Source organism: Balaenoptera acutorostrata, chromosome 2 (assembly GCF_949987535.1).
Source record: "Balaenoptera acutorostrata chromosome 2, mBalAcu1.1, whole genome shotgun sequence".
NCBI classification, from domain to species: Eukaryota; Metazoa; Chordata; class Mammalia; order Artiodactyla; family Balaenopteridae; genus Balaenoptera; species Balaenoptera acutorostrata.
Genome location: NC_080065.1, coordinates 3,691,189 through 3,828,206, shown reverse-complemented (window position 1 = coordinate 3,828,206; position 137,018 = coordinate 3,691,189). Strand labels below are relative to the sequence as shown.

The window sequence follows — 137,018 nt, the reverse complement described above, 5'->3', positions numbered from 1 at the left end:
GAGGCCCCATCTCCAAATACGGCCACACTGGAGGTCAGCCCCCAGTATGCGAACTTAGGGAGGGACACAATTCAGTCCACGGCAAGGAGAGTGTCTGGAGGCGTTCTCCGAGGTGCCTCCTTGCTTCCCTGGGGAAGGTAGGGGAAAGTTTCAGCACCCGTGCAGGCGGGACCCCAAAGGGCTGAGCTGCTCAGGAATGAGAGACCTCACCGTCTGGGTCAGGACGGCACAGCTGAGCTGGGGTAGGCAGGGGTGGAAGGACCGGCGTGGAGGCAGGACGGAGCAAACCCCCACGGGCAGGCGGAGATCAGCTCCTCCGGCTCTGGCTCTCTTATTGTCCTGACCGCAGGGCTGTTTCTAATCCTTAAGCCAAGGCGGGTGCTGAGGCCGGGGGTGGGGGGGGGGGGAGGGGGGCACGCGGAGGCGGGACTTTGGACATCCTCTCGGGAGGGGAGGGCGCCCCGTGTGCACGGTGGGGGGAGGCGGGGAATGGTGGTGGTGAAAGCATCAGCTTGGGGGGCTAAATTTGGGGAAAGAGAGTTTACAGAGGCCCAAGCGATGAGGAGGCAGGGTGGTCTGGCGGGGGGTGTCTGAGCGTTTCCCTCTTCTGAGCACTTTCCTGGGGGCTGGGGGCCTCGCTCCTAGAGAACTGCCACCAGGGCTGGGCCGCATCCACAGTGAGAGGCGGTCACTGAGCCTGGGGACAGAGTGGGGCGGCTGCCTCCTCCCTGGCGGGGCCAAGTGCAGTGGGGTCCCTGGGGGACAGGGCGGAGGGACACAGCAGAGCAGACCCTGCCCGTGGGGGGCTCCCCCAGTGCAGCCAGCTGTACCCAGAGGGAGGACCTGTGGCCCATGTGAGCAGGCCCGAGAATGGCAGGTCATCTGCCACATGGAAGCCCCCCGCCCTCCCCCGCCGCAAGGGATGGGGCGGGCTGGCTTCCGCTCCCCTCAGGGTCACCAGTGCCCTCCTCGGTCAGCCGCCCTGGCTGGGGGCTCCTTTGGATCTGTGGCTGGAGGGGAAGAGGGTCCTCCGAAAGAGGGGGCAGTTCTCAGAGGAAGGGAGACGGTCCCAGGCCACCTGCGCTGGACCGCGAGCTCCCTCCATCGGGTGCTAAGGCAGATGGTCCCCAGTTCCTTTCGGAGTGACATTCCCACAGTTCACTGTCAGCATGAACGTCGATGAAGCAGACAAAACTATACTTCTCTGCGCAGCCTGTCGGGCGCCAAGACCCCCTGCCCTTTAACAGCCCAGGAAGCACCAGGGTTTCGATTAATTCCAAGCAACACCCCTGATGAATACAGCCTATTCAGGCTGCCCTGTGTCTTCACTGTGATGACCTTCCCCACCCAGGAGGGACCCAGCGATCGCCTTCCAAATCTGGATGCGGTGCTGGGATGAGGTGGGCAGCCGGGGGCAGGGGTGGGCAGAGCATGGGCGAGAGCCCAGCCTCCCTCAGTCCCAGTCGCCTCTCTCAGGTACATGGGAGGCTAGCTTAAGGCCCTGGGTGGGGGACAGGGCAGGGGGTGGGTGAGGGTCACTCCCAGACAAGTCCGTCCTGGCTGGACCAGGTCACACACTCAGGACGCGCCGCTGACAGTAATGTCTGGATCGGCCAGCAGGGGGCACAAACACTCAGAGAAACGGAGAGACACACACTGCATGCGCATGCAGAGGGACACAGGCACACACGTGCACACACACGCACACTAGCAGGGCCCCCGAGACTCCCCTGAGATTAAGGTTTGCAAATCAGCTGCTGAAAGCCCTACAGATGGGAGGTCAAGGCATAATCCACGTGACCGTCCATCCCTAGCCCCCTGCTTCGTGGGACCCGTGGGAGTGAAGCGGTCTGGAAACGGGCACTTACCAGGCTCCGTCTGCCCCGAGCTCACAGCCCCGAGAACAGCCGCGTGGAGGCTGAGACAGTGGGCAGGAGGACCAGCCCCTCGAGGGTCACTTTGCTGCATGTTCCTTGGCCACCCTGGGGATTTCACACAACTTCTCAGTGCCGCTCCTCTGGGGAAAGAGAAAAGGCTTAGGCAGAAGTTCCAAAGTCTCATTCAAGTTGAAAACATGTTCATTCTTCAGCAAGTAGCACTGGAGATCATCCTGAAATGACATCCAGCTTCTGTCTGTCTGTCTGCCTGTCTCTCAGACCCACTGCCGGGAAGGAACTGGGGGCGCTCCAGGGGCGGGGCAGTTGCCCAGCAGAGGGAAGGGTCGGAGCAGAGGGCCCTGGGAGGCGGGAGGAGGAAGGACACCCCCGAGGGCCTGAGTCAGGAGGCGGTGGGCTCTGCAGCTGCGGGGCGGGAATGGCCAGAAGAGCGGTATATGGCGCCCGGCCTGGCCCAACCTCTCAGGCGGGATGGCTCAGACCCACGCGGGGTCGGCATGTGCCAGCCTGGGGGCAGTGGGCCGAGGCCCCTCCCAGGCAGGCTGAGCCCCTGACAGGTCCGCGCGCGCCCCGCACGGGCAGACCCTGTGTCCCCGGGCCTGGAAGCAACGGCCTGACTTCGGGTTTTAACCGTTGAGCTGAGTCGGCATTTGTGGCCGTCCCCTCCCGCAGGGCCTTGAGGCCGGTTGAGACCTGCTCCTGTCCTGGCTGCCCCTGAGGCCGGGGCGCGCTGTGCCGGGCATCGGGGCCCACGGTCACACTGGGTCCTCCAGGCAGCCGTTCGGGCCGGTCCTCGGTCTGTGGCCCGTGGCCTCCCGCACGTGCCTGCAGCCTCCTTCCCACGCTGCACACTCCCTGCCCTCAGGGGCGGGACGTAGGGGCCTCTGCCACGCAGGCCCTGCGGGCCGTTTCTGCTCTGGGCTCCCTCTGCCTGGAATTGGCCTGAGATCAGCACCAGCGCCCACGCGGGCCCGTGAGGACCCCGGGGGCCGCCTCAGTCAGTGGCTAGGGAGGCCCTGCTGCCCCCGCCCTCATTCTGAGAGGCCCCAGCTCCTGGGTGGGGCTCCAGGGCAGATCCGCCAGTGCCCCCCTCTCCGTGCCCCCCACCCGCCCCAAGGCAAAGGCCCTCCTGCTCTGTGTCTGGGCAGGGCCCAGGCTGGGGGGCAGTTGGAAGGGGCCGGTGGGCCCTGCAGTAGCACTCAGGACCAGGAGGCGGCGGGGGGGGGGGGGGGTGGTGAGCAGGAGGGGCCCTGGCCCCGTGGCGGGGGGCGGGGGGAATGGGGAAGCTGGGCAGGGGCTCTGGGCACAGGCGGGGGCGGGCCTGACAGTGGCAGGACACTCCCTTCACTCTGAGAAACTTGGGGTGCATGTAGCCATCTACTTTAATTCATATGTGAGACACTGAAGATGCAGACAGCGGCCAGACCAGCCGTGAAAGCAGAGCTCGGCCCCGCGGCCTGCGGCGGCCACCCTGGAAGCCACCCACCACCTACGACGAGCCCAGCGTCCCTGATTCTACTGTCTCCAGCTCAGGACCAACCACAGGGGCCAGGCGCTCCCCTCACCAACCTCGTGGGACGCCCCCTTCCAGCCCCACCCCCTGACCTACCTGGGGCGGCAGCCCCCGTCAGGGCACCTGCGCCCCTCTCTGCTGGGATGCTCTCCCCCACCGCCCGCCTGGGAGTGACGTAGCAGGGCCAACCCCCTGCCCCGCAAGCTCAGAGGGCAAGCCACCCACTGTCTGCTGGGTGGGCTTCACTTGAGTCCACGGTCGGCCTCGTGCCACTTTGGAAGGTGACCCTGCTGACGGGGGCTCTGGGCTCACACAGGTTTTCTCGTCCCTGGGGAGGTCTGTTCCCTCCACACAGAGGCATGGTCTCCAGGGAAAGGCCGGTGGAAGCTGAGCCGCGGAGAGGGGCTTCCAGGGCCCCCCGTCCTCTGCAGACGCGGTCCTGCCAGGGGTCCAGCTGGGTGGACCTCAAGGAGCGGGCCTCCTCCCAGCCCCGCAGGAGCCCCCTCACTCGGCTGGCTCTGCAGCCCTGGAGCTGGGTGAGGGTTACCTGGCACCAAAGCACTCCTCGCCTCGTGCCTTCAATGCCTTCTTCTCGAAGTCTCTGCCCACCCCGGCTGCTTCGAGGGCCGCGGGTGGGGCTCGGAGTCATGGTCGCCGGCTGGGTGCACCTCCATCACGCACTTTTGCCACCCGGGTGACACCCTTGGCATCTGGCCTCAGCCTTCCGAGTTTGCACCTCTGCTCCTGTGCCCGTGGGCTGGCCTCCAGGTCCGTGACGGCCGCCAAGCTCACCAAGAGTCCCTCGGGGGTGGGGGACACAAGTGGCCGCCCTGGCCTCCCAGACCCTCAGGCAGGGCCGTTTGGGGGACCACAGCCTCTCACCCACACGCGCGTGGGCTTCTGGTCGGTGCTGGCCTCCTCGCCCCCCCTCCTGCAACCCCAGTGCTCACGGGCCCCTCGGCGTGACAGTCACAGTGCAGAGCATCCCCCCCGCCCCGAAGAAGCTGAGCCCGTCTCCCGAGAGCGTCCGAAGCGTCTGCGAAGTCTGCGGCCCGCCTGACATTGGACGGCAGGCGTCAGCTCCTGAGGGACAGACAGAGCGTGGCCGCTGACAAGCTGGGGGGCGCGGGGAGCCAGGTGGACAGCCGCAGCATGCAGTGGACCGTGGGTGCATCGGCAACAAGCGTGGGTGACGGTGAGGCCAGGGGACCCCACCAGCGCTGGGCATGCAGGGAGCAGGGGAGGTGGCCTCAGTGGGTGATGGGCTGGGGCCAGACGCCAGCAGGGATATGGGGACAGGAGTGCCGGGGCCCTGGCCATGGTGATGAGACGGCCGCCCATGCTGCAGGGACCCCCATGGAGCCCCCGGGGGACAGGACATGCTGGTGCCCGCTCAGCCCCGCCTACCTCCCTATCAGCCTTGAGAACACAGGGCACGGGGGGCCCTGCCTCCCTTGAGTCTCTCCCAGTCAGCAAGCCCTTCCAAGCCCTCTGGCCCGGCCTCCTGAGCATGCCCCCCGCCCCGGCACTGCCCAGGCCAGCACCCCAGTGAGCTCCAGGGCTGAGTTCTCGCCCGGGGGCCGGCAGGCATCTCGCACCCAGCAGCTCAGCCCTGCACCTCCCCCGGCTTTCGAAGGCCCTGGCCTCCTCGGAGGCTTTCCAGAACAAAGCAGGAGCCAGCCCAGGCCACGCGCGAAGACGGCGCTCCTGCCTGCGGGGGCCTCGCCCGTCACACAGCCGTGAGGACCTCCGTCCTCCAGCCCTGGCGTTGGGCGGGGATGCCTGGCCGCCTGTCGGAGAGTGAGTCCTCCTGAGAACCAGGAACCACCGTCCAGCAAACCTGCGGCCCCATCTCGCGACGGTGACCCCTGCCCCACGAGACCAAGGGAACCACACCAGCCGCCTGGTCTGTGCCGGGTCGGCTGGCCAGGGCCCCGGCCAGGCCGCAGGGTGGGGCGCCTGGGCTCCGCCGGCTGGTGAAGCCACGTGGAGACTGGGGGTTACTTGCAGGCACCTCCTCTGCCCACACAGGCTCTGCTCTCCCGCTGACGCCCGCCGTTCTGTCCCCAAGGCTGTGACTTTCCCTTAAAGCTCCGTGCAGCTGACTCTGTCTTGGGCGTCTCCCCTCTCCGGAACCTTCCGGAGGGTCAGCTGGCTCTTCTCAAAGGCCCTTTAAAATTGAAACACATTCTACCTTCAACCATTTAGTCTCTGCTTTTGTCAACATTCCACACGGCTCAGAAAAGATTTCAAAGAAGAAAGAAGATTTCAAAGAACACTTCTTCTCAGGTGGCTTCCAAAGAGTTACCCACCAGGGCCCCCGAGTTCATAGAAACGTCCCAGGGGACCAGCGGAGGTCTACATCCACGGCCAAGTGGGAGCGTCTACAGCTGCCATGCCACGTCCACAGGGATGGCCTGGGACACTTGAAATGGCCGGTGGCTTTTATAGCCCTCTCTGTTCCCAGATGGATTCGAGGTGACAAACAGATACACACCAGATACAATTTAAAGATTGGGGCAGAACATGACAGAAGGCCAACTATTTTGAACACAGTATGATTTTGGTTCTTATTTCTGTTTCAAATGTGACCTAGTTCCCTTAAGTTTAAAAAATCAGCGAACGTAAAGCCACATTCACAAAAGTGTCATTTATCTACCAATGATGTCACCAGAAAATGCACCCACGGTGAGTTAATGAGCAGCAGGCCTCCAAGAGGCTCCGAAGTGGCCCGTCCCCCGTAGGGTGGTCTTTCAGCCGCGCCGCCTGGCCCCCTCCTGCCCGGCTGCGCCCCGCGGTTGCGGGCTCCGGCTGACCTCAGTGGTCACGGTGCCACAACCCTTGATGGGATGACAGGCGTGGCTCTGTAACCTCACGGCTCTCTAGAATTTGGAGGAAGCTGGGCACCCGCTGCCTCTGGCCGGTGCGGATTTAGACGCAGGAGGCCTGGCTCTGGAGCGCCTGCCGCAGGCGCTGCGTGCTGGAATGGCTGCTTGATGAGTGGACGGAGGGATGGGTGGGAGAAGCAGGCTGAGTGCACCGGCTGTGTTCTGTCTCAGACCTTCTCCGGGAGCAGGCTGGCCGCGGCGTGGGGACACTCTGAGGCTCAGACCGTCCATCTGCGGGCAGCGCCCAGGCCACCCAGCGTGGGAGGTGGAGCCACGGCGTCTGAAGTCCCTTGAGGCTTGAGGATCACAGACTCCAAAGCACCACGTGACCCCCAAGCTATGGGAGGCGCCCCGGGGAGGCTCAGGGCCAGGGTCACCCCGGGTCCCCCTCGCTCCAGCGGGCTGAGACGCCCAGCCCAGGAAACCTGACCTCCCAAGGGACCGAGGGGCTGGAGGAGCCCAAGGGATCCAGTCACCATGCTGGGCCAGGCGGTGGGTCAGGTGGCCCAAGTTTCCGTGTCTGCACATCCAAAGTGGGGCAGGTCTTGTTGCAGGGAGGGGCCCACAGCCGAGGGCTGACCCGGAGACCTTGGAGCAACGTGGCCGCGGTGGACTGGGGTTTCCGGAGGGTGAGGCCAAACAGGCCCACCAGGGGGGTTCTGAGCACCCTGACCCTGGGGTCCCCCGTGACCGATCCTAGAGCCAGGACAGGCCCAGTTGAGGCTGACCGGACCCTGCGGCTGAATGAACCCAGGTAGGGATCAGGGCCATCTCCCATTGTACTGGTCGCAGAGTAGCAAGCAGACGGACCCCACACCCAGGCACGGGGTCCCCCATACCCCTACCCCACAGCTCACTGGCCAGACCCTCATCACCTAAACCAGCAAAAGCAAGGGGGTGGGGCTATAGAGATGGGCTCAGAGCCCCGGCACCTGCTGGAGTCCTTCCAGAGAGGCGGGTACCTGGGCAAACCTGGGCTTCCCCAGCAGGGCAGAGTGACGGGAGGGGACGGCCGTGGAGACGGAGGGCAAGGAGGCCGCCCCCACTGCCACAACCTGCCCCTCCTGTGTGGTCTCCCCACCCCTGGATTTGGCTCCCATCAAGTCCCGCTCAGTGACAACGCCCGCAGCCTCAGGGCCAGCCCAGCATCCCTTGGACCAGTCCTGGCATCTCCCCCAACACACCTGGGCCACGGTCCTCCTCTTGTGCGCCCGGCTCCTTACCTTTCTCTCCCTCCCTGTTCTCATCTAAACTCCTTGAGGGCGGTCACACTACCCTCCCTCAGCACACAATTCAAGGCAGAGATGTGGAACTTAAGCCAAACAGCCATGAGGGTCCAGGGCAAACAACAGCCATTTTGACACTTTCCAGAAGAAAAGAAGAATGAAAATTAACATTTACTGAGTGCCAATTGCACTATAAGGGGGAGTTCCAGGCATTTATTCTTGCATCCATCATCCCTCCACCCACCATCCATCTACCATCTATCCCTCCATCCATCCACCATCCATCATCCATCACCCATCATCCACCCATCCACCGTCCATCATCCATCCATCCACCCATCCACCGTCCATCATCCGTCCTTCCATCCTTCATCCCTCGCTCCATCCATCCATCCACCATCCATCCACCCCTTCACCCCACCACCCATCATCCCTGCATCCGCTCATCCCTCCATTCATCCACTATCCATCCACTCATCATTCCACATTCATTTCTGAATGTCAGAGGCACTGCACACCATCCTGGGTGCTGGAGCAAAGCAGGAAATAATACAGAAGTGTCTACGGGGAGAACCAAGGGCCATAGGCAGCTGCGTCGTCCGAGAGGGGTGTGGTGGGCTGGTGGGTACCATCCAGTGGGCACTGGGATGGTGCAGAGCCTAAGGAGGACATTCTAAAAGTCGGGAGGGTGAAACCGAAAGAAAATCAACTCCCCCGTGGGTTGTCATACGGACCCTGGGGGGCACCTGCTGTGGCCCTGCATGTACGGGGTCCACCTCTGCTTACCCAGAAAGGCTGGGGCACCCCAGCCAGGAATCATCTTTCAGAGACGGGGGGGGCAGCTTTCCTGACCCCTCCTGAGGCCCCCATCAACCCCTCAGTCTTTAGCATGAATCACTTCCAGTTGGTGTCAGAGCCCAGCACCCTCCATCACACCCACACCCCAGCCTCACCCCTAACCCCCTCACTGCATCCCTCCCTTGGGCTCCTGATGGCCAGCCATAGAGGGCTGGGCTGGGCAGCTGGGACAGAAAGCGGCCCCTGTGCTCCAGGGCCCCGGGGAGCGTCCCAAACTCCAGGGCTGGGATGGGGTGGCCGCTGTGGGTCTCTGCACTCCCTGCTGAGGGGAAGGGAGTGCTGAGGCTGGATGGGCTGCTCAGCAGATGCCCCTGCCCGAGGCTGGGGACACCAAGCCCCCCAAGTAGGGGCTTTGTGTCCTGCAGCCGGCAGGGCCCCCATTTCCCGAGGGCAGTGTCGTCCCCATAACACACCCAACCCTGAACCCGTCCCCCTCCAGGAAATGTCTCAGAGCTGCTAACGGGGGCCAAGCCTTCCACCGAATCACAGGCAGCAGTGGGCCCAATGGGTGCTTCATCTTCTGCAGACAAGGTGGGCGTGGCCCTCGCAGCCTGGAGCCCTAAAGGAAGCCTGTCTCCATCTGAAACCAAAACCGGGAGGCGTGAGGGAGTGACCGTGACGCATCCACCTCGGGGGAGCGGGTCTTCCTCACAACAGCACACTCGACAGCTTGGGACACGCAAACCCCGGCTCTGAGCCCAGAGCGTCACACGACACTCTACAGAGCTAGGACACACCAGGCGGCCTGACATCTCACCTGGTCCTGGCGGCCTGTATGGTGACCCCGTTCACTGGAAGCTCGCTGCGCGTGCAGTTAATTCCCAGGACCTGAGTCACCTCACCCTCGAGCCAGCCCTGAGGGGGAGGCCTCACTGTTATCCCCCCTCGTGAGCCGGGAAGCCAAGGCTTTGAGAGCAAACGCACTCCTTAGCTGCCACCCAAAACTACGACTGTCACCTTCCCCCACGCGTCGCCGTCTGCTGGCTCATCTGGCCGTGGTGCCAAGCTGCAGGTGCGTCCAGAACTGCTCCCGGCTCTCCTCCAGGGCCAGCGGGCCGGCCAGGCACGTTCCCGTCATGGTGACACCGGGAAACAAGCCAGCCTGGCCAACACAGCACCACTGGGGCTGGAAGCCCCCCACCGTGAGGGGCCGTCATCCAAAAACTCCCAGGGAGCCCGTGACAGAGCGGGATGGAAATCAGCCACTCCGGCCACAGAGCGGGCAGGACAGTGGGGGGACCCAGCCCAGACTGGCCGCCTGGCTCTGCCTGGAGCACCAGGGCGCCTCGGCCCGCAGTTCCAGGCGGCCCTGAAGGAGCCCCTCCTGGCGTCCTGTCCAGAGCAAACGGGAGCGTCCCCTTGCGGCCTGAGGAGGGAGGCGGGTGCCCCTGCGGGAGCTGCACTGCGCGGTCCCTTACCAGTGTCGGGCTGGGCCCCCTGCCAGGCCCAGGAAGGCCACGCTCCCTCAGGCCCTCGCAGGGCTGCAGAACGAGAGCCTCAGGCTGGAGCAGGGCCCAGCGCGCGCCTTCCTTCCCGCTCACATGGGGGCTGCGCGTGACCCGCCTGGCAGGGGCCTCGGTCCTGGATGGGGAGACCCTGCCTTGGGCCGGTGGGGGGCCTGGCACGTGAGGCCTGGACGTCACGCCTGTGCCCCCAGCCGCTCCTGGCGGTCGCTGCCTGCCCCACTCACTTGACTTTTTTAACTTGCAGACTTTATTTTTTAGAGCAGTTTTAGGGTTACAGACAAATTTGTTGGAAAGGACAGAGGCTGCAGCTCCCCACCGGGATTTCGGAGCGTCGTCCGTTAGTTCATTACACTTGACAGCCGACCTTGACTCGTTATTGGCGCGGCTGTCATAATGCAATCTTCACTCCTTTGTGAACTTGCCTGAGCGTTCAGGAGAGCAGGAGAGGCTCCCAGATCTGGGCTCAGAAGGCACGACGGAGGGGCCGCTGTGTGGACGGGGGCGGTGGGAGGACCCGCAGCCTCGCTGCCCGCCCCCAGGGCCTGGGCCCCAGCATGCGGGGCGCGCAATAGAAAGACGGCCGAGGAGCGGAGAGAACGCCCACTTCAGGGGACCCAGCAGCAGAGCAGGAGGACCGGGTGCCCCGTCCTCTCCCCGCCCTCACGGGCGGACCGCGTGCCCCACAGAGGTAGGTTGGTCCGGTCTGAGCCCCGGGAAGCTCTGCCTTCAGCGGGTGTGAGAGAGCATCAGGCTTGTGTCCACAGAGGGAGGGGCTTGGGCCTGTTAAATGAAAGAGTCACTCGCAGGTGAGACCCTCTGACGACTGGGTTTTGTTCCCGACGACACAGGTGGGCTGGACCGCGTGGCGCTCGGGGCCGAGCCAGGGCGGGGCGGGTGTCGGGTCAAGCCGCCTGCCTCCGCAGGATCAGACCCCCACAGTAAAGAGCTGCAGGGAGCTGCCAGCGACGGCCCAGCTCCCGCGGGGGCGCCGGGTCCACGCACAGAGCCCCGGCCGCGAGGCCTCCTCGCCGCCGCCACGGGGGGACCGGCCCGGGGCTTGCGACCGCAGGGCTCAGACCCTGGACGCGGGGCCTTGGCCCCAGCAGCCTCCGCGGCCCCGTCTGACCTCACGGCTGCCTGTGGGGTCAGGTGCAGGTCCACGCTGAAGGCTTCCTGCACCCCAGGCTCGCGCTGCCTGGGGGGCTCGGGGCTGCTCCTGGGCCCGGGCGGCAGGTCTGCTGTCAGCCTCCAGACAGCTGGGCCCCAGCAGGCACCAGCTCACAGGGCCTTCCCCCTCGTGTTTAACAGGCACTGTCACAGGTGAAACAAAATCGAAAGCTGGGGTCGCTGGTGAGATGACCAGAGACACGTGGACGGAGGTCGTCTGAGCCCCAGACCTCAGAAGCCGCCACCCCCCCCCCGCCCGCCCTCCAAGCGGCGTCTCCTGGGGAGGCTCAGCCCGAGCTCCAGCCGGCCCCTGCCATGCCCACGGGCTGCGCGGGGGCTAAGGGGGCTGGCCTCACACACCGAGGGGCGATCCCCCCCGACGGCGCTGTACACCCCTCGCCTCCTCTCTCCCCGTCCCCGTCCTCTCTTCACCTCCGAAGGAAAGTCAGCCCCACGAGGGCCCAGAGGGGTCCCAAGGCCCAAGCACGCCTGTGCTGTACAGGCTAGGAGGGCATGGGTCACGCAGGGCCCGCCCGGCTCAGGGGACAGCGGGAGGGCCAGCAGGCCCCGCCCCTCCCCATCTGTCTCTCTCTGGCTCTGTCTCTCCATCTGTTTCCCTCCTCGGTGTCTGTGTCTGTCTCTTCCTCCTCTGCCCCGCCCCTGGGGTCCAACCTCTGCTCACTCCCCCACTCTCTGCCCGGGGGGCCTGCTCCTGGGGTGGGGGGGGATGTTACCTGGGGACACTCACCTTCCTGAGGTCCTCACAGGACCTGCTGACGGCGGGGGTCGGGGTGCGGTGCAGCCTCCAGGTTTGTGACGAGCCCCGCAGGGTCTCCCAGCAGACGGCCTGCTGAGTGAGGTAGCGGAGCCCAGACCCCTGGAGTAGCTGCTCAGGCCTCTCACCGTGGGCCTCCCTAAGCTGCCTGGAGGAGCTCCCTGGACACGGAATGAAGCCCCGAGGCGCCCCGTGTGTGTGCGTGTGCGTGTGTGCGTGTGCACGCACACGCGTGTAGTGGGGTAGTCCTCCCTGGGAGGCTGACAGAGGGCCCTGGGCTGTCCGCACCCGCTAGAGACAGTCCTGCCGTCACCCGAGCTGTCGGCTCCTCTGCTCTGGTCACAGCGGTCCAGGACAGCCCAGGACAGCCACTGCCATCAGAGGGGTCTGTGCGGTCCGAGCCCCTGGAGTGACCTCCAGGTGGTCAGGCCAGCAGCAGGGGCAGAGGGGGCTCCTGTTTGGACGACTGACGGCACACTGACCCTCACGGACGCCCAGAGCCCCTCCACACACATGCACGCAGTCCCACGCAGGCATGCCTGCTGCTCTCCATCTTCTGTGCGCAAACGACTCTGAAGCTGTGTGTTTTGGGTCCCCCTGAAGAGCCCGTGCTTTGCCATGACTGCAGCCTGGAGGCCTGGCTTCTGGAAGTTAGACTGTGTGCGTACAAGTGCTTCCCTAAGATGCTTATACGGCCAGGATGGGCACTTCTAATGTCTGCTTTGCAATTTTCCATTTCCATTTTCCTGCTGGTCCCATTCCTCAGAACCTGGGGAACTCCGCCGGGAAATGGTGAATCGTACTGCCTATACGTTAGACCTCAGTTAGTAAATCAATGAATACACACAGACATAAAAAACAAATTTTTAAAATTAGAGGCTATAAACTTGTTAGCTGATGAGATTAAAATTATAATTATAGTTTACGTATAAAACAGTGACATTGAGAGGATGTCTAGAAAAGATAAACCTCAGCAATGAGGCCAAAGCTATTTTCAGAGGAAAATTCTAGTCTTCAGTGTTCTCTTTATTTGCCAAGACACAATGCAGATCAGGTTTCTTAAACTGAGTATTCGGACCAAGACGGTAGAAGGAAAGTGTGCAAAGTAAGAGGTGATGAGAACGGCAGCAGGATGTCGTGCACTGGAGGAGGGGCAGGCAGGGTGATGGCCAGTTGGTCCCATCTGTACATGCTCCATCCCCGGTCACTCCGCCCTCCAGCCTTCACCTCTCCACTCACCACGCACAAGAGAACTTCCGTGGACCAGGCTGCATTTCTCTGTTTTGAACATTTTAAAGAAGAAACAGATATTTTCCATCTCCCCTCTCTCGCTGCTGTGGAGCCGGGATCTGGAGCCACGTGGGCTTCCACGGGTCAGGTCCCAGCCACGCCACAGGACAGGCAGGACCCGCCCACATGGTGCCGAGGACCTGGGGGATGCAGTGAGCCCGTTCGCCTGAGGTCCGCTAGCCGAGGTCGGCGTGGCCTGAGTCTTCCGGATTTCCAGTCACGCACTGAGGGACTGGGTGGGCAGAGAGGGAGCCTGGCTGGACCAAGCAACTTTGGGCGTCGTGGACGGAAGTCTGGGGACGCAGGCTGTCCTCGGGCCGAGGCCGGGAGGGCCCCTCACCTGATGTGCCCAGGACAGAGGGAAGAGAAGGCAGCTTCGTTCCAGGCCTCCACATTCCAGCCCGTCCAGGACGCCTCCGGTCTTAGGGGTGGTGTCCCGGGGCTGAGCGGAGCTCAGTGGTCCTTGCCCAGATCGGGGGGCTTCTGATGACTGGTGATGACCACCAGTGCTCTTCCCATTTCAGTTCTGACCAGACAAGGAGCTCTAGCGAGCATGTTATTTATTTCCCTGGAATTTCTAGAAAATTCCAAAACAAGGACAAAAGGGGGGAAGAAAACAGAAGAGGTAAAAGCAATGAAGAAAGACAAAGCTATCATTCTTTACAGGTAAAAAGATTCCCAGCAAAACCACAGAGGAAACTAGAAAAACAAGTGAATAATAGAATTTAGAGCTCTGGGAGATAGCAGGCTACAAAATAAATACACAACGGCCAATAATGTTTGTCTTGTTTCTGTTTTTATTAATAGATTTCAGCATAGTTGCAAGATCCATTACAGTAGCAACAAAAAATGTGAATACATATGACTTAAATTTATGAGAAAGATGTGTAGAACCTGGGTAGAAAGGTTAGACACCATGAAGACAGTTCTCAGCAAATTTATTTTTAGACTGAATGCCTTTTCAACCAAAACATGAAGGTACTTGGGGGAAAACTTTCCACAATGATTCAAACATTCATGTTGGGGGAAAAAGAAAAAACCAATGGGCAAAAATGGCCTAGAAAATATTGATGAATGGGGTGGGGGAGGGGCAGGACCGCCATCCCCGTGAATCACGGAAAACCTGGGATCTGTGGAGGCCCCCCTCCTGCCAGGAGGGCTCCAGAGCACCCAGAAGAGCCCAAGAAGGTTGTGCAGGAATGAGATGGGGATGGCCAGGTGTGCCTGCCGTTGGGAGAGCTTGGGGCCTGGTCATCCCCTCTGCTGCCATGTGAATGGGTACAAGAAAGGAGGCGTCACCGTCCACTGCCCTCGGTCTCTCCTCCTGTGCTCCAGGTGCCTCTAACCCTAACCTCTCATCCTTCCTTGTTAGCAGAGCCCCAAACATTGGCAGATACATGTCCCAGTCTTCCTAATGGGCAGCTGTGGCCACATGACTACGTTCCGGATAACGGGTTAAGCAAAGGTGCTGTGTGCGACTTCTGGGTCATGCTCTTGGGAAGGGTGCTAGTTGCCCTTCCACTGTTTCCTCCCCCCACTGCTGGAATACAAATGTGATGGCTGGACCAGGAGCAGCCATCATGGATCATGAGGTGAGTGAGTAGAAGCCATACACAGCTGACCACCGACCTCCTTCAAGTCATTGCTTGAATGTCACCTCCTCCTGGTGCCACCCCAGACACCCCATTTAAAATTTCATCCCCCAGACCCCTTCTTTGTTTGCCTCTTAATCAGAGCTCTTATCACTGCCTCTCCTCTAGAATGCAGGCTTCAAAGAAGCAGGGATTTCTGCCTCCTTATGGCACTGCTAGGCACCAATACACATTCGCTGAATGAATGAATGAATGAATTGCTACCAGGTAAGTGTGAGGTGGTGGTAGACTAACCTGAGACGTGGAGGGAAAGCAAACTGGAGCACCCCTGGGGCCTCCTGCAGGCGTCCGCGAGCAGAGGGGCTGGTTCCCGCCCGGGGCCTTCCTGGCTCCCCAGCCCCACCTCCGCCCTCCCGGGGGCTTCTACCAGGTAGAATTCTGAGGGAGGCCATCGGCCTGACGTCCTGGGACTGAATGGCTGGACCCTGGTGGCCAAGAGGCCAGAGGTCGGGGGTGGAAATGCCCACCAAATGTCCAGGGCTCCCTCCCTCGGGACCCTCCCCGTGGGAGGCCTCCACCCTCACTCACCCCTGGAATCTTTGGTCCTGGCCTTCAGTGGGCATCCTCAGTGCTCCCCAGGCCACTGCCTGGTGCTGGGGTGGTCAACCTTCCCAGACCAAAGCTAGATCTCCTATATCCCTGGCCTGTCCCTCCCCAGACCAGGCCCTGGTGCGCTGAGCCCTGGCGCCTGGGGTGGGGTCTCCAAGGTCTTGTAAGGAGACCCCGAGGCTGCGCTCTTCTGAAGGGACCATTGTGGCTCCCGGATCAAGGTTTCCGTGTCTCACGGCGGGCAGGGGACCTCGGCGAAGGTGGGCACCGCCTCCACCCGCTGCCCGACGGCTTTCCCTGGTGCCCTCGCCCCCGCCGCGCTCCCTGCTGCCCCGCCCGGCCCCCGGCGCCCCCAAGGCCCACACCGCCCCCGCCCACTCCCGGGTCCCTGACGGCTCAGGGTCCATCCGGCCTCCTCCCGCGGCGCCCGCCCAGCCCCGCCCCGCCCGGCCCCGCCCCCCACCCGGGGCCCCGCCCGCGTCCCCGCCGGCGTCCCCGCAGGCTTCGCCGCGCCCGGAGCCGGAGGCTGCGGCTGGCGCTGGGGCCACCATGTCCCAGCGCTTCGTGGTGACCCCTGCGGCGGGCGGGGCGGGGGACGCGGGTCCCAGACCCGGGGGCGGCGGCAGCCGGAGCTCCAGCTCCTGCCGGGGGCCTGACTCGCACCCCGCAGCCTCCCCGGAGCCGCCGGGGATGGACTCGCTGCCCATCCTGCGCTACAGCCGCGAGCCGAGCCGCTACGGTAGGTGCGGGCGGTCCCCTCGGGGCGCGGCGTCCTCCGCGTCGGGGCGCGGAGCCGGGTCGGGCGTCGGGTGGGTCTCAGGCGGTGGCCGGTGGTCGGGCGGGAGGGCTGCCCAGGCGCTGGCCTTGGGGTCGCCGCGGGTCGCTGCGTGGTGTCGAGCTGGGGTCCACCTGGTGTTGATCTGTACCGCACGTCCTCCGCCCTCTCCCCGGGGACCTTGGCGTTAACGCTCCCCATCAGCGGTCTCCCTGTCGTGGGGCTTGGACAGGAATTTGAGTCCTGGGCCGTTGTCTGCGGGGACTGGCTGGTGACAGCCCCTGGCGCCCTCTGACCTCATTGCTCCTGGAGCTCAGGGCCCAGGTCAAGTCACATTCCCGTGTGTGTGGGGAGGGGGCTTGGAGACCACCGAGGAAATGGCCGGTTCCTCCTGTGTGGTCGATGTGCCTGTGTGACTGCACAGCCCTGCCGTCAGCCCCTCGCTGTGTCCTTCCCCGGTGCCCCCACCCCTGCCTTTAATCACTGAACTTCTACCTGCGACTCACCTTCGCTCCCAGAACCCTGAGGAGGGTGATGGGCCTGGGGCACATGCCTCCATCTGATCTGCTCTGAGCTCTAGGTCAGGGCGGACTGGACACTTGTCACCGCCGCTGGTTCTCAGGTCACCCTCTTGGCCCCAGGAGCCATTTCTTGGGCTCCAGGAGGGGTGCGTGTGGCACCTGATGAGTGAGCTGTGGTCTCAACCCCAGAACCGGAGGGGACCCTCCCCACGGCCCCCCTCAAACAGCCGCCACGGAGGGCACGCCCCAGACGGGCTGGGCTGTCCAGCTCCGGCGGACCCAGGCGCCCTGTGAGCGGGGCAGCGTGAGTCAGAGCCGTGCGTTACTTCTGGGGTGCGGTGCGGCATGCGGTCTGTGCTGAGGGAAGTAAGTGCCTCGACAAAGGGAGCGCGAGTCCCGGCGAGAGTGGCCGGCAGCCGTGAGAGGCGCCAGGTCTCCTGGACCCTGAGGGGGCCGCTCCAGGCTCCCCCAGGACCCCAGCCTGGGCTTACTGGCCCCCCACCCTCCTCCCCACAGGAGCCAGGGCCTCCGCGGGCCGCAGCCTTGCCTCTTGGCTGGACTCCTGGCGGGCACCGCCCTGCTTGGGGCTGCTCTCCCCTTCAGCAGGGCCTGGGTCAGGCCGACCCTCCAGGCCCTCCTCGCACCTCATTGCCCTTTCTGGCCCCGCTGATTTGCCCGCCCTCGGTGCCCAGTGCCCTGGCCTGAGCCCCCGGGGACGCCCTCCGCCGGGCTCTTGCTGTCTTCATCCTCACGCTGACGTGTAAGGAGGGCATCACACCGAGTCCTTGACGTTGCAGGTGGGAGAAAGGGGAGCCCCCCACCCTAGGACTCCCCCAACCCCCACACACCTCTTCTCCTGGGGTGGCTGTCGGAGCTCAGGCTTCCCTCCCCCCTGCCCCTCCCTCCCCTGCTCACGCTCAGGGCTGGGGGACCCAGGCAGGGTCTGGGCCACCCCACCCGCTCCCCGGTCCGGCCCTCGGGTGTGGAAACTGTGCTGAGCCCGCGGCCACTGCCCGGCTGCCCGGCCAAGGACAGCTGGCCTCCAGCGCTGCAGGAGTTACAGGGCACAGTGCCAGCCGAGGGCCAATCAAGTGATTTTCTGTCCTTCCCACTATGTGAGAACAAAGGACCTATTATTTGGCGCTGCTATTAAGACAACGTGGGCTAAGTTTAAAAAAGCGAATGCGGGTTGTTGGCACACCTTGGGCCAGAGCCCGGAAGTGGAGTGGAGGCACCTGTCCTGAACTGCCCTTCACCTGCAGGTGTGTGATGGGTGACGGGGCGGGGGGTTTCTCACCCTCGGGAGACACCCAGCCCCTCGGCGCGCAGGCTGAGGCTGTGTCAGTAGCCCTCCCCGGCCTCTTGGCCGCTCACGACCCGGAGGGGGCCTCCAGCGGGTCTGGTCACCGACTCGGCCGAGCGCGCAGGGCTGGAGGGGGGTGGGCAGGTGAGGTGACCGCACAGCCTCACCCCAGGAGCGGCCCAGCCTCGGGGGGTGAGCAGTGTCACGAATGGTCTGGGAGGACCTGGGAGCAAGTGTGGGGAGCCCGTCCGCCCCCTTCCCGGGGAAGGGGTGCTGGGCAGAGACGCCAGTGCAGTTCCTTCGGTGGGATCGACAGGGGTTCCAGATCCCCCTCCCTTCTCCCACATGCCCCCACCCGGAGGGCCACACCTCCCAGAGGTCAGCTTGGCTCCCCAGGAGCCAGACTCCCCTCGGCCACCTCCAGGTCTGTGTGGCCTGGGGCAGGCCGCACCTGAAACAGACTCTGAGTGGAAGGCTCTGGAAGCGAGGGCCGAGGCCCCGCGCTGTGGCTCAGAGCCAGTGGACAGCAGCCCGTCTCTTCCTGGGGGCCGTCTGGGCGGGGGTCTCCGCCTGGGCTGAGCGGGCCTGCGGGGGGCTGTCTGCGCCGCACTGGCCAAGGGGACACGAGGACCAGCAAGCCTGTCCCTCTGGGCGGCAGGCGCTGAGGCACCCGGTCTGGTCAGGCGCCGCCCTTGCCCATCAGCCCACAGCTGCCCAGGGAGGAGGGGGGTGTGGACGCAGCAGGCCCTCCGCCAGGGCTCCCAGCAGCGTCCGCGGCATGGGCACGGGCCTTAGGAGCCTCTGTCCTGCCTGGTCCGGGCCCCACGTCCCAGTTCCGATGTTAGCGGGGCAGGTCTGCAGGCCTGGGGTGGGGGGTGGACCGGGGCCTGAGGCTGAGGGGCTCCAGGGAGCTCAGCCGCCGCCTCCTCACCCTCTGTGGGCCTGCCCTGCATCTGGGCTCTTGGAGAGGTGGGGTGGGGGGTTGCTGGCCAGGGGCCCTCCCCCCCCCCACCCGGCGTCTCCCACCCCCATCCTGCCCTGGTACAGGCCGGTTTCCACCGGATCGGATTTGGGTTGGCCCCTCTGGTCCTTCTGAAGCCGGGGCTGTTATGCTGGTGGGGCCGGAGTCCTGCAGACCCGCAGGGTTATGCCTGGAGGACTGGAGTGCAGGCCTCTCGCTCTGAACTGGAGGGAGTGTGCTTCGTGGTGTCTTTGTGTGTCTGTGTGTGCGTACTGTCTGTGTGTCTGTGTGTGTGTGTATGTTTGGCTGTTCGTTGATCAGGGGGTGAAGAGTTGACCCCTGAGCCTTGGGAACTGCTCCGGCTGGAGAACAACTGAGGACCTGACGCTTCCAGCGCAGGGCCCAAACTTGGAGGGTAAAGCTCCTTCATGAGTTGGGACCCAGGGGACCCGGTGACATGAAGGGGACGAGGCCCAGAGCCGACCTCAGGCTCCACCCGCTGTCCCCCCTCTGCCAGGCGCCAGAAGGGAGGCCCTGGCCCCGACGCTTCTGTCCGTGGGGAGCTGCTGCCCTGTCACCCTCTGTGACGGGCCCTGTGCCGGGCGTGGACCCGGGGAGAGCCCACCTCCCGCCCTGACGGCTGCACGTGTGGGCCACGCCTTCATCCAGGGCGTCGGCCGTAGTCTCTGCTCGAGGTGCGTTTCAGGGACCCGTCCTGTTTCTCTGGCTGCATCGGAGCTTCCCTTCGGGAGCGAGGCTTGTGAGCTGCCGTCTGGGCGGTGGCGGCCCAGCCCTGCCAGGCACGCTCCATCCCCTGTGGCTTCAGTGTTTCCGGGAGCGTGGCCGCGTTAATGTGTAAGTGCCGACGCCCAGGGGCAGCGCTGCCTGGAGCAGAAGCAGGGCTCGCGGGCTTGTGGCTCAGCGGCTGAAGGGCTCCTGCCCAGGGATCCGTACCGTGGCTTAAACCACCCCAAGGCGCGCCCCTCGCTTCTCTTCTTGGCTACCCAACGTTCAGCTCAGGTCTCTTCCGGGGAGGAGGGGGTGAGGCGTCATGGGTTTTGAGGCACCAGCTCCCTTTACGCATCAAACTTTTCTTTAAATAGAAGCTTTAATACCCAAATGAGAGAGTCAGGGCCCAGTGTCACAGGCAGCGGGGCAGGGCCTCGGCCCCTGACGCCTGGGTGAGCCTGGCTCCCAGCATCCACACTGCCTGTCCTGCACGTGGCCAGTGCACACCGGAAACAAACACGAGGGTGTCGTGTTCGGGTGGCTACCGCAACGTCCTTCACCCACCGGAGGCTGCGAGGACAGGCCAGCTCCACAGCGGGGGGCCCCTGCAGCTGCCCCGCTGCCAGGACTGCCTTCCTGCTACCCTGCTGCCCTGTGCTACCCGCCTGGCCCCAGCTGCCCTGCCCTTGCCTCCTCCCACCCGGCCTCTGTCCCCATGAGCAGGGCTGTGCCTGCAAACATGGGCTCAGGCTGGCGTTCTGGATGTGTGTCCACAGTGCTGGCTACCAGACCAATATGTTGGGGGTGGAGGGTGGACGGTAAAAAGGTAACTACAAACACAGGGTTGAAAAATGCAACTGTCAAAAGACAGCCCACACTTGGGAGGAAACATTTGTAACTCACGTGTCTGATAAGGGATTAGTATCCAGAATATATAAAGAGCTCCCACAACTCAACAACAACAAATCCAACTGGTTAGAAAATGGGCAAAGGTCTCGAATAGACGTTTCTCCACAGAAGATATACGAATGGCCAGTAAGCATGTGGAGAGATGCTCAACATCACTGGTCACCAGGGAAACACAAATGAAAACCACAACCAGATACCACTTTTTACCCATTTGAATGGCTGTTATAAAAAAATAGAAAATAGCAAGCATTGCCCAGGATGTGGAGAAATAGCAACGCTTGTGCGCTGCAGATGGGAATAGAAGTTGCTGCAGCCCCTGTGGAGAACAATTTGGCGATTCCTCCAAAAATTAAACATAGGATTACCACCTGACTTAGAGGCTCCACTCCTGGGGATGCACCCAAAGGAACTGAAAGCGGGGGCTTGGACAGACACCTGTACACCGTGTTCACAGCAGCCCTGTGGAAACAGCCCAGGTGTCTGTCGATGGATGCGTGCGTGCGTCCACAGAATGCGGTCTCTACGTGCGGTGGGATGTGGTTCAGCCTTAAACAGGAGGGACATTCTGACGCCTGCTACAACATGGGTGAACCTTGAGGACATTATGCTCAGTGAAATAAGCCAGACTCAAAAGGACAAATCTTATAGGCTTTTGCATAGGTGAGGTCCCCCGAGCAGCCAAATCCGTAGAGACAGAGAGTAGGATGGTGGGGGCCGGGGGCTGGGGCAGAGGGAGCGGGCGTCAGTGTTTAATGAGGACAGAGGGTCTGTTTGGGAAGATGAGAAAGTTCTAGAGATGATGGTGGTGATGGTTGCACGACCACGTGAATGTACTTACTGCCGCTGAGCTGTGTGCTTTTAAATGGCTGAAAATGTTGTTTTATGCCATATATATTTTACCACAATACCAAAAAATACCCAAAAAATGCAAACAGGAGAGAAGGGCTGGGCTGAGAGGACAACTAAATTCTCCCCCAGGCCCTGTTCCTCCCACAGAACCTTGGTCTCTTGTCTTCCGGGAGAGGCCAGATTGATTAAATCAATTCACACCATGCAGGCTCTCCCAGGAGTGGTCCTTTTTAATCTAAGTAACTCTCTGCAGGGTGCAAGTTCAGGCCTCTTACCAGCGTGTGTTTGTCCAGGGACCTTCCTGTTTCAAGTGACCTCCTGTGTGGCCCTTCCTGGTCCTGGCAGGGGAGGGGGGCGGCAGGTCAGGACGACCCGGGCCACACTGCCACCCCTGACCGGCTCCCCGTGGGCCTCGGTCACCCAGCGGGAACGGGAGGGCGTCCCGTCAGGCGCCTCCCCCCACCCACCCCGGATGCCCGGGGGTCTCTGCAGACTGGACCCCGTTAGCTCCAGGGCCGCCCTCAGCAGGCGGCACAGACTGGAGTCCCTCCTCCCTCTCCCGCTGGCTGCTCCCAACCACAGACAGGGCCGGCGGCCAGATCTCCGGTTGAGGGAAGGGCGGGTGCTGGGTGCTGGGTGCTCTGGGGCTCTCGGCCTCTGGGTCCTTTCTCGCGGCCTCAGCTGTTGTGGGTCCTCTGCTCAGCGACGGGGAGGTGCTGCTGCCTGCTCGGGGTGCAGGGAACCTCCCCGCTCAGAGTCGGCCTGGGGGGCTCTGGTCCCAGCTTCGTGCCCTGGAAGGGCCTGTGCGCCACACGCGAGGTGAGACCCAGCAGGCGGGCGGTGCCCTGGGTTGACTTGTGTGCTGTCTTGACCACGGGCAGGGAGCGTGCGTGTGTGCATGCGTGCCTGCGTGTGCACGTGTGTCTGTGTGCTCCTGTGTCTCTGTGTGCACGAGTGTCCATGTGTGCACGTGTGTGTGGCGGCGAGGCCCCTGCGAGGGGCTCAGAGCCCATTGGTCCAGGCAGCCTTCCCCTCCCGCCATCCAGCCGCCCTCCGACCTCTGTGGGGCTGGCCGGTCCTTTCGGGCGGCCTCTGAGGGAGGTAGGTGTGTGGCGCTGGCCTCCCTGCCTCCCTGCCTGCAGCTCAGGGAGCCGGCGGGGCCCTCAGGTGGGAGAGTGGGGCGGGACCCCAGAAGAGGCGGGGGGTTTCACACTCCACACGGCTCAGAGCACCTCCAGCTTTTTTGGGGAGGGATGCCTGGGGCGTCCCGGAGCTCTGTGGGCGGGCTCCCCTCCGGGGCTGTGGGGACGGCCGCCTTCCAGGGGGGCTGCGGGGGTGCTGGAGGCTCCTGGGGCAGGCGGGTCACACGCCAGGCCTCCCTCGGGGGAACTGGCGTCTCCTGATGCACAGGACCGCACCCTCCTCGGCCCCTGCTGGCCTCCCCCTGCGCTCAGGACCCGGCACCCACGCTGCAGTGGGGACAGGTGGGTAAAGTCCGTTTTCTTCTCTGGTTGTCGAGCTGCGTTTGTCTGCCCTGAGCTCCACACACGCTGCCCAGAGAGCGGGGGCCCCCAGGAGAGCGGGGTGGGTGGAGGGTGGGCCCCGTGGGGTGGCATCACATGGCCAGTGGTCCGGGGCGGGTCAGCGGGCAGCTCACTGCCAGGTTTTCTGGGCAGTAAGTTCAGCCTGGGGGAGGGGGGCAGAGAGAGAGACAGAGACAGAGAGATGCAGACGGAGAAGGCGGGGGCTGGGGAGAAGGGGGGAGAGCACTCCTTCCTCCTCCGTTAGGAGGGTCACCGGGGTTTGCAGCCCTGGGCCGCTCCGGCCCGTGGAGCGTGTAGGGACCGGTCAGTCCAGGTCTGTGTGGGGTGGCCCCGTCCACCGGGAGGGTGGCCGGCCCCGCAGGGCCCGGAGGCTGAGCAGCGTGACTGTGGCTGAGTGTGGCTGGGGTGAGGCTCAGCCCCGAGGCCCCGGGACCACGACAGAGGCCGTGCCCAGCTCCCGGGTCTGCAGGGCGTGGCCGTCGCTCCAGGCAGTGACCACAGCCCTTGACCCCCGAGAGCTTCCGACTCACCTCACGGGATGGGACTTGGGTCTCCGAGTTACAGTGACTTCGACACAGTGAACGTTCGTTTTTCTCTCACCGTGTGGCGCGGGAGGCCATGGTGACATGCATTCGTTCGTTCATTCCTGTGAGCCCTGTACCCTGGGCGGAGGTGTCCTACAGAACGTCTGTGCTGTCCCTATGGCGGCCGTTGGCCACAGGTGCCCCTTGACCGCTTGAAACGCGGCCAGTGCAACCCAGGAGCTGGATTTAACTTTTTAAATGTTTAATTAATTTAAATTTAAGCTTAACTGACCACGTGTGCTTAGCGGCTGCTGAGTCGGACAGCCCAGGAGCTGGGCACACAGCAAAGGAGAAAACAGAAGCCCGGGGCCTCGGGGCTTCCGTCCAGGAGATGACAGGTGGTGGACCGGGGCAGCTGTGACACCGTGACATCGTGACACTGTGATGCTGTGACACCGTGACGACCGTGCTGCGGACTGGCTTGCGTCCCCAACGTTCTTCTATCGGAGCCCTGACCCCCAGGACCTCAGAATGTGACTGTCTTTGGAGACGGGCCTTTAAACAGGCAATTAAGGTAGATGAGGTCACTAGAGTGGCCCTCGTCGCACCTGTCCCTACAAGAAGAGGAGCTCAGGACACAGACACACACAGACGGACGACCACGTGAGGACACAGGTGCTTGTTGCAGCCTCCGTCCCCGTCAGGCGGGTCCCTCTCGGCTCAGCCTCCTCGCCGACCCTGCTCTGTGCCCCCGGCTCTGCTCTGCCCTGAGCCCCCAGCCGGCCCCCGCCCCCCACCGGCCACCTGAGCCCTCCCCCGGGCCGGGCTCCTGTTCTCGTTGCCTGGTAACCCGAGCGCTCCTTCCCCCTGGATTAGACTGAGCAGAGCAGGCGGTAGCGCGCTCACGAGCAAAGGCCGTGCCGGGCACACTGGGCAGCCGCTGAGCCCTCGTCCCCTGTTACCAGAGGCCACCTCCCTGGGGGGGGCGGGAGGGGCCGTGAAGCCGGCAGGTGAGGCCAGCGGCCCACCCCCATCCCGCCCACCTGTGTCCGCTGGCCGGGGGTGTTGGTGCGCCGAGGGGACCAGACACAGATGTGCCCGTGTTCAGAGAGCGGTCAGCGTTTGCCCCCGGGACCTCAGGTCCCTGTGGTGGCCTGCAGGGCGCGGGCACCTGCTGCACTGCACGCCCTCCGCGGGGTCCCGACCTTCACACCTGCCGGCTCCTCGCCGCCCTGCAGGGTTTCGCCGTCCGACGCGCGTAGTGCCTGCAGGCCCTCACGGCTGCCCCTGGTGAGAGCAGTGTTGCCACGGGCCTGCTGAGGGGGGCTGCCTCGGGACGCCGACCGCTGCAGGGAAGCCCCGATCACCTCGGGCTGAAACGCTGGGCGGGAGGGGTCTGTGCCCGTCGCCTACGATGAATTGAGACAAGGGTGCGCCGGGGGCCAGGGCGTGTCTGTGGCCAGAGGTCTTAGCTGCGCACTTCCTGGGCCTGGTGGCCGGAGGCGTGGGCATTCAGGGGGTCCTGGAAACGCGCTTTAGGGGCAGATTGTGAGGGCCTCAGAACGTGGGGGGCTGGGACGACGGGGAGGGGCGCTCATGGATGCACGTAAGACAAGCAGACCCGCGGTGGGGGACTCAGGTCGCAGATGCGGAGTCTGGCTGCCCAGGGGTCCAGCGAGGCCTCTCCGCCCGTCTGGGACCACGTGTCAGAGCAGCCTTGTCTGCTGGGCGGGCCAGGCCTCACTGTCCCAAGTCTCTGCCGGGCTGTGCCCCCCACGGGGGCAGCCGGGGGCTAAGGGTGCTGCCTTCTGCATTGCCCACCCTGCGTGCACAGCCCTCGGCTCCTGCTCTGGGCGTGTGTTTGGGGCCCGGTTCTGAGGCTATTAGTGGGCCGAATGGTGGTCCCAAAAGATGTGTCTTTGCCCTGACCCCTGGTACCTGTGATGGGACCTTACTGGGAAAAGGGTCTTTGCAGGTGTGATTAAGGGTCTGGAGATGAGGTCATCCTGGGTTACCCGAGGGCCCTGAATCCAAGACACGTGTCCTTAAGAGACACAGAGGGGAAGAGACAGGCCCCCAGAAGAGAGGCCACGTGAAGACGGGGGCAGAGGCTGGAGGGACGCAGCCACGAGCCCAGGACTGCCTGGAGCCTCAGAAGCTGGGCGAGGCCGGAAGGACCCTCCCCCAGAGCCTCCGGAGGGTGCGGCCGGCGACACCTCGCCATCACACTTCCAGCCCCAGAGCCGGGAGCGTACGTTTCTGAGTTAAGCCACCGGCTCTTGGTTCTGGGTCACAGCAGCTGCAGGACCCTCACACGGGCTCTTAGTGGTGCCAACGGGGGCCAGGTGGGTTTGCCTGAAGGTGTCTCGAGCTCCCTGGGCCCTGGGGAGGGGGTGGGTGCAGAGGAGACGAGGCACAACGCCTGCTCCTGCCTCGCCAGACTTGCGAGGGCGTCCCCATCGTGTGGCATCGTCGTGGCCACCGTCCAGGGGTCTTGCGTGTGCTGCTGCTCTGGGCACCTGGTTTGGCCTGGGGGCAGCACCACCGTCTGCATCTGCAGAGCTGGAGGGGGAGCGGGGGGCAGCAGGGCCCAGCCTGGACCCGCAGCCCGTCCTGGAGCGCCCACCCTGCAGCCCAGGAGCCCTGCACGTCCTCCCCGAGAACCACGGACCCGCCTTCCCTAGGGCTCACAGGGCTTCCTGAGGCGGCCCCAGTGTTACCCCAAAACTGGGTCCGCCTCTTGGTGGGTGTTGAGCCAAAAGGCACAACCGAGCCAGAGAGCGGGAGAGGAAGGATGTGTTACTACTTGCAGCAAGTAAGGAGAACGCCCGGGATCTTCCCCAAAGCAGCGTCTCCCCGAAAAGCAAGATTGGGGAAGGTTTAAGTGAACGGTACACGCATATCCAGGAAGGGGCTTGAGCAGAGGAGAGATCAGCACAGAATTGGGGCAGGTGGACGGAGTCCGAGCTTTAGGTGACTGCAGTCGGGAGGGTCAGCGTCATGACTGTGTCCTCCCCCTGGGCGGGGGCCTTAGTTCCTGCAGGGCCACTCAGAGACCGGAGCAGATTGTGGCGTACGTCCCTCGAGGAGCAACTAGGGATGAACTGAACTGTCGTTTCCTGAACTCTTGTTCTTGACTGCTTTTCCTTTGTTCCTATGTTCCCTCACTTGCCTAAAGATCACTGATTACCGAGACCTGCCCAAGGGCAGGCACTGTGGCCAGGCTTCAGTGACGAAGTGGCTTAGGCCAAAAAACGGCTTCTCTGATGTCAAGGAAGCCGTGCCTGGTTCTCTGTCTTCAGGGACCCCCACACTGTCTGCTTACACCAGGAGGAGGGGGCTGGACCCTGCTCCCAAGCGGCCCTGGAACCAGTGGGAGGGGATCGTTGTGTCCTGGAGCCGGTGGGCTGGACGGTGAGAGAGCGAGACTGAGGGGTGACCTGAGGAGCTCACAGAGGCTGCGACCTGGCGAGTGGCGGAGCGCCACCCCCGAACCGGTGCCCTTCAGCCTCGCCACCCCCAGTGCCACTCGGTGATCGACAGCCTTCAAAGCAGCCCTGCAGGAGGGACCCCCACCAACTCCCCATGACCAAAGCCCCCTCCCACACAGACCCTTGTTCAGACCCAGGGCTCCATCCCCAGCACCTCGGCTGAGCGCCCCTCACGGTGTCCACGGGGACACGGCACCGAGCACAGGCCGTGACCGTTCTCGCATCAGCTGCTGCGTTTGCAGGGACAAAGTTGTCCCCTTGAATTCAGCGGGGCCATGTCCATCCCTGGGCCGCCTGTGTCCTGTCACCGCGGGCCCTCCTGTCACCGCGGTGACCGCGGGCTGCATGAAGTTGGCTCACATTTGGCAACAGACTCGCTTTGCCCGGAAGCTGGTCATGACCCAGAACCTGTGGGGCGAGTGTCTAACCCGCCCGCTGCTGGGGCAGCACGGGGGCGGCTCCAGGGTTGCCAGTGATGATGTCAGGAGCAGACGGGACGCGGTCCTGGGGATGCGGGCGGCGCCTGCCCCAGGCTGAGGCCACTGCAGCGGCCTCGGGCGCGGAGCGCATGCGTGTGAGGAGCTGGGGAAGGACCCGCGGGGGCCATCTGCCCAAGCAGGGAGGTGGTGCATGGGTGGCCGTGGGTGCCTCGTTCTCACTCACTTTCATTTGAAGGCAAAGGGTGCTCGCGGGGCTTGCTGATGGCAGTTCCACCACGTGCGGTGGTGCCGACTGGCGCCTCTCGTGGGTGACGGGCTGCTTGTGGGCGAGCCCTCCCCACCGGAAGGCCCTCGAATCGGTGCAACCCCCCAGAGGGAGCGGCCCCGCCGCCAGCAGCTTCCAGTCCTCGGAGGGGCCCTGCGTTGCCCAGGTAAAGCCTGGTTGACCCCGGGGGGCACCTTCACTGGCTTCAGAGGCCGGGAGGGTGTGGGGCCCGGCAGAGGCCACTGAAGGCCTGAGGGGGCCGGGCAGGACTGGGTGACCCGAGCACAGGGGCTGAGGGTGGCAGGAGGACCTCGGGCTGGCTGAGGCCCCAGAGCCGCCCAGCACCGTGGGGTTGCCCCGTGGAGAACAGAGCTGTGGCTTCTCCCCAGAGCGGCGTCTGCCCGGCTTCGTAAGCTTCAACCTGGTGATTATCCCCAACCTGAAGGCAGGTCGCGAAGTGGGGGTGGGAAACGTCCCTGGTCTCGGAAACGGGGCCGGGGGGATGGATTGCCTACCGTGTGCGGGGCGCTGATCTGGCTGCCGGGGGCACGGCTCAGATGTCGGTGCCCGGCCCTCTCCCCGCTCCGTCCTGACTGTGGGTCCCAATGGTGCTCTGGAGTGAGAAGGGGGCCTCGGCTGCAAGGGCCACCTCCAGGAAGATGTGTCCTCGGCTGCCGAGTGCAAAGGCCCTGGGGCAGTGCCGGCTCCAGGACGCGGCTGCGGGTCTGAGGGAAGACCTCCTGCTGAGCTTGCGGGGTGAGGGGGTCGGCCCCGCCAATCACTTGTTTGGCAGAAAATCCCAGGCGGGCGAGGGGGGAGAGCGTCCCAGCCGAGAGCGGGACCGGTGCCCTGACAGGGGCCGTGGCCCAGGGAGGCCGAGGGGGGCTAGAAGGGGGCGTCCCACGAGGTTGGTGAGGGGAGCGCTGACCCTCTGTGGTTGGTCCTGAGCTGGCAGGAGACGCCGCTGACTGGTCCTGACCATCGGGGCCCATCGCTGCTGAGGCTGCGGTTTGGCTTCTGGGCTGGCGGCTGCAGAGGTCGTGGGCCGAGGAACCGTGGTCACCTGTGGTCTGGCTGCTGTGCACTCGGTGTCTCCGGGGCAGGTGACGGGGCTGCGTGCGGAGCGGGACTCGAATGTTTCGGTTGTTGGCACGTTTGTAGGTTTCCGGAGGGGAACACGTGGCCCCGCCTGTGTGGGGTGGACAGCCCTGCAGTAGAGGTAGAGTGAGCTCAAGGGGGGACCCAGGGGAGATGGAACCTCGTGATGACCAGGGGAGAGTTGCCAGCCGGCCGGTGGGGCTCACCGAGAGGCACTTAGTCCAGAGCAAAGTCCCTGCAGCTGCAGGCACCCGGGCGTGACTTGAAGGGTGAGGCCTGGGCCTGGGGACGCGGGTATCAGCCTCCGCGGCAGACCCGCCAAACAGCAACGGGAGAGAGCCAGGCTGGCCGCCAGCTTGGAGAATTTGCACCCCCGACCCGTGAGCTGGCCAGGAGGCCCATGTCGACCGCTTTCTCTTTCACTCTCTGGGCCTTGATCGCCTCTCTCCCAGGTCCCTGGCCTCCTTGCGACTGGAGGGTGCGATTCTGTTCCGAGGAAAAGTCCCCACGGATGCTGAGTCATGAGTCACCCGTGGCGTAAGTGGCAGAGCAGCTCAGTCCCCAGACAGGCCCCTGGGAGGGTGTGAGGAGCTGCTTTCACCCGGCCGGACGCGGTCACAGCCCCGGCCACAGCTGCGGTCACGGCCGCGGTCACAGCCATACAGCCAGGCCCTCGGCGTCTCGGGGAGGCCTGCGGGTCTGGAGAGGGATTCTTCCTTTTCCCCTGCGGGTTCGTCGAGGTGGTGGAAACACACCCCAGACACAGGTGCCCTTTGCCCTCGTCCTCCCTCCAGCCCTGGGGCCGGGCAGGGCGGGCACTGGAGGCCGTCCAGCTCTGCCGGTGCCCATTCTGTTGTCCAGACCCCGCTGTTCCTCTCTCCAGGCCCCCCTCCCGGCCGCCCCCGGCTCACCGCTGCCCCAGGGGTCCCACACCTGCCCCAGGGGCACAGCCCCACACCCTGATGTCCAGCTGTGACGCTTCGCCTGCCTTCCCCACCCCCTCAGGGACCCACTCATCTCCTGGCCCTGGGCAGCAGTGCGCGTCTAGCCGGGCCAGGAGGGACGCCTGCGGTGAGCGGGAGACCAGGCCAGTGCTGGCACTCCTGTTGAGCACATTCACATTGTTGTGCAGCCATCACCACCATCCTCTCCAGAACTTTCTCTTCTTCCTAAACCAATACTGTGCACCCGTTAAACACTAACTCCCCCTCCCCCTCCCCCGGCCCCTGGCCCCTGGCCCCACCATCCTTCTGTCTCCAGGAATCTGACTCCTCTGGGTCCCTTACGTGAGTGGAATCCTACAGGATTTGTCCTTTTGTGACTGGTGTATCTCACTGAGCATAATGTCCTCAGGGTCCATCCATGTTGGAAACTGTGTCGGAATTTCCTTCCTTTTTAAGGCTGAATAATGTTCCATTGTATGAATGGACCACCTTGTGTTTATCCTTCATCTGCTGATGGACACTTGGGCTACTTCCCCCTCTTGGCTATTGTGAATATGCTGCTGTGAACATGCGTGGACATACATCTCCTCGAGACCCTGCTTTCAGTTCTTTGGGATCGGTACCCAGGAGTGGAATTGCTGGGCCACACGGTAGCTCTCTGTTTAATTTTTGGAGGAACCTCCATTCTGTTTTCCACGGCGGCTGCACCACTTCACGTTCCCTCCAAGAGTGTGCAAAGGCTCCCATTTCTCAACATCCTCTCCTGTTAGTCTGTTTGCTTGATAATAGCCACCCTAATGGGTGTTGAGGTTTTCTAACACGCTGGGAACGTGTGCTGCCCCAGATCAGGGAGCTGGGGCTGCCTGGGGACCAGCGCTGTGGTTGGCTCAGAGCAGCGGCACCTGCACGTTCGGCTGGCTCTGGCGGGCTGTCCCGAGAACAGCCGCGGTGCCCGGCCGAGCCGCTCTCCCTGCTGCGCACGCGCACCTGAAGTGGGGGTGGGGGGGCGACTGCCTCCGCCTGCCTGTCACGTGGTCGCTGCCTCGCGGTCTGGACGTAGCTCGGCTCACCGGGGGTACCCGGGGAGGTGACTAGGGTGGCAGCCGAGCCCCCAGTCTCTGACTTCTTTGAGGCTCCACCAAAGAGGAAGCCTGACAGCCCAATCGGAAGCAGGAGCCTCTCCAGGAGGCCCTTCTAGCCTCCTGCCCGCCCCCGCTCTCTGGGGGATGCCACTGTGTAGACACTGGTCAGCGATGACCCCCGGCGCAGCTGGGACTTCCTGCCTGTGCTCTGCTCCCAGGGGGCACTTTCTAGTCCGCCCCCGACCCCGCCCTCACCCCCGACCCCCACCCACGGCCCACGGCCCCGCCCCCCTCCCGACCTCAACCCCCGACCCCCAACCCCGTCTGCAAGGTCCCGTCCCCTACGAAAGAGATGAAAATACGCCCCTAACTGCTGGACTCCTCTGGCCTAATCGTCCCCCCAGGGGGCCTGCGGGCCAAGTTCCCCGGGCTACTGGAGAATCTTCCACTCAGGTCTGAAGAGCTGGAGGCCGAGGCCGCCACACCTCAGGGGCAGGGCCAGCTTTGTCCATCTGCACCTCCACCCTCACCCGGGCAGGGCGGGCAGGCCGGGCAGGCCCAGCCCGTGGCACGGGCACCATTACGTTCAAGCTCCAGATACGCACAAATAATTCTTAGGGCGAGCAGCGTGTGGGACACACGTACCAAAGAACCAGTATTGACTGGAAAACTGAATTTGACCGAGCGCTGTGTGTTTACCGGCAACCCCCATCGGTGCCCTGTGACCGTGGACGTCGTCCTAGAGCGATTCAGAGAGGGCTGCAGCCACCCCTGACCCCGCCTCCCCAGGAGACCCTCCGAGACCCGCAGGTTGGTCAGGCCCGGTGCGCACGAGGCCCGGGTGCGCCCTGCGCGAGCGGACTTTCTGTTTCTCCCAGTTCCGTGCAGCTCCTGTGCTCAAGCCCTGCCGGCGTCACAGCCAAATGCTCGGGGGCTCCTCCTCCCGATACCAGACCCCGGGCCGGGGAGCCTGACGTGGGGCTGGGAGCTCTCACTCCTGTGGGAGCACCTCTGCGGCGTAATTATTCTCCAGTTTGCAGGTCCCCCTGCCCTGGGGTATGGGATCTGGTCATATCGCTAGTGCACCCTTCCCGCCGTCTCACTGGGTTTCTTCCTTACGTCCTTGGATGTGGAGTATCGTTTTGGGTAGACCCAGTCTTCTTTACTGACGTTGTTCAGCGGTCAGTTGTGATTTTGGTGTGCTCGTAGCTCGGGTCCTTCCGCTGCACCGTCTTGTCTCTGACCCTAGAGTGATTTTAGGACATGTGGTGCCCCCAGGCCCTGGCGGGAAGGAGGCTGGGACCTCGCGGGAGGGGCCTGAACGGGCGGAGGAGCCGGGCAGGGGAGGGGGCGTCGGGGCAACCTCAGGGAGCGGGGAGATGCCCGAGGGGTAGTCCGGAGAGTGGACCGCGTCTCCGGGAAGAGAAGGGAAAGAGGAGGAATCAGGTCGGTGCAGCAGGCTGAGTGGACGGTACCGGCACACCGTTCGTCCCTAAATCTCCACCGTCGCGCTTGGGAAGCTGCGCCCAGGTGCCCGCCCGTGTGCCCAGGAGGCCTGGCTGCGGCTCGGGGCTGGAGTCCGGCCAGGGCTCGGCTCGGCTGCCATCCGCCCAGAGTGGACGTGGCGCTGAGGGTGGCGGCCCCAGGCGGCACCTGGTTATGGACGAGGATGGCGAAGTGAGAGAGGGCAGGGACTGTCCCCAACCCGGAGCAAGAGTGGAGACCCTGGGCTGGCCGCCTCTGCTGTCCTCAGGGCCCAGGGTGACCACCGACGAGCGGGTTGGCCATCTGGGGCTGTGTGTGTCCCGAGGCTGGCGAGAGGGGTCATGAGTTTCCAGAACCTTCCACGTGTGGAGCCGACACTGGCCTCCTCCTCAGCCCTGCAGCAGGGCTCCAGCACTGAGGGCGGCGTCCAGGCCCCGGGCCTGCAGGTGACCGTCGGGCGGGTAACGGGACAGCCGGTAAGGGTCAGGGAGGACCGCGTGGACAGGGGCTCCGAGTCACACCTCGTCCTGCTGCCCCAGCCTGTTTCCATGGGAGCTGCCTTGTCCTTGGGTCTCCCTGGGCCGCTGTCCTCCATGCCAGGCCCTGCTGGTCACCCCTGGCTCCTCTCAGATCCTGCCAGGAGGCCGGGGGTCTGGGGAGGAGTTCCAGAAGGCCTCAGTCCCACCTCCCATCCTTACTTACTCCTGGGCCCTCCCCTTCCTGCCGACCCCCCAGCTCGTCTCAGGGTGTCTCCCCCCGCCACCCCGGCCCCCAGACCACCCTCCCTGGACAGATGCCTGCCAGGCCCCTGGCCCCCGCCATCTGGCTCCCTGGCCTGCACCCCTCAGACTGGCCTGGGGGTTCCCCTTGGTGAGAGGAAGCAGCGACCAGGGCCCTTCTGAGCTCCGCCTCCCCCATGCCAGGCTGGGCCGTGTCCCCTCCCGGCCCCCTCCCCTGTCGCCCCTGGTGGCCCTCGTCCTCTGCCTCCCCCCCTCCCCAGGCGGCCTGGAAGCCCAGGGTTCTCTACTGGTGCCCGTCCAGGTGTGTCCGAGGCTGCAGGTCCAGGGATGGGCGGAAGCCTCTCCCCTTCTTCCTGCTGTCGACGCGAGGGCACCGGGCAGAAGTCTGGGCAGGTTTGGGGGGGTGGGAGCCCTGAGCCGAGCCCCTCCCTCCCTCACTTCCCGCCAACCTCCGCTATCCTGCCCCTTGAAGTTTCCCCTGACGCCACAGAGGTCCCTCGGACCGGCGCTCACTGAGGAGGGGGCACCTCCTCGCGGCCAGCCTCCCCCGGGGGCCCCGCGGGTCTCCTGGCGGGAGCAAGTGCCGTGGCCTCTGGAGGGTTCTGGAGCTGCCAAAGCTGGCCACCTTGATGGGGCAGCAGAAGGTCACCAGACTAGACGTGTGTAGACCAAACAGGTGCAATTTTCGGTGATTTTCACTCTATTTTCTGAACCACATCGAGAAATAAAGTCATGGAGGTAACATCAAAGGCTTCCTGGGCTTTTTAACTTTCCTTTTCAGGGGAAAATAGCATCGGGTGCCCTGGACTGCCCTGGCGTGGACGTCCCTCCCACGTGGGCTGACCCGCCTGCAGGCTCGCGGCCCAGGAGTCGGGTGACAGGGAGCAGCACAGATTCCCAGCCTCTGACGACAGCCAGACGTCTTTTCCTTCTGAATCACCTGGTTTCGGGGCAGAGGAATAATGCAGCGCCGTGGAAGCGGGGCTGTCTGGCATTTGTGAATGTAATCCCAGCCAGGATCTTTTATTTCCTTCCAATTTAATCATGTCACTTACACCCCACCAGAGTCAGGCTGTAACTTTCCCCCAAGACAATGACTCCTGGGTGCTCTCATGTTTATTCCGTGGCAGTTTTGGAGGCCCTGGCCCGGCCCTGGATCGAGGCCAGTGGCATTTGGGGTGGAGGCGGCCAATGCCGGCGGGCACCTGGAGGCCACCCCCTCCCCACCGCTGGGGACCCTGGAGGTGAATCCATAATGTCTTCTTACCATCCGTATCAAATTCTTAAAACTACTGCAACAAATGATACAAACTGGTAGCTTAAAAAATACAAATGTGCCCTCGCGCAGTCTGGAAGCTGCGAGTCCTAAATCAAGGTGTGCGCTCCCTCCAGAGGCTCCGGGAGGACCTTTCCCGCCTGGTCCAGCTCCCAGGGCTCCAGGCGTCTCTGGCTTGCGGCTGCATCTCTCTGCCCTCTGCCTCTGTTGACGCTTGACCTCCTGCCCTGTATCTCTCCTCTGGTGTCTTCACATCTCTCTTACAGCCACCAATTGTGCTGGATTAGGGCCACCCTAACCCCTACCACCTAACCTAAACTCACTTGCCTCTTCAATGACCCTATTCCCAATACGGCCAAGTTCACAGCTGTTGGGCATTAGGGCATCAGCGCATCTTTGGGGGACCCAGTTGGACCCACCACACTGCCTTTGTCATTTTCGCAGGCTCTGCCGTGCTGACCACCTTTTCTCACACGTTTGCTAGGCTGTATTTTCATTATCATTTAATTCAAAATATTATCTGCTTCAACTGTGGCTTCTTCTCCAGCACATGGGTTTCTTGGAATGAGTTGCTGAGCTGCAGGCACCTGGGGGTCCCCATTACTTCTCAGGCTGATTTTCTGCATGTGCCTCTGGGGTCCAAGATGCGGCTCTGTTATTTCACTCTTTGAAATCAGTTGAGATTTGCTCTATGGTGCAGACCATGATCCGTTTTGCTTACTGTTTTAGTGAATTTGGGGAGAATGGGGGTCTGCGGTTGGTGGGTGCGTGTTCTGGAATCTGTCAGTTAGGTCAGTCTTGTTACCTGCGTGGTTCAAATCTTTATCTCTACAGCTTTGGGAGTTTTTTTGGTCCACTTGTCCCATCGTTAGGGAGGCATCTCAGGCTCTCTGTCGGAGTGAAGTGTCTCCTCGTTTCCTCTGTCACCCTGCCGTGTGGGGCTCTGTCACGAGTGCAGGGGTCGGGGGCTCCCCTCCCAGTGGGTCTCCCTCCACCGCCTTCTTTGGTGTCAAGTATGTAGTTTTTACTCCTGTGCTGTCTCCCGTTAGCTGGTCAGTCACACGTCCTCCTGTTCTCGGTGGTGTTGCTTGTTCGGGGAAATTAGCACTTTCCACACAGCCCAGGAACCCAGGACTCCCCCCACCTCTTGGGCGCCATTGCTTGTGTTTAACCCACCGATGTATTTAAGGTTTTGCGCGTTTAAACACTGACCCCATGGCCGTTGCTGGCTTCTGCGGTCCACGTTCTGACCCATTTCCCTATGTCCTTATGCTTCGGTTATTCTGTGTTTTCTGTGCTTCTGTTGAGAACCTTATTCTAGCTGCCTTCAGCTTGGGAAGAACTTTCTGAGGTTTTGCTTGTCTGGAGATGTCTTTATTTCGCCTTCCTTTTTTCAAATTGAAATATAGTTGATTTACAATGTTGTGTTAGTTTCAGGTGTACAGCTCACCCACATGTGAACACACACACACACACACATATATATTTTCTTTTTCAGATTCTTTTCCCTTGTGGGTTATTACAAAATACTGAGTATAGTTCTCTGTGCTATACAGTAGGTCTTTGTCGTTTATCTATTTGATACATAGTAGTGAGTACATGTTAAATCCCAAACTCCTAATTTATCCCTCTCCCCGCTTCCCCTTTGGTAACCATAAGTTTGTTTTCTATGTTTGGGGGTCTGTTTCTGCTTTGTAAATAAGTTCATTTGTATCTTTTTTTTTAGATTCCACATATAAGCAATATCATATGATATTTTTCTTTCTCTGACTTACTTCAGTTAGTATGACAATCTCTAGGTCTATCCATGTTGCTACAAATGGCATTATTTCACTCTTTTTTATGGCTGAGTAATATTCCATTGTATATATGTGCCACATCTCCTTTATCCACTCCTCTGTCGATGGACACTTAGGCTGCTTCCATGTCCTGGCCATTGTAATTAGTGGTGCAATGAACATTGGGGTGCAGGCATCTTTCCTTCTCAACTACCGCATTTGCTGGCATGGGCACCTGGCGGGCAGCCGCCTTCCCTGGGCACCTTAAACACTCTTCCTGTCCTCTCTGGCCTCGTCCCTCCTCTGACTGCCTCCCAAGCTGAAGTTGCACGTCTTTTCTGGTTCTGCTTTTTTGACGTGCATCCCCTTTCCCCTCGGGAGCCAAGTGTAGCTGTCAGACGGTCTCATCCCTGATGTTATTTTTCCTCTGTGCTCAGCACTCCTTTGTATCACACAGTTTGGCCCCTGGACTTTGGGAGAATTGTGCTCTTGCATTGGGCACAGGTTGACTTGGCGGATTCTGAGTGACCTTGGCCTTCAGTGGCAATCAGAGCTTATTTTTAAAACGTATTTTTAACTCATTGCCCTGAGAAAATAGAAATTAGTGGCTTGCAGCATTTACACACAAAAAGCTGTTCTCTGTAAATGCAGGATGTAAGTTATTCTTACTAGTGCAGCCCTCTCTGCTCTCACAGATTCAAGCCAAATATTTAAGGTTTAAATGAGGTAAACTGAGAGATAGTTATCTAACTCAGAAACTGTTAATCAAACATACTTGCCTTCTCCATGTCCTGGCTGCTGTAAATAGTGCTGCAATGAACATTGTGGTACATGTCTCTTTTTGAATTATGGTTTTCTCAGGGTATAGGCCCAGTAGTAGGATTGTTGGGTCATATGGTAATCCTATTTTTAGTTTTTTGAGGAACCTCCATAGTGGCTGTATCAATTTACATTCCCACCGACAGTGCAAGAGGGTTCCCTTTTCTCCACACCCTCTCCAGTATTTGTTTGTAGATTTTTTGATGATGGCCATTCTGACCAGCGTGAAGTGATCCCTCATTGTAGTTTTGATTTGCATTTCTCTAGTAATTAGTGATGTTGAGCATCTTTTCATGTGCCTCTTGACCTTCTGTATGTCTTCCTTGGTGAAATGTCTATTTAGGTCTTCCGCCCATTTTTTAACTGGATTGTTTGTTTTTTTGGTATTGAGCTCCATGAGCTGTTTGTATATTTTGGAGATTAATCCTATGTCTGTTGTTTCATTTGCAAATATTTTCTCCCATTCTGAGGGTTGTCTTTTTGTCTTATTTATGGTTTCCTTTGCTGTCCATCGACAGATGAACGGATAAAGAAGATGTGGCACATATATACAATGGAATATGACTCAGCCATAAAAAGAAACTAAATTGAGTTATTTGTAGTGAGGTGGATGGACCTAGAGACTGTCAATACAGAGTGAAGTAAGTCAGAAAGAGAAAAACAAATACTGTATGCTAATGCATATATATGGAATCTAAAAAAAAAAAAAAATGGACTGATGAACCTAGTTGCAGGGCAGGAATAAACAGGTAGACATAGACAATGGACTTGAAGACAGGGGGTGGGAGGGGAAGCAGGGGCGAAGTGAGAGTAGCATTGACATATGTACACTACCGCATGTAAAATGGATAGCTGGCGGGAAGCAGCCGCATAGCACAGGGAGATCAGCTCAGGGTTTTGTGACCACCTAGAGGGGTGGGATAGGGAGGGTGGGAAGGAGACGCAAGAGGGAGGGGATATGGGGGCATGTGTATGCATATGGCCGATTTGCTTTGTTGTGCAACAGAAACTAACACAGTATTGTGAAGCAATTATACTCCAGCAAAGATCTATTTAAAAAAAAAAAAAGACACACTTCCCTTCTCTCTCTCTCTTCATGGAGCAGAAGAAAGCCAAGAAAAGGAGGTGGGTTTGGTTCAGTTTGCCAAGCGGATTTGAAGTTTAAAGCCTGGGGTGGCGGCTCAGCCTGCTTGGGAAACGGTTGGCAGAATCGGCTGCAGCCAGGTCTGTGTGTCCGCGGCCCCCAGACACGCACACGTGCGTCCCTCAGAGGCTCCTGTGCGGAGGTCTCAGCCCAGAGCCATGCGGGGCCCCAGCCTGTGGGCGGCAGGTCCTCTCCCTGGGCCTCAGGACCGTTGGTGTGACCTTGGGACAGGTCCCGGTCACTTTATCTGTGCTGTGGGTAATAATAGGATAGAAATCACTGCCCTGGGCGCTGGAGGGTGACCTGCTTATCTCTGGGCTTCAGCAGCTGTTTAATTTAAAAGATTGTAAAGTATTTTTGTCTCAGTGAGTCTGGCGCATGCCACCAAATGTGGCAGGTCCAGGGAAGCACCCAGCAGAGGGTCAGCCCTTCCCCTCCAGCCATGGAGGTGCCGCCTGTCCCCTCCCAGGGCCGGGGTGGCGGGGGCGGTGTGCATGTGTGTGCACCTCTGTGTGATTCCTTACACAAAAGGGAACATAGTTCAGATGCTCGTGTTTCTTACTTAGATACATACCCCGGACAGTGTTCCCCACCACTCTATGCAGGGGAAAGCATGCACTAAAGCAGATAGTCAAGAGGTGGAAGCAACCCAGGTGTCCATCGATGGATGATGGACAAACACAATGTGGTCCATTCAGACCATGGACTACACTTCCGCCTTCAGAGGAAGGACATTCGGACGCAAGCTCCAATGGGAAGAACCGTGAGGGCTCTGCTGAGCTGGCCGGGAAGGGACGGGCACCGCGCCTGTCCCCTGTATAAGGACCAGGGGGAATCAGGTCCAGAGAGACGGAGACCAGGGTGGCGGGTCCCTGGGGCCGGGGAGGGGGCGGGGAGCTAGGGTTTAATGAGTTTCGGTTTTGCAAGATGATGAAGAAGTCCCAGAGATGGAGGCGGTGATGGCCGCACACCCACGTGGTGGAAGGTGGAACCGAGGCACAGAGCTTATGTGAGTGAGCACGGATCTGAATCTGGCAGAGTGTTTGTGCGGGCCCCGCCCGCTAGGAATGGGGGGCTTTTGTGGAGACAACGGGGCGACTTGATGGGCCTCAGCCTGGGTGGGGCTCCTTGGGGAGCCCCCTCTCCGGGACGGTGGCTCTGTGTGACGGGGGCTCTCGCGCTTGCTGCTCTGACTCTGGCTGGGCTTCTGTTTGACGTTTAGGCCACCAGGGCACCAGAGTGACCCCACGTAGTGGCCTCCGGGATTAATTATGGTTGCCAGTGTGAGTGTTCCTGATGCCACTGGGCTGTCACTCAATTACAGTTAAAATGGTTAACTTTATGTTATGGGTATTTTACCACAATTAAACAAAATTCATTTTTTTAAAAAGGGAAAGAAAAACTGAAAGGAGTAGACGGTTTGATGCGTTTCTGGGCCTGCTGTTAAAGGCAGGCCTGGCAGCAGCCGTGGCCTGGGCCACAGCCCGAGGTCCCCGCTGACCTAGGGTGACGCTTGGCGGGTTCGAGGCTGCGCCCCAAAACCTCAGCTGGTCCTTACCAGGCCTGCGAGGGGGTCGGAGGTGGGCGCTGTGTCTGCCCGGTGACGGACTCCAGGCTGACCCAGTGGCCCAGTGGCCCAGTGGCCCTCCCCCGTGGGGGCTCGGGGCTCGGGGAGCCGCGTGGCTGCCGTTCCTGAGAGACAGAGTAGGGATGCTGGGACCAGGGGAGCCAGGACGGCGCAGCCCCACCCCGGCCACAGGGCTGTGGTGCCCGACGCTCAGCCTTCCTGAGACCCCTCAGGAGCTTGTAGGAGTGGGGCGCGAGGCGGGGGCCCCGCCCAGGACTGCCGCGGGGACCCAGAGGGTGTCCCCTGCTGAGCACGGTGAGCCCAGAAAGGGTGGGAAATAACGGAGGCTGCGGCTGGGCTGGGGTGGCAGGGGTCTCACCTCTGAGACAGCACCAGGCAGGGCAGTCCCCTGAGGAGGCTTAGAGGCCCTACTCAGCTGCCCCAGGGTTGGGAGTCTGGGGCACAGACCCCCCAGGTGACCAGCGACATGCCTCGGGCAGACGCTGGCCAGAGGAAGGCAGACGTCCTCCCAGCCCGCGTCTTCCGTTTTCCCCGTCCACACAGCGCTCAGCGCAGCCGGCGGCCCCCTGTGCAGCCCCCATGCCACAGCCCGTCTGGGAGATGCCTGCAGTCTGCTCCCCTCAGGCCTGGGCCCCAAGCTGGCACGACAGGGCCTCCCCACGCCACTGCCCCCTCCATCCGCCTGCTGCCCGGGGCCTCCTTCCCCCAGGGCCCACTCCTCGTGCCCTGTGCCTGGTCCACCTCCGTCCTCCAGCCTGGGGACTCGCCTCCCAGACCAGATGGACCTGCTGGTTCGCGCTGTGTGTCCAGCCTCGGCTGCAGTGCTGGGGGATGGAGCGTTGAGCTGATGAGGGAACTGGTCAGTGAAGGAGCCCACGCTTCCCCCAGAGCCTTGTGACCCCCACCCTCTCACGGCCCCCACCGGGGACACCGCTGCCCCGGCCCCTCCCAGGCTGCGTGTGCACGTAGCTGTCCTTCCCTAGGAGAGCTTCCACTGGCTCCCGAGGACACCCGTGGGTGTGCGGCAGGGTTCACCCCTCGGGGCCAGGCGAGGTCCCGACGACAGCGGGCTCACGTCCAGGAAAGGCACAGCCCCGTCCCAGCCCCCATAGGCTGTGTGACATCTAGCAAGTCACACAGCCTCTCTGGGCCCCACAGAACGGGTGTCTTTATTGTGCCCGCGGTTGGTTGTCTTTTTTCTTTCTCCGTGATTAGTTGAGGTCACCCGCACGAAGACTCAGAGCAGCCCCTGACTCAATGAGTATCAGGGACAAGCCCTGCTGGGGGCTTGTGGGCCCTTGGGGCCTGGACGCCGGCCTCCACCCTCCCCAGGAGGCTGTGAGCTACTTGAGGGGAACAGGCGCCGTGCTCTGACTGGGTGGGGAACTCGGCGCCCGCCCCCATCAGGGCCTCCTGCCGGCTGGGCTAAGCAGACCGTTGTCTGGGGACCGAGGCACCGCTGATGGGCGTGCGCCAGCCAGACGGGGCTCCGATGCCCGGCAGACGGCTTTGTGATCTAACAGGTGTTTGCCGGCTGCTCTTTCCTTGTTGACAGAAGGTCGGGACAGAAGCTGCCAGGAAGATGAGGGATGCGGACCTGCCGTGATTCAGGGGTGCGGTGACAGCACTCCAGGGGGGTGGCAGCCGCGTTCTTCCCTGCGAGTTGCAGACGGGGCTGGATGCCACGGGTCGGTTTGAGCCTGATTCTGACTCAGAACACCCCTCGGAGCCCTTCTGTCTTTCTCCTGTGAGGGATGCACCCACCATGCCACGCCCTGAGCGTTCTGTGCCCAGGGATGCCCGCGCAGCCCCATCCAGGTCAGAGCGGGGCCCGGTCTGCACTCCAGACGCCCCTGCCTGCCTGGGAGCTGCCATTCTGGCACCTGGCCATGCGCTGGTCTTCCTGCCCTGGAGCGCCTGGTGGGCAGGACGGTGCGGCCTCCTCTCGTCCCAAGGCCGCGCGCATCCCACCCGATGCACGCGCCCTCCCGTTTGCCCGTCGCTGTTGATGGGCATGTGCGTTGTTCACAGCCGGGCCGACCCGATGGTGCTGCTGGGACCGTCCTGGGGTGTCTCTGGTGCACACACGTTGCTGGGTGGTGACGGAGCCGGTTTTACATGCCCGGCGTGTCAGGAAGTCCCCACGTCCCGCCCTGGCCTGCACCGGGCCTTCCTGCGGTGGTGGGTGGACCCCGTCCCTGGAGGGGCTGCCTCACCTCCACTGTGGAGTACACGCCCCCCCTTCTTTTCTCAGTGGTCCTTATACAGTCCAGACAGGCCTGGGTCGGTAACACGGCTGGCAGCTGCCTTGGGCTCTGGGGCCCACTTTCCTGCCCTTGATGGCGTCCCTGAGGAGCAGTGGCTGACGCTGCTGAAGACCACGTCGCTTCCTTTCATGGAGCGTTCCAGGCCACGAAGGAGTCCCCAGCCATCACCTTTGTGTACTTCTGTGTTCACGAAGGAGTCCCCAGCCATCACCTTTGTGTACTTCTGTGTTCACGAAGGAGTCCCCAGCCATCACCTTTGTGTACTTCTGTGTTCACGAAGGAGTCCCCAGCCATCACCTTTGTGTACTTCTGTGTTCACGAAGGAGTCCCCAGCCATCACCTTTGTGTACTTCTGTGTTCACGAAGGAGTCCCCAGCCATCACCTTTGTGTACTTCTGTGTTCATGAAGGAGTCCCCTGCCATCACCTTTGTGTACTTCTGTGTTCACGAAGGAGTCCTCAGCCATCACCTTTGTGTACTTCTGTGTTCACGAAGGAGTCCCCAGCCATCACCTTTGTGTACTTCTGTGTTCACGAAGGAGTCCCCTGCCATCACCTTTGTGTACTTCTGTGTTCACGAAGGAGTCCCCAGCCATCACCTTTGTGTACTTCTGTGTTCACGAAGGAGTCCCCAGCCATCACCTTTGTGTACTTCTGTGTTCACGAAGGAGTCCCCTGCCATCACTTCTGTGTACTTCTGTGTTCACGAAGGAGTCCCCAGCCATCACCTTTGTGTACTTCTGTGTTCACGAAGGAGTCCCCTGCCATCACTTCTGTGTACTTCTGTGTTCACGAAGGAGTCCCCAGCCATCACCTTTGTGTACTTCTGTGTTCACAAAGGAGTCCCCTGCCATCACTTCTGTGTACTTCTGTGTTCACGAAGGAGTCCCCAGCCATCACCTTTGTGTACTTCTGTGTTTCGCAGCCCTGACTTCAAGCTGTGCTCCTGCAGGCCTCGGGCCGCCCCGATGGCCTCACGGGATGGCCAGCCCTGGGGCCGCCCCACAGGGAGCCCTGAGAGCCAGCCAGGTGGCCAGGCTCCCTGCAGCCCCAGAGAGACACACGGCACTCAGGGGTGAAAGGGGAGCCTGGCCACCACATCAGCAGAAAGGGCCCACGTCAACCCCAGTGCCACGTGGAACCTGACAGCTTTCAGTGGGACCGCAAGGCTGGGAACCACCTGCACGTGTGCCAGGCTGGGGTGGACAGGATTTTGGAGGGAAGACGGAGCAGCAAAGGGGAGCCATTGGGCCTGAAGGGAGGCCAGAAGCATTAGAGCTTGAAGCTGGGTGCTCCCGTCCCCGCAGCCCCTGCCCCATCCTGGCACAGGAAGCCGGGCCCGGCCCATCCTGCCCATCCTGGAAGTCCCTGGGGAAGTCCAGAGGGGGTGGCTGTGTCCCTTCCCTGCACCCTGAGATGTGGCCTCCTGGGGAAGGGTGGGAGGACCCCTGCCGGCGCCCTGAGCCATCTCGGGCCTGGGGGTGTGTGGCAGGGGAGCCCAGGGGACTGGGGGCTGGCGCGGAGATGGCAGGGTGGGTGAGATACACGGCCTGGACCCCTGATGCCCTGAGAGTCCCCGCTTGTTCCTGAGGCTGGGACTGGCTGCCGGGGTCCTGGCGCACTTGACCATGGGTGAGACGGGCAGCGTGGTAGCTGTACGTGGACAGGAGTGGACGGGAGACAGTTTCACACGCACGCATTGCCAAGCAGAGGCGTGCGCTGCTCCCAGCGTTTCCGTGGAGCTGACGGCCCTCGGGGGTTCTGGGGAGCACCGTGGGTGCTGGCGAGGGCCTTGGGCGTCTGGGCTCTGGCTGTGGCCCCCAGGACAGGGTTGGGGAAGGCGGCGGCGGTGACCGTGAGTCTGGCCTTTGCATCCCCGGATCCCAGTTGCTTGAAAAACGCTGTGCTGTCAGTGGTGGTTCCTTCAGCCTCCCTGGTGAGACTTAAAATGTCCTGCGAATCAGAGAACGAATTCTTGAAGCTCGCCTAGAAGGCCTTCGCCTCCAGCACGTATGGTCTCAGGTGAGGAGGAGCATTTGTACTTTCCCAGGTTGAATTTTCACATGCCAGACTTTGGTTGCACAAAAACGGGTCAGGGCCCTCCTTGCCGGACCAGGTATAAAATGCGGCTGCACCCTCTTCCGGACCGCCCAGCAGGCGGGAAGGTCCGCCGCGCTCTTCTCTGACAACCGGGAGCCACCACTTCCTTTCTTCGAGAATTAAAACAATAGGGGCTCTGATCACCGAGGCTGCGGGGTTCCCGGGAGCTGGGCCTGCCTCTCTCCCTGCCCCGCCCGCGACGGATCGGACCCCGACTCTCTTCCCTGTAAACCAGGCCGAGGCTCGCCAGCTGCCCAGCCGCACCGGGAAGAACCCCCAGAAATGGTCGGCGTCTTCGGGGTTTCAGCTCAGTGCATTCTGAGTGCCGTTGTCTGCGGTCAACCTGTAGCCGACGACTCACCCAAGTCCTCTCTGGCCTGTCCTGGGCCGTGTCCCACCTCCTCCCAGACCCGCTCTCTCTTTCCTGGTGGGAAGACCCCAGTCTCCGGCAGGAGACTCCCCGAGACCAGTCATGCCCAGAGCGGCCTTCTTTGGCCCTGGCTGGTGATCGAGTTTGTCTGGTTGTCTGCACATTCCATGGGGTGACTGCCGAGAGTCCTGCTGGGTCTGGCCGGGTCGGCTCGCTGTTTCGCTTAGCTGGCCTGCTCTCCTTCCCTGCGGTTTTTGGAAAGCTCTTTGCAAAATCCTCAGGTTACAGGGAAAGGTTTCTCAGCGTGGGGGCTTCTCTCTTTTGTCAAGGGGCTCTGGGTCCTCCTGGTGGAACTCGGACAGGAACCGGCTTCCCAGAGCTGTCCCCCCCAACCCCTACCCCCCCACCCCACCCATCCCCCACTCCATCCCCCATCCCCTACCCCACCCCCATCCCCCATCCCCCTACCCCCCATCCCCCACCCATCCCCTACCCCCATCCCCCACTCCATCCCCCATCCCCCTACCTCACCCCTATGAGGTGCCCCAGACGGCCCGGTGGGGTCTCCCAGAGTGTGGACCTTACAACTGGATCCCTGCCCTCTAGTGCTCAGGCCCTGTGCTTTCTGAACTGTGTATTCTTTTAACGTCACTTCCTTTCCTCCGCCCAGCAAGGTCTCTGGGGGGGAGGGGGGTTTGCTGGTGGGGGGTCCCACCTGCACGTCTTCAGATGCCACCAGACAGGGACTTTTCGGGGAGGTGCTGCCCGCTCCTGTGTGTGCACCCCGATCCCGGAGGTGGAGGGGCAGGGTGGGCGAGCCTGGGGCATCCTGGCACCAAGAGTGGGCCACCCAGCCACCAGGCACATGACGTCCTGAGCTGGGGACAGGCAGAGCGGGGCCAGCTGGTGGCAGGAGGACATGGAGGGTGTGGAGACCGAGTTTCAAGATACGGCTGCGTGTCACTTAGAAACAAGGAACTTCTGTTTGTTTGTTTTGTTGTTTTAATTGAAGTCTAGTTGATTTACAAACTTGTGTGAACTTCAGGCGTACAGCAAAGTGATTCAGTTACACATATCTATATTCTTTTTCAGACTCTTTTCCATTAAAGTTTATTACAAGATAGTGAGTATACTTCCTTGTACTATACAGGAGGTCCTTGTCATGTATGTATTTTACGTGTAGTGAAACAAGGAACTTTATTTACCTAGAATTATAAAATTATTTTATTTTGAAAAATTCCAAACTTACAGAAAAGCACAAGAATAGTGCGAGAACCCACACTCGCTCCAGTGATGTCCTTGACATCTGCCCTTGCCGTCCCATCCACCCCTTCAGCCCTTTCACCTGCTGAGGGCTGGGTTTCCTTTGCTTCTCAGGTGACAATGACGTGATTCAGGAGCCAGGCCATTGTTATGCAGAACCCAGAGCCAGTTAGGTCCTGGGTAGGTGGCCTCGCCGCAGGGCTGCAGGGCTTCTGCGTGGGTGGGCCTTGGGTAAGCACAGCCAGAGCCTGGGGTGGGGGGGCCTGGACTTGGGGCCACAGAGGGTGTCACAGTGGGGAGCTGGATGCAGGGTCACCTACAAAGGCTTCTGCAAGCTCAGCACTGACTGCCACCGCAAGTTACTGCCACCTGTGGGGGGCAGTGGGGGTTGAGGTTTCATCGGCAGAGCCCCGAGGGCAGGGGGGCTGCCAGGCTCCTCACAGACCGGGGGTCTCAGCTCTGTCCAGCTGTGTTGGTGACCACGGGAGCGCATCAGCAAGTCCAGCCCCTTCGTTTTGCAGATGAGGAGACCGAGGCCAGAGGCCAAGGGTCGTAGGCAGGGGCTGGCAGGGCATCTCCTTTCCTGTTCAGAGCCTGTGTTTGGTCCTCAGACTTCGCCGCCCAAGGTTCAGCTGCAGCCTTATCTTTCCGGGCTGGGCCTTGCTGTCCGGGAGGGTGTGCGGGGCCGGGTCGCGTGCGCAGAGGGCCCCACATTCAGGGAAGAGGCCACAGCCCCGCTCTGAGCCACCGCATGGGGGGCAGACACGGGGTCCTTGTGGGTGACATCAGGGAGAGGGTCTGTGCTCCGCCACCCCCTTCAGCGCCACATCCATCGGGTTGCCGGGCGACACTCCCATCTTCCCCAGGGAGCTGGTCCCTCCCCGGAACCCGCTCCAGTGCCTGGACATCTGGAAACGCTCCTGTCCTTTGTGGGCGGCCCTTTCCCCACCTTCCACGCTGCTGACCTGGAGAGCCGCTGACGCCACCCAGCACCATCGCAGCCCTGATCTCTGCCGTCTGACACTGCTGCCCCTTCCACGGGCCTGCAGATCTCCCCTCGGCCCAGGGTGGTCTGTGACCATGGCCCAGGCCAAGGGCACCCCCGCCTCAGGAGGCTGGTGCTGCTGCTGCTGGGTGGGGCTGTTGACAGGGGAGCATTCCCGGGGGTCCCAGGCCCTCCTTCTGCCAGGACCCCGGGACAGAGGTGGGAGCCTGGGCCACCCTGCCTGCTTCTCTTGTCTTCTCTTGGAAGTGGCTTTTCGGATTTTGGTTTTCTGTGCGTTGGTTGTTGACGAGAACACAGTGCAGGGGAATGCGGATCCCTTCGATCCCTGCCCAGAGATATGCGCGGCCTCCCCTGCCTTCAGGCCCATAGAAACTCACATGCACTTTCAAACAGGATCAGAGTGTCTGATTATTCTGCTGCAGTATGTCGTGACCATTTTTGCCCACACCACCTATATTTATGCCTTATTTTTGTAAAACTGTTTTGGGGTGATTCATTGCACCTAAATGCTACAACTTTTCGGGCTAATTTCTCTTTGATGGACGTTTGGACACAGATTTCCTGTGTCTTTAAGAAACTACCAGGTGATGGCAGGTTACAAGGCAGGTGGCATCCTGGTGAGTGCCTGGCTCGGGCCTGGAGTCCCACCTTGTGCCTTCCCTGATCTGGCCTGCAAGCTTCCCTTCCCCGGGGGCCTCCCCAGACAGAACCTAGTGGGGTGGGGGCAGGGGAGGTCTGCCCCGAGCCGGCAGGGATGGGCCTGGGGTCCCCGGTGGGCGGGGTCCTGTCGCAGAGCCCTGGTGACTTGTGGCTACACGGTTGTGTCCGTTGTGGACCGGGCGCCCTGCTAACCGTGGCTCCCTTCAGCTGGAAGCGCTTCCCTAAACGAAGCGCTCGGTGAGCCTCAGTCAGGCAAGGGGGAGGGGAGGGGAGACCAGACCTCGGGCGGGGTGGACAGTCCCACTCTCGGGGTGAGGGGGACAGTGAGGGCGGAGCGGGGTACAGTTGCGGGCAGGGGGATGGCCGTAAGGGCGGGAGCAAGGGGGCCAGACCGGCCAGAGGCCTGCTTGGGGCAGTGGGGGAGCGGGCCGTGCAGGGACCGAAAGTCAGCCGCTGTGGGCGGGGCGGCACTGGGGGTCTGGGGGCGCGGGCAGCGCCCGGGCGCAGGCTGGGGGACCGTCCTCAGCGGAAGCAGCCCCGCCCCGGCCCATGGAGCGCAAACTTTTCCAGGGCTCGCGGGGAAAGCCAGGTGCGGTCACGTGGGGCGGGGCGGGGCGGGGGCGGACCGCGCTGACCCCGCCCCTGCGCCCTAGTCCGGCCTCGTCGGCGGGAGCGGGCGGAGCTGCGCCGGGGCGTTCGGAGTGGCCGGGGCGCGCGGAGTGGCCGGAGCGCCAGGCGAGCCATGCCCACCAACTTCACCGTGGTGCCTGTGGAGGCGCGGGCGGACGGCGGCCAGGATGAGGGTCCTGAACAGACCGAGGCGCCGGGCCCCCCCGAGGGCGGTGAGCCCAACTGCCCGAGCCCGGGTGAGGGCGGCCGCACCTGCCCGCGGGACAAAGGCGGAGGCCGGGCTGCGCGGGGCTGGCGGCCGGGGGGAAGGAGAGTGGAGGGGAGGGGAGGGAGGATCGGGAGGAGGGGGCGGCCCTGGAGGGAGGGGGTGGGAGGCCGCGGCGGAGGGGGTGGCACGGGTGGCAGGGAGGGGAGGGCGACCCGGGCCGGGACGTCGCCCGAGGAAGGGGTGTGGGGCTGCTCTCCGCTCCTCCTCCCCCTGATTCCCGGCCGGCGCCTTCCGCTCACTCCGCACTAGTTTCCACCGCTTTGCCTGCTTCTGTGGTTCCCGTCTCACCGCCCCCCACTCCTGCCTGACGAGCCCCCTCTCCAAGCTTAGTGGTGGAGGCACTGGGCGAGGGTTTCAGGGGCGGTGGGCCCTCCTCTGCTGCGCCCCCATGGTCCCCCCCCCGGGGCCTAGGAAGCACCTTTCTCCCACTTGGGGTGGGCCCCTGGGGAGGTGTGAGACGCCCTGGGTAGCTATGGAGACCGAGGAGGGGCTCTTCCTCCGAGAGTTCCCAGGCCCCCCAGGCCCGGTGACCCGGTGGGGTCCCCACCCGTGGTAAGGCTCCTGGGGCAGGAGCGCCTGGCTCTTTCCTTCCCAGCCACCTCTGCTTTGCTCGTCTCCGCTCTTGCGCGGTGGGGTAAAGGGCCGCCGGTCACATAAGCCCGGCTGACCCGGGTCAGGCCCACGCTCTGTGGGGTCTTGAGCAGGAAGGAGTGCAGGTCCCTGCCGGGGCGGAGGAGGGGAGCTGTACTCAGGCTGAGGGTCCTCCTTGCCCACTTCGCTTCTGGAATCAGGTCTCTGGCACTTTCACTTTCTCTTGGTGCGGGGGCATCCCCAGGCCTGTTCCTCCATTATCTGGGCTCTAGGCCCGGGCTTCTCTGCAGCTGATAGGTTGATCACCCTGAGTCCGCTGCTTCATCTGGGGCTCAGCGCCCCTCTAGAAATGGAGGGTCACTCTGCAGCGTTGGGGAAGAGGTGTCCTGCTCCAGGCAGGAAAGAGGGCGAGGTCAGTGGAGGCCACAGGTCTTGGCGCCTGGAGGCCGGGCACCCCTTGGAGGCAGCACGCTGTCCTAGTGGGCAGGGGCGGGTCGGCAGGGTCCCGCCCCGTCCCTCGGGTGCCCGCCAGCTTTCCTCTGCACGTGGGTGTGGGTGTGGGACTGGGCACGGCTGCCGACGACTTGGAGGCTGAAACCAGGCCGGACTTGAAGGCAGAGTCCGTAAGCCCAGCCTTTCTCTCACTGCGGCTCTGACTAGCACATCCCGGTGTGGCCTTTCTGGGTGAGCGGCGTTTCACCGGCCACCAGGAGCCATCGTGTCCTCGGGGACCCTCAGCCTTTCCGGGTGTGCGGGCCCCTGCCTGCTGGCTCCTTCTCGGACGGGCCTCGGTGGCTCTCTGTAAGCTAGGTGCCCCTGGGCCTGCGCTCAGGGCTGCCAGGAGGGCCGTGGTGTCGCCTGCCCGGCTGACCTCGAGCCCCCAGCCCGCCCTCAGTCCAAGGCTCTTGCTTTCTCAGCCGTAATCCCACTTCATTCTCTCTCCCGGCTCGTCTAGAACCCCCTTTGCCTGTGTGCTCTCAGAGGCAGGAGCACAGGCAAATGCTAAGTGTGGGCGTCCTGCATGCTTTTCAACAAACCCTCTAGGGTCTGAGCTGCACCTGTGACGCTTAGATGAGTTGGCACAGAACTTCACCCTGGGAACCCCGTGTTCTTCACTCGTCCTCATGTTCCCTTAGAGGGACAGCCGCAGAAGACCTTGGGGAGCTGGGCGGAGCCCCCTATGGGGTCACAGGCAGGCGTGCTGTTGCCTTTCGGGGTCTGCTCGGCTAGGTTCTGAGTTTTAACGCAAGCCGTCAGACCAGTCGGTGCCCAGAGAGGCCCTGTGATGGGCACCGCGTCGCCAGCGTGACGGGGGAGGCTGGGAAGCAGCCTCACGCGCTGCTCAGTGGTGGGACAGTCCTGCGGGAGCCGGAACCGCTGGCTGGAGCCCCTTTGAAGACCCGCGTGCGGGGCCCTTGCCCTGTGGTCCAGCTTGTGGCCACACCTGCTTGTCGCAGAGTCACTGAAGTTCCTTCCTGACTCTGTGGCTGGCCTTTGAACCTCCAGGGGGGCACCTGGCTTTCTGGGTGGGCCTCCCGGTGGTGCTGGTGAAGCAGGTTTGGGGATACCCTCCCGAGGTGTACCCGGGGCTGTCGTGGAAATAGGGAGCGTGGGACGCCAGGGCGAGGGTGGGAGGGAGGTGAGGAGGGGCCAGCGCTCACGTCTGCAGGCCCACCTGGCTGACCCAGAGCTTGGTGGGGCCAGCCTTGGTTGTGCCCGGCCTGAGGCTGAGGGCCTAGTCGGTGAGCCTGTGACACGGGGCGGCCGCCTGGGCTGCCGCTGGTCCCTGCGTCCAGGCTGGGCCTGCCGGGGAGCCCTGTTGTCAGCCTGTGAAGCCGGGGCCCGTTTCCTGGCTGTCGGAGGCTCTGGGCCTTCATCAGGGTGCAGTGGCCGATACCAAGTGTTGACCTTGAACTGCCCCTGCTGTTTTGACCTTGGCTGTGTCCGGTCGGCAGGCCCACAGTTGGTGCTTTAGAGCCGGGACGGTGGCCTGCGGGCGGTGAGGTGGGGGTGTCCACGTGCACCCCCAGAGGGGTGGCCCCGACCCCACTGCCCCCCACCGCAGGGCCCGTGGGCTGGGCCCTGGAGGTCCACTGTCCCTGCCGGTCTCCTGCCCGTTCCTCCCCGGGAGCTGCCCTCAGCTCCGCTGGGGCTTCCTCTTCCTTTCTTGTTCCTCTTTTTGGATTCCTTTCCCGTGATTTCATGCTCTGCCGCTCAGGTCCTGTGGGTCACGCGGGGGTCTGCTCTTGCCCCCTGTGAAGGGGACCCGCGCCCCCAGCCACTGACCCAGGCAGCTCTGGGAGCGTCACCTTTGTCCTGCGGGGCTCGGGGTCACAGGGAGCAGGCTGTGTGCCGATGCGTGTGCCCGCTGCCCTCGAGGGGCTGCTGCCGCTGGGATGGCCAGAGCACAAGGCCGGGGCCCTGGGCGTTGGGACGTGAGCGCGGCCGGAGAGTGGGCCCAAGACAAAGCCTTGAGGTTGTGTCCTGCTGGGCCGAGGCCGCGGAGCATTGCTCCGTCACTGGGTCCAGGAAGGAAGGGATGCGTCATGCTGGCGCGGGGGACGCCTGAGCAGGAAGGGCAGGCGGTGCAGGCTGTCCGAAGGGCTGACCCCTGAAAATCGGTTGAACCTCATCCACCGAGGGAAGAGTGGCCGGTGCTGTGTGTCTCCCGGTCCCCCGGGGCGCCAGGGGGAGAAGGGGTCCTCCGTTCTCCAGCAGCGCACAGGGCATCACCAACCAGCGGGCCCCGCCAAGTGCTGGGGCAGCAGGGAATTCCACTGCCCCCCAGCCCCCAAGAGGCGCCGGGCAGAGAGGCAGTTAACACGCCCCAGGACGCGCGGCGTGGTGGCGCCTCCACACGCAAGCCCTGCTGGCCTCGGGGGCCCCCTGCTGGCCTCGGGGGCCCCCTGCTGGCCTCGGGGGCCTCTGCTGGCCTCGGGGGTCCCCTGCTGGCCTCGGGGGCCTCTGCTGGCCTCGGGGGCCCCCTGCTGGCCTCGGGGGCCTCTGCTGGCCTCGGGGGCCCTCTGCTGGCCTCGGGGGCCTCTGCTGGCCTCGGGGGTCCCCTGCTGGCCTCGGGGGCCTCTGCTGGCCTCGGGGGCCCCCTGCTGGCCTCGGGGGCCTCTGCTGGCCTCGGGGGTCCCCTGCTGGCCTCGGGGGCCTCTGCTGGCCTCGGGGGCCCTCTGCTTGCCTAGCAGAGAGCCCAGCCAAGGCCACGGCTCCCCTCTGCCAGGGGCCGCCCGGGACACGCACGCCGGGCAGTCCTCCCGCCGCCCCCAGACACACGCGCACGCACACACACACACAACAGGACAGCCCCACCCCGGCCGGCTCCGTGCCGCCCTTCTGTGGAATCCCCCTGGGCCAGCTCAGCACCCCATGGCGTCAGACCCTGACTCATTGCCCCGAGGCGCCTGTCTCAGGCCGGGCTCACCCCGTCCCATCCCGGGGGCTGCATTTGAGGGAGCTGAATTTCTGGGGACAGGCTGCTGCTGGTCCTTGTTACCATCGGACAGCCTGCATCCCGCCGGTCCCCTCGTGCGGCCAGGCCCAACACAACCCAGGGACAGCCTCGGGCCCGAGTGCCCACGTCACTGGAGGTGGCGACACAAGCAGAGGATCTGTCTGCAGGGCCTGCCACTCTGCGCTTGAGGCCACAGCCACCTTATGAACGGAGGCAGGTGGGTTCACCTGGGCAGAGCAGCTCCCCGTGACGGGGCACCCACCGCACAGAGAGCGTGCAGCTCAGAGGCCCCCCGGGCTGGGCGGTCACACGGCCAGGGCATCAGAACCAGACGGCCCCGCAGCCCATGGTCTCCGCGTGGACCCCGTTATTTTCAAATAATTGATCCCACATGTCCCCTGCTTGGAGGTGGGCAGCGGGCTTACTCTCCGCTTGGTGGCGGGGGGGGGAATTCTCGCGGGGTCGTTGGAGGGGGGGTGTGCCTAGAGAGGGTGAGGGGCCTTGTGTGGGCCTAGAGCCAGTCAGGGCCAAGGTCACCCAGGGTCTTGATTTCCTGCAGCTCAGGGCATCACGGACCGAGCAGGGGGCAGCCGGGATGGCCAGAGGCGTCTGCCAGGTCGGAGCCAGTAGGCGAGGGGGCTGCCCTCGCTTGCCTGCCCCCGGGGAACCGGGCCGTGGAGGGAGGCTCTGCCCAGCAGGCCTGCGGCCACGGCCCTGAGCAGACCTGAGCAGGTCCTGGCACCTGACCAGGTGGCTGCGGGGTTGGCCCGGGCTCCTGCCCTGGGCGATGGGTGGCCTTGGGCCGGGGGTGCCTTCCCAGGGCCAGTGTCCTCGGGGCACAGCAGCGGGACTGTGGTTGGGCTCGGCGCGGAAATTGGAGGCACAGGCGGGTGGGAGGACGGTGCCGCTGGCTGGTCTCTGGGGGTCTCCCGTTCCCCCCGGAAGGGCCACACGTCGCTGGGCACGTGAGGCTGGAGGGCGGAGGCTGCCGTTTGGCCTAAGTGTTAACTGCCGTGCGTGCAGCCAGGTGCTTTTGGGGGCGCCCCTCTCGTAGTCACTTTGCAGCAGTGCTGCTTGCGGGGAGCAGGCGTGTGCAAGCCGCTCTGGGAGCGTGAGGCCGGCCAGCGTGGCGGTCTGGGGCCGTCCGGGGTCCCTTCTGGGGGACCCTGGGGCAGTGCCGCCCGGCACAGAGAGCAGAGCACAAAGGGTTACACCTTTCCTTTATGAGAAAGAGGGAACTCCCTCTTCAGAGCAGAGGTCTGGTCTGTGCAGATAAGCCTGCAGCTTCAGCAGGGCCAGCCGAAGAATGAGGCGCCCTGGCCCCCGGATCCATGGCCGCTCCTCCATCTGTGGCCCCTGGCGCCGTGTCGGCCCTGGAGCCCCGTGCCGGGAGCGCTGGTGAGGGGCCCCGTCCCGGTGCCCCTGTGGCTGGGGGTGGGGGTTTGCGGGGCCGTGCTCCTGGCCGGGAAGGGGGTGAACTGTCGGTGCCAGGTCTTGCCTGGGGCCTTGTGCGTCTGCGTGGCCTCGCTGCCCGCGCCTCTGGCAAGGCCCTGGGGCCCTGGCCTGGGTTTGTTTCCTCTTTCTTTCCTCGGGCGGTTTCTCCTTGAGAACACGATCGGGGAGGAGGTGGACATTCTGTTTCTGAGCTTCGCGAGGCTTGGGTGGGCCCTGAGACCAGCTGCGAGTTTCCCGGGCTCAGGGTTGCTCTCGGGCAGAATCCCTGGCTCCGTGTGCCCGTGGCGCTGGGGTCTCTGCTGGGTGTTGGGCTCCTGGGCCTGCGTTTACTGCTCGCAGCGAGAGCTGCTTCCCGTCTGCCCAGCCTGCAGCCGAGCCTGTCTGGGCGTCCGCGTGGTCAGCATGTGCCTGTGGCCTGGCGCCGTCTGCGAGGCGGGGGCACCCCACGAGTCCACGTGAGCGGGGCGTCCCCCCAGGGAGATGGGGAGGCCTCGTGCGGGCCCCGCGCCGTCCTGGGGGTTCTCCTTGTGCCCGTCTCCCTCTCCTGGAGCCGGCCTGTCCCGGAGGCGGCCGTGTCCTGGGCCCCGTCTGGTCACAGCCCATGGGTCAGGCCTGGGTTCTCAGGGAGGCTCTCGGGACGGTCACTGGGGAGGGATCGTGTGGAGCCGAAATCAGAGTAGAGAAGCGCCAGATGGTTCTTGGGTTTCCTCTTCCCTCGGATGGAGGGTCTTGACCACAGCCAGACAGGAGCCTGCGTCGGTAACGGGAGCCGCCCCGGGAGGCTGGTGGGGCTCCCGGCGCCCACCTCCCGCCTTTGCCCCCGGCTGGGCCGGCCCTGCCGTCCTGAGCCCCTCCCCCCACCCCCAGGCTGGGGTCACGACCGCCAGTCCCCGGGGAGGGAGAGGTCGCATCAGCGGCAGACACCGGGGGGTGGCGCGGAGCCGGGTCCCCGAGCCCACCAGAGGCCCGCGCTGCCCAGGAGGGAGCACGTCCAGCCGGGGAGGGCAGGTCCTTTGGACGGACGGGAAGTCCCTGAAACACTCACTTTTCTGGAGAAGCAGCTCGCAGAGCCGTGCCCCGTGTGCCTATGTGTGCCTGCACACGTGTGTTAACGTGTGTGTCTGGCTGGTTCCTCTGTGTTCGTGCCTCTTAGTAGCCGAGAATCCCGGTACTTTCCTTGTTGTCTCGACCGTGCGAGCGTCAGGTTTAAGGAGAAGGAGCCAGAGGTGGTGTCTTTGGCCCGACCGCTGGGCCGAGGCCCTTGGTTGGAGCAGTGAACGCCGGGGCGGTGGCCGTGGCCTTGGTCCGGGCTGAAGGGCGGCTGTGTCCCTCCAGTGCCCCGAGCCTTCCTGAGTCCTTGTCTGTGAGCGCCCCGGTCCTCGGTGTCGCCCGGGAGAACCCTCACCTCGGGCTGCGGGGTGGTGGGGGCAGGGGGCACACCTGGGCCAGGGAGGCTCTTTCCCCTCGGCTGCACTGCCCGCTGCTGGTTTCGGCTTGGACCTGGTGTCACGGGGGGCGCCGGGGGCAGGGTGCTCCCAGAAGTGAGGGCTGTGTCGTTTCAGGAAGGCCTCGCAGAGGTGCTGTGACCCGGCCCTGCCCACCTCTCCAAGCGGACACCCGCCCCGCCCCGCCAGGTGCTGGGTTCCAGGTGCCAGGCGCACGTGCACAGCGGGTAGGGTAGGAGCCGGCCTGCCGCCGCCCGCGTGCCCGTGGTCCGTGGGCCTGGACGGTGCTGCTTCTGGCCCCAGGCAGCGGGGTTTGTGCTTGGTGGGGGCAGCTGGGGGCCGGGCGCACAGGGTCACCTGGCGAGGCCCTTGGGAAGTAGCATCTCTGGGCGTCTGGGCCTCCAGCCGGCAAGGTGCCCCCGCAGGCCACGCGTGAGGGTCGGGCAAGGGCCCCTGGAGGCCCGAGGGGCAGGGACGCATCCACCTCCTGCCCTCTCGGCTCTCGCCTGTGGGCAGGCGCTTCTCGCTCCAGAGGCCTGGGTGGGGGCCAGGCAGCCCTCCGGGAGAGGACGCTGGGAGGTGCCCCGGCAAGGGGCCGCGTCCAGCTGGCCGGGCCGTGGGTGGGTCCTGTCCTGTCAGTGTTTCCTCTGTCTTCGCCAGAGAACGGGTTTCTGTTTTAGCCAGAAACTTGCCGTGAAAGCACGGGAGTTCTCGGCCTCAAGCATTTCCTTTTTTTCTGGCTTGAACGCAGAACAGTTTCTTCTCAGGCTGTGCCCCTCGGGGAGTCCGCTGGCCCAGGTGGCCAGGCCACTGGATTTCAGATCCAGCATTGATCCTGGCTGCAAAGCACGGAGGGCAGGGGGCAAGGGCCAGAGGGCATTAGTTAACCCTGAGGGTCGTGGAACCTAAAAACTCCGTTCCAGCGCTGAACCCCTTGGAAGAGGATCCAGCCTCGGGGGCCGGCCAGTCGGACGCGCTGTTAGGTTGGCAGGTGGGACTGTCCTGCTGGAGGTGGCCCCGCGGCCCCAGGGGAGGACTGCGGGCCGCCCACTGCCCGTGCCTCGGTGCCGGCCCGGCCCAGCGGACCCTCGGGAACGCCCCTGGCTCTGAGCCTCAGAGGTCACTCTCCGCTCCTCCCCTGGGAGCTCTTCCGGAAGAGAAAGAGATGGTGGTAGAAATCCCAAACACCGGCCAGGGGAGGGAGGGTGGGGGGGAGGAGGGTGCCGGCGCACTGGGAGGGGGAGGGCTTGTGCGCAGAGGCTGCAGCGGGGCTGGCGGAGGCTGTGACCGCAGACGGAGGACGCTGCACTCGGGACCCTCAGCGGGGATGGGGCTCTGACCCGGTATCCACAGCAGACCACTGGGTCCGGGCCTGCCGGGCTCCGCTTTGCCCCTGAGCTGGCGCCCCCGTCCCGCCCGCCTCTCTGGCCTGGGCCGTCCCCTCCCGCCCCGAAGGCCCTGCTGCCCTGCTGCGTGCGCTCCTCTCCTGGTGGCTTCCTGTTCCCGCCCCCTCGTCCAGAGCACCGGCTCCCACGCTGTCCCTGGTGACCACCATGTTTACTCAGGTCCGGGTTAAGTTTGCATGTCGTGGAGCCGGAAACCGGGCATCAAAACGGCTGTGGGAGAAGCAGGTCGAGGACGGGTGGGAAGAGCAGAGGCCGCCTCGGCGGGGGCCGTGTGTCTCCGAGGGCCGGGCGCGCGGGCTGGTAGAGGCTGCTGTGCTCTGAGCCGCGTCAGGCCTGCACCGGACGGGGAGGGTCCGCATGGGTGTGTGGCCGGCGCTTGCGGGCGCGGGGGCTTCTCAGGACGCCCGTGATGACACAAGTCACAGGGCCTCATGCGAAGCTCGCTGCTGCCTCCCCTCACGGGGAGGAGGAGGGATGCCGTGCCCGCTTCGCCCCTTCCTGGCCGCGGTTGCTCCCCGGGCCTTGGGCTCTCACTGCCAGGCACCCGCTGTCCCGCCCGTTTCTGGGAGGGCTCCTCGGTGGTCTTGGGCCGAGGCTGGTCTGCAGCTCTGGGTCCTGGGCCTGGTCCGGTCCGGCCTTGCTGGCCAGTCATCCTGGGAGCCCCGGCCAGGATGCCGCCCCGGCCTCTGGGGGCGGTGGGCTTGGTGTGCCGTGTTCAGAAGGTGCTGCAGGTTCCTGGAACTTTCTTTAGAAGCTGGAGGGAGACCAGCAGGTGGGTGGACACTAAGGCCTGGCTGGGCCGCACTGGGAGTCACCCCTGAAGCGCTGGCTTCCTCGGGCTCCTCGGGCCTGGCGGGCGCGGGGGGCGCCAGGAGCACGGGAGGGGCTTTAAACAGGCCACTCCTAGGCTGTGATGGTGCCTCAGAGCGTCCTAGTTTTTGTGACCTGGACAGTTCTGAGGGGTGCTGGCCAGGTGTGTTGCAGGTGTTCCCGACTGGCATCCGTCTGATGGTTTTCTCGCGGCTCGGCGAGGTGTGGGTTTAACGGGAGGCCCCGGAGGGAGCGTGAATTCTCACCGGCACGCAAGGTGCCACCGTCACCGGGGCTCAGCACTGGGGTATCCGTCAGGTTCTGCCGTGAAGCCCCTCTTTTCCGCTTTCCGTACTTCGTCTGTGGGAAACGAGTCATCAGGTGCCGCAACCCTTCCCCAGCCTTTGGAACGAGTGGATCCTGGCTTTGTGGGCGCCTCCTTTTCAGCCAGCGCCCAGGTACCGCTCTGTCCTCCTACTCAGCCTGCCCCGACTTGGGGGGTGGGGGGACTTGGGGGGCAGGGGGACGGAGGGGTTGCCCGCGCTGCAGGGGGGGCCAGTAGATATACGTTTTAAAGGCTTAAAAAGGTTAGTTATAGCACATGGCTGCTGTGTCCTAGAAAAGCAAAACTCGGGTGTGAGTGGACGTCGGCAGTCCAGAGCTGGTGGTGCAGCCAGAGGCCAAGGGGCCGGCACTCGGGCCATGTGATGCCTGCCCGCGGCTCCCGGGGTGTTTGAACTCACCAGCTGTGAGCTGGGTGGGGGGGTCACCTGTCCCAGGCTGCAGACTCTCTGACGGGCAGCTCTGCGCGCATACAGGCGCCCGCCCTCCCGATGCCGGTGTGTGGGGCGGTGCTGTGGGCGTGTCCTGCGTGTTCGTCAGCTGTTTCTGTGCGGCCCCCCCAGTTCCCTCCTGTCCCCTCGGGTCCCGGGCACCTTCGGCCCTTCTTGTGCTGCGTCCACAGCGTGGCCGTTCTCGGGCGTCCCCAGCACGCGGGTACTCCCGCCGGTTGGACGTGTCCCGGCCACGGTGTCCCATGGGGAGGAGTGTGATGAGATTCTGAGCTTTGTTGGTTCCACGTGGGTTTACTGGCCGAAGGATCCTTGTTTTAAAACTGAATCAGCCCCCTTCCTCGGTGACGAGAGGGGTGAGTTGCGTGCGAGGTGGCTGGGCTCTGAGGGACCTCCCGGCCTGGCAGGGCCTCCCCGCCCACTGCGCCCGCCCGACTGGACGCTAGGGGTCCAGGGGTCCCGGGCTTGCGGGGGCTGTGACCTTGGACCACGTCAGGCTGTGATCTCTGCGCGGTGAGCCCACCGGCGGCCCCTGCCGCGTGAAACGAGCAGGCCGAAAGCCCCGTCTGTGCGCGAGGCGGGGAGCCAGCTCTGGTGGGGGGTGGGGTGGTGTTAATCGCGTGGCCTCCAGGCCGTTTCTGTGACTACACATCTGACGGCCCAGACCGGCCCGTCCGTTAGAGCAGGTGAACGAGGCCCCGAGCGCTCCTGCCCGGAGACAGCAGGTGTGGATCCTGCCCTCCCGGCCGGCGTGGCCCAGGACACCTGACCGTCGGTGGGACCCCTCCCACACGGCCTGGCAGCCACCGCTGCGCAGCGAGGGCGCCCGGTGACCTCGGGGGACCCGCCCCAGGAGGACGGAGGCGGCGGGGCCGGTGAGGCGGGCCCTGCGCCCCGGGATCCCCTCTGCTCGGGCTTGTCCTGGGTCCTCATCGTCGTGAACAAGGAGAGTCCGCAGCGGGCGCAAGCCCAGGTGAGGGGCTTCGTCCCCGAAACATGGGGGGAGGGTCTCAGCCAGAGGAGGACCCCTGCCCTCCAGAGCCGCGACCGGGCCTGGCAGGGTCGTGCCGAGTGCCATCAGAGTCCCGGCGGAGGCGGGAGGGGTGTCCACCCAGAGCCTGAGGCCTTCAGAGCCCCCAGCGTGTACCAAGGGCTCAGGCCCCGGGGGGGGTGTGTACCAGATTCCTTTGTGAAGACTTGAGTTGTAACCTGCTCCGCCCTTGAAAAATAAAAACTGAGATTTGAGTGTTCTCCAGAGCTGAAGGCAATTATGGGGATTTTAGGGCTCACCCGGGTAGCTTGTGATGGTTTTGCATCTTGTGGGATGGGATCGCAGGTGTGTCCCTCAGGTAGAAGCGTTTGATTTTTAACCAAGAGTCTCGGCTCCAGCAGGTCGAGGAAGAGATGGCTGCCCGAGGCTCCTACGTGAGCCTCTTCTTTCCGCTGGGTCCCCCAGCGCTTTGGAAAGCTCGCTCGAGGGCTGCCTTCTCAGAAACGAAGGGAAACGTGTTCTCGTTAAAGGATTAGCGATTAAGACGCTGGTTTACGACGGATAAGGAGACTCACTGTTGGCCGTAACCTCTGGTGTGGGCGGTGCAGCCCCCAAACCAGGGGGGTCGGGGGGTGGGGGGGGACTTACGGAGATGCTGGGGCGTGTGCTGTTCCTCCTGTGCGTTTTGTGTGCGTTCCCCCGTTCTCTGTGCTCGCTCTGTGTGCTAATTCTCGTTATAAGCAGCGAGATGCAAGACCAGAGCCTCACAGCCTGACAGCCCAGTCCTGGCCGTCCCCGGGCTCCTGTGCACACGTGCCCAGCACACGTGTCCCCACGGGGCGGGCCATCCTGGCCTTTGTGGGGCGTTCACGGCACCGTTTCCCACTCCCCGGTCTCCGCGGTCGTCCTGTGTGTAAATAAGCCGCTAACGTCCACCTGCCTCGAATCAGTTGATCCTGGTGGTCTCCCCGGGCCCCCTCGCCCAGGCACTTCTCGCCCACTCTGCTCCTTTCCAATCCTCGGTTCCGGGCCGCCCCCAGCGCCCGTCACGGCGGATGGGCCCGCTGCCTCAGCTCCTGTTTGAGGTCGTGGTCTCACTTTCCCAGCCACCAGGAACATCAGACGCTCCAAGAAAGATGTCGTCTCTGTGTATGGAACGCGGTTGCAGGTGCCCATCCGCCCCGTGCCCGGTGGGCATTCAGACAGACCCTCCAGAGCCCCCTGGACCAGGCTGTGCTTCCCGGGCGGGGGCGGCAGGGGCACCTGGGCAGCTGGGCCTGAGCTGAGTGGAGGCTCTGTCCATGGTGGCCGCCTCTCCCTGGACGAGAAACACGAGACCCGGGAGCCACGAATTTGTCCAAGGTTGGGGCAGAGGGAGAACCCAACACCCCTCCCGGGGTGGCCGGCACCCTGGCCTGCGTGGCTGAAGCCTGTTGACCGGGACAGGGCCGGCCTGCGTGTCCTCCAGAGTCTGGTCTGCAGAGAGCTCTTCACAGCTTCCGTTTACGCCAGAAACCCAGTCGGAAACGCTTGTGTCTCGTTACCAGAAGCAGGATTGTCACCACCAGAAAAATGCAGTCATTATTCCCAGGAAGAGGATGCTGAGCAGGAGCCCGCCTGAGGCCGGAAGTGGGGAGAGAGGCCGGCGCTCTCCTGAGGCCGGAAGGAGGGAGAGAGGCCGGCGCTCTCCTGAGGCCGGAAGGAGGGAGAGAGGCCGGCGCTCTCCTGGAGACACCTGCGGAGCTGGGGGAGGGCGCTCAGGAGTGATTCCTCGTCTAATTGGATGTGGTGGTATTTTTTAAGCTTTGTTTTGACCCAGCTTCAGAACTCTGACTTCAGAAAACTTTCAAGGGCACAGGATCACGCGTCATCTGCCTGAGCATTGGTCCCACCTGCCTTATGCCTCTCCCCACCCTGCTCCCCCTTTTCACACGTTCCTTCCTGATTTGCTGAGAACAGGCAGCGGGTGTGATGCCCTTTGTGTGTTTCCTAAAACAAGCACATTTTCTCTCATGATCCATGTAGTACGGTCACCAAAATCAGGACGTTTTCATTGACTGAAGTCTTATTCAGATTTCACCGTCAGCCCAATAACGTCCTTTATGGAAAGAATCGGGCTGCTTCCATCTTCTTCCTCTTTCCAGAATGTTCCGGAGCTGGCCCGTGTCCTCCGAGGCCTCTGAAGAGGGCCGGTCCCTCCTTTGGTTTGCTTCAAGCTCCTCGTGCTGGAATCCGGGGACCCAAGCAGTCATGTTCTCTCCTGGGTGTTGGTCAGCCTGTGACCCTCGTGTTCACCTTGACCCTTGGTTCAGTGGGTGGTCGGCTCTTCCTGGCACTGCCCCTGCCCCATGGTGCTGAGCAGGTGGCTCGTGGGGCCGTGGTGGGGGGGGGGTCCTTGCCCCGTCCCCTCCAGGTGTCGCCCCTGGTCCCGGCATCTGCTGGTGGTTCCTGCACCAAGCAGTTCCCCGGCCACTGGCTTCCTCGGGCCTTCTGCTGCCCCCGAGCTGGTCACTGGGGCTCGGCAGTGAGGGACACAGGGTCCGTCCAGCAGGAGGGCAGGGCTCTGCCTGCCATGCGGCTTCCGCGGGCCAGACCCTGGGAACCTTCCGGGGAGGGGTCTGGGAGGCCTTGGTGGATGGGCGTGGAGCTGAGTGGGGTCTGTGGATTTCGGGGGACTGGACAGCTGAGTGGGGGGTGAGGGGCGATGCCTGGACCCCGGCGGCTCCCGAATTTGTGTCCGTTGTGAGGGGCAGGCGCGTAAGTTCACGGGGGATGGACTGTGGGCCCCCTTCCCTGTGCGTCTGGGCTTTGGTTTCCTTCTGGGGATTTGGGGGATTCCATCAGGAAGTCGGGCGTCACCCCTGACGGGACCTGGTGAGCAGGTGATTCCCCGCTAAGGTCATGCTCAGGGTTGGCCCAGGGCCCCTGGGGGCCTGAGAAAAGCCAGTTTGGAGCGCCTTTTCCTGGTGTCCTCACTCAGTCCTTCTGATACAGGGTCACATCACCTGTGGAAGGCCTGTGGGTGGGGCTGACGTGCAGGTGGGCCCAGGTAGGGGTGCCGGTGTCTCCGAGCTCATCCCATGTCCCTGCTGGTGGCTTCTGGGATGGCATTGCTCCTGATCCGGTGGGATGGGGCAGGGCTGGGAATCAGAGCGATGCCATCAGGGTTTTTCTCTCTGCTTTGAATTGGGAGCACTTGGTAAGGCTCACGTTTCAGGATCTGGGAGGAGCTCCCAGGGTGAGTCGGGGCTGACCCTTCGCTCCTTTGCGGCCTGGCCACGCCCAGGACCTTGATATACTCTAGCTGGGGACGGCAGGTCAGGGCTTCCTGACAGAAACAGCCGTGGAGACAGCAGGGCCGCGATGGGCCACCTGCCGGCCGTGCGCCTACGTGTGGGCTCCGTGACACTCCCCGTGGGGACTGTTCTCTGAGCTAATGGGGTCACCGGTGAGGCCGCCGTAATCCACCGGGATTGGGGGAATTGGAAACCTGAAGCTGCTGTCGGAACAAGGCAGCGAACCTCAGCGCCACCTGGTACAAGTGCCGGTCCCCACCCCATCCCAGCCGTGGATGGTCACAGGCCAGCCTGTCTGGAGCTGCTGGTCTTGAGCTGTTTGTCCTGCGGGACCCAAAAGGGCCGGGGTGGGACTTGAGGTTCCTGGACCCAGCGCCACCTTTGGCGTTCTCTCCACCTGGTCCCTCGCCCCCCGACAGATAACTTAGAAAAGTCCGAGGCACGCAGAGAAGCGCCTGGGGGGCCCTCCTCCTCCAGCTCCCTCGTGGCCGCCTTTAATCCCTTCCCCATCTGACCGAGCCCTGCCCCACAGGAGATGGAAGCCCCGGGGAGAGCAGCCCGTTCATCGGCAGCGTGGAGGTGGGCGGAGAGGCAGCCTTCGAAAGGAAGAGCATGGCGCTCTTCGAGGCAGGTGACCCCCACCCACTCCCCCCTTCAGAGCGGAGGCGGCGGCGCCCGCGGGAGCAGACCCCAGCCTCCCGGTGCCCTGGGGTCCGGGCAGAGGCCTCGGGGAGCCCCGCGGAGGGGCTGGGGCTGGGCCGTCCGGGGAGCCCCGGGGCCCTGAGCCCTGACCGTTGGCCCGCTGGGCACGTGGAGCGGGAGCCCTGCTGGGAGGTCGGGCTGGTCGGTCTGGGGCGTCTCGGGGTCGGGGGGGTCACTGACTCCACCTCTCGGCCCCAAACAGGAGGAGATGGACAGTAATCCCATGGTGTCCTCGCTGCTCAACAAGCTGGCCAACTACACCAACCTGAGCCAGGGCGCGGCGGAGCACGAGGAGGCCGAGGACAGCCGGCGGCGCCAGGCCAAGGTGCCCCGCGCCAGGGCCTCCCCTCCCCCCCAGATCCCCCGGACCCTCCCCCACCAGGATCCTCCGGACCCTCCCCCCCCGGATCCCCCAGACCCTCCTCCCCGCCCCCCGCTTCGTTTCTCAGTCACGGGACTTGTCCCGCTGCCACCTTCCTGGGAGCCTTGTTTCTGAGGGTTTGTCTCTGGGGGCCTCTCCTAAGATGAGCCCAGCCCTCTGAGGATTCTGTGCAGAGACCTCGGGGAGGGTCTGTAAGCCCAGCCTGTGGAGCTGCGCGCAGCGCCTAGGACAGATCGCAACCCGGGCAGGCAGCTCCTGGCCTCTGTCCCCAGGGGACCCGGGAGCCCGTGCCAGAGGCTGACGCAGGCCACCCGTGACCCTCAGCACAACCGTTGTGCGGCCAGGTGGGCGGGTTTGGCGGGATGACCCGGCCGCCCCACCCCTGAGCATGGCTCCCCGGGGGACGGTGGCAGCGGCCCTTGTTGTCCCTCTGATCAAGGGGCACAGAGATGGGGGGGTCGGTCCCCCAAAAGTGCCTTCTCCAGGGTCTGGACGCCTCTAGTATCTTGGGCCTCGTAACCGGTCAGGTTGACCCTTCGAAGCTGCCTTTTATGGGAGTGCTGGGGGCCCCCTCACGGCCTTTCAGGACGACTCAGGGTCATCTCGCCGCTGCACAGGGACAGGGGCCGGGCCTGAGGCTGGGCCAGGCGGCTGGGGGCCCCGTGCCCGTGAGACTGGAGGGTTTGCTTCTGGTGTTTCACGGTCCGTGAGGCCAAAGGCAGGGGCCGGAGCTGCTCTCAGCTTGTGTTGACCTCCTCATCCTTCTCCACCGTCCTGCGTCTGGGGTCAGGAACCCTCACGCTTTCATCATCCACAAACAGGACACGGGTCCACGGGGGGTGGGCTGCCCCGGACGCTGGCACTCAGGGCCCAGGCGTGACAAGCCAGCCGCCCGGTGCTGTTCAGGCCTCAGGCCGAGTCTGCCCGAGGCTTCCGACCCACCTCCACGCTCCCCGGGCGCCCCCTTGGGTTACTTCCCCGAGTCTCTGCTCTGTGCCAGCCCCATGCCAGCTCTCTCGGTGCGGGCGTTCCTGTGTGTCGACCTTCCATTCTCACGCTGAGAAGCCCCCGGCTTCCTTTGAGGGGGTCCGTCCTTCAGCCCAGCGAGCGGACTGGGCCACGTCTCCCCAGCCTCCACGGGACGCCTCGTTTCAGGCAACCTGGCCCCTTTCACAGGAAATGTTTTCAAAGCAGATCTTTCCAGCTTTTCTTCCTTTTATTCACCTAAGTTTAAGCAGCTTCCCCCATTAAACGTCCTCTTGTCTTTTTAGCCAGGTGTCCCCAAATCCCGACTGTGTCGCCTGACGCTGCTGTCACGCTGGCCGGCGGGCAGGGCGGGCTGGCCCCCGGCCTTGTCCCCGAGCTTTCCTCCGGGCAGGTTTGCTCGGCTGTAGTCTGTCTGGGGTTACGGAAGGCGTTTCTGTCAGGCACCCTCCTGCAGTTACCCCACGGAGGGGCGACCCTCTCCCGGGCCGCCTCTGGTCGGCCGTGCTGCGGGGCCTTCCGGAAGGGGGTGACTCACAGGTGGCATGTCCTCTCTGAACTCTCGCTGGGTCCCCTCCCCTCGCTGGCCACTTCCTCCAGGTGGGTCAAGACACGGCAGATTTCTGTCTGGACTTGGTGCTTCTGCGCCCTTTGTAGCTTAGGGAATGGTGGCCGGTCCCTAACCCTTCCTTCCGGCCTCTCATTTCCCCTCACTTCGTGGTCTCCTGAGGACTTGGACTGCAGTCGCTTCGGACAGAGCCCAGATCAGCTTGCTCCCGTCTTTTCTCTAACTTCCCCCCCTTCCCGCTGTGCCCCTGATGGAGGAGGGGGCCGAGCCCTTCTCTCCCCTCTCTGCCCCGGGGCAGTGACGTGGTTTTGCCCCCACCCACTTACTCCTGGGCAGTGAGGGTGTTGCCAAAATCTTAGCCTCTGTACACCAGTGCTGAATAGAAATACGGAGGCAGAGTTTTGGAGGAAAGAGAAAGAGTCGCTTTATTTCTTTGCCAGGCAAAGAGGGAACACAGTGGGCTAGTGCCTCAGAAACTGTGCCCACCCTGCAGGGGTAGTGAGGAGTCTTATAGCGGTCAAGGAGCAGGGCGTGGCCAGCTCGTGGACAGTTCTCGGATTGGTTGGCATCAAGGTGAAGTTTCAAGCATCATCAGCCTTCTGGTTTCAGCCGGTCTGGGGTCCGTGTGCTTGTGGTCAGCAGGTTCCGTCTGGTGGGTGTCTGCTTCCTGCAGAAACAACTTAGGAAGGTGTGTCAGGCCTTTATCTGTATGTTTCAGGGAACTGGGAGTTCGTGATTTTGCGACGCGGCAGAATTATAGTCTGAATTACTACCAGTTCCCCAGGCCAACAGCTATTCTCTGTTTCTATTGATACATCCTCACGTTTCCCAATCGTTCACTCTTGAGTCAGCATGTTACTTCCAAAGACAAGGACGCAGGGGCTTGCACAGTTTCAGGGGGTCCTGCTCTGGGTTCTGTCCAAGCCCTGGCCCCTCTTCAGCTGTTTTCCGCGTAACTGAAGCTGTGGCCTCTGCTGGGCTTGCTTTGTCTTCCTGCCCCCAGACCTCTTCACAGCGTCTGGGACCCGCGGTGTGGACTCAGCTCCCGGCGGGGGCGGGGGGCCCTGGGGGGGGGCGCTGCCGGCCCTGGAACCTGCTCCGCTCTCTTCCAGAGCCCCCGCATGGGCACCTTCATCGGCGTCTACCTGCCCTGCCTGCAGAACATCCTGGGCGTCATCCTCTTCCTGCGCCTGACGTGGATCGTGGGGGCGGCCGGCGTCCTGGAGTCCTTCCTCATCGTGTCCGTGTGCTGCACCTGCGTGAGTGGGGCGGGGGCGGCTGGACGTCAGGGCTTTCCGGGGTCCCCGGCCCCAAGGGCACCCCTCACCTGCGCTGGTGTGAGCGCAGGTCAGCACCCAGCTGCTGACGGGCCGGGGGGAGTCTCGTGGGCCCACCTCCGCAGAAGCCAGGGGTCAGCGTCCCCTGGCGGCCACCACTCACGGCCATCCCGTCCTGCATTTAGACCAGGTCCCCTGCCCACTGGTGACACGTTCAGCCCTGCATCCGGCTCACCATGCCCTCCTCCACATGGCCTCCGCACCCACATCCCCGTCTGCCTTAGCGGCCCAGGAGCCTTTTCTTGCGACAGCTTGTCGTGCCTGGTTCAGCCCCTCAGTGGCCCTCAGCACCTGCCCCCCTGCCTCCCTCCTCACCTTTCTCCACTGCTGTTACGAGGAGGGTGATTCAGCTGCTCTCACCCCCCCCCCGAGTGCCACCTGCCTGAAAGAATCAAACGATGCAGATGAGCCAGAGTCCCCTCGACCCCAGTCCGCCACCCTGCCTGTCCCTCAGCCGCGTCCCCCGGCCGCCCCGGGCCTCCCCTGTGTCCTCGGCCTTCCCGGTCCTGTGGTGTCGTGCTTAAAGGTCGTGCTTGAAGGTTCTTGCTGTTCTGCATGTGCTGCTTTCACTTAATGAGCCTGGAAATATCTTTGGAGTAATCACCCCGCCCGCCCCCCCCCCCCCACAATAAAAACCGATGAAAAGCAGGATACAGAGCAGGGCCTTCGTTAAGCTAGAAATGTCCCTGGCAGGAAGCAGTCAGGTGGTCACCGAGGCTGCACGCTTGCCGGGGGCTGTTTCTTCCCGTCCTCGGGTTGTGAAGTCCTTGGTTGCTCCCCAACCCACAGGTGTGGCCGCTTTCCTGAGCAGCGGGTGAGGAGGCCCGCCCTGGACAGGCTCTGGCAGTCCTCCAGCCCCGTGGGGTGTGTGGCCCGGGGAGCACCTAGGTGGGGGCCTACAGGGGGTCCCCCTGCATCCCATCAGGAAGTGGGCGCCCACTGGAAGCAGGAGGCGGTCCTGAGTCGGGTGTTTCCTGGGGGGCTCACAGGAGCTCAGCTTTGGGGGTTAAGTGGGAGAGAGCAGGGCTGTGGTCCTGAGCGTTCTGGCGCCCGGTTACTCAGCAGCCCTCTGAGGTCAGGAGCTGGGAGTCGGCAGGCGGGCGCTGCCCCAGGCCTGGTGCTGACCGCCTCCCGGGGTGGCTCTTGCAAATGCTCTTTCTTCTAAAAGGCCCCCGTCTTTCTGCAGACGATGCTGACCGCAATCTCCATGAGTGCGATCGCGACCAATGGCGTGGTCCCAGGTAAGGGTGCCGCGGGGAGCTGGGAATGGCGGGGAGTGACCAGCGGGCTCTGCTGTGGACGGTGGTGCACGTGCCACTTCGTGTGACGTTCACCCTTCACCCCGGGCGGCCTCAGGGGCGGCAGAAGGCGGGTCCAGTGCGGACACGCCCTCACCTGCCTGCAGGATGGATCCCCACACCTGGAGGGGCGGACATCCCCGTGGCGTGGCCAGGCCCTTCCCTTCCAGAGGCCCCGTCGGCAGTGACCCTGCCACTGGGCAGCGGAACTCGTGCGGCTCCCGGCCCCCACCTGCACGTGACCCTTCCCCCGGCGCGCCCCCCCCCACCGAGGGCACAGTGGGGCTTTTCTAAGGCCAGGGTGGGGTGCCCCCCTGCGGCTCGTCCCCCAGAACCTGCCCGTGCACTTGGGATCCCTGAGAAATTGGGGTTCTTCTCGGGGAATCTATGTAAATGCCTCCAGGGATTTTCTTGTCACATCTACGCTGTCCACTGCTTGCTCTTCAGGAGGGGGCTGCACCCTGAGATGTCCTCCAGGTGCCCAGTGTCACGCATGGTCCCTGGTCAGTGTCCCAGTGGGGTCTCAGTCGACCGACAGGACAACCAGGGACGGGCTGGCGAGGCTGTGGGTGTCACTGTATCTGTAGGTGTGACACACGAAGGATGACTAAAGAGCCCTTGGTTTTTTAAACCTTCTTGGACGAAAGTTGAGTCGAGGTTTCGGGTGTGATGTCAGCCGCAGACTTTCTACGGGCACGGCCGTCGGGGTCCAGGCCCCTGACTGTGGCTCGACCTCGACCTCATTTAGTCACGGCTTCCAAAGACAGCCGCCAGCGGGGGGAGGGTGCCTGCGGACGCAGGCGCGTGTCTCACCCTTGCGGCCAGGCTCCCCGTTGCGTGGATGAGCCCGTCTGCCCCGGAAGGTCTGTGTTCACGGCCAGCGGCAGGTCCGTAACCCGCTGCCTCCCATCTGGCGTATTTGCAGCGGGCGGTTCCTACTACATGATATCGCGGTCTCTGGGGCCGGAGTTCGGGGGGGCCGTGGGCCTCTGCTTCTACCTGGGCACCACGTTCGCGGGGGCCATGTACATTTTGGGGACCATTGAGATTTTTTTGGTAAGTGCTGTCTCGGGCGGGTTCCCTTGTCCAGGCCGCAGACGTGCGGCCTGAGGGTCTGTCCCAGGGGCGTCTGCTGGTGTGGAGGCTCACGGGGGAAGGGGGGCCCAGCGCCGAGCCCCCCAGAGAGGGCCCTTTGGGAGGCGCAGAGGCGCGCCTGGCCCCGCGCTCTCATGTGGTCGTCTTGGGGAGGGGCAGGTGGCCCTTCTTGACCTCGCCTTGCCCTGCAGACCTACATCTCCCCCAGCGCGGCCATCGTGCAGGCTGCGGGGGCGGGCGGCGAGGCCACGGCCCTGCTGCACAACATGCGCATATACGGGACCTGCACGCTGGCCCTCATGGTCATGGTGGTCTTCGTGGGCGTCAAGTACGTCAACAAGCTGGCCCTGGTGTTCCTGGCCTGCGTTGTGCTGTCCATCCTTGCCATCTACGCCGGCGTCATCAAGACCGCCTTCGACCCACCTGACATCCCGTGAGTCCTCCACCAGCCTCCGGGCCGGCTTCCTGGCCCAGTCTGCGGCTCGGGCCTTAACCACTGACCACGTTGGCCGGGCTGGGGATGGCGCGCTGTGTCCGCAGACGTCCCCACTCTGGCCGGGTCGAGGGTGAGCGGGTCGCGGTGCTCTCGTGGCCGTGCTGCCTGCAAGGACAGGACGGGCCTGGTGACATCCAGCAGCGCCGAGCTCCTCCCGGCTGTGGCCCTGTCCTCACGGAAGCCCCTGAGCAGGGTCTTCTCTTGTCCCCTTTCGGGTGAGGGTCGCGGAAAGGGGTAGCCCCAGGTCACAGAGCGAGCGCGCGAGCCCCCGTGCGGCCCCACCGGGCTGGGCCAGGAGGAGCCGGGGGGGCGGCCGCTATGCACACGTGGACACGCCACGCGGGCCACTCACTGCGCGTCCGATGCCCCAGAGCGGAGGGCGGCAGGACAGACCGGGGCCCGGTGCTGCCGGAACCCTGCTGCGGGCGGTCCCTCAAGCGAATGCTCTTGTCACCCTGAGTGGAGGGGGTCCGAAGTCCCACACGAGGGACCGGCGAACTCCACTTGGTTACGGAGAAGAGCAGTGGGTGAGGCGTCTCACCACCTGCTCCCGCCCAGGATCTGTCTGCTGGGGAACCGCACGCTGTCCCGACGCAGCTTCGACGTCTGTGCCAAAGTCCACGCTGCCGACAACGGCTCAGCGGCCACCGCGCTCTGGGGCCTCTTCTGCAACGGCTCCACGGCCAGCACCTCCTGCGACCCGTACTTTGCCCAGAACAACGTCACGGAGATCCAGGGCATCCCCGGTGTGGTTAGCGGCGCCCTCCTGGGTGAGCGTCCGGCAGGTCTGCCGGGCCCGGGCCTTCCGAGCTTAGTCCCTTGGGTCCTGTCCTTCTGCCCAGCCTGTGGCCACCTCACCCCATCCCCAGCTGCTGGCCCACTGGGGTCCCTCTGGGCTGATTCTCCCCAGAGCCGTAGACGCCAGGTGAATTGTGCAGGCAGCAGGTCAGGGCTTCAAAGTTGGTCCTTTACCTTTAGAATTGCAAAGCGGCAGGCACGGGGGTTAGGATGTTGGTAAGGGAAGTGATTAATGGGTGGGGGTCCCTCAGGCAGCTCGTCAGGGGTAGATTGTTGTACAAGGTAAGTTTTTTCATCAAACTTGACTTAAGGACCAAAACCTTTCAGTCAGAGATTAGGAGAGAATAGTTTTCTTAGAGGTCAACTTCTCCTAGTCAGTCGTCCGTCCTTGTCCTGGTGTGAAGTTGGAGTCTGGGGTGGGGATGGTCACCCGATGGCGGAGCCCTGATGGCAGGTGTGGAGTCTCATGGCCCGCCTGTTCCCCCCACAGATAACCTGTGGAATGCGTACGCAGACAAGGGGGTGTTTGTGGAGAAGAAGGGCGTGCCCTCGGTGCCCGTGCCCGAGGAGAGCAGAGCCGGCGGGCTGCCCTACGTGCTCACTGACATCATGACCTACTTCACCATGCTGGTCGGCATCTACTTCCCCTCCGTGACCGGTGAGGCCTCGGCGCTCCCCGCGGGTCCGGGCCCCCTCAGCTCTAACACGCCCACCCCCGCCCCCTCTTTCTTCTCATTTTGGCTCAGAGATGAGCTTAAGGGTCTCCATTCCCCGTATGTCTGAGCGGGGAGCTCAGGAGCTTTTGGCGTCAAGGAGCTTGTCCGTGTTCTTGTGAGAGGCCCAGGTTATTCGGAGTGGCCCTGCGACCTTGGCCCTTAGCAGTGGACCCGAGGGCCGTCAGAGGCCGGGAACTGCAGCGTCCGTGTCCTTACGAGAGAGTCTGCTGACCTCCCGCAGGGCCCTGGTGCACAGTCCCCCACAGGTGCACACGCACACGCTGGTCCGCACGCTCACACACGCACCCGTGGGCGCACACCTGCTCCTGGGTGCCCCTCAGCCTGGCCCAGCACAGTGGAGCCCCGGCCCCCCCGGCTGGCGCTGGCCGACCGAGGGGCCCAGGGCCATCCTCGCGCCTGTCCTTCCTGCTCCTGGCCCCCACTCAGGCCTGTCCACACGCTCCGGGAGACTGGCCTCCCAGGGGCTGCTCGTCCCGCTCCGAATTTCACCTCCGCCTTCCCCGAGGCCCGGAGCTGGGGGAGGTAGCCTCCCCGCGAAGGTGGGGTCACGGTGCCACTTGGACGGGCGTGGGGGGGTGTGGATCCGGCCCCTGGGAGTTCTTTCTCCTGTACTCCTGTCCCCCCGCTGTCAGTGATCAGGGCGGGGAGACCTCCTCTGTGGACGTGGGTCTTTCCACGCCCCGTGGCATGCCCATGGGCTCTGCTGGCGTGTCAGGCCACGCCTGAGGTAGGGTCACAGGTGTCGAACGAACCTGCCACCACCTGGATTTTCTTTGATCCCAGTAGGAATCACTTACACTTTATGTGGCAAATGGAGTGACCGGTGCGGGGTGGGGGGCGGCGGCGGAGGCGGTGGCCAGTCACCGCGTGGGAAGGAGGAGGGCTCAGGCCAGCGGGGTGTCTGCTGAGGCTGAGCTACGCTCTGACCCAGGCCTGGCCCCGGAAGTGAGTCAGCATTTGACTTCACTCTCCAGGGAGTTTCTCACTCCCGGCCACGGGGATCAACCAAGATCACAGTGGGGATGAGGTCGGAGCGGATGCACACGGAGGCCAGGTCTGGTTTTGACGTCCGTGGCGGGTGTCTGGGATGAGCCGTGCCCTCGTCTCCACCGTGACTTCGTTCACAGCTGGGCTGGCTGTCCCCATGGAGAGCGTGGGGGACATTTGGGCACCTGCCCACGTGTCCTGCAACAGCCTACCCAAGATGTGACGAGAGGTCCAGCCTGGCTCTGTGAGGCCCGACGTGCAGGCTGGGGGTCTCTCCTTTGCGTCGTGAGGAAGTCCCAGGCCCGTTCTGACTCTGCCCCAGATGGGCCAGGGTGGGCGGGCAGGTGGGCAGGTGGGTGGCATCTCCTAGGTGCCATCAGTCCCTGTGACCCGTCAGTTCTCCCTCCATCTCCGTAGGCATCATGGCGGGCTCTAACCGGTCCGGGGACCTCAAGGACGCCCAGAAGTCCATCCCCACTGGAACCATTCTGGCCATCGTGACCACGTCTTTCATTTGTATCCTTGGGGGGGTCGAACGTGGGGGCCAGGTGCTGAGGGCGGGGCGGCTCTGTGCCCTTCTGCACTCACTGCCGGGCCCTCTGTGCCTCCGGGCGGGCCTCCCTGCCTTGGGCAGTTCTGGCCACACATCCGTTCTCAGAGGGGGCTGGGCTGGCGTTGACCTGACTTAGGAAAATAAACACAGACTCCTGGACGCCAGCCTAGGTTGGTGGTAGAACGTGGCTTTGTCCGAGAACAACCGCGTGTAGTAAGCGCACTGTGATGTGTGACGTGTGACGTGTTACTAACGTGTAGCCACGTGTGTGATCATGTCACGGTCTTGTCAGGTGGGCTCACTGGCTTTGCGGTGCCAGTGGAGCCTTTCTCACTGAGCTCATCCCTTTCCAGCCGGCGAGGTCTCCAGCCCGGTACCTGCGGTGGTCACCCTGCAGGCCAGGCCCATCGTGACTGACCTGAGGTCCGCATAGCAAGGAAACGGCACGGGGCCCAGGGCGGGGTGGGCAGGGTGTGGGGTCGGTCCAGGGCTGGCTTCAGCTACTGCATCATGCCCACCGTGTCCTTGACCCAAGCCGCAGACCTTTCCTGCATTGTGCTTTTTGGGGCTTGCATCGAAGGCGTGATCTTACGAGATAAGTACGTTTCATTTATGGCTTCTGGGAACTTCTGGGGCCAGGGCTGGTTTTCTCGAAGGTGATTTTAGCTTTGAGATTGAGAATCCCAGGATTTCTAGCTTTGTGTGTAGCAGGTGGCCCTGTGGCCCGCGTGTTGGAGTCTGACCTGTGCATCTGTCTCCTACTCAAGCCTGGAGCTGGGGTCCCGCACAGTGACCTCAGACCCTGGTAGAGCTGGGCTGCAGGGGCTCCCGGGAGAGGCCGTTCCCCCTCAGCAGGTGGGAGAAGCTTTCTGTCCTTCCGCCCGTGTCTGAAAGCTCGCCGCCCCTCCAGGTTCGGGGAGGCCCTGCAGGGGAATCTCGTCATTGGCATGCTGGCCTGGCCGTCCCCCTGGGTCATCGTCATTGGCTCCTTCTTCTCCACCTGTGGGGCTGGCCTGCAGAGCCTGACGGGGGCCCCACGCCTGCTGCAGGCCATCGCCCGGGACGGCATCGTCCCTTTCCTTCAGGTGAGCCCGCTCCTGCGAGCAGGGAATCCCCCGGAAGGAGCGCGGCAGGAGGGGCCAGAGATCCTGCCCCGGAGCGTGGCCTTTACGGTTGAAGACGGTGGGACCCACCTCAGTCCCCGCCTCCAGACTGGCAGCCCACCCCGAGGCCTGCATTTCTTGTCCTGCCCTGTGTCTGCCACGTGTCCCGAATTTCCCTTCTCAGGACTAGCGCGCGGGAGGAAGGCTGGTGGGAAAGCCTCCTCCCGAGCCCTGCCCTCCCGCAGGGCTGTGCTCGAGGACCCAGGGCCTGCAGCAGGGCCCTCACAGAACTCTCCCAGCGGGCGTGTGCCGTGGGGAGAGCCCCGTCCAGTGCTCGAGGGTCTCGCCCCCTGGCCTGCGCTCGATGAGGGCGTCTGGGGTCTGACGGTACCTGGGCCGCCGTCTGCCCTCTGGGTGTCGGGTTTGCTTCCTGGACGTGGCTGGGTGAGGTCCAGGCCACGCCGTGAAAAGTCCATTTCTGCTTCTGCCGCAACTCTGAGACCTCTTTTGGGTTGGACCCGACTAGCTCGGCTTCTCGCCCGAACATGAGCTTTTTTTCCTGCGTCCTCCCCCCCGCCGCGGCCACCCCCCCGCAGCCCCCAGCCCACCTGCCTTTCTCCTGGCAGGTGTTTGGCCACGGGAAGGCCAACGGGGAGCCCACATGGGCCCTGCTGCTCACGGCCGTCATCTGCGAGACTGGCATCCTCATCGCCTCTCTGGACGGTGTGGCCCCCATCCTCTCCATGTGAGTGCCGCTGGCCCCCTTGGCAGTCACCCTGGGGATGTGAGGCCCCTGCTCAGGGGACGGCAGACGGGAGGGCGTAGGGCAGAGCAGGGGACCAGGCGGTGGATGACGGGGCAGGCGGACCCCACAGGAGGGGACCGCGATGTGGGCAAGGGGGCTCCCGGGGGAGGTGGCGGCAGCTCAGGCAGCTCTGCGGGACCTGGCCCGCCCCTCACGCCGCTGTTCGTGTCCCCAGGTTTTTCCTCATGTGCTACATGTTCGTGAACCTGGCCTGCGCCCTGCAGACCCTGTTGCGCACGCCCAACTGGCGCCCGCGCTTCAAGTATTACCACTGGTGAGCGGCCATGGGGAGCCCGGTCCCCTCCCTTCTCTGGGGCACGCGGTGCGTCTTGGGGGCCAGCTGCCACCTGGGTCCCTGGCTGTCCTTCGTGGGGCCAGCCCGGTCTCCGAGCCGGGTCTCTTGTGGGCGCCTCGGGGCCGTTTCAGCCCTTGGGATGGTCCGGGTGCAGGAGCCGGCCACGGCATCCTTGCTGTGCTCCGGATGAAACCAAAGCAAGGGTTTCTGCTGGGCTCCAAGGCAGCTGCTCAGGTGCCGGTCTGGGGGTCCGGGCGGTGAGGTGTGGGCCCCCTCTGAGCTGCCTGTCCCCCAGGACCCTCTCCTTCCTGGGCATGAGCCTGTGCTTCGCCCTGATGTTCATCTGCTCCTGGTACTACGCCCTTTGCGCCATGCTCATTGCCGGCTGCATCTACAAGTACATCGAGTACCGTGGGTGAGCTGCCGCTGGCCCCTCTCCCGGGCTGGGTGCTCAGGGACCTCTAGCAGCCGAGGGGTCAAAGCCCATCCTTCCTGCTGGGGGCTGCATGGGTTTCTGCCTGTGAGCTCCTAACAGGTGGATAACCACGTTTGCTCTTTCTAATTGATTGCACGTTTGTTACGATGTTTCATTAGGTTTATCTATGTGTATCTATGTGTAAGTATACTGTACTTTTTTAGCAGTGCTGTTTGTAAACTTTGAAATATATTTAACGATAGCACTGATGTGCAGTGGATTTTCAGAAATAGACATTTCTGAAAGGTACACTGTAAAAAACCGAAACGGTGGGCAGGTTAAGTGCATCTCAGAGCCCCTGGTCCATCACTGGGGCATTTCCCCTGGACGCCCTGGCCCCCTCCAGGGGGTGAGGCCCTGGGGAGGTGGGACCTAGGGGGGCTTCTCAGGGCACGGGGGGTGGGAGGGCCTCCAGGGACACTGCCTGAAGTCCTCTCCCAGCTCTTCCAGGGTGGCTTGGAAGGAGGGTCTGGGGGCCGTGACCGCTCCTGCTGGGGAGCCGGGCCACGGCCTGAGTCAGAGATCCCTCCCCGCGCCCTCTCCTTCCTCTGCCCCATCGATGGCCCCGACTCTGAGATCCTACGTGGGTGCCAGTGCCGCCTCCACCCTCCCCGTCCCACCAGGTGCCCCTCGCCATGTCCTGCTGCTTCCTACTCCCGCCCGTTCTCGGAAGCCCCCTTCTCTGTCACAGAAGCGCTGAGAGGCCCTGAGTGGCCACCTGGGTGCGCTGTGGGCGGGGCCTCACCACTGCCCCCCTGCCCCGCAGGGCCGAGAAGGAGTGGGGCGACGGCATCCGGGGGCTGTCGCTGAACGCCGCCCGCTACGCCCTGCTGCACGTGGAACATGGCCCCCTCCACACCAAGAACTGGAGGTGAGTGTTCTCATGCCCTCTGACCCCACGGATGCCCGTTCCTAAAAGCAGGCTGCAGAGAGAAGACGGTACCCACCCACCCCCGTCAGGAGACGGTTGTCAAGGAAGCTTTTAGCACCTTTGTCCCTGTACGTCAGCCTGGGCTGGTCAGCTCGGGTCCGATCGCCCGGTGGAGATGCATCGGGGGTGGAGGGGGAGGAGGGAGGCGAGCTGACCCATTCGGGGGGCCTGCCGTGGCTGGAGGGCGTTTGACAGTCTTCCCGCCTCTGGGAGGAGGGTGGGGAGGCTGGCCCTGCAGAACCCGGGTTTTGTCTGTGCCGAGAGCCCGCTGCCCAGCGGGGAGCCTGGGGTGCGTGGCCCGGGAGGGGTCTCACCCAGCTCGCCTGCGGGGAGGGTGGTGGCGAGTCGCCATGGTAACAGCTCCCGGCCCCCGCGCCCCCGGCAGGCCGCAGGTGCTGGTGATGCTGAACCTGGACGCGGAACAGCACGTGAAGCACCCCCGCCTGCTGTCCTTCACCTCGCAGCTCAAGGCCGGCAAGGGCCTGACCATCGTGGGCTCCGTGCTAGAGGGGACCTTCCTGGACAAGCACATGGAGGCCCGGCGGGCCGAGGAGGTGGGCCAGGTGCCAGGGAGGGGGTGAAGGGGCCGCGCCGGGTTCGAGCCGTTGGGTTTCCACCTGTGCGCCCGACCGCCGTCCTGTGTGTCGTGCTGCGTCCTGTCTCCAACTGGACGGCAGGTTTTGAGTTTGAAACGAGCAGGAGGGAGACCCGCAGAGGAGAGTCTGGCGTGCGCGGCCCCAAGACCACAGACGGCGGTGGTGCTCGGGGCCGTCGAGAGCAGCCTCGGGGCAGGCCTCCCGACGGGCGGGCCCGGCGCCCGTGGCGTCTCGTCGGCTCCCACGACGGGGCCTGTGCTGCCGGGTCTGCCCGTCCAGAGGCTCCACGGGCCAGGGGGGGGACGGCGGGTCCAGGGCACCCAGGCCAGGCCTCCGTCATCGTGACTCGGACGCTCAGCTGGTGCTACCGCGACCTCTGACCTCGGTCCGGGGCAGCCCCGATGCCTGAGCTTCAGACCCCGTCTCACGGGCAGTTTCCAGCATACGTAGAAACGATAGATGGTACCACGTGGCCGTCCCAGCGTGGCCCACGTCCTGTCGCCTTGCTTGCCCGCCCCACCCCGGGAGTGTCGACACCGATCCACCACTCACTGTCTTTTCACCCCAGACCCCGCGCGTCTGTCTCTGAAACAGGAGGCGATTCTCACAGCAGCCCCACCACGCCCGTCCACAGGCCGCGTCCAGCCTGCCTGCTCTCCACCCCGGCTGTTGGGCTCGGGCGGCTTCCCGTCTGGCGGGGGCATCTGCGTCTTACTCTCGGGTGGGTCCTTCGTCAGCCGTCCCCACGTCTGGGTTGGCGGCTGTGCCCGGGCGTCCGGGTCAGCCCTGCTGTCCAGGTGTCTGTAAACCGGGCTGCGCCCAGAGTTCTCCGGAGCACGCGGGGGAGGCACGGCCGCTTGGAGGGGGTCGTGGCCTGTGTAGCCCGAGGCATCGACACCCGCTTCCTTGGTTGGCTGGACAGCCGGCCCCCGGGGACCCGCCCTGGCAGCCAGCGGCTCTGGTGCAGCTTGTTCAGGGGACTTGCTGTGTCCTCTTCCTCATCTCTCCAGAGGCACCGGCCGTTTTCTCAGCATCGTCGTGACCCAGGGGTTTCACGGGGTAGTTGTTGGTGTTGGCTGTGGGTGTAGACGCCGAGGTTGTGGCTGCGATCCCAGGTGTAGATGCCGGGGTTGTGGCCGTGATCCTGGCTGTAGATGCTGGGGTCATGGCTGTGACCCTGGGTGTAGATGCCAGGGTTTTGGTTGTGAGCCATGGGTGTAGATGCCAGGGTTGTCTGAGAATTGTATCCTCCCTGTCTGGTATTCCAGTTTCATTCATTCTTGGACTCCTTTTCCCCTGCCCAACCGTTAGGGGGTAGAGTTCCCTGGGTGATCTCACACATCTTCCTTGGTGACCTCGGCCATCTGTGAGCCATGGGTGTAGACACCAGGGTCGTGGCCGTGATCCTGTGTTTAGACACTGGGGTTACGTCTGTGACCCTGGGTGTAGACGCTGGGGTCGTGGCCGTGATGTCGGTGTAGACACCAGGGCCATGGCTGTGACCCCAGGTGTAGACCCTGGGGTTGTGGCTGTGACCCCGGGTGTAGACCCTGGGGTTGTGGCTGTGACCCCGGGTATAGATGCTGGGGTCGTGGCCGTGATCCTGGGTGTAGACCCTGGGGTTGTGGCTGTGACCCCAGGTGTAGACCCTGGGGTTGTGGCTGTGACCCCGGGTATAGATGCTGGGGTCGTGGCCGTGATCCTGGGTGTAGACCCTGGGGTTGTGGCTGTGACCCCGGGTGTAGACCCTGGGGTTGTGGCTGTGACCCTGGCTGTAGACCCTGGGGTTGTGGCTGTGACCCCGGGTATAGACGCCGGGGTCGTGGCCGTGATCCTGGGTGCAGACGTGGTGTGTCCTCCTCGCTGGTGGGGCAGCCTCCTTGTGCTGGTGCCTCGGCCTTCTCGACAGCTCCCTGCGTCGGCGTGAAGAAACTCCAGACCCGTGTCCGAGGGTGGGAAGGTCCCAGCTCTCGTGTGCGACGTTGCGCAGGCGCTGACGGAGCGTCTTCCCTCTCTTACGCTCGCAGGTCCTTCTGTCCTGCCAGCGTCTCTGGGGACGGGCAGGGGGCAGAGCGCGGCTGGGGAGGTGGGCTCCAGCACGGAGCAGGGGTCTAAGGCTCCAGGTCCCTGCCCGAGATAGCACCGACTCGGCGGGATTCACAGCCCTCCTTCCAGACACTAACATCATAACCTGCTACGTGTCCTTTTGGACTTTCTCCTGTTGGTTTTTTTTAAACAGACGATCCTGCAGAAATACCACTTAACACACCTATTTTGCTTTGAACTGTTGCTTTTCCAATCGGCCGGGCGCTTGTTTTGTTTCGGACAGCTGCACAGTGTTTGTTTCGTGGAGGTGCTCTGAGTTTTATTCCGTGCAGTTGCTGTCCTGGGGGTGGAGGTGGCTCCCAGCGCTTTGGTGCCGGGAAGCGTGGTGCAAGCAGCACTTACATGTGTCGCCATCCACGGGGGATTGCTCCTAGGATGGATTCTTGGAGTTAGAGCCTCTCTCCCTGGTGCCCCTGAGGCTCCGAGCCAAGTTCCAGTTCCGGTCTGCCTGGTAGTTTACGTAAAGGCCGGTCCGCGTGGCCGGGGGGGGAGCAGGGCGACCTCAGGCCCCTCTCTGCCGTCTCTTACTGGGAGGGCTGTGTCCCGTTGCTGCCTTGGGAAAAGGAAGGCACAGCTGGGTTTCGCCCCAGATGTCCGGCACGGATGGCGCTCAGAGCCCAGTGTGTTCCCGAGGGGAGGGGCTGGGTGGAGGCGCTCACGGGGTCTCAGAGGGTGCGGACCCCAGGGAGGCTGCGGTCGGGTGCAGCCAGTTTTGCTGTGCAGCCCACAGCATCTCACCCGCTGGAGGGGCGCTGGGCACCCACCCGGCTTTGTAGGTCGAAGACTGGGCAGTGCACTTGGGCCTGCCTCGATTTTTTCAGCGTGTGTCCCGCCCGCGGAAGCAGAGGCCTCGTGAGGGAAGGGCCCTGTTGGTTCCTGCTGGGTTAGGGGGATTGAGCAGCTCACGTCCGACGGTTCAGCAGCTGCGACGTGCTGGCCGGGACGTGGGAAAGGCTGTGCTCCCCTTCCCGGGAGCGTGAACGAGGCTGGTCTTCTGCGGGGCAGGGAAGGGCTCACACGTTGACTTTGGGTCCCACGGGGCGTGGTCCTCAGGGCCCCAGGAGCTGGGTGTGGAGGTTGTGCCCGAGGCCCCGGCGGTACCGCTGGGCTGTCCCTTGAAGTTCCCGCGAGGCCAGGGTAGTGGGGGCCCCGAAACCTCACAAGGCAGCGAAGTGGGCTTCCCGGCAGCGGGACAGAAGAACCACAAAACCCCCTGTGTCTCCTTGAAGCCGTAGCATCAGGTCAGCATTTCCACCAGTGACCTGAGAAGCTGTTGGTCTCAGAGCTGGAATGTGTGGCCCTTAAGCCCCTTGAGTGACTGTCCTGATGGGGCCGAGCCCCTGGCCTCTGGCCTCCAGGAAGCGTGCGTCCAGGGAGCCCTGAACTGCACTACAGCTGCACCAAGGCGGCCCTGGGTCACGTCCAAGCACCTGTTCGGACTCTTCCCTCTGGAGCCAGCAGCCCTTCGACGTGGTGGCTCGAGTCCGGGTGGTCGAGGGGGGACGTGGCCCCAACCCTTCACATGAGGTCCTGGGGCGTCCGCCACAAGCACCGGCAACGGGCTTAGAGCAACCAAGATTCACCCTGTCTCAGCTCTGAGACCAAAAGTCACACGTCGAGGTGCCCCAGGGCCAAGCTCCCTCCTGAGCTCCAGGCGAGGGTCCTTCCTGCCTCGTCCAGCTCCCGGGGCTCCAGGTGTCCCTGGGCTCCTGGCCACATCCCTTCAGTCTCCATCTCTGTCTTTACATGGCTTCTCTGTGTCTGTCTTCTCTCCTGTCCCTGACATTGGATTTGGGGCCACCTGGATAATCCAGGGTGGTTTCACGTCAAGACCCTTAACTTAATTACATCAGCAAAGACTTTTTTCCAATAAGGCCACATTCACAGGTTTTCAGGATTAGGAAGTGGGTGTATCTTTTGGGGGCCACCGTCAGTTAACCCACTGTGGTCTGTCCTCTGGCCCCCAAAATGCACACCTGCCTCATGTGCAAAGTACGTTTATCTCATCACTGCATCCTTCCAAGTCTCAACCCCTTACAATGTCAACTAAGTGCAGAATCTCGTGTGAGTGCCAGCAGCTCAAGGTCCCAAATCTCGTCTTCTAAATCACCTGACTCAGGTGGGGGTGAGATTCTGAGTGGAGGCCACCCCGGGGCAGAATCCCTCCGCCCACAGCCTGCGCGACTCGGAGACAAACAGTCCGCGTTCCAAAGTGCGCTGCGGGACCTGCACGGGGGACGCGTCCCAGCCGGGGAGACACAGATTGGAGGAGCCGGGGGGTTTGGACTCGAGCGGGGCAGTTCCATGTGGTGTCGGGCCGGCAGTGCTTCCCTGTGGCTTGAGGCCCCACCCCCAAGCCAGGCCACCGAGGGCCAGTCGGCATGGCCGGCAGAGGACCCGCTGCACGGGGAGCGCCACCTCAACAGAAGGCCTGCCGTGGTCACGGTGTGCCGGGCTGCGCTGTGACGTGGAGCTGCCCCGGTCGGGTGCCTGGCACGTGGCCGCGGGAGCAGCCCTGCACCCGCCGGGCGTTTCACTCCCGCACCACCGCCTTCTGGGAAAAGCTGTTCGGTTTGACGCGTCCTGACCAAGGTTCCCACAAGCCAGGAGTGAGGGCCAGGGTGTCCCTGTGCAGTAGGGGGTGGTCTGTGACCCCGCAGGTCCCAGCGTGCCCGCAGCGGTGCCCTTCACCCCCACTGTCCTGTGGGCACGCACACGCGCGTGTACTCGTGCTCGTGTGCACACGCAGGCAGTGCCCGAGGGCACCGGGCCCGGCCTCGACTCCAGGAACCAAGGGGCGCCCCCTGAGCCTCTGGCCTCCGGGCGAGAGGCTGTGAGTCCGCGTGGGGCCCGCCCGGCCCCTTGTGGTAGGTGGGTGCTGGCGCCTGCTGCCCCCGCCCGCCCCTCACCCCAAACCCGACCCACCTGTGTCTGCAGAACATCCGGGCCCTGATGGGCACCGAGAAGGCCAAGGGCTTCTGCCAGCTGGTGGTGTCGTCCAGCCTTCGGGACGGCATGTCCCACCTGATCCAGTCGGCCGGCCTGGGGGGCATGAAGCACAACACCGTGCTCATGGCCTGGCCCGAGGCCTGGAAGCGGGAGGACAGTCCCTTCTCCTGGAAGAACTTTGTTGGTGGGTCGGGCCGTTTGGAAGCCTTGCGACGGGAGCCCCTTCCCCTGGTCTTGCCCCCATTTGGCGGTTCCCGTGGGCGCCCCGGCTGGGCCGCAGAGTGATGGGGGGCAAGGGCCGTGCCCCGCAAGGGGCTTCGTGGGGACCCCGGGCTCCCCTGCCCCCATCCCGCTGGTGAGTCCAGGCTGCTTGGTTCTGCTGAGTGGGCCTGTGACCCCGTGACCTCTCCACAGACACCGTCCGTGACACCACGGCGGCGCAGCAGGCCCTGCTGGTGGCCAAGAACGTGGATCTGTTTCCGCAAAACCAGGAGCGCTTCAGCGACGGGTACATCGACGTGTGGTGGATCGTGCATGACGGGGGTCTGCTTATGCTGCTGCCCTTCCTGCTGCGGCAGCACAAGGTGGGGGCGGGGTCACGTGGGGGCGGGGCCATGGGGGTCACGGGGGAGGGGGTGGACAGCGGGCAGGAATGACCGCCCCCCCGCCCCCCGCCCCGCAGGTGTGGAGGAGGTGCCAGATGCGCATCTTCACGGTGGCCCAGGTGCACGACAACAGCATCCAGATGAAGAAGGACTTGCAGACGTTCCTGTACCACCTCCGGATCAGCGCCGAGGTGGAGGTGGTGGAGATGGTGAGCGAGCGCGGGCACCGGGCGGACACAGCTCTGATCTGCAGGGTCCCCACGGCCCTTACAGCCCAGGGCCGGCCTGCTTGGCCTGTCCGCGACATCCTTCTCTGTCCTCTGGCTGTGACGGCGTCTCGGGTTCCTTCCTTTCTTTTCCGTGACCTCGACAGCTTCGAGGAGGGTCAGGCGACTTGTCGTGAGTCCCTCAGTTTAGGTTTGCCTGATGCTTTTCTCGTGACTGGGCTGGGTCGCGGGCTCATGGGAGGGGGACCCGGCTGGACCGAGCCTGATCACGGGACTGGCCGCCTCCCGGGGGATCTGAGCTCCAGGGCCAGCGGGAGGGTCACGGTCGGTCCTGTGGGGCGCGTGTGGGCCGGCCTGTGTCCGGAGCCCACGGTTGTGGTGCCTCCTCCTCGTGGGTGTCTCGTGTGTCAGTGAACGTGGGTCCCGGGGCGGGTGGAGGGCGTTCAGTCGTGACCTGCACGCTCACACGTAGGGGTGGGGACGCCGGGGCCGGGGCTGTGAGCCCCAGAGGGCGGCCCGGGGGCCCCCAGGCGCCCAGCACGCTCACTGGGGGACGGGGGGGCGAGTGGTGATCAGTGTGTGCTCGCATCTGCTTCCGTGCTTCGGGACCTGTAGGTCGAGAACGACATCTCGGCCTTCACCTACGAGCGGACGCTGGTGATGGAGCAGAGATCCCAGATGCTGAAGCAGATGCAGCTGTCCAAGACAGAGCAGGAGCGGGAGGTGTGTGGGGCCACACGGGGGTCCTGCTGCTGGGCCCCTGCACAGAGTGGGGTGTGTCCACCTGCGCCGCACTGGCCTGTCCTTTCCTGGGCCCCGCCTGACTGTCAGGACAGGGTCCTTGAGGCCTCCTCGAGCTTTTGTCCCCACACCTGGTTTTGTGAACAGCCGACGGCGTGGCTTCTGCCCCCACCCCCCCTCGCCACGTGGCTCGAGGTCATGCCCTCACAGGCCTCCGGGGTCAGGGCCCGTGTCTGCCCGGCCGTCCTGCTGGTGCACGGCCCCGCCTCTCTTACGTCATATCCTGACCGGCCACCTCCTCCTGTCCCTCCATCCTCAAACCAGCAGCCGCCAACTCGTTAACACCCCTCCCAGCCTTGTCCCAGCTCACGTGTCCCCACGGCCCTGCACGGCCTGACCCTGTCCCTGCCTGAGTGACCTTCGCTCTCGCCACACAGGCCGCTGCGGTTTCCTGGGGGCCCCGACCCCTCACCCCCACAGGCCTCCTCCAGCTCCTTCTGGCTGTCGTCAGTGCCTTCTTTGCACACAGCTCCCCAGGCACCTTGTGTGACATGGGAGCTCCTTCCCCCTGCACCTGCCCTTCCCCAGACTCCATGGCACTGACAGCCCCACCCCAAGGACATGGGCTCCCTGACAGCCCCTCTGCTGTTGATGAGTGAGAGGGTGGATGGATGGGTGAGGGGAAGGATGGATGGATGGAAGGATGGAAGGAAGGATGGACAGATGGAAGGATGCGTGGATGGATGGATGGATGGATGGACAGATGGAAGGAAGGATGCATGGATGGATGGATGGATGGGTGGGTGGATGGATGGATGGATCGATGGAAGGATGGATGGATGGATGGATGGAAGGAAGGATGGACGGATGGAAGGAAGGATGAACAGATGGAAGGAAGGATGCATGGATGGTTGGAAGGATGGATAGACGGAAGGATGAATGGATGGATGGATGGGGTGGGTGAGGGAAAGGATGGATGGACGGACGGATGAATGGACAGATGGATCGATGGAAGGATGAGCAAGTGAACGGGCGGATGGGCAGGTCAAGGCAGAGCCTGTGTGTGCGGCGCTGTGTCCAGTGCAGAGACGTGCACGTCAACATCTCCTGTCAACAAGTCTGGAAAGGTCCTTTCTCAGGGGCTTTCAGAGCTGGGACAGGAGGAGACAGAAATGTAGCGATGGGTTTGGTCTGGAGCCCAGGAGGAGGGGCCTGGCCAGGTGGGGCTGGGAGGGCCAGCCCAGACGTCCCCAGGCCCCGTGGGTTGTGCTCTGTCTCGGGGCCGGGGCCGGCCGACTTCTCTCCCTGTGCACGCCCCCTCCCCCGGGGGTGGGTTCCTGCCGTCACGGTGCGGCTGCTGACTGTCCTGCTGTCCCACCAGGCGCAGCTAATCCACGACAGGAACACCATCTCCCACTCGGCCATGGCCGCCAGGACCCAGGCCCCGTCCACGCTGGACAAGGTGCAGATGACCTGGACGAAGGAGAAGCTGGTCGCCGAGAAGCACCGGAATAAGGACGCCAGCGTGTCCGGGTTCAGGGATCTCTTCAGCCTGAAGCCGTGAGTGTCCACCTGCGCCAGCCCGCAGCCACGAGGGGCCCCTTTGCCGCCGTGCGGAGCGGCAGGCACACCCAGCCTCTGAGAGGGCGGAGCCGGCCCAGGGCCGCAGTCTCCTTCCAGGGCCAGTTAGCGGGGACGCGGGTGGTGAGTTGGCGATGCCACCGTCAGTGTTCCTGGTGGGTGTCCCAGCACCTAGAGGTCAGGCCTGAACCCCCGCGGTGACCTCCAGGCTGCCCGTCAGGCCAGGGCCCATCCCCCTCCTTGGCTCTTGGCTGTGGTGTTGAGCTGAGGGCCCCCAGGGCTGGCACAGGTGCCAGCTGGTGGCGTGGCTGGACCTGGGGAGGGGTCCCGAGTGGGGGACTAGGACAGTATCTCCCGGGTCTTCGGTGGCGGAGCAGAGCTCTGGATCCCTGAGTCGTCGGCAGGGCCTGGGTGGCCGGGGGGGCCCGAGGGGTCAGTCTGCTTGAGGAGGACCACAGTCAGCTGAGAAAGGGCAGCCTGGGGTGAGCCCAGTAGTTGTGCAAAGCGTGTGTCGTGTTTCCTCTTAAAGTAACGTGCTCTCTGTTTTCTCTTCCATGTAGAGAATGGGGAAACCTGTAAGTCACTCCCTTTACGCGGGACCTCGTAGACGTGGTTGCCTGGCATGCGCTGCACGCACAGCCCCCGTGAACCGCGTGTGCATGTCCGAGTGTGTGCACAGCCCTGTGTGTGTGCAGGACCCCGTGTGTGAGTGTGCCCGTGAGTACATGTGTGTGCACAGACCTGTGTGTGTGTGCACGTCCCAGTGTGCGTGCATGGCCTTGTGTGTGCATGTGTCCGTGCATACGTGCTCAGCCCTGTGTGCAGGTGTGCCCGTGTACGTGTGTGTGCCGAGTTCTGTGTGTGCATGCACGTCCCAGTGTGTGTGCTCAGCCAGGTGTGTATGCGTGTCCGTGTATGTGTGCCTCGGCCGTGTGCGCATGTCTGTGAGTGTGTGTGTGTCCATGTATATGTGCCTGGGCCGTGTGTACGTGCCAGGTGTGTGTGCATGTCCTTGTATATGTGTCTGGCCCGTGTGTGCGTGTCCGTGTATATGTGCCTGGGCCACGTGCGCGTGTCCGTGTGCAGGTGGCGCTCGCCCACTGTGGCTTTCAGTAATTTCCTGTTTAGTTTGCTCACTCCGTTCGGAGCGGCTCAGGGCACATACCCGAAATCCCTTCTCTGGGTAGCGCGTGAGGACTGAGGTTGGAGGGCGGTTGGTCCCGAGCGGCTCTACAGCGGAGCAGAGCGTGTGCTGTGCCCGTAGCTGGTAGCGATCGTTCACCCACATCCCTTGGGGCTGCGGTTCGGCCCTCATCTCAGCTCGCCCAGGACGGCGTTTCCTCCCGTCTGCCCGGCACCGGGTGCCTTTTTGCCCCATAGGAAGCTGCCACCTTTAGTCTCGTGAGAAGGGATGTGGATGAACCTCTGCGTGGCCGGCCCCTGAAGGCTTAGGGCCAGGGCTCCAGGGCCCGCCTGGGGTTGCTGTCTCTCTGTGCATCTGTCCACCCCTGGTTCCCCCATGATTTTCGGGCTGTTTTCCCTCCCATGGGAGCCCGGCCAGCGTGCTTCATGGAGCCTCAGGACTTGGGGTTCACTTCCTGTTCCAGCCCCTAAACCCGAGTGCATCATCACACACTGAGGGAGCAAAACGTGCAGATGAGTCGGGAAACGCTGGGCCGAGTACTGCACCTCCTGCCGTGTTTTCACGACCTTGAAGTGCCCTACGAGTAAAGCCTCCTAATTAAAAAGACAAAAACAAGCCCGTGGACACAGGAGTGCGTGTCCCCCCACAAAAGGCGCAGTGAGCCGTGGGCCCGTGCCCCGCCTGCACCTGGCAGGGGTCAGCAGGATGCGAGCGGGGGACGGGACCTCACTCCCGTCTGGCTTCTCCTCGGGGTGGGCTGGAGGGGCTCCCGGAAGGTTGGAGGTCGGCCCACAGGTGGCACGTGCCCAACTAAAGGTCGCCACGGTGGGTGCCCTGCGGGGGGTTCGCTGGCCCCCAGGCGTGTGGGCGTCTCTGTTTCGCCGGCCTCCTCCGTGTCTCCGTCAGGAGCCAAGGGCCTGGGTTTCCAGTTTTGCCCCCACGGAGACTTCCTCCGCCCCGGGCGGCCCCCGCCCCACATGCAGTTCCCAGCCTCAGAGGACCCCGTGTGGGAAGCCCTTCTCAGGCTCAGCACATGGCCACGTGTTTCCATTTGGTGGCCTCGTGGCCGGTTGTGGAGGCAGTGCAGGTTTCCGTTAACTTCCTGGACACACGGGCTGCCCAGCCCCACGTCCGCGCCTCTCTCGCCTCCACGGGGCCTGTCATCTTGGAGCTGCGGGTCTGTGCAGACCCAAACTCCTGATTTTAAGATTATATGTGTTTTCAGAGTGTTAACCCTGAGAGGCCCTTCAGTGTCCCACACGCATTCCTGGGATCGCCTTGTCCCCAAACGCACTGGTAATTGTGGTCCATCCTGGCAACTGATTCACGGTTCTTGTAACGAAAGACCCCCGACTGCTGTGGACAGAGACCCGACCTGTAATTTTACCAGATAAAATTGGAGAGAGGAAAGCAAGGGCTCCGTCCCCCCGTTTCCCCCCTGGTAATTGGAGGCTGTGATTGGATTTATTTGGCTTAAGGGCTGTGTTGATCAAAGGTTGTGGCCTGGAATGCATCCTGGGGGCCTTTCCCTGACCCCTTGTGTGGCGGCCTCTGTGTGTATGTCTGCCCGTCTGCCCGTCCCTCTCATGTCTGAGGCACGGGTGACCTTTGAGCTACGTATCCTGTGTGCGGCCCCAGAGTTGGCGGTGGTGCTGGAGCACCCAGCGCAGAGGGGTTGCTGGTGCAGTGAGGCGGGTCTTCCCAGCCGGGGGGTCTGCCACCTGCTTCTTGGAACCCAGCTCACTGGGGAGGGACCTGGGGAGGGGGGAGGGCAAGCACGCAGGCGCCTGAACGCCTGGTGTCCCCAGTCTTGCTTCCCCGGGGATCCTCCCTTGGGGGCCGCTGCCAGGCCTGGTTGCCCGGGACCCTTCGGGAACCACGGGTGCACAGTGGATGGTCCGCCCGCTTCGAGGAGTGTGGGGACCAGGCAGGCAGTGAGCGTACGGGCACGGGGTCCGGGTCACCAAGGGCGGGGCTCTCGTCCTTCAGCCGTCGGCCGGGTGGACGAAGAGCCGGGGGTGGGCCTCATGGCGGCTGCACTCCCGGCCAGAATCTCCGGCTCTGTTCCAGGACCTCGGGCCTCCGGAGCGGGTGGAGGGCTGGGCCCTTCCTCGCTCAGCCTCTCTGCAGCGCCCTGGACCCCAGCCTGCGTTGGAAGGAGCGAGGGGCAGCGTTTAGGGCAGGCTCAGCTGCAGGGCAGGGTCTCCGCGGGAGACGCTCCGTGACCTAGAGGTGCACGCTGTACCGTCGAAGGGGCTGCTCCCGCCCGAGGGGCAGTGCTTGGGAGCAGAAGCTGATTCGCCCGGCTGTCATCTTGGCCTCCGCGTGGAATCGCCATGCCGGGGGTTCTCCGGGTGGCGGGTCTGATCTGTTTTCACCCGCCCTTTCGGACGGAAGTGGAGCGGGCCGGGTGGGGCCTGAGCCCGGCACCCAGGACCTCGGCTGGAGTTGCCGAGTGACCGTCTTCTTCCCACAGGGACCAGTCCAACGTCCGGAGGATGCACACGGCCGTGAAGCTCAATGGCGTTGTCCTTGACAAGTCCCAGGATGCCCAGCTGGTCCTGCTGAACATGCCGGGCCCCCCCAGAAACCGGCAGGGGGACGAGAACTGTATCCTTTCCCGGACGCTGTCCCCATGTCGGGGCGCCGCTGCCGCGGCAGGATAACACCTCTTTCCTCTCCTGCTCAGTGGGGACGCCCGGGGCAGGGATCGGGAGCCGCGGGGCCCTCGACGTCAGGGGCGGGGGGGGGCGGCCAGCCCGGGTGGCGCGGAGCAGAGCCGCTTCGCCATGGGCCGCCCGCGGGGCCGTGGGCAGGCGGATGCAGAGGCTGTGAGCGGGCGGCTCCTGCCAGCTGCCTGGTCCCCACGTGGCCGGCAGGGGGCCGGGAGCCAGCGGGCGAGTGTGCGTCTCCCCACGTTTGAGCTGCTGGGGCCCCAGGGCAGCCAGGCAGGGAAGCCCCAGGAGTCGCCCCTGCTTGACTCGGGCGTGAGCACCGGGGCCGAGGGGGCAGTGTGGCCACGTGACTGAGGAGGTGGCCTTCCCGGGGCCCCCGTGGGGATCACAGTGGCCCCCTGGGTCAGGGTGGCGAGTGAGGAGCACGTGGGCTCAGAGACCGAACACCCGGCGGGGGGTCGCCGCATCAGCGGCCCCAAGCCCGCCTGCTGCAGCTCCGGCTCTGGGTCCTCGCCGGCGCTGGGCTCTGAGCTCCCGCCCGTCTGGGCCCCTTCCCGCCCGCCTCTAGGACGTGGCAGAGCCATGGCTCCACCCCCACGCCCTTCCCGGCACCAGGTGCCCTGAAGCCCCCGCCCCGGGTGGAGCCCTCGTGGGCCAGCCGCGGGGCGCGAGGCTGTCGTCCTCGCCTCGGGGTCACAGGTCGGCCCCCCGGGGGCGGGAGGAGGTGGGAGGAGGTAAGCAGCCTTGTTCCCGGGTTTTAAGCCTCAGGCTGAGCACACGCTTCAGGAGTCTGTGCCTTGTGCTGACCGGGACTCCCCGGCCTATCCAGGCTCTTGGCGAGTGGACAGGTCCCTCCTTGGCAGGGTCAGTGCCGCTCTTCCCCTCACACTGGTCTCTCCTCCCCTACCCCCCACCCCGAGTCTCCTCCCCCGAAGGCCCCGGATCCTGGCCTTCCCTGTCTCGTCCTCGCCTCTTTCTCCAGCCGAGCCCTAAGCGGACGTGGGCTCTTGGGTGGTAAAGGCGCTCCGTTCACCCTTGCGGCCACGCACCTGGAGGGGTTGGCTTTGTCCTTGACTCGGTGCCCCCAGACATGGAGTTCCTCGAGGTCCTGACCGAGGGGCTGAACAGGGCCCTCCTGGTTAGGGGCAGCGGCCGGGAGGTGGTCACCATCTACTCCTAACGTCCGGCCGCTCGGGGCTGTGCCCGGCGGGTGTGCGGATGGCGCCGCGACGCCTGCCGACCAGCACCTGCATGCCTCCAGGGGCTCTCCTTCCGGGCCAAGAGCCGGCACCTGACTCAAGATTTCCTCGCGGCCGAGGGAGGCGCGAAGCCCTCGTGCCCCCCTTCCCCCCACCCGCCCCGGCGAGGCTGGCCGTGACCTGCGACATGGCCGGCCGTCTCGTGATGACAGAGGAGGTGGGAAGCCCCTTGGATTCTAGAATCGATTTCCCTGGGTTGGATCTTTGGGCTGTCGTGCAGTTACGGTCACTCAGATCCCGCCCACCCCAGGGTGCCTGCGAGAAGCCCACAGACAGGTTGATCCTCGGCAGCTGAGAACTCCGTGCAGGCCCTTCAGGCGGCCCGGGCTCAGGCACCGGGTCTTCCCAGCTGGGCGTCCGCCTGCGTTTATGCTCCGGGAACCTGCAGGCAGCAGCGGGGGAGCCTTCGGGGCTGCGAGCGCCACACACTTGAGCGTCTGACGTGCGCCCGCCCCTGTGATCTCAGTTTCCACACTTCACGCTGGAGAAAGGGGACGAGGCTGCAGCCGCCGGAGGGCCTGTGGCGTCAGCAGTCACGGCACCCGGCTGTCAGCTGAGCCTGTGTGTCCCTCCCACCGGCACCGACGGTCCCAGCTGTGTTTAGGGCGCTGACAGGTGGTCCCAGCCACATGGAGGGCACTGACGGGTGGTCCCAGCGACATCGAGGGCGCTGACACGATACCTTCCAATGATCCTGGACTGTTTGCACTTTACACGCGTGATCACGTCCACTGTATGTTGTCGCAGGAATTTGTGCCTCACTTTCCCGATGGCTTATTTATTTATTTAAAAACCTGGGGGAGTTTGAGTGATAAAAGTTGACCATAAGGAGATAGCTTCTGTGAAAGGGGCTCCAAACAGACCAGCCGTTGGCTTTCTCTGGCTTCCGTGGGCTCCCAAGGGAATCGGCCTGGTGCATGGATTTCAGGTCAGGCAGGGGCTAAGCGTGTGCTTCCAGACGCTTCTGAGGGGTGGCCGGGCAGCATTCGGCGGCCACAACATGTGCCAAATGCCACAGCTGGGCTGGGGAGTGGGGGGTCTTGGTTCAGTGCTGAGTTAGGCAGTGAAACCCACCTCGGTGGCTTCCAGACCCCTCGCGCATCTGGGGAGGGGCCGCCAGTCCCTGTTCTAAGTCACATGACCCCAGCTCACGTGGAACGGAGGTGCCTGGGCCTTCCACCTGCCTCCTGCTGTGTCTGTCTACACTGGGCATCCTTCCCGTACTGTCAACTGTGTAACCGTAACTGCAGCCATTTTAAAGTTGACTTCATGTTCTCCTTTTTTAGGCTCTTTGTATGATTTTGTTAGTAGAAGAATAAAATTGTATAAAATCTGAGTATGTTGAAGAATCTCCTGTGACTCGTTCAGCATAGAAATTAAACATTTGGGGATGCTCCCCTCCCTCTCTTTTCTTGGAGGAGTTTATTTCAGGTCTGATCAGCGAAAGCACACTCAGATGGCGAAAGAATCATCATGTGAATTGGCTGAAAGAAGTAAAAACCAAACGAGAACGAAAGCTGCTGTCAACAGGGAGCTGTCCCATGTCCCCCCATGGTGGGTGTGCAGCACAGCAGTGAAATCCTGCTGTCGGCTGAGATAACCACCTGTCATCTCTATCAGGGTGGAATCGGCAGAGAATCTGTCACGAGGGGCCCTGTGTCCTGACACGGGCTCGTGGCGAGACAGCCCTTCCTGCCTGCGAGGATGTAGGCGTGACCACAGAAAGGAGACTGACGAGTGTTGCCTGGACGTAGAGAAACTGTGGGGACAGAGTTGGCAGCTCCTAAATGTGTTAAACCAGGAGACCCAGCAGCTCCACTCCTGGACGTAAAAGCCAGGAGAAACGGATGCCCGAGCAGCCGTGAAAGCGCCTGTTCCAGCACTCACGGCTGCCCCGCTGCGGAACAGCCCACGTGTCAGCTGATGCACGTGGGCGAGCACAGCGTGTGCACGTTTGATGGTGTGTGACTCAGTCCTGAGACGGACGAAGTGCTGATGCTGCCACACAGGTGAGCCCCGAGAGCATTCTGCTGTGAGAGAGATGCCGGGCACGACCGTCAGGTTCCCGTTACATGTCCAGAGTGGGCAGAGCCACAGATGGACCGGCTGACGGTACACACGGGGGCCGGGGTGGAGAGTGGGAGCCCCTGGCGGGCACGGGGTCTCTGTTTAGGGCGAAGAGAAGTGTTCTAAGGAGGTGGTGAATCCTCAGCCTCCCCGGCCGCTGCCCCCGTTGGCTGCCTCCCCGGTTTCCCTGGCAACGTCTGACCCCTGCTCCCTCCCAGCGCCCCCCTTGTGCTGCCCCCTCGCCGTGGACGCCAGCAGCGGCTCTAACCCTGGCCGCCCAACTGTGTCTCCGACCTGCTGTTTGCAGAGTCTGGGGAGGCACGGAGCGGTCAAGGCCCTCCCTGCAGTGTGCGTGGACCCTCAACCTGGAGCCGCCTGGGGTCGCCTTGGGGATGCAGCCCCGCCGGACTCAGCGCCAGGCGCTTTGGAGGGCGAAGAGGCAGCTGGGGCCGCGGGCTTGTCCATGGTTGGCTCCCCCCTGGGGCAGCGACCCCCCAGCCACCCCCAGCCCTGACGGAGGCGCCGTGGGTGTGTGTACGGTGGGAGCATGTCGCTCGCGAAGCCCGTGGGAGGCCCCGGGTCCCACTTCTCGGACAATGGCCATTGGCGGGCACTGCCCTCCTGGTCCTTCCAGGCTCAGACTGGGCGGCGGCCGTCCTGTGTCTGGTGGTGGCGGGCGGCGTCCACTCCCTCCCTCCCTCCCTCACTCCCCCTCCGTGCTCGCTGGGCTCCCGTGAAGAGCCTGGGCCCAGGACGAGCTGTGGGTGCCCCAGGAGCAGACGGGAACAGGCCCCGCGGGCAGCAGGCACAGGCGAGGCTGGCCCGGCCCGCGGGGTTGGGGCACGGGGCTCATCGCAGGCGCAGAGACGCATGAGGGCTGCAGGCAGAAGTGAGGGAATGAGGTGGAGAGTGGCCTTGGGAGCAGGAGTGGGGTCCAGGGTGGGGCCCCTGGCAGGCTGTCTCCTCCCACGTCCCACACCAGGTGCCACGAGTGCAGAGACATAAGTGACCACGTCGTGTCTGTGCTCAGAGGGACACGGAGGAGAGAGACGCCCGGGCTCGGGGGCAGGCAGGGGCCAGGGGCCCGCGTGGTGTGGCACCGGGAAGCCGGGCTGCTCGCTCTCTGGATTCGCCTTCGGGCCGAGCAGACAGCGACCGCACGCACGAGCGGAGCGGCCGAGAGCACGGGCCCGGGAAGGGGGCGAGAGGGAGGCCGGTGTGTGGACGGGGGACCAGGAGGTGGGGTGGCCAAGCTGACAGCCCTGCGATCAGCCGAGGACCAGAGGCCATGCCCCCAAGTATCGCAAAGACCTTCGCTCACTCATACCAGGTTTATCGGGCAACACGCTCTCCGGGAGGGCCTTCTTAGGAAGGAAGACACAGGTTGGGCCAGTTTCGGGATCGTCCAGTAGCCAAATCTACACTTAACAACAAATAAGTAACGAGGCGCTTTGCTTCTGTTACAGAAGGCATCTCTCTGCACTTGACCAGTCACCACACAGCTTTCCTGGTGGACTCGGCACTGGGGCCTCTGGCTCCTCCCTGCCCCACCCCCCCGCCCAGGCCCAGCGGGCAGGAGCTGCCCCCAAAGCAGGCTGGACACAGATCCGCTGACCCCGCCCACCTCTGTCTCACAGCCTTTCTTCCAGGAGGGCATCTGCTTCCCCTGGCCCATGTGGTCCCGGGGCCCCGCCCCAGGTCAAGCTGCTGCGTCCACGGGAGACAAGCTGTGCTCCACGTGTGGACGTTTAGTTAACGTGTCCGCGGCCGCCCGGGGCCCTTTGTGTGCTCGTAAGTCATCTTCCTCGTCGCTGCTCTCAAGCGGCTCTCTGTCCCCTTTCAGCCGTCCTGGACCCACAGTGGCGGCAGGGAGGGTGGGCCTCTCTCCTCCCCGGATCCACAGGCAGCAGACACACACACTCAGCTTCTGGTCCGTTTGATGGCATTTCACTTACATTTTGTCTTTAAAACCGGCATCCGGACTCGGGCTGACGTTGAGGCCTCAGCACACTCCCGGTCGGCCAGCGAGCTCTGCCTGAGGGCGGTGTGGGCGGTGGCAGGGCTGGACGGGTCTGCTGGGACTGAAAGTCCCCTCATGGGGGACCGGGTGCAGGAGCTCTGCACACTGAGGAAGGGACCGGGGTCGGGGCCAACATTTGGTGCCGAGGGGCAGGTGACATGGAGCTGGGTTCATGACAACAGAATGGAACGTGGACTCGTCCACGCGGGGCCACACCCGGCCGCTGGCCTCTGGGCCACCCGGGCCCGGCCTGCGTCTGCTCCTGAGATCCCCGGAGCCCTGAGATGTGGGACACCTGCTCCTCCCTGAGCACGCAGGGTGCAGCTCACAGAGACGCCAGCCACTCGGAAGCCCAGAGGGGTTTTTAAAGCAGCCACGAGCACGGCGTCTAGAAGCGGGCAGGAGGAGATGGAGGCGAGGTGCATCCACAAAGAGCCAGCGTCTCCACATAAGCCTCGGCCCACGCAGCCCCAGACAGAGGTGTGAAGTGTGCCCATAGCATGAACCCAATTTTAGGCTTAGGGTTTTTTTTATTTTGCTTTTTTAGAGCAGTAAAGTGGGAGAAGAGTTATGCATAAATGCGGAGCTCTGTGTGCCTGCACGTGCGTTAATTTTACTTCTACAAACGTACAAACAGCGACGGACATGCTCTCTCCGAGCACCGTGGGCCCATCCCAGCTGAGCGGCCAGCTGTCTGCACCCGTGGCCACACACTGGTGCAGCGGGACAGACCGATTCGACTGAAAACTCACTTTAGAACAAGGTGTGACATGTTACAAAATGCACGTATTTTTATTATGACTGGGGAAGAACTCAATCACAGGTCAACCACCAATTTGCTTTATCCTTAAAAACAGTGCCAAGGAGGCAAATACAAAACCAGCTGCACAAATTCACAAGTTGCTCATCTCAGACGGAGCCGCGGCATGTCCTGCCTCTGGGGGATCCGCGGGCCGAGGTTCCAGGACACCCAGACTTCCTGCTCGCCTGCAGCCCTCTTCCCAGCCTCCCAAAGGGAATCGCGCATTTCCAAAGCTGAAACTGTGTCCGGCACTCGACGGTTTACGCCCGCCTCCTGTCCAGCTGCCCGTGTGTCTCGGGGGCGCCCACACTGCCCTGGCCCCGCTGGCCACCTGTGTCCTCTGAGGGTGCTGGGGGCACCGCCTGTGGCCCTGCCTGGCCGCCCCTCCTCTTGGCTTTCACCTCCGCCTCTCTGTACTCCGGCCGCTCCCCTGGCCCCCCGCGTGGCCCCCCTTCTCCCCCGTGATCCGTGCCGGCCTCGCATGCTGGAACTCGCCACCGCACACGTGGCCCCGAGCAGCGACTGCCCCGAGCCGCCCCTCCCGGGCTCAGCATGGACGAGCCACAGGAGCCACAAAGCCCCCGGCCACCCGGGGCCGGTGACCAGCCTCGCGCCCCCTGCCACACAGGAGACGCACCCAGCGGGGCTCCGAGAGGAGAGCACGCCGAGGCCGTCCGAGCAGAGTCCCTTCGAGCCCGCGGGCCTCGCCGTGGCGTCGTGACAGAAGCAGGTGCAGGCGGCTAAGCGTACGGCTGTGTTCAGGATGACGCGGGAGCTTCGGGGTGGGGGTGCCGCGGCGTGAGAGGCCCCTCCGCGTGGGTCCCCGGCGCGTCGGGCCGCTAGGCCGGGTGGTGGTGGTGGTGGTGGTGGTGGTGGTGCTCGTGGTGGTGGTGGTGCTCGTGGCGCTGGACCGTCGGCACCGCGTAGGCCTCGCCCGGCAGCGCGGGGGGCAGCTCCCGCACCGCCTCGTGCTCCAGCGCCGCGGGCTGGCCCGGCGCGGCCTTGAGCGGCGAGTGGCCCTCCCGGCCCCTCTGCCGGCACCGCCTGTGGCCGTAGGGTGGGGGCAGGGACTGCGGGACATGGTGACCGTCCTGGGGCGGGGCCTGGGCTTGGGGGGCCGGCGGGTGGAAGCTGAAGGCTCTCCCGGGCCTGCCCCCGCCGGGGGCCCCAGGCGGCCGCCCCGAGCCCTGGGGGGACCTCAAGAACGGCCTCTCCGGCCCCTTCGGCCGGGGCGGCAGGTCCAGGGCCCGGGGCACGGGCTCAGCGGCCAGCAGGGCGGGCTCAGCCAGCCCCAGGCAGCGGCGATGGTGCGCGGCGTGCGCGTCCGACTCCTGGGAGCGGGACCGGCCCTGCGGGTGCGCGGCCCTGGCCGGGGGCTCCTGCCTGGCCTGCGCCGGGGGGGACCCTGCAGACACGGCACCCGTGAGACCCTTGGCGGGGCCTGGGACATCCCACCCGGACCCGGTCCTGCCCGCACACCTGAATGGCCCACTCTGGGACTCGGGGCCCCAGCTGGGTCGCCGCAGGGACCCGGCGCCCTCAGGCCTGGCACCAGGGGCCCGGTCTCCAGGACCCACCTGGTCCGAACTTAGACGCGTAGTTCTCAATTCCTGCCAAGTCCAGGTAGTGGTTTCTCCGCTCCGTGTTCTCGTCCACGCAGTACGGCCCCCGCTCAGAGCAGGGGTGGGGGTCGGCGGTGGGCCTCCTGGTGCAGCACGGGGGGCAGGGTTTGCTCTGAACAGCACGCCCGCCCAGAAAGGGCGGGTGCTAGGACAAGCAGGGGCCAAGGGGACCGCAGGACCACGGTCCCACCCAGTGTCCTCCGCTGTCTTTGCGTCACCTAGGACGCCGGCTAGGGCTCCGTGGCTGCTGCCCCAGTGAGTGGAGCCATGACGCACGGGAGCAGCTGCGCTGAGGGTCTGGAGGCCGAACCCCTGCTGCCCTTCAAGCCCCACGGCCTCTCAGACGACGCTGGAAGCGCCCAGCTCCAGCCCGAGGGCCGGCCACCCACCCCATGGCAGGGAGTGACCGGGGCTCCCTGGCCGCATCCAGGCCTTTGTGCCCAGGTGCCCATCCTGGCGGGCCACCCCAAGGGGACAGCCCCGGAGGCCTGTGGGACGCAGGAGTGTGGCTGGGCCGCCCGCGTCTGAGGAGCGCAGAGCTGGACGCCAGCCCCTCACCTGATGTGCGTGGACAGCCTCTTGTCGGCCACCCGGGGGTCCTCGGGCAGCTCCGCCTCCATCCTGCATCGAGTGGGCTCCCGGTCTGAAAGAGGCAGGTGGGCACTCGTTCACTCGCCCACTCGTTCACTCGCTCACTCATTCACTCATTCAATCACCCACTCGTTCACTCATTCATTTGCTCACTCACTCATTCAATCACCCACTCATTCACTCATTCATTTGCTCATTCACTCATTCAATCACCCACTCGTTCACTCATTCATTTGCTCATTCACTCATTCAATCACCCACTCGTTCACTCATTCATTCGCTCATTCACTCATTCAATCACCCACTCGTTCACTCATTCATTCGCTCATTCACTCATTCAATCACCCACTCGTTCACTCATTCATTCGCTCACTCATTCACTCACTCATTCACCCACTCGTTCACTCATTCATTCGCTCACTCATTCACCCACTCGTTCGCTCACTCATTTACTCACTCACTCATTCACCCACTCGTTTGCTCACTCATTTAACTCACTCACTCACCCACTCGTTCGCTCACTCATTCACCCACTCGTTCGCTCACTCATTTACTCAAGCACCCACGCACTCATTCACCCACTCGTTCGCTCACTCATTCACTCACTCAAGCACCCACGCACTCATTCCTTCACTGAACAAGCAGCTCGAGCCCTCGCCAGGTGCCAGGCCCCGCTTTCCACGCTCAGGAAGCCATAGAGATTTTTTCTGTGATGGGGGCACTGAACAGTAGGCACAGTTAACACCCCCCGGCAGGGTGAGTGGGAGCTCTGGGGAGATGCAGTACGGGGGCAGGGGGTGCAGGAGGCCTGCCTGCAAGGAGGGGTGGGCTGACGTTTAAAGCGGGGTCTTCAGGGCACCTGAGCAGGGAGCTGCTGCAGCCCAGGAGCCCAGGCCCTCACCCTGGCCGGCGGGGGGGCCTTCCTTCCTCTTGCTGGAGGGCTCAGGGCTGACAGTCAGCTTCACTCGGAGGGTCTTGCTGCTGCCCGAGGAGTGGTTGACTGAGGCATCGACAACCTCGTAGATGGTGTGCATCAGACTGGACATGTCCTGAGGGCGGGCATGGACGTCATGGATACAGGCAGACCGGGGGGAGGACCGCCCAACCCACACTGCCTGCTGCCGCCTCCAGGCTGCCTGCCTGATTGATTCACTCGGCATCCCAGCAGAGCCCAGCTAAAGGAGACAGCTTATCTGAGATGCCTTTCCTCAGTCCTGTGAATGCACCACGCGGCCTGAGCCAGCAGCCTTGCTGGAATCACATCTTTCCGACCTTTTAAATTTCAAACCGAATCTATGTTCAAAAGACTTAGCAATCAGATAAACTATCAAATTTTGCTCTTAACTCAAACACACTTATTTTCAGTCATCCTACGTGTCTGCTTCCTTTCAAGGGCACTTTGCCCCTCCTGGACGCACAAGCCAGCAGAGCGCCGGGGGCACCCCTGGGGCCCTCACCGCCCTGCGGAGGGGAGGGGCTGCTGGCCGGGGCAGAGACAGGCATGCAGGGCTCTGCCAGGAACTGCACAGACAGCAGCCGGGCACAGGAGCGGACGCGGACTCTGGCCGGCTCTGCCGGTGACCCGGGTCCTGCGGTGCTCCCCTCCCGCCCCCCGCAAGCCTGTCCCATGAAGGGCGCCAGCCTCTCCTGCCACCCTGGAGTGGGCTCAGCCTGCCCCAGCGTGGAGGCGCGGGCATGGTTGCCTGTCTGCTGCCAGCGCCCCTCCAGGGGCCGTCTGACGCAGACACAGCGTGTCACCTCTCGGGTGGCCTTGCCACTGTTGTCGAAGCCGTAGAGCGTGAACGTCCACTCCTGCCGGTTGTCCTCCTCCACGGAGACGTCACACTGGAGCGCCTGCAGGGGTGCGCGGGGACAGGCAGGGCCATCCTCACCCTCGCGCCGGGACCCCGACCCCCGCCCTGCCCTCCAGGAAACGGGCCCCTCCCTCCCGGGCGGGCGGGGAGGTGAGAGGTCGGTAGGGTCGACTGCTGGATCATTTCCGTGGTGCTGGCACTGGCGCTGGGGAAGTCCCTTGAATTACTTGGGGCCACACTGGCCAGCTCTGGCCGAGTGCACGGCGGCACCTCGACCCAGCAGAGCCTGCCGCGTGGAGCTGCAGGGCGCAGGGACCCCGTGTCAGCGCAGTATGCGCCCCCCCCCTCCCCCGGGCGCCTGGCCGCCTGCAGGAGCGGGAGCAGGGCAAAGACCTACGTCCACGTTCAGGCGCCGCCTGCCCGGCCCGCGGGGGCCCTCGCGGCTCGCTGCCCTTTCTCCATCGTCTGTGCTGAAGAGCTGTCCCGGGCCCTCTCGGCCCTCGGCCTTCTCCGGTGGCAGGGCCACTGCAGGGACGAGAAGGGTGGCGTGGGTCCGTCTCCCCTGGCCCGGCCCGGGGGCTGACGCAGGGCTGGGGAGGGGGTGTGGCCCCGGGACCACCAAGTCCTCGCCAGGCCTGAGACCCTCTCCAGACGGGTCTGGGCTGAGGGCCTGGGCTTCTGGAACACGCGGCGTCGAGGGACCTGAGCGGAGGCCAGGGCGGCCCTCCCCGGGGTGAGCCGTGGCCGGACGCGCGCTCCTGCCTCTGCCTGCCTGGCCGCAGTGGCTTCGAAGCCTGGGGCAGGGAGAGGGCGCCCTGCAGGCCCACAGGCAGGCGGCCCGGCCGAGGGGCCTCCGGGAGGGTTGCTGCACTCGCGGTCTGGCTTCCGCTCCCCAGCGACACGGTCCGGTCCCCCAGCAGCCCGCGACTCCGGAGCCTGGGGAGCGGCCTGTGCGCCAGGCAGCCCCTCCCCGACCTCCGGGCCCGACGCACAAGGGGCGCTCTGGTCTCCGGGCTCACTCATCCCCCAGGACAGGAGCCGGGCGTGTCTGGGAGACACGCAGCTGCCAGGAGACACCCGGGGCCCGAGCTCCCGACCAGGGCTCGCAGAGCCCCTCCGAAGACAGCCCTGCCGGTCGGCCTCCCCGCCCACGTAATGCTGAGAACACTCACCCGGAACCTGACCCTCGGACAAGCCCGGTGGTCACCTGTCACACTCCGCAGGTGGACCCGCTCCACGCAGATGCACACGTGTGGCGGTGGCTAGGGCGGTCATGCTTCACGCGCAGGCCATTTCGGACAGCCTTACACTAATGCAGCGCATCACACCCACGGGTGACCCGTGGAGTCACCGAAACGCCCGTGTGCGGAACCTGTCCTCTGGCCCACGGGCTCGCGGGTCTCCAGGGACGTGGACGGGCAGAGGCCCTGAGATTCGCCTTTTGCTTCTCCAACCCCCAGACCGAAGTCCGTGTCGTCTCCACGTGACGGAGCCCACGTGAGATGTGTTTCTAAGCACATCTAAGAACAATTTGCTTTTAAGACTGGGGAACCCAGCTTGCACCTGCCAACGGCCACCGGTGGGGACCCGCGACCAGCCAGGGCTGGCCTGGGTGTGGTGGGATAGGTCGGGGAGCGTGGGGCGTGGGTGGTCCCCATCGCCAGGGTGTCCTGGGGGCAGGTGCCTGGGGTACGGTGTGGCGTCAGTGAGGTCTGGAGAGCAGGACTTACCCTCCAGGGGACACGGGTCGTCCCGGAAAGGTCCTTCCTTGGGGTCCCCGCCAGGCAGCTCCTGCAGGGAGAAAGGACAGGGCAGACGGTGTGCACCCCAACACGAGCTCTGGGTACCGGAACGGGACCCCACCTCCTGGGGTGTCAAGAGTTCTTGGTCTAGAAATACCACCCTCTCCACACTCACTAAGCCTCAGATTTTTGAAAGTAAAACACACGCACATCCCTGGATGTTGTCTGGTTCCACGAGAAGCGTCTCCAGGACGAGACATGGTGCCCGTGAGAGTGCCAGGGCTTCAACAGGAGCCCCGCACAAGGGACATGGCCTTTGCCCGAGGGCGCAGCCACAGTGAGAACAAAGCTCCGGCCTGGCCTTTGCCGCGAGAGGTGGGCACAGACCAGAACCCTGGGCTGCGGACAGGAGAAGCCGCCTGTCCTCTGCTCCCTGGCCCGCACGCAGCATCTCCCGTCACAGCCGGGCAAGAACCTGAGTGACCTGCCCGCGAAACACCCACGAACCCAGGGGCCGGACTGCAGGGGGACGGCATCTCCTCCAGGGTGGCCGGGCCGAGGGCACAGACAGAAGCCCCCCAGCTTCCACAGCCGATCCCAAGACCAGTTATGGAAAAACAGGACAAGACTTCCAACGTATCCAAAGGGTGTTTCAGCCAGGAAGCTACAGAACAGAAGTTCACGTGGCCCGTGGAGACAGCCCACAAAAGTCAGAGTACAGAGACGGGAAGACGGGCGACATGGCCAGGGAAGCTGCCTCGGACCCTGGCTCCATCTAGTGTCCCAGTGGCGGGTCACGCGGCGCCGCCCCCAGGACCCGGGCATTTCCCCCGGTGACTCTTGGGCCCCAAGGCTCTATCATACCTCCTGACGCAGCATCTCCAGGTCACTTGGGGCCCCTCATCTCTCCCAGGGGCTCAGGCCCAGGCTGGAGACAACTCGGCAGGAGGCCCAGCGGGGTTGCCCCGCCAGGTCACCTGACACCCCACATGCTCGGGGTCCCGCGGGGGATGGTGGAGGGTTCCGACCGCTGCCCCTCAGCCTGCGGGCGGTGGCGGGGGACGAGCCCTAACCTGTCCACAAACAGGCCTGATGTCATCTCCACATGGCAGTATCATTGGGTCAGATTGTCCCGCTGCCGCCTTGTCACGCAGACAGACTGGGGGTGGGAAGCATTGCCACCACGCCGGTGCCTTGGAGGGCGCTGATCAGGCCCGGCCGGGAGGGACCTCGTGCGGGACCAACTGGGCGGCAGGGAGATGGGGCTGCGCTCTCAGGAGCGGGGGCCGCCTGGCGGCATCCTCGCCCTGGCCGGTGACTGCAGGAGCCTCTGCCAGCCCGAGGTGCCCCGGTCACCACCAGAACAGCAGAAGGCCCGGTGCCGGCTCGGCCCACGTGGCTGTGACACTGGTCCCTGCTCTCAGGTTCCCCATCTAGGGGCCTGACGCCACCAGCCAGACCCAGCCCCTCGCGCCAGGCCCACCAGTGCCCTCGGGATGGCCGTGTCCATCGGCAGGAGGGGAGGGGACAAGGGCCATCCCCAAACACAGCTCTGCATCTCTAGCTTGTTCTTTCTGAGAGCAAACAAATCAAAACAAAAACCACGAAAACTACCTAGAATGCTTTTACCCAGATTTTCAAACTGATTATTTTGAAGAAGGCCTTGATGACAAACACAAACCACAAACACGCCCTAAGATACTTGGGTCCATGGGAACGAGGAGACAAACGCACACCTCCTGTTCTGGGCACGCGCTGCCCTGGGTGAATTCAGTGAGGACCGGCCCGGACGTCCCGCTCTGCGTGGGGAAGGGAACCCCCCCCCCACCCAGGCCCCGGGGTCTCCCCAGGAACACGGGTGCAGCAGGGCGGGGCCGAGGGACACAGCGTGGGCTCCTCTGGGTGAGATGCCGGCTGTGCTGGGGCCCCTACGCACGCGACGTCAGGGAACCTGGCCTGGGGCTCTGACGGCCGTGGGCGCCACGGGAGCACCTGGACGGTGCAGGGACCATCGCTGCCCAGACGGAGCCTCGAGGAAGATGCGGGGTGGAGCCGGTGTCGCTGGGCCCAGGAAGGAGGCCTGCCGTCTGCCTCCAGAGCCCCTACAGGTGCCCCTGGCATCTTCCTCTCTACTAACCCCCTGCCCTAACCCCCTCCAGGTCACAGCCTTCAGAATAAGGCTGCTTCCATAGTTCTCTCAGCACGCCGGGTGGGCAGTGAACTTGTTTTAATACGAAATAAAGACACCCGATTATTAAGACGCCACTCCCTCCGCCACCCAGCCTGCTGGCATCGAAAGCACCCGCTTCGCCTCGCTCCAAGCGTCCTTGGGGTCCTGTGAACGCCCTGCACACGCAGCGCCCGGGCTCACAAGGTCCTCTCCCGCCCAAAGACAGGGCTGAGCTCTCTCCCGGGTGGACGTTAAGATAACTTCCAGTCACGTCTAAAAACCTGATTTTTGGTTAAATTTTTTTCTGTAAAATCAAAATAAGCCATGCAGCTGAGGTCCCAGGCATTTGTGGGGAGCAGCGGTTAGCTCCCGGACCAGGTGCCAGAGGCTTGCGGGTCAGCTGGCAACAGAGCACAGCATTTCTTGCTAGAAGGGCCAGTCTCGGGGTGAAATGGCTGAGGCCCCGAGACCCACTTCTGGGAAAGGGCCGGTGGCTGGCCCGGAGGACTCGGCCACCAGGAGCCAGAGCGACAGGCAGGAAGCCAGGGTTTCCACATCGCTCGCCTGGCTCGGCTGAGAGGTCAAAGGGAAAACAAGTCCCACGCAGGCCCTCTACGTGTGAGCTTAAAACAGTTGGAAGTTCAAAATTTCACCCCATTTTTTTGTTTTAAAATAATTTGAGCACTTGCTTTTGGCGTATTGTGTTGGTTACAGAGAAGATGATAAATGCTTTGGGCTGGGGGAGGGTCAAGACAGACATGGTCTGCACAGACCCTTGGTTGGACCCTGAGATGGTCCCCTACGATCGCAAACACAGTAAGGAGACAACGGGCCAGGACAGTACCTAATCAGCCACGGATACGACAGCCCTCATGACCTCCTTCCCTAGTATAGCTGGACGTTCAGAACATTTGAAGGAATGTTCATCCACGTCCACCCCGATGTTAGAACACGCAGTGTTTAAGACCTGAGTCAACAACGACCTCTGTGATGCAGAGCAATCAAGGGAAAGAAAGAGCATTGCAGGGAAAGTAACCGTGCTCCCTGTGACTGGTGATTTCAAATCCGTCCTGGTTACACAAAAACGCCCTTTAATCTTCACTGCTTTGGCTCGATAGAAGGGCCAAGAGCTTTAACTGCAACGTATAAAACCTCCTGCAGGGCTGCTGACCAGATGTGCGGCCACTCCCCACAGGGTGACCTCCTAAGTGGCCCGAAAACCGGGGCCCTCGAGCACGACCGGGGTGCAGACAGACGCCCCATCTCTGATGGCCCCGCTCAAGGGCCCCGCCTCCGCCGCAGCGCCTTCCCCAGGGCGGCCCAGCCCCACACCTCCTGGGATGCCCCTCCCAGGCTGGCGTGCACCCCCCTTGCTCTGCGCCCTGGCTGCAGACCCTCCCCAGCATCAACCTCCCCCCTCGCTCCCCTCTGCCCCCCCAGAGGAGCCCCGGCCTCCTGCGTACAGAACCCTCCAACCTCACCTCGCTTTCCGGTGTGGCCCCCGCCTTCCCGCTTCCCCGCCTGCCCGGATGGTCCTCGGCACCCACCACCTCCTGGCTCTCCTGGTGATGGGCTCCATCCCCATGCGGCCCCGGGACCCCCATGTCAGCCAGCAGGGCCTGCGAGATCTCCATGCTCTACGATCCACGTGGGGCCTGAGCTCCTGCCGACCCCCTGCGGCACCCGGCAGGGGCAGCTCCCCCCTCGCTCCTGCAGCACCTGCGTTCACTCTCCGGCATCCGCCGGGCCCTCCTTTCGCCAGGCGCTCTGCTGGCCCCCTGGGACGGCACCAGGGCCCACGTATCCTGATGCTTTATTCTCCCTGTCCTTCTTTGGACGTCAACGTCAGGTGGCCGCGGCCTTCGCTGCAGGGTCCCCATGGTCCCATCCCCGCCCCTCTCACCCGCAGGGGCTCTCGGGGGAGCCCACCAGGCCCATGGGCCACGGCCCCCAGAGGCCACGTACCCTGCTGGGCCTCTGTCCTGAGCTCAGACTCCCGAGGACGCTGCTCCACGAGCCACGGCACGAAACTGAATTCCTGGTCCTTCCCAGCAAGCGGCCCTTGGCCTGGCCAGGTCCTGCTGAAAGGCCCAGGACGGCCCATCTGCCCAGGTGAGGCCTACAGGCACAGAGGTGTTGGGACGTACCACCTAAAAGCTCAGACCCTGGCCTCCCGTGAAAAGCCAAGAGGTCCAGCCGCACCTTCCCACGGCCAGGGTGCCCCCTCCATCCACCAGAGCTGTTGACGCTGGGCCGTCCACCCCTCGTGCGAGCCTGGCTGAGGGGCAGGAGATGGGCTCCTGTTCAAGGCCACGTGGATGTGGGGATGTCTGGGTGATTGGAAAGGAGAAACCTTTGGTGACGTAAACGATCACCTCCTGAACACCGTCCGCTTTCCAAATGTCAACATTCACATATCCCTTCAAAATTCAGTGCCTCTGCGACCTTAGGAAACATGTTCCCGGGTTTTCGGGGCCGCCCGTTTTCCTTGGAAACCCCACACGCTTGACGGAGCAGAGGCTCTCCGCCCCCCGACTCCCGGAAAGATCCCTGAGGGAAACGGTGCGGCTGGAGTTTCTGCTCTTCCCACGGAGCCGTGAACCGGGCGGGGCGTGTGAAAAGATGGCCTTTATAAACCTGCTTCCTCATCGGCCTGTTACAGGGTCTGGTTAGAAACTGCTCCTGACAAACATGCTGGGCATCCTGGAAGGATCTTACAGACCGCTGCAAACTCGAGACCCCAGGGGGACCTCCTGGTAGATCCTGCAGCCCAGCTCCCCGGCCGCTCGGGCCCAGTCGCCCCTTCCTGTGGCCGCCCACTGCATGGGAGCCTGCTTCCCTGCAGAGGCGGCCGTGAGGGGTGCCCGGCCTCCACCAGGCTGCTTGGCGCCTGAACCCGGGTCCACCCGGGGTCCTGGCATGGACGCGGGTCTGTGGCGAGTCCTCGGCAGCTGACAAGCCTCGGGGCGGGAGCTCACATCCCAGCCTTCCGCCACCACCCCCCGCAGATGCTGCCGGGAAAACTCAAGGCCCTTCCGGGCAGCAGCCCTTGGGGTTAGTTCAGGCCTTGTTTTGCTCCAGGAAGGGCAGGCATCTCCTCTTTTCCAAACAGATAAACCTGCACTGTGTTTCCTTCAAAAATCCAGGTTGATTCAACCCAGATTCTTCACCAGGGCTTAGTGCGGGGGTCTGCGGGATTTGGGCTTCAACAAACAGGAGCTGTCAAGGGTCACAGGGCCTGGAGGACAGTGTGTCAGTGTCCTGGGGTGGCCGTAACAAATGGCCACCAGCTGGGTGGCTTAAAACAAAGAAATGTACCCTTTCCCAGTTCTGGGGCCAGAAGTCAGAAACCACGGTGTGGCAGGGAGCTCCCCCGGAGGCCCCAGCGAGGGTCCCTCCTGCCTCTCCCAGCTCCTGGGGGCCCCAGGGTTCATGGCCGCATCCCGCCAACCTCTGCTCCGTGGCCACGCGGCCTCTCCTGGGTGCATCTTCCATTCTGGGTCAGCCCCCCGCCCCCCGCCTTCCTCTTACAAAGATACACCTGGTGGCAGTTTGGGCCACCAGGACCATCTCTCATCTCTAGATCCTGCGTTTAATGACCTCTGCAGAGACCCGTTTTCCGTATAAGGTAACAGTCGTGGGCTCTGGGACGGGAACGAGCCCAGCACCGTCCGGAAGCCGAAAGGCGGTTGAGAAGCCTGAACCGGCCGCCGACCGTGCGGCCTCGGCTGTCCTCCCAGTGACGCGAGGCCGGGGTGCAGAGTGACTGCCCACGCGCACGCTCACAGGGCCTCCTCCGGAAACGGGGGACAGACAGGGAAGCACACTGGCCAGAAACCCAGCTGCGACCAGGCCCCTCCTCCGGCCGCAGGGGTGGGGAGACCGCAGCCCTGCTCCAAAGCCAGGGTCACAGCGCAAACGGCCAGGGCAGACTGGGCGCCGCGTCTGCTCCCACGGTGGATTCTTTAGACTCCGAGGAGGCCCCGGGCCTGAGTTTCTGAGAACTAGTTTTCCCCAGAGGACGGAAAACTAGCTCTGTGTGTTGAGTCCAATTTCCTTTCTGTGCAGGATCCAAGGACACGCTGCCGTCTCAAGAATCCAGAGGGTCCCCCTGGGAGAGCCGGGCTGCATGCACCCACCCCCAGGAACTGCCCTGGCCCCACCGCTGATCTTGGAACAGGAAAAATATGGGGTTATCTCCTCAGAGGAGTTTGCAGCCCCCTTGCAGCTCAGGAGCTAAAGCCCACAGAGCATCTTGGGGTCTGGAAATACAGCCCCATGGGATGTAAGTTCAAGGCCGCTTCTGAGAGCCTGGACTGGGTGAATTCTGGAGTCCCGAGATGAGATGTCTGCAGGCGGGGGCAGGAGGGGGGCCCAGTGTGGATGGGAGCCCAAGCAGGGGGAAGAGAAGAACACAGGAAGTCAGAGAAAGGAGGAGAGATGGGGGAGGGGAAAGGAGAGGGGGAGGGGGAGGGAGAGGGGGAGGGGCTCCCCTGGGGGAGCACCGGGAGGGGTGTGGGGGGGAGGAGGACCTAGCACGCCAGCTGGGGGCATCCTCCAGAGCGAATGGCTCCTGGTAGAACAGACCCTTGGTGCTCCCCAGCTCCCTCAGGAGAGGGCGGCCTCAATGCCAGGAGGACGCTTGGGGTCCGGGGCCTGCGGCGCCCACGCCCAGGGTCACAGGTACTATTGCAAAGGTGCTGTTCACCACGCGTTCCCACCTGCTCGGAAGCCAGATGGATCGCGCCTGCTGCGCCCATCACCCCAGCACACCTCTCCCAGGGGCACAGAGCACCTCTCTGGCCACACCCTCTGGCCGCCCCTGGGCTCTCCTCACACCAGCCCCCCTCGCGGGCTGTCGGCCGTCGTGGAACGTTGATCAGTCCAGCAGGGTTTCTGATCATCAGAGACAGAGCCTGGCCTTACCTCCCCGCCCTGGACAGGTGACGCCCTGGGCAGGTAAAGCAGGTAGCTCCGAAGCGGCACGTGGGGAGGGCCTTGGGGACGGCTGGAAGGGGCCGTCGGAACCACCCTGATTCCGGCTCTGCGGTCAGCACGGCCAGGGGACTAGCTCCCCAGAGGCCACGAGGACAGCCACCCGCCCCCAGGACGGCAGCTCCACCCGCGGTTACTCCTGCAAACGACAGCCCCGGGTGCCGGGCTGCCCGCTGGGGACCAGGATGGGGACCCGGGCGTGGCAGAGGGTGGAGATGCGGGGCTGGAGTGAGCACCCCAGTCAGCCAGGGGCTCGCGGGGCTCAGGGAGGAGGCCGGGGTCCTCAGGGGACGTGCCCAGCGGGCTTGTGCTACTTCAGTGCCCAAGGTGACCAAGGCTACTTCGGGGCAGTTTGGGAGGAGCCTGGGGCCGGGCAAGGGGCGGGGGTGATGGGAGATCTAGGCAAGGGCGACCTGGGCCAAGTGGGGGGGCCGGAGAGGAAGCTGGGCTCCTGCTCGGGGCTCTCAGGACGCCGGATGTGGCGGGATTGGTGTGGGGTGAGAGGTGGGCAGGCCTGGGCTCACCATGCACTGGACAGAACTGGGCCACGCGGGAGAAGGCAAAGGCAGGGCTCAAGAAACCCCAAGAGCTGCGGCACTGGGGAGAGACGCCCCAGAGTCAAAGGTCAGGGGTGCAGCAGAGTGGACGGGGAAGGAGGCGGGGTGGGGCAGCGGGAGGAGGGGGGACGGTGGCCTCAGGCGGGAGAGAACGGAGGGCAGAGGGGGTCTGCCCACGCTGCTGCCTGAAGGCCTGGTGGGCACACAGCTCAGAAACACCCGCAAGGGAGACCGAGGCAGCCTGGGCAGAACTGACTGGAAGGTGCCGGGCCAGCGCGTCTGTCTGGAAACGCCAGGTGGTGGGAGTCTCGGCTTCAGCGGCGGAACAGTTTCAGGTGTGACGACGCAGTTCCGAGGCTTAATAATTCCTACTTAGGTGCGGCGACGCCACGAGGGTCTCCACTCGAGGGGCCACGGCGGCTGTGGCTGTGAGCTCCTGATTTCAAAGCAAAAGTTAAGGACAGCGAGGCCTCGGGGGAGGGGCGGTGCGGGGCTTGCCCGCAACCACAGAGGCCCTCAGCGTCTTGCTTTCCAAGTTACGACCGCACTTCAGGAGCCGAGGGGTATTTCTAGATTTGCCCATCGGTGCCCCTGCGTTAGCGCCGCTTAACCAGGCTGGGAAATAACCGAATTTGGAACTGAAGGTCTAGAAGCTCAGTCATTTGAGGACCAAAGGGTCTCCTAAGATAAACGCCTACAGACCTCACGTGCCAGCACAGGCCGTAACCTGCTTCCTGGGTGAGGCCACCCTGCCCCACCGGGGCATGGCTGGCACGCGCGTGGCAGGAAGGCCCGAAAACACGCACCACGGGGGACTCAGCCCACGGCTGTGAATAAGTTACAGGGGGGCGGGAGGGGCACCCAGGCCACCTGCTGGGGAAATAACTCCACCCTAAGACATGTGCAAGGAAAACATAATAAGAGGAGGATCAGTGAGAAGCCATATATATATATATATATGCACACACACCCCCTACATATGTATACACATGTATACACGTGCGTGTACACACATATACATATGCATGAAAACACATATACATGCGCGTGTACACACACACACACGCACACGTACCTCCACATATATATATATATACACAGGCACACACATGCCCACACACATAATCTCTACCCCAGATAATTGAGAAGTGGCCATAAAATATGCCAAAAATGTCTTCAGTGATTTCAATTCTCAGCACCCTGGATTTGTGTTTTTTGTTTAACACTAAATCATTCTGCAACAAATCTGCAGACCGAATTTTCTCCCGGTCGTGCCTGCTCCTGTTTCCGTCTTCAGAGCTAACAACGAGTAACTTCACAGAACACGGAAGATCGCAGGCAATCATCCTTCCAGCACCTACAGCTGCCCTCCAAGCTTCCTGGCCACAGAGGTCACGACACGCAACATACCAACAAGACCCTCGTCCCCCACATGCCTGAATCGCCGTGCCCTCCACCGCTCCCGTTCAGACGAGGTTTAATGCCCCTGGGTTTGAGCTGCAGACCCAGATTCACCTTCCCCTATCTGACTTCTTCCTCTGGAAAAACCACTGGACTCTTCGTCTCTTTCATTCATATTAAAGCCTCATGTTTCCTATTTCAAAGGAAGATCAGCTCCAAAGTGAAAGAGAACCCCATGCATTTGTTTTTAGTTTAGAAGGCCCCGCGTGTCCACGAGTGATGTCAGTGCCCACAGCAGAGAGAAACAGGCTGGAGATGCTAAAGGCTTATACCTGGTCGCGGCTCCGGAGCCCGAGGGCCGGGCACTCTGAGGAGAGTCATCAGGGTTTTCCTCTCTTTGGCAGCACCTGTGTGGCGTGAGGTGGAAACACCGCCTCGTGGCTCTGAGGCTGCTTCCAGCCCCCGTGCGTCAGAGCGGACGGAGCCCAGCGCCCCCTCCCCAGTTCTACACACAGGAACCTAAACCCACCCTTCAAGCAACGGGGTTGAGACCCCACCCGTGAAAGACAAAGTGTTTTGAGGAGACCTGCACTTGCCTTGTCTAACCCTTTTGCCCTCCTTCACCCATTCCTCCCACCCTCACCCCCAGCCCCGGCAATCAGCACTCTCGTCTCTGTACACGTGAGTTTGGTTTATACACATATTTGCATGTTTCTGGTCCTCATACGAGAGAGATCATACGGCGTTCGTCTTTCTCTGCCTGACTTACTTCACTTAGCATAATGTTCTCAAGGTCCATCCATGTTTTGGGCAAGATTTTTTTCTTTATTGCTGAATAATACTCCATTGTATAGATACATCACATCTTCTTTATCCATTCATCCATCAACGGACATTTAGGTGGCTTCCGTGTCTTGGCTATCGTGAATAGTGCTGCAGTGAACGTGGGGCTGCATATTATCTTTTTGGGTTAGTGTTTTTGCTTTCTTTGGATACATACCCAGGAGTGGGATTGCTGGATCATGTGGTAGTTCTATTTTTAACTTCTTGAGGAATCCCCATACTGTTCTCCACAGGGGCTGCACCAATTTTCATTCCCACCAGCAGTGCACGAGGGTTCCCTTTTCTCCACTCCCTCGTCAACACTTGTTATCTCGTCTTTTTGATGATGGCCATCCTGACAGGTGGGAGGTGACACCTCGTGGTTTTGATCTGCATTTCCCTGATGATTAGCGCTACTGAGCACCTTTTCGTGTGCCTGTTGACCATCTGCATTTCTTCCTTTGAAAAGCCTCTTTGTTAAACAATGATCTTGTCTCAGAAGCGTCGCCAGGCCCAGGGCAGCCTCGTGGCTTGGGAAACTCTGGGGAGCATGTGAAGAACCCCGAGTGCAGGAGACCCGCTCCTGCCTCACAGCCCTTCTCCAGGTTTTCCTCAAGAAGCCTCGAAGGAGGCGCGGGTGTCCCGGGCTCATGGGTGGGCATGGGGTCCTCCATCCCAGGGCACCGCAGTCCCCCTGGAGGGGCTGTCCCCACCACGTAGACAGCCCAGCACCCTCTGCTCGCCCTTTACAGTCACCTGGGATCTCCGTGTGACCCAGAAAAACCCAGACGAACCCCAGCTGCAGACGCAGGGTGCGCTGTCCCACGGAGGAGCCCTGAGCCTGCCGCCCGGGCAGCCCAGGAGAGTTCCGTGTACTCGACAGCCGTGGACGCTGATGCCAGTGGAGTCTGGACCCCAGACTTTCTCTTCCAAGATATCCTTTCACTGTCCTCCTTCCTCACCCACAAATTCCAGCACCTCTGACTCCGTGGGTACGTTTACATGAGGGTGTGGGAAGAGCCGTGACACAGACGATCAGCCGCACGGCCATGCCCGCCTGTGTTCTCTCCCGTGGGCCCTTCGGCAGCTCCACCGTGGATTATAAAGCAGGGCCCTCGGCAGTGTCCCCGCCAATTTAATTTGTGGTGTGAGATGGATTCCTCACCGCTTCTGCTGCTCTGCTGACACCCCTTTGGGGAGAGGGTTCTGTGGGTTGGAAGCAGACCGCGGTGTATCATCTGGATCTGGGACCACCAAGGGCGGCCTTCACCCTTCTCACGGCCCCAGCGAGGGACGGAGGGGAGTCAATGTTCCTGAACTTAAGTTTATCCTCCTTTCCGAGCCAAAGTGTGTGTCTCCGATGGTCCTCTCCCCTATTTGCGTGTTTGTACATTTAAGCGCATTACATGCTCACCAAACAAAAACTACTGAACCCCTGGTGCTAATGATCTGCTTTGCTTTCTTGCATCTAAAAGGATTCCGGCCAATTTTAAAAGCCAAACCTCCAGCATGGTCAAAAATGAGCAGGGATTTGCCTATGCCTGCAGACACTGGCCGTTGACGGTTCCTTGAAATACATGAGACCCGCCAAGCTCGCTGGGGCTCTGCACTTTCCAAACTGCAGCTGCAGGGAGAGGGGCCCCGGGGCTTAGCAGACATCTCATGGAGCTTTCTGGAGCTGTGCTGTCCACCTGGCAGCCACAGCCACACGTAGCTACTTACGTTTAAATTTATGAATGAAACCACGTTAGAAATCCAGCTCCCCTGTCACTCGCCACACTCCGGGCACCAGCGTGGCCGGCAGTGACCGCTGTGGGTGGCGTGGATACAGACCACATCCAGCGCCGGTCGGGAGCACCCAAATCCCACCCCCACCCACAGGTGGAGACGTGGTGGTCAGCCGAGGTCACAGAGGTCGCCAGCTGGACTCTGGCCCCCCAGCGGGGCTTCCCCAGCCCGGGACCCTTGGGACCTCAGTGACCCAGCTCCGGCTGGCCGGTGTTGGGAAGATGACTCAGTCGGGCAGGTAGGAGGGCAGGGGTCTGAAACAGGCAAGGCTGACAGTCCTGGTGGGCAGCCTGAGGCCCCCCGGACAGGCCAGACGTCCACGGCAGGGCCCGGGCCAAGGAGTGAGCAAAAATCCCAGGGGCCGGCGAAACACGTGAAACCCGGCAGAGCAGACACGGGGGTGGCCGGGAGGCAGGTGGGAGTCAGTCGGCACAGGTTCCAAGGGCCAGCAGGCGGCTCTGGGCGGAGGAACGTGCCTACCTGGCCGCGTGTGGACACTCGGCCGGCGCAGAGGCCCAGCAGGCGGCCCACATGGGCAGTTCTCGACTCCAGACCGACAGGGGGGCTGGCAGATCTGCTGAGCGATGGGGGTGCCAGAGACCGAGGGCCCGGGGACCACGGGGCTGTCCCAAGCAGGCCAGGCTGTGGACGCAGGCCCAGGGGTACATCGGGAGTTCTGTCCAGGCTGTGGGGAGTGGACGTCCCAGCGGCAGCTGGACAGGTGCTCCCGGGCCGGGGAGAGGCCAACGGAGACGTTTGACCTTTAGCTGCCAAAGGGCCAGAGGGGCCACCAAGGGGCGCGTGCCGAGGAGGGAAGGGCGCCAGGCCGCGAGCCCTGGACACAGAAACCAGGTGCCCAGGACGGGCCTGCGGGCCACGAGGTGCAGGGCCTCTTCCCAACCAGCTCGTGGAAAGAAAGTGCCGGAATCCCATTCGCGCCCAAGTGGAAATCCGCGGCGTTAGACTACATTCTCACGGGCCTGGAGCCCCCAGAAGCTGGAAGAGGCAGGGAGGACCCCCCGCAGGGCCTCCAGAGGGAGCACAGCCCTGGGACAGCTCAGTGTCAGAGGTCCGACCTCTAGAACGGTGAGAGAGTAAACGTCTGTCATTTTAGGCCGGCCAGTTGGTGGCACTTTGTCACGGCCACCCCAGGAGACCAACAAAGGGAGCCCAAGGCTGCTCTTTCACATAACTATTTTAAAATAGTTAACTTTAAGGCATTCCCAACGTGTGCTTTTAGCCATCGAAGACCTAGAACTCCAGAAAGATCCACGGTGAAACGCCCCAGTGCCTGCTGACCACAGGTAAGATCACGGGTCCAGCCTCCCTCAGCAAGAATTCCCAGCGCCTCCCGGTGGGGTCTGGGGTCTGCCCAACCCTCACCTGAGGATCCAGGGACCCCAGGGCAGTGGGCCGGCACCTCGTGGGTTTAGGGTGTACACGTGGGCATCTGCAACCCCCCAGGCAGGGACGGCCCCGTCTTCCTGGGGGAGAAAGATCTGAGCAGATGGCCCTCAGGCCAGAAGGATGCAACGTGCCCCAGGATGTCAGGGTGCACTGGCCTCTGGATGGGGTCGCCAACCTCCTACAGCCCAAAGAAGGGGGGGGGAGGGCGGGGAGGGGGAAAGGGGAGAAGGGAGGGGGGAGGGGGGCTTCCCTTCTCTTCTGAGAAGAGATTGGAGGGGGTGAGACTGGGAGCTGCAGACAGACCCCCACGGGCAAGGCTTAGACCCGTGGGTTGTGAGGGCCCGGTCCTCCTAGAGATTCTTTGCCTTCTGGTTGCAGGGAAAGGAAATTAGTGCTCAGAGAGGGAGGTACGTTTCAAGGGTTTCTTCTCCAGAGAACAGAGGAGGCTCTTTTACAAAAGCTGTTACAGGGAGGCCGTGGAACCAGCGTAGAAATATCCACCCTCTTCCAAGCACAGCACCCGGAGGATTACAGACCTCAGCTCTGGAGGCAGGAACCAGAAACGCAGGCATGCGGTCCCCTCCCCCAGGCCCCGCTTCCCCAGAAGCCCTTCCAGGGGGACCCGGGGCTGCAGGGGACCCTGGCCCGGAGCAGCAACGCCCATGCAGCTCCCAGCTGGGGTGCAAAGGCGGCCGCCGCACGGGGGCGGAGGAGCGTTCGGTCAGCGTGGCCACGGGAGCCGCCCCTGTGCGAGGCCCAGGCCACCCTCGGGCCTCTCTCCCCAGGAAACCCCGCCCCGGAGATGCACCAGCTCGGGGACTCAAGCCGCCGGCCTGGTTGGGACGGCAGAGCCCAGAAAGCTGGCTGAGTGTCGGCTGTCAGAGCAGCGGCGGGGCCTGCACGGGGTGGACGTGGAGGGTGGACATGCAGGGGACAGAGCTGGTCCTGAGCCGAGGAAAGCCTCACAGCCCACCAGGGCCGCACTGCACCCCAATTCCTGAGAAGGTGACCGTGTGCGGAGGTGGGGTCACCGCGGAGGCCCTCTGGTAAGATGAGGTCACCGGGGCGGACCCTGATCCCACAGCCTGTGTCCTGACGAAGAGACCGTCAGGTCACAGGGGGGTGACCCTGGGAGGACACAGGAGGGGCGGTGCCCCCAGGCAGGGGAGCGAGGCCCTGGTGGGAAGTGGCCTGTGGACACCTGGACCCTCCACCTCCAGGACGGAGACAAGCAGTCCGTCGTTTAAGCCGCCCCGTCTGTCCGCCTGTCCGTCTGTCCATGGGGCTCTGTTATGGCTGCCCCAGGAAACCCATACTCGGCCCATTGCCGAGGCCACCTCTCCCTGTGAGGGCCGGGCACCCTCCTCCTCTCCCAGCAGCCAGGGTTCCTGCTGCAATGCTGTCAGCCCCTCGCTCCACACACGTAATTGTCCAGAAGGCACCTTGCTGGGTAGAAAGGGCAGCAGGCGTCCGGGCCCCGTGGAGAGAGCAGGTCCGCCGCACACTCCTGGGGGCTGGTCACCGACCCGGCGGCCCTGCGGTGACCCGCACGCCAGGCCTGCTTCCGGCCGCGGCATCCTCCTCAAGAGCTTCCATTCGACACAGGCTTTTTCTTCCAAACCCAGCGACTGTCTGATGCAGGGTCAACCTGGGAGAGGCCCCACTTCACACCCAGGAGGGGCCGAGGCCCGGGGGCAGCGACGTGCAGCAACCCAGCAGGCGGCTTCCCTTGAATCCCAGCGCAGGACAAACTCAGGAGATGGGCCGTGCCTGGCCGGGCCCGAACCGCTGCTGTGAAGCCGAGCCTCCGCTCCGGGGACCGGGAACTGGGGACGGCAGCCACAGGCCTGCCCTCTTCAGGGAGGAGGAGACGAAGGGGCCACCATGACCCCCCGCCTGCCAGGCCCGCCTGGAGCACCCAGCCTCTCGGGGTCTGCTGACCTGTGGGCGCAGCTCACAGGGCCCTGGGGTGAAAGCCAGGAAGCTCGGGCCCGTCACGCTTACTGCCCACGGGTGGGCTGCCATCCACCACCGCCTCTGCGGGCAGTGAGGACGGAGACCGGCCCCGCGGCACTAGCGCCCGCTCCCGTTCTGCTCTCCGCACGTCCCTCGCTTCACCCCTCCTCGTAGGACCCAAGCGGAGGCGTGTGGCCTCTGAGCCACGGAGCACAGGCTGTGGCCCAGAGACTTGAGGGCAAGTGACCGGCGGGCAGCACCAGGCCCAGAGCGGGGTCTGGGTGGCAACGAGGCCACCACGCAGGCCGCCTCCCGCGAACAAGGGGAGAGAGGACGGCTTTGCGGGGTGGGGGGGCCGCCCCCATTTCAAAGGGCCCACGTCACGGGGCTCCCGGTCGTTACCTGTGGGCAGCGTTTCTTTGACAGCCTCGCTGGGGCTGCCCGGGTGGCTGTCCCCGGCCACATGGCGGGAGAGAGAACAGGGGACGTGCGTGGCCTTGGTGTCTCACCTCCGGAGAAAGCGACGGCCTAACCCAGCGGTCCCCAACCTTTCTGGCCTCAGGGGCTGCTGGGCGGAAGACAATTTTTCCACGGACGAGGGGGTGGGGGTGGCTCAGGCTGTAGCGCGAGCGACGGGGGGTGGGGGTGGCTCAGGCGGTAGCACGAGCGACGGGGGGCAACGGGGGGTGGGGGAGGGCTCAGGCGGTAGCGCGAGCGACGGGGGGCGGGGGTGGCTCAGGCGGTAGCGCGAGCGATGGAGGGCGGCAGGTGAAGCTTCGCTGGCTCGCCCGCTGTTCCCTTCCTGCTGTGCAGCCCGGTTCCGCGGCCCGGGGACTGGGGACCCCTGACCTAACTCCTGACCCCCAGAGAGGCGGGTCAGAGGGGCGGGGCAGCCCCGTCCACCTCCTCCCCACCCAGGGAGGGTCTGCGGACTGGCTCAGCCACGGTCGTGCTGCCCTGCCGGCAAGCTCTGGTCGAGCACTGGCCGCCCAGGTGACGGCAGCTGAAGAACAGGTGCTGCCAACAAGGGAGATGAAACTAAAATATAGATCTTGTCGGTCACTTTGTTGCTCAATTGAGAGACTAGTCTGTTTCGGCACACACGGCAGGGTCACAGTGCCCAGGAAGATCGCTCCGGAGGCCAGGAGTCGTGTGTGCACAGCGGGGTCTCAGTGCCCATGAAGATCACTCCGGAGGCCAGGAGTCGTGTGTGCACGGCGGGGTCTCAGTGCCCACGAAGATCGCTCCGGAGGCCAGGAGTCGTGTGTGCACGGCGGGGTCTCAGTGCCCAGGAAGATCGCTCCGGAGGCCAGGAGTCGTGTGTGCACGGCGGGGTCTCAGTGCCCAGGAAGATCGCTCCGGAGGCCAAGAGCCGTGTGTGCACGGTGGGGTCTCAGTGCCCAGGAAGATCGCTCTGGAGGCCAGGAGTCGTGTGTGCACGGCGGGGTCTCAGTGTCCAGGAAGATCGCTCCAGAGGCCAGGAGTCGTGTGTGCACGGGGGGGTCTCAGTGCCCACGAAGATCACTCCGGAGACCAGGAGTCTTGTGTGCACGGCGGGGTCTCAGTGCCCAGGAAGATCGCTCCGGAGGCCAGGAGCCGTGTGTGCACGGCGGGGTCTCAGTGCCCAGGAAGATCGCTCTGGAGGCCAGGAGCCGTGTGTGCACGGCGGGGTCTCAGTGCCCAGGAAGATCGCTCCGGAGGCCAGGAGCCGTGTGTGCACGGCGGGGTCTCAGTGCCCAGGAAGATCGCTCCGGAGGCCAGGAGTCATGTGTGCACGGCGGGGTCTCAGTTCCCAGGACAGAACCTACTCACTGACACTCATCGCCCTAAGCTCACCTCGAACGCCACAGTGTCAGGGCTACAAGGACCCAGCTCACTCCTCACCAGGGCTCTGAGTCGGTCGCGCAGCACTGCTGGGCCAGGGGCCGGGGCCACACCGACACTCTGGATTACCACTGCATCTGGGTCTGTGCTCACACCCCCTTTAAAAGCTGGCAGTTTGGCCAGACAGCTACCCGGGCTGAGACTGACTTCTGAAGACTGCGAACTGGCATGGATTTGTAAAGAAAAGAGAACAGGCAAGACTGCAACAAAACCCCTCTAGGGCATTCACTTAACTGCTTCTCCACAGAGGAAAACGAAGGCGAGATGAGGGGCAGGTGCTGCTTGGACGTAGCACCAGGTCCCCCCACGGTGGCCAGTCACGTCCTGAGCAGAGCAGGGTGACAGCAGGCCTCGTCTTCTACTTCCGCAAAGTTGACGTTTCCGCCCACCCAGCAGCCAACTGGGCTGCCCCAGGCCCCCCGCCGTCCTGCAGGCCCCTCCTCTCAGCACAGTGACCCTGAGCGGGGGCGCCCCATGAACTTCCCCGTCCTCCGCCCGAGCGCCACCCCTGGTCTGCACGTGGGGCTTCTCTGCGGCTGCCCCCAAGGGCACACGTGAGAGTGGTGGCTCAGTGCCACGTGCCAACGTGTCCCCAAGGCAGGCAGAAGCTGGGGGCTTCTCAAGAGACCAGCATCCCGAGGGCGGTGTCTCCGTCCACCACTGTCCTGCCCTGGGGCACAGCCTCTGCCCGCCTCCGGCCCTGCCACGGCTAACTCCACCCACCACCCGGGCCCTGAGGTCGGGGCGCCGGCCGCAGCCTCGCCGGGTCCACATCCCAGAGTCCTTGCCACCCACACGAGGATGCCAGAGCACGTGCGAGGCAGGCCCACGCTCTGCCCTCACGCCCGCCCTGGGCACCTGGTTGGGGCGGGTGCCACGTGTATGGTGTCTGGCCCGCCCGCGTGCCCTCAGCGCCTCCTGGTCGTCAGATGCCATTGGCTGCAGGCCCACAAACGACCCCAACCTCCTGCACCTCCCGACCCCGGGGACAGCCAGGCGGGCACGGTGGCCCCCCAACACCGGGAGGCCCGCCTGCAGACAGCACCCACCCCGGTTTCCAGGTGAGGAAGAGGCAAACGTTGGCCACTCACCCCGGGACACACTCAGAGCAGCTGGCTCCCTCCCGGGGTCCTCAGGCCACCCCGTCTCCCCCGCCCCCTCCAGGCATTTCCCACAAAGCGGCCTTGCCGTTCCAGGGTCCCCAGCCCAGCAGCTCCCCAGAGGCGGATCAGTCAGGACCACCTGGCTCATCCGTAGGCCAAGCGGGGTCCAGGGAGGCCATCTGCAGTTCTGCAAGCTTGGGCGGGGTGAGGGACACTGACACCGCCCAACCTTGGGGGGATTCCCTGCCGACCTGTGAGGTCTGGGCCCTCGGGCCTGTGGTTGGTGCCCCCAAATCCACAGGAGCCCCCAGGCTTGCGTGCGCACCTGTGCTGGCCTCACACACGGCCAGGCCACATCCAAGGGCAGAAACAGGGCCCTGGGTGCGCAGCGGGCCCCTGAGAGAAAGCCGAGCCCCCCTGGCTGGTCCTGGAGTGGTGCCCAGACGCCCCACACGGGCCAGGACTCCACAGATCGCGCGTCCCCAGAGCGCGGGTCACGGAAGGCCAGGGGTCAGCCTGTGGAGCTGCACGGTGGCTGCGGCGCCACCACCTGTCCTGCTGGAAGCCACCCAGGCCACTCCTTCCCCGTGGCTGCGGCCCGACAGCTGAGGAGGAGCCCTGGCAGCCACACGACAGGACACAGCCCCGTAACGTGCGGTTTACGCCGCACACCACGGCTCCACGGTGACTGGTGACGGGGGCGGGGGACAGGGGGCATCCAGAAGCCACGGGGCGCCTCCCACGCCTCTGGAGCCGGCTGGAATTCCCTTTCTTGGGCTTACTCAATAGACATCTGTGTTTGAGTCACAACAAAGTTTCAGTTGTTAGTGGTGATTCTTGTCTTCTGGACTCTTCCCGCCCCGCAGGGAGCATGGAGAAATCAGACGGGCAGATGGCGAGTGAGCGCGTGCCCGGGAGGGGCAGCCGTATCCCCACAGGGCCTCGCCCTGGCCTCCGCCGGCCCCACCTTTGGAACAGCACGGTCAGGCGCTGACGCTGTGACCGCCGTCTCTCCTCCCGACTGTAACGCACGTGCAGCCTCAGTCACTCCCTGCTGCATCCTCTGTGCTGCTCTTGCCAATGTCCCGCGTCACCGGCCGGCAGCTGCACAACCCCAGGCCCCTGGGGCCCCTTGGCAATGAAGCAAGGCAGCGTCTCTCAGAATCAACGAGGAGGACCACTCTAGATGGTGAAGCGGGCATCTATCTGCCCGAAAACACTCACAGTTATCGGAGACCTTATTAGACGTGCACTAAGTAGGCACCAGGAGCCAGCATGACTAATTAGTAGGCAAAATCAACCTCATTTCCTTTATTTTGGGGCGGGCGATGGTGAGTGAGGGCAGGTGAGAGTTAGATGGTGGGCATGCACTTAATTTCCACGAGGTCATTTGGGACAATTCTTGTGGCAACACGGCGCACCAGGATTGACCTGCGTGGAAGCACAGGAGGGCGGCCTTCAGAAAAGGAGGACGTGTCCCCTCGCTGACCCCAGTCAGGTGTCCTGGGGGCACTGCACAGTCAGGCTGGCCTTCTTTGGGACATCGCCTGGAAGGGCAGGGACGGTGACGGGGCTCCGGACACCACACAAGGGGAAGGACCGGAAACAGGAGGAACGTAGGACCTGACACCCCAATGTCCCCCGACAGAGCAACTTCCGGGCAGAAGCAGGAGTGGAGGTGCCGGCAAGGGGGGTCAGCGGTGCGGCAGCGAGACACCTGAGCACCTGGGCCGGGGGGTCTAAACTCCCAGCATGGCTCACAGCCCCATGGCCAAATGAGGAAAAGATGGGAAAAGGCGAGGAAAGATCAAATGTATTACATTTAAAGGCCCATCCCTTATTCTGAGATTTTTTTCTTCCTACGTCGTGGTGTCATGAAATGAGGCTGTCGCATGACATGCAGGCTGCGGCAACAACACGCCACAGACCAGTGGCTTATAAACAACAGAAAGTCATCGTTCACGGTCCTGGAGGCTGGACGTCCAAGGCCGAGGGGCCGGCAGACCTGGCCTTCTGCCTGTAACGCCGCGCGGTGCTCTGGGGCTCTCATGTGGGCACTGATCCCATCGTGAGGACTCTGCCCTCAGGGCTGAATCACCCCCAAAAGGCCATCCTCTGCATCTATCACACGGGGGGCTAGGTTTCAACACATGAATTCTGGGGGGGACACAAACATTCAGACCACAGCTGAGAACAAAATAACAAGAGAACAACCCAAGCCAAACCCCACACTGTTCTTTCAAGAACGTCCCGAGAGCATGGAGTCCATTGGCCTAAGAAACCATCGTAACCTGGCACTATAGCCCGCGGCCACAGCGGAAGCATTCTGTTTTCCGTCTCCGTAGCCCGCAGCCCGGGACGAACACCGCCTGCGTGTGGGACCTGCTCTGCTGTATTGTCCGCGTCCTGAGCTAACGACGGCCCCGCCCGAGAGCTCCAAGGCCCACCGTGCCCACGCCCAGGAGAATGCCCCCAGGCGGGTGGCTGGCAGGACAGGGTTAGGTGGTGGACATGCCCTCGACTGCTCTGGATTACCTGCCGCCTCCTACACACAGGAGGACCAAGCGGGAAGGAAACACCATCCCGTTACCAACACCCACCTGCCCAGGCAAACACAATCAGCCCAAAGGAGGGACAGAGACCAGCTGGGGCGGCCCCTGGTACCGAGGAGCACGTGTCCATGCAACCTTACTATGACGTACCCAGCAAATACTGTAAAATGGAGTTCCTACCTTCACAGGTAGGGGAGTAAAATTTCACCCCCAGAAAGCAGGAAGCGTAACTCTAGTGTGTGTTTGATTTCAGGGCGTATCTGGGCCCCTTCCCAGGACGAGGCCACACAAGTGTTTACAAATACACTCAGAACTTTCCATTTATCAACCGGCCAGAAAAGCGTCTTTCCAAAAGGAGAGCTGACGTGCCCGTGAGCTGCTGCACTCTGTCTGCAGGGGGCTCTGAGGGGAGCAAGCCGTGGTCGAGGAGGGGGTCTCAGTCGCCTGGCAAGGCCACCTACCCAACTCCAGTCCACACTAATGCCCGCGACCGTCCACCGGCCTCCTTCTCCTCCCTGGCGAACGTGCGCAGCCTGGTTTGCCCAAGGCCCCTCTGGTGCCCCAGGCCTGGATGGAACACCTTCCAAATCCACTCTCAGGGGCACTGGGTCCTGAGTGGGACCCCTGCAGCCCCTGACAGCACCTGCAGCCCGAGTGGCCTTGGCTGTCCCTCTGAAGCCTGGCTTTCCCGTGAGCATCCCCGCAGGCCAGCGGTCACCCACACGGCAGATGGGCAGCACGGCGGCCTTCAACTCTGGCCGCCACTGCTGTGCGGAACGCTGAGCCCAAAGCAGGTCATTCCCCAGCCCTGCCCCCACCCCTCCAGCCTGGGAGAGTGAGGCCTCGCGCCACATCCCGCCTCCCGCAGAGGGAGGGGCCGCCTGGCCCAGCCCGAGTCACTCTCGCTGGGCCGTCGGGGCCCTCGCCTTCTCTGCCCTGGGGTCCTGGGTCCGGGTCAGAGGGCACAACGCTGCTACTCAGGTCCCCTGGCCCCAGCGGGGCCGCCGGGCCCACCACGCCTACCTGCTTGTCCCTTGTGCCGTGCTCCACGCAGCCCCGCCGCTCCGCCTCCTCCGTGCCTCTGCGGCCACCCAGGTACGCAGACACCACGAAGCTGTCCCCTGCGGCCCCATGGGCGGACGCGCGGGAAACGGGGCACCGAGGAGGGAAGGAGACGCCCGGTAAGCCCGCGGGAGCTGTGCCTGGACGACGCCCCGCCGCCCGGCGCGCCCACCCCTCGCCGCGCGGCCTGGGGCGCGGGGCTCCGGCGGGGGGCCGGGGTCGCGGTCTGGAGCGGGGAAACCTGTGCGCTCCCGGAGGCCCCAAGGCCAGGTTCCCCGCCTTCCCCCGCCCGCCAGGCCTCGAAGGCAGAAAGCGCGTCGCGCTCTGCGCTCGGGTCCCAGCCCCGGTGGCAGTCGCGCGCCCCGGCCGCCGCCCCGCGCGCTCACCTTCGGGGCTCTCTCTCCGCTTGAAGGCTGCAGCGGCTGCGGCGCGGCCGGAGGGCGCGGGGAGAGGGAAGGGACAGTGAGTGGCCGGCGCCCGCCCGCCCGCCTGCCTGCCCGCCGCCCCGCCTGCCCGCCGCCCCGCATCTCACCGTGCTTGGACTGGAATTTCCCCATGTCGCCCCCGGCCCGCCCGCCCGCGCGCGCTCCCGGAGCCGAGCCCAGGTGCCGGGCTGGGGTCCGGTGCGGGGTCCGGCGTCCGCGGGGGCCGCAGGGACCCGGCGACCGGGTTCCGGTCAGCCGCGGGGACCGGGGGCGGCGGCGGCGGCGGCGGCGGCTGCGGCGCGGCTCCCTCTGAGCGCGCGCCCCCGTGCCCGGCCTTTAACCGCGGCCCCCGCAGCGCCCCTCGCGGCCGCCGCCCGCAGCGCACCGGCCCCCGGGACTCCCGCCCGCCTCCCGCTGGGGCGGGAGCCAAACCAGGGGCGTAGGCGGGTGGCGCCAGCCGGCGACGAGGACCCGGGGCAGGCGGCCTCTTAGGGTGTCGAGGGTGCAGTGGACCCCGCGGTTCTGCGCGGGCCCTTGGGGGACAGCTCCCCACCCTACCTCTCGCCCCGTGTCCCCGCATCCCCCATTCCAGAGGCGCCCGAGAGGCCCTCGCACTTGCCGGAGAGGACCCGGGGCACCGCCCAGGACTTTCGAGGCAACCTGCGTCCCTGTCTGGTGGTAGCCTGGGCCTTGGAGAGGCCGTGGGGGGACCCGAGTGGACAGGAGGCCCCTGGGGAGGGTGCTTTGGAGGGACACGAGGCGCAGGAGGGGTCTCTGGGAAAAGCCAACTGCAGGTCCTGGCCTGGCTGGTGGGGACCCGCTGGCCTCTTTCTGCCTCGGGTTCATCAAGGACAGGGAAGGACTGGGGCGGGGCCCCAGGGCTGCTTCCGCCCTGCACCCTATCCCCTTGGCCTTGGCTGGACTCCTGGGCAGTGGGCAGGGGGTCTCCTGCGCTTGGCCCCCTCCACGTCGCCCAGCCCCTGGGCGCTCTCCCTGATCTTCCCCTGCAGCCCCTGCCCTGCATCGGCCCCTACCCGCTTGCCTTCGGAGACGGCCCTGCCTCACCTCCTGCTTGGGCCCCCACTTGCTTCTCCCCTCGATTCAGCTGAACCCCCCGAACACCCGCGAAGCGCCTGAATCTCCTGCAGCGGCCTCAGCTCAGCAGGTGCCCGTCACTCTGTGTCACTGCCGTATCTCCAGTCTCCGTGGTGACCCCACATAGCCCAGGCCGGCACCAAGCCCTGGAGGTGGGCTGCCGCGGGTGGCTGAGGTTGCCCCTCAATGGAGCTGGGCCTCCCCAGCTCGCCGCTGCAGCCCTCACAGCTGCCCGGCCCCCAGCGCTCACCCCGGCATAACACACATTGACAAGCTACTGTCCGGCAGCCCGGGGGCGGTTCACACGCACCATCTGGTCCAGGTTTCGGGCTGTGTGGTTTCTGGTGCTGGCGTCGCCCCGTTTTACAGCGGCCCACAGTGCCCCGTGGTGCCCGCTGGCTCACAGCTGGTCAGCGACAGGATGGGAGGCTGAAGTGGGGTGCTGCTCCTGACCTGGGCCGACCCTCAGCCTGGAACCAAGCTGCTCTCGGGGGCTGTGAACACGGGCGTGAGCGGTGCTGCGGGCAGCCTGGCCCTTGAGCCGTTCCCTTCGCCCCTTCTAAAGGCCCGGCCGCAGAGTGGGCCACTCCGTGCAAGCAGACGTCCCCAGCCCTGGCGGACAGGTCTCCGCCGGACCTGCAGGCGGCCCAGGCTCTGACCCTGCTGACGGCCGCCTTCCACGGGGCACCCAGCTCCAGGCCGGGGTCTGAACCTCTCTCAGCAGCGCTCCAGGCTCCTCCAGCCCTCCCTCTATGTCTCCACCATCCATACGGCCTTTGACCCCAACTGAGAATATAATGGCTCGTCATCTTGTGGTTTCATGTGTCTCGTTAATGTTTTTGTGACAACAATAATGATAATGCTATTGTGCGTTATGCCAAGTGACCGCTTGGGGATTGCAGCCTTTCCAAAGGCATCGTGTTTATGTCCACGTGAGGCGGCAGCTCAGGGATGGGCGTGCGACGCCGTGTGCGGATCCGCTCCTGGATGGGGCTGTGCGTGACACCTGCGTGCTCACGGGTGCAGCGGCTGCAAAGCGGGACTCCCCACGCTTCACGGAGGGGTGCTGGCCGGGAGCCCGGCCTGGTGTGGTGGCGGAGACCACTGAGCCTCATTCCTTCTGGCAGAGGCTCTGGTTCTTGTTCCGTGCGGATGTCACGAGGTCTGGAGAAGGCCCAGAGGGAGAGCGAGGGTCCTGGGAAGGCGGGTGGCGTGAGGCTGGGGCTGCCTGGTGCCTGTCCTCACGGCTGCCTTGTCACACAGCGCGAGGCAGTGGGACCGTAAAGCAGAGACCTCACGCCCGTTCCACCCTGACCTGGGCTTGCTGGCGACTGTTTTCTTTGAATTCATTCTTGAGCTGTATTGAGATCTAGTTCACATGCCCCACAGTTCACCCGCGTGACACGTACAACTCCTGATTCTCAGTATTTTCATAGACATGCGCAACTGTCGCTGGCAATCGCAGAGCGTCTTTGCCCACCTCAGAGAGAAACTCCACTACCCGCTGTCTTCCCACCACCCCCGGGGAGCCGCACGACCTGTGTTCGTTCTCCATGGGTTGCCCTGTTTTGGACCTTTCATGTGAAGGGAATCACGTGACGTGTGGCCTTGTGTCGGCTTCCTTCACTCAGCATAACGTGTCCAGGGTTCATCCACGTTGTAGCAGGTCAGTGCTTCATTCCTCTTCGTGCCTGAGTGGCATTCCGTGGCGTGGATGGACCCCGTGTTGTTGGTCTGTTCAGCTGCTGGCGGACACCTGGCTCGTTTCTTCTCTCAGGCAGCTGTGGATGTGCACGCACAAGCCTGTGGACAGGTTTCCAGTTCTCTTGGGCTTGCACCTGGGTCACGTGGGGCCTTTGTTTGGCGTCGAGAGGAACGACCCCACTGAGGCCCAGGTGTTCTCGATGTGGACGCCCGCCTCACAGCCCGCCGGCCGTGTGGGAGGCTCCGCCCCTTGCTGTCCTGTGACGTTTGGCTCTGGCTGTCCTGGTGGGTGAGACGTGGTGTCTCACATGGTTTTGGTTTGCGTTTCCCTGATGAGTGACGATGTCAGCACCTTTTCATGTGCTTCTCGTCCGTTTGCATATCTTCCTTGGAGAAATGTCTATTAAGTCTTTGTCCTTTTTATCGTTGAGTTGTAAAAGTTCTTTACATATTGTGGTTGCAAGTTCCTTATCAGATATAGGATCTGCAAATATTTTTTTCCATCCTGTGGGTTGTCTTTTCTCTTTCTTAATGGTGTCCTTTTAATTTTGATATTTCCAGTGTATCCATTTCATCTTTTGTTGATTGTGCTTTTGGTGGCATACCTCCAATTTCTCTGAGTCTTCATTTTTGACTTTCTGCCCACATGGCTGCAGCCAGGGGGCAGGGCACAGCCGGTCATCCTGGGAAGTCCCTCAAGCTTATTGGTGCCGGGAATTCTCGACTGCAAGAAACTCAACTCAGACTCTGAACCCCAAAGAGGGTCACGAGCCAGAGCCACGGACGAGCAGAGGTGGGGCTTGCCTGGGCACTGGACAGGGGACTCAGCCAGCGGGACACTCTGGGGCGTCTCTCTGCCCGAAGACTCTGGGCTCCCCCGGTGCGTGTAGACATGGCCACGGCAGCTCCAGCAGCCCCGCTCACACCGAAAAACAGGAAGAAGCAAGGACGGTCCCACCAGCTCTGGCTGGGAAGATCCCAAGAAGGGGCCTGTGTGCAGTGGCCGTCAGCCTGCTCAACATCCAGCCCTGTGCTTGGGGGGTGGGGGGGTGATGGCAGAAGGGGGCGGGGCGGGACTGACACGGACCACGGCTGTCACCTCACAGAGCCCCAGCTGAGTGTGGGTCCCGGCCAGGACAGAGGCAATGCGGTGCCCCGCCCGCCCTCTATGAAATCCTGAATCATCTTTGGCTTGGCCGGCCAGAAGTGCTGTCTGTTTGCAATGTCCTGTGTCCTCCACTTGGTCCTGTTCTGGGTGGAGAGTGGCCCATGGCTTCCCAGCCTCACCCAGCAAGGCTGCCAGGTGTTCTGGGTGCAAAAACAGGGCGTGGATTGAAGTTTCCAGAGAATGGCCACTGTCCCCCCACCCCCCTTGCTACCGCAGTGCCCTCAGCTGGACAGGCAGATCGTTGACAGAAGAGCAGACAGCAGACTGGGCTCCAGGCCCCCTCTGCCCTCAGGCCCAGGTCCCAGCAGAGCCTTCCCGGCAAGGCCCAGGCAGCAGCTAGGACGGGCTGGGCCCGGCCACAGGCTGTGCTTTGCTCGTGGCTCCTGCGTCCTGGTCACTTGCTGTCTGGTGCCACCGTCACCTCAGCTGGCAACCCCCACCTGCTCCTCGGAAAGGCCCCCAGGGCTCCTGTTCCCACCTGTAAAAGCTACTCCGCCCGACTCCGTGTGGTCCCTCCTGAGCCTCAGACCAAACGTCTGCCGACTCCGGGGATGAGCACAGGCTCCCTTCTCACCTGGGTCCCTTGTCCGGGGGCGCTGACCTCAGAGATGCCGGAAGGGCCCTCCGGCCCGGGACACCGCGCTTCCCAACTGGGCGAGGCTGCGGCCGCGTCCCTACGGGGCACGCAGCGCCCTCCCCCTGCCGCAGGAGGGACACGAGCCCCGCTCTGCCCGCTCCCTGGGCTCAGGGTGGCATCTGGGTGCCTTGAGGGGCAGGAAGGGCCCGCAGCCCTCCGCAGCTCAGCTTCCTGGCCTGGCTGTCAGTGCCCACGGGCGTCTCCCACGCGGGTGGGTCCTGTGCGTGTCCCTCGTCGTCCACACAGGGCCAAGGGTGTCCTGAGTGTCCGGCAAGCCCCCAGGCTCAAGGGGGGCTGGGAGGTGAGGGGAGCCCCTGCTCCCATATTTCGGGGTGCACTCGCCGCTTGAGCTTGGGAAGGAGGGTCTGCAGCGCCGGCTTGGAAAATGCGGGTGTCCGTCCAGCTCTTGGGCTCACCAGCCCAGACCAGGCACATTGGCCTTCGGAGGCCCTTTTCTCCATAAAAAACACTGAAAATTCTATCTTCTAACTGTGCCCGCCCCTGTCCTGATGGCATTGCTTCCTCAGCCTCCCCACCAAAGGGCTGAGTCCTGGCCAGCTCAGTGACCAAGCCCACGGGGCCGAGGCTGCGCCCACCATCTGGGCCCCAGGCCACCAGGCCCTTCAGCGGAAGCGGGTTCAGGCTGCCTTCCTTCCATCTTCGGGCTACCCGTGGAGCCCCACACCCCGTGCCGTCCCCCAGCCAGGCTCCCGGTCCTGCAGGCTGCCGCGGGCTCCCGGCCAAGCCTGGGCTCCCGAGAAAGGCCACCTGCCCGCTGACCTTGGCTCCGCCCAGCTGGAGGGCACGGATGCAGGAAAGGCAAGTCCTTCTCTGCTCACAATGATGTAGCAATCGCTTTAGTTCTCAGGAGGAACCTCCAAGTTAAGAATCTGCGGAGGGCTCTTTGCTGAGGCACACTTAGGATCTCAGGCCGAGCGCAGACACTTGGCAACAGCGCTGGGAGCCTGACCAGCGCCACCGCGCACAGCTGAACGGAGCGCCTGCCACAGCCCAGACACCATCGCCGCGAAAAAGTGCCCCCCATCTCAAGAGGGACGCAGACAAGAAGCCCTGATAGCGGTCGAGGGGTGGAGCTCTGACCCAGAGCCAGCTCACGGATTCCGCCCCAGGCCCCAGACGGAGCTCACATGCGCTGGCTCCAGGGGAGGGGCCGGATCCCTGGGGGACGGGGCACGGGCACCCCGAGCTGAACCCAGACCTCTCACGCCCACCCTCCACCGGACCCCCAGTCCCCCACCCTGCCGGCAATCCCCGCTCAACGGTGGCCCTGGGACGCCGTGGCTGCCAGCCCCTGGCGCCTGCTGGACCCTTCCCCGCTCTGACCGTCCCTCCCAGGTAGGGCCGAGCCTAGCTGGGGTCCCTGCAGGGTCCACCAGCTCCAGGGCCCAGCAGAGCTGCTGGCCTGCGCGTTCTTGAGACTCAGGCCTGGAGCCGCTGTGACCGTGCACAGTGCAATGTGGCCGTGCCCGCTTTGTTACTCCGGTCGCAGGGGTGTGCTTGGTCACCGTCCTTGTCCTGGACCTTCTCTGGGGCGGCCTCTCCTTGTTGTCCACTGGTTCAGCGGGCATCGTGTTTGCGTTGGTGCTATCGCTATGATGTGACCCCTGCGGGGTTGCCGTCCGTTCTTCCCGCAAGTCTCAGACCAGTGTGGTTTGCGTGTGGCCCCCTCACGTGGCACCGACTGGTGTGTCCTCACCACAGTCCGTGTGTGGGACGCCATCCACCTTCTGCCTTCAGGGCGGACACTCTGCCTGGGCCCCCCGTGCCTCCGAGGCCCCTTCCCCTCTGCTGAGCTCTGTCCCTCTGAGCGTCCTGGTCCCCCGGGGATGGGCAGTCTGGGCGGGGACACCGGCAGTGTCCTGTCCTCTGCCGGTGGAGAACCGGGGCGGACCGGGAGCTGAGAGCAGCCCAGGCTCACTCAGAGGCAGCCTTGCCCGCGTCCTGAGCCCCCTTCCAGGCACGGCGCCTTCGGGACAGTTCCACTGTTGGTAGAAATCAGTTCTCAGCACTTTCAAAGGGCAGGGCTGTGCCAAAGCCGCGTCTCTAGTCATAAATCTGCGTCCGCACGATCGCATCAGGACCCAGGCGTGTCTCTGAGATGAGGAGACGTGTCTGGAGGTGGGTTGAGCCCAAGGGGGCATGCTCGGCCGCTGTCCTCCCCACGTCCCTCACCCAGCGCATCTGCGGGCAGGTAACGGGGAGAGTTTCCATTGAGAAGAGCTGCAGGCGACGAGGAGGCCGGATCCAGACCACTTTCAGCTCGGCTGGGGGATTTCCTGCTCTGAAAATGCGTCGCAGCCCTGGGGGGCCTCTGTTCCCAGGATGCCCTGCACGTGGCCTTCGTTGACTGCTGTGAGGGGCTCGGTTGATGGGGGTGGGCCCGTGTGCGCAGCGCCCTACCCCAGCTCAGGATCTGGGACGTTCCTTCCCACCCAAGGGGTCCCCACCTCCCACGCTGCGGGGCTCGGGGTCACACGCCTGCGTTCCTTTGGGGCCGGGGGAGGGGGTGGTGCGTGGGGTTTCGTGGCTGCTGGGGGACACACCCCTCCAGTGTGTTTAGTGGACGATCTTGAAAACCTGCATCGACTTCTGGGGAGCACAGTTTGTGGGCCCTACACCTACCCCGAGCCTTCACCTGGGTGCTGGGACCCCCACCAGGACCCACGTCCATGGACAGGGGCCCACACCCAGCTGGCGGGGGGCAGTGCTGGCCCAGACACCCCGCGCCCCGAGGGAGGCCCGAGCACAGACGTGCAGGAAGCTCACAGGAGCCTCGAGGGGCAGACGGGGCGGAGCTCAACCTGGGAGGAAGCACCCCTCAGGCCAGGCTTCTGCTGGGCGTCCTCTTTGCTAAATGAAAATACTTTCCGTCTGACCATGTTAGTAAAGGCTTGGGTCTGTGTGCTGTGATGTGCTTAGCAGTCCTGTAAGGACCCCCAGGACCGGCCACCCCACAGGACGCAGGACGGAGGGCCTGGCCCCCTCCCGGGCAGAAGCACGCGGTTGGGTGGCAGCCGCGAGCTTGTGGGGGCCCCGCTCTGCCGCAGCCGCCCGGGACCTTCCCGGGGAAGCGGCCCGGGAGCCTCCTGCTAATCGTCCTGTGGCGGCTCCAGGTGCCCGGGTCATTCATTTAGGGAACTCGGGCCTCTGCCCATAAGCACCCTCACCTGCTGGGTCCTGAAAGCGCCTCCGGCCCAAAGCAGGAGGCCCGGCGAGCGCGGCGAGGTCTCGGTCTCTGACCCTCAGACCTCCGATCTCCTCTGTTGTCACCACTGAGTGGGACTGACTCAAGTTATTGCAAATAGAGCCACACTGACTGTTTTCCTCCAGAAAGGATGACACATGTAACTCTGAGGGAGAGGAGAGGACCCGGAGCACATGGAGGTACGGTTCCCACCGCGGATACCCAGTGCATTTGAATCAGCAGAGCTGGGCAGAGCTGGCTATTTCCATTCAAGCCAGGTGGCCGTGACGTGGAGAGTGAAAGTTTTTCCAGTACGGGATGGCCGGCCCCCCGGGCAGCCAGGCAGGAGCAGGGCCCAGAGCCACCCAGGGTCCCGGCAGTGCCCGAGGGCCAGCGCGTTGGCAGCAGCACCTGGGGTTTCTGAGATCTTCCCGTGTGGATCCAAAAGCTTCATAATATTCACAATATACGTCATACACATTTATGAGAATTGTTTTTTTGTAAAAAGAAAAGGTCCTTACTTTTTCTCAATATAAAAGTTCTGGCTGATCATTATAGAAAATTTAGAAAATGTAGACATTAAATATGAAGAGGGAAATAAAACTGTCCCCAATGCCACCTCCCTGAGATTACCGCTTCATTATCCAGAGTTTTGTTTCTGCTCATTTTACCGAAAACTGTTTCATGGTCACTTTCTTGTACACCTGAATAGTCTTTAAAAGCACAATTTACTTTTCTGCCTGATGCTCCACGGCACGACCATAGGACGTGTGTCACTGGCTCCCTCCTGTCATGATTACAGGTGACACCGTCACACTTGGCCTCCGTCACGAGTCATTGTCTCTGTTCTAACTGTCCCCTGAACTGCCTGCCAGAGGCATGGAACCGCTCTTACTTGTGATGTCTAGAGGTACATTGCTTTTCAAAAGCCCTCACCAGTTTATACTTCCACCTATAGGCAAGCCCATCACATTCCAAAACGATGATAAACTGAAAAATGAAGTTTTATTTTTGTTTCAGTATTTCTTTCTTTGGCTGTGATCAAGGTTGGCCTCTGTATTAATGTCTACCGTTACATTTCCGTTGCTATTATGGTATTATTTTTATTGATGGGTAAGAGCTTTTTGTATATGAAGGATATGTTTGCCCCATCATTTTGTTGCAAACATTCACCCAGTTTGCTCTTAGACTTTTTTTTGTTTGTTTTTGTTTTTTTTTAACATCTTTATTGGAATTGAACTGCTTTACAATGGTGCGTTAGTTCTGCTTTATAACAAAGAGAATCAGCTATACATATACATATATCCCCATATCCCCTCCCTCTTGCATCTCCCTCCCACCCTCCCTATCCCACCCCTCTAGGTGGTCGCAAAGCACCGAGCTGATCTCCCTGTGCTATGCAGCTGCTTCCCACTAGCTATCTATTTTACATTTGGTAGTGTATACATGTCCATGCCACTCTCTCACTTCGTCCCAGCTTACCCTTCCCCCTCCCCGTGTCCTCAAGTCCATTCTCTACGTCTGCGTCTTTATTCCTGTCCTGCCCCTAGGTTCTTTGGAACCTTTTTTTTTTTTTTAGATTCCATATATATGTGTTAGCATACGGTATTTGTTTTCTCTTTCTGACTTACTTCACTCTGTATGACAGACTCTAGGTCCATCCACCTCACTACAAATAACTCAATTTCATTTCATTTTATGTCTGAGTAATATTCCATTGTATATATGTGCCACATTAGACTTGGTTTTTGTATTTTTTTTCTGATTTACAGAAGTTTAACATTTCTACGTAATAAAAAAAAAACCCTACATTTTCTCTTCCTATTTAATTGAACAGTGTTTCTCCTTGGAGAGTCTTTGCCCGTTGGAGCAGGCTGCTTTACAGTTGGTGTGGACGGTGGCCACCCGGTGGTGTCCCCAAGCCCGTTGTCCACCACTGGAGCACCTGGAGGTCCAGCAGGGCTGACCAGGCCGTCAGCTGCTCCTCTCCCCCCAAACTGGCAGCCTCGGCAGGGTGGGAAAGCGGTGGGGTCGCCCTTTCAGGCTCACCTGCTTCTAGAAACTGACTCATAGCACCAGGGGCCCGGCCGAGTATGTGCTGCAGGGCAAGGGCGAGCTTGGGTCTGGGGTGCCTGAGTGACGGGCATCGTGTCGTCCTGCACGTGTGTCCACAGCTCCAGCCAGCAGGGGCTACGGGGCCGGGCTGTCCCGAGGGAAAGAGCGTCTCCTGCAGTCCCGGCAGTAGAGCTGGCTCAGAGTGGACCCATGACCTGAGCTCAGGACATCCGGCCAGAGAGGGAGACCCTGGTGGGAGGAGCCCCGAGACCCCCGACTCCCAAAAGGCCCCCATCAGAGGAGACATAGAAGCGAGGGTCTTCCGCGCACTCCCCAGTGACCACCTCTCTCCTCCGTGGGCCCAGGCCCACCCCCAGTTTCCTTGAAGGAAGGAAGCCCTGCCGCCTGTCCGGACGCCTGATGTCCTTGGCCAGCTGCCGAGGGGCCCGGGTCACGTGACCCCAGGGTGAGGCTCCCCAGGCCCGTTCCGAGGAGTGGGGCCCCATGCTTTTTCTCCCCGAGGGCTGTGGGGAGGTGGCCACAGCCCTGCTTGTCTGAGTCGCCCTTCCCGGCTCTGGGGGGTCCGGTCAGCCCGTGCCCTTGGAGCCGCTGGCAGGAGGCGGGTGGCCTCGGCTCAGGCTGCCTCTCGATGGGGCCGGAGCAGCGGCCCCGGTGAAAGGGGGCCACACGCAGCCTCCCGTCGCCTGCTCCGGGGGCCTCCTCACGGCCCTTTGGTCAGGACGCCACCTGCTCCCGGGCCGTCAAGTCGGCTTCCCGGGCCCCAGGCCCGCCTGCTGGCCAGTGCCCTGCGTGCACTCAGTAAGCCACATAGGGGCCCACATTGCCTTTCTTCAGGCGGCTGGCTTGGGGGGGGGGGCCGGGTCCTGCAGGGGCCCACGTGGAGGCCCTCACCGTGTCCCCCCGACGGTCCGGGTGAGCTCGGGGCTGGAAGGCAGAAGGGGATTGTGGGGCGGGCCCTCCTCCCTCCTCCCCCCTCCCCCCAGGTGCTCACATGCACACACGTATGTGCACACACACCTGTACAAACACGCACACACACGTTCACACGCATGCTCACAAACACGCACATACACGCACGTGGGAACAGGCACCCTCGGTGTTTTCCAGGGCCCCCCACCGTCTGCACTTAGTCCCCGATTCCTGGGCCGCACGCTTGGTTTAACGCTCTGCTGTCGCTGTCTTGACCCCTTAGTGGGATCCTGGCTCTAGTTCCCTCGGGAACGTTTCCCGCAGACGTGGGAAACGGAGTGACAAATGGCAGCTCCACGTGCCACTGAGAGCAGTGGTTGGGCGGGGAGGGGAGAGGATGAAAGACCATCCCCGCGCTGGGTGTCCACTCAGCTCAGCCCCGTAAATCACCCAGGGAGCTGGGAAGCAGCTGGACCCGCCCCCTGACCTTCAGGGCCAACCCGGGACCAGGCCCCTCCTGTCGGCCCCCTACTCCGGGGAAGCCGGGTGCACGTCTGAGTGCTGAGATGGGGCTCAGGGAGCAGCGGCGGGAGACAGAGCAGAGAGACACCCGGGCCAGCACGGGGTGAGGAGCAGGGCCAGGCCCTGAGCTGGAGGTGGCCAGGAGTCTGGGGGCCGCTGGAGACCCCTGAATGGGGGGCGCCGGGCATGATCTGCTTTCCTTTCGGTGATCAGAAGGGTCGGTACAGAGCCTTCTCTCTCCTGCCTCCCCCGCTGCCCCCGCCCCCGGCCACGGTAAGCAAGTCCCCACTGCGGAAGCGACGTGAGCGGGCGGAGGCCAGGCAGGGCCTGGAGCTGGCTGGGTGGGCACTGAGGCCGGGCCCCGGGCCCCATGCACCCCCTGAGCCCCGTGACACCCAGCCACCCAGTGGCCAGAGGGAGTCGGGGAAGCCCCTGCCGCAGGGGGGCCGGCCGTCTGGGTGCCTGGTGTCCTGCTGGGGGGTTGGGTGATTGTGGCGGGAAGCCCTGGCCGGGAAGGGGCGGGGGTACAGGGCCGTGACTCAGCACAGGGAGAAACCCCAGTGACCAGGAGCACGGGGAGATCCGGAATGTTCCGGGGCTCCTGTTGCCTGGTGGTCACAGAGGGTCTCTCGTCTCCCCAGTGCAGCTTGGCCGGGGTAGGGCATGGGGGGCACCTTGGGCGAGGCCTCCAGTCTCCCGAGCGTCACGCTGAATGGTGTCTGCGTACGTGAGGTGGGAGAACGGGCAGCCCCAGGACGGCCCCAGGGCAGGGGCTCCTCGTGCTGCTGTGACCCCTGTCCTGAGGCCGCTGTGCACCTGCTCCCTCCTCAGCTGGGCGGGAGCGGGGCGCCCACCTCTCTCATCCTGGGGCATCGGCCTCCGGTGAGCCCCCCAGATTCCCAGGAGTCTGAGTCAGTGGGTCGGTGCGGGCCCCGTACACTGTTTCTCAAGGCCCCGGGGTGCCTGCCTGTGTGTAGCCAAGCAAGTGGGAGGGAGGCTCTGGGGTCAGGGCTCTGCGTGGCCCCATGATGCTGGGCGGTCCCTCCGCCTTGTCATCCCTGTAATGGGGATAATCATGGCCTCTCCAGCGAAAGATGGGTGGTGAGGACAAGGCAAGGCAGCCGTCAGCAGGCAGGACGCTGGGCTTGTCTGGCACCCAAGACGCCTGCCTACCTGTGCGGGGCCTGGTGTGGGCGCGGCTCTCCCCCTGGGGGAGGTGGAGCCCCGGGTGTCACCCTCGTCCCAGCGGGGCTGCGTCTGGGGGAGTGTCGGGGGGCCGTCCTCCCCCAGGCAGCCAGAGGGGCCCCCGAGGCCCCCAGCTTTAAGCCACCTTCTCCCTCCAAGGTTGAGCCGGCGCCCTCGCTCTGCCTGCCTTTGCTTTCTCAGCATCACTGCACTGCTCCTGTTCTGAGTTCGCCAAGGACACACAGCACGTAGAGGATTTGCTTGGAAGGGACGGCTCTGACCCCTTTGAGGCCCAGAGACCTGCCCAGATGGGCCGGGCCTATTTCAGGCGGTGTCCTCCATGACATCCCCGGGACCCGGCTGAGGAGCACCCCCCAGGCCACCACGTGTGACCACAGGGAGGAGACGGAAAGCCTGCATGCCCCCCCAACCTGGATGTCTGGGGGGACAACACTCTCGGAGGGTCCCAGCCCAACTCCTGTTCCCCCAGATCTCCCCTCTCATCCACCCAAGTCGACAGAAACTTCCAGCTGCTCCTGCCTCTCACACCTGTGGTGGCCTGTGTGCTCCGCCTGCAGTGCCCACGTGCCGTCCAGCCCCTCCTCACAGCCCGTGGCGGCTTGTGGCCCGGCCTCCTGGGCTCTATCCCGGGCGGGGCAGCCGCCTTCTCCCATGTCCCTGCTGCTGCCGCCCAGCCCTCCAGGCGTAGGGACTCCTTAACCAGCGGGGTGGCAAGGCCACTTCCCAGCTCAGAGCCCACAAGACCTCCCCGCTCCGCCCTGACCAGACCCCCCTTGCAGGGTCCTCGCCCCCCCTGCTTCAGCAGCACCAGCCTCATTGCCTGTAGGACACGTGCCAGCGTGGTCCCGCCTCGGCGCCTTCGCGCGTGTGGTCCCAGAGCCGAGTGCCCCTCCTCACTTCCTCCGCTTGGGCGGCACGTCCTTGGTCCCCAGGAAGCCCCCCCCTCCTCCTCGTGTGTCTGTTTACTGCCTGAACACACCTTCCGGCCACTCTAAGTTCCATGGAGCCTGGGAATCTGAGTGTTTGCACAACTGCCCGGACAGGGCAGGTGCTCAGAAATCATTTGCTGGCTGAGTGAACGAGTGAATGGGTGAGTGAAGAGAGCCAGCGAACCTTTCAGGGTGACTCACCTGCACTTGCACTCACAGGTGACGTCCAGAGACTCCTTCCCCCCGCAGGTGGATGTACAATCTTGGAGAGGCTGTGTGTCTTAACCCCTTCAGGCCGCTCTAACAGAAACCTACAGGCTGGGGGGTCTTATTTCTCATGGTCCTGGAGGCTGCAGGCCCGAGACCGGGTGCCAGTGGGGTCGGGTTCCGGTGAGGCCTCCCGGGGGCAGACGCCGCCTTCTCGCCGTGGCCTCGCGGGCAGAGAACAGAGCGGAGGCTCCCTCGCGACCCCAGGAGGACACTGACCCCCGAGCAGGGCCCAGTCTCACGGGCTCACCTGCCCCAAGTCACCTCCAGACACCTTCTCGGCGGGGTTAGGGCTTCAGTGTACGAACCCGGCAGGACACGGCATCCCATTCACACCACGTGGTCAATAGAAACTCTATGAATTGAGCAGTCTAAACGCCCGGCGGTGGGGGTAAATACTCTGGTCCAAGGGGCCCCCGAGGATCTTCCAAGTCCAGCTTAGAAGGGGAGGCATTCCCACGTGACTCCACGGGGGGAACCTGGACGTATCAGGTTGATTCAGCTCGGGCCAGGGAGCTGTCCTGGGCGGTTCGCAAGTGGACGTCAGCCTTGGGTGGGGGAGGCGTGTGGGAACCACGTCTGACGGATCCCCTGAAATGTCCTCGCAGGAACCTCGAGGGTGTGGTCCGAGCTGCTACCCCTGTGCTTGTTTCTCCGTCTGGGGTGACGGAACGGGGTCCCCAGGAGTGGGTGGCTCCAAGCGCCACACCCCCTCGTCCGGACGCCAGGACACCTGGAA

At 63.5% G+C, this 137,018-nt stretch overlaps 2 protein-coding genes across 9 annotated transcripts; one reads left to right on the top strand and one right to left on the bottom strand.

The window, feature by feature from the left end:
* Positions 1-23,771: 23,771 nt before the first annotated feature.
* On the top strand, positions 23,772-91,117 carry SLC12A7 (solute carrier family 12 member 7). Of its 7 annotated transcripts, none has more exons than XM_057540503.1 (25): positions 23,772-24,069; positions 62,885-62,979; positions 63,257-63,379; positions 66,101-66,247; positions 67,512-67,566; positions 68,549-68,679; positions 68,910-69,151; positions 69,773-69,984; positions 70,503-70,670; positions 72,154-72,252; positions 72,831-72,888; positions 73,200-73,374; positions 74,019-74,137; positions 74,373-74,471; positions 74,788-74,907; positions 75,734-75,838; positions 76,284-76,452; positions 81,538-81,733; positions 81,964-82,133; positions 82,232-82,363; positions 82,997-83,104; positions 84,504-84,682; positions 85,264-85,278; positions 88,324-88,457; positions 89,611-91,117. In XM_057540503.1, exons 1-25 carry the CDS (start codon positions 23,973-23,975, stop codon positions 89,700-89,702), a joined length of 3,240 nt encoding a protein of 1,079 aa, XP_057396486.1. In that variant the 5' UTR covers positions 23,772-23,972; the 3' UTR covers positions 89,703-91,117. The 7 variants fall into 7 exon arrangements, with proteins under 7 accessions (XP_057396486.1, XP_057396485.1, XP_057396483.1 ...); XM_057540502.1 differs by lacking the exon at positions 23,772-24,069 and adding an exon at positions 47,878-48,051; XM_057540500.1 differs by lacking the exon at positions 23,772-24,069 and adding an exon at positions 47,878-48,075.
* A 3,517-nt stretch (positions 91,118-94,634) lies between these two features.
* NKD2 (NKD inhibitor of WNT signaling pathway 2) lies at positions 94,635-122,855 on the bottom strand. Of its 2 annotated transcripts, XM_057541041.1 has the most exons (10): positions 122,669-122,855; positions 122,523-122,558; positions 122,098-122,195; positions 100,428-100,488; positions 99,095-99,222; positions 98,642-98,737; positions 97,785-97,932; positions 96,851-96,935; positions 96,248-96,375; positions 94,635-96,075 (listed from the first exon to the last, which is right to left on the bottom strand). In XM_057541041.1, the coding sequence occupies exons 1-10, from the start codon at positions 122,691-122,693 to the stop codon at positions 95,510-95,512; spliced, it is 1,371 nt and encodes a 456-aa protein (XP_057397024.1). In that variant the 5' UTR covers positions 122,694-122,855; the 3' UTR covers positions 94,635-95,509. The 2 variants fall into 2 exon arrangements, with proteins under 2 accessions (XP_057397024.1, XP_057397025.1); XM_057541042.1 differs by lacking the exon at positions 122,523-122,558.
* Between the last annotated feature and the right edge of the window lie 14,163 nt (positions 122,856-137,018).

Excerpts from the sequence above, each read along its gene's own strand:
- SLC12A7 (XM_057540500.1), top strand. The coding sequence starts at position 47,952 with ATGCCCACCAACTTCACCGTGGTGCCTGTGGAGGCGCGGGCGGACGGC. Across the intron at positions 48,076-62,884 it reads GCCCAACTGCCCGAGCCCGG|GAGATGGAAGCCCCGGGGAG; the intron begins GTGAGGGCGGCC and ends CCTGCCCCACAG. Across the intron at positions 74,138-74,372 it reads GTGGCCCCCATCCTCTCCAT|GTTTTTCCTCATGTGCTACA; the intron begins GTGAGTGCCGCT and ends TCGTGTCCCCAG.
- NKD2 (XM_057541041.1), bottom strand. The coding sequence starts at position 122,693 with ATGGGGAAATTCCAGTCCAAGCACG. Across the intron at positions 122,196-122,522 it reads GCGGAGAGAGAGCCCCGAAG|GGGACAGCTTCGTGGTGTCT; the intron begins GTGAGCGCGCGG and ends ATGGGGCCGCAG. Across the intron at positions 98,738-99,094 it reads GGCGGCGCCTGAACGTGGAC|GCGCTCCAGTGTGACGTCTC; the intron begins GTAGGTCTTTGC and ends GCACCCCTGCAG.